This window comes from Elephas maximus, chromosome 13 (assembly GCF_024166365.1).
Source record: "Elephas maximus indicus isolate mEleMax1 chromosome 13, mEleMax1 primary haplotype, whole genome shotgun sequence".
NCBI classification, from domain to species: domain Eukaryota; kingdom Metazoa; phylum Chordata; class Mammalia; order Proboscidea; family Elephantidae; genus Elephas; species Elephas maximus.
Window position 1 is genome coordinate 70,755,628 of NC_064831.1, and position 121,896 is coordinate 70,877,523.

General features: G+C 42.5%; 1 protein-coding gene across 1 annotated transcript; it reads left to right on the forward strand.

The window, feature by feature from the left end:
- Nucleotides 1-51,421: 51,421 nt before the first annotated feature.
- ABHD17C (abhydrolase domain containing 17C, depalmitoylase) lies at nt 51,422-121,398 on the forward strand. The gene is made up of 3 exons (XM_049852800.1): nt 51,422-52,210; nt 114,907-115,086; nt 119,941-121,398. Exons 1-3 carry the CDS (start codon nt 51,627-51,629, stop codon nt 120,158-120,160), a joined length of 984 nt encoding a protein of 327 aa, XP_049708757.1. The 5' UTR covers nt 51,422-51,626; the 3' UTR covers nt 120,161-121,398.
- The last annotated feature ends 498 nt before the right edge of the window (nt 121,399-121,896 follow it).

Genomic DNA, 121,896 nt, shown 5'->3' on the forward strand with positions numbered 1-121,896 from the left:
CATTATCGGTAATTGTTTTGCTAACATTCCTTCAAGTAATTTTTCCAGAACTGATTCATGAGTACCATACTTTCTGATTCATTAAATACCAAAAAATGTCCTTAACTTTGTCTTCATACTTAAATAATAGTTTTGCTGGGTATAGGATTCAATAATGACTATCTTTTTGCCTCAGAGTTTTGTAGTCAAATCTCCATTTTCATACTGACCAGGGCATTAATTGGGGCGAGTCATAAGGGTGGGTACACGAAGTGGTACTTGAAGTCATATAAGAAAAAAAAAAAAAAAAAAAAAAATCTCCATTTTCTAGCATAACTTGTTACAGAAGAAAAGTAGATGAAAATCTGAATCTCACCCTTTTTAGGTTACTTCCTCTTTTCCTCTCTGTGAATTTATAAGATTTTCTCTTACCCCTTGGAGGTTAAAAAAAAAAAAAATTTTTTTTAAATAAAGTTCTTGTGTGCCCTTTTGATCTAAAATGCTACTCTAGCTTAGGGAGACAGAACGTTAGCACTTTATTTCATCCCCTCCATCTATCATTGAGAAATCCATGTGTCTTCAGATCAAAACATGACACAGCGTTCCAAGCAAATCTGAGGAGAAGGAAAAAAAGATGGTCTCACACAAAATCCAAATTAAAAAATCTAAAAATACTGAATCAGAAAATTACTCGTGTGGTTTGAAGAATCATATTCGCCTTAGAGTCTCCTCAACAACACTAAATGAGAGACAACCAGGGGAGGTTTACTGAATTTTGATGAGAAGAGTCACATCTAAGAGGCCCATTTCTGGCTAAGACAACAGTTCGCTCAGTGCCTAGCACATGCCAGACTCTGAGGATGTTTCTGGAAGAAAGCTATTGTCCACTCAGAAACCAGTCACTGTAAACAGATTTCTTCTTCTTTCAACACATACAAGCTTCTGGTATAATATATATATATATTTTTTTAGTATTATTCTTTTTCTATTGTGACTTCTCCTCCTAGACTACTGAGTCCACAAGGGCAGGGAGTTTTGTCTGTTTTGGTCACTTTGGGATAGCGGCAGTTAAATTTTCCATAACTTCATAGTCCCCAAGAGAAAAAAAGCATGTAAGGAGTGAGATTTTTCACCCCCAAGTCTCTACTCTCAATCCTTACAGGTTGTTGTCAGCTGCCATTGAGTTGGTGTCCAATTCATGGTGGCCCCATCCATATACAATGGAACCAATCACTGCCCAATGGAAGGCAAGAATTCTACCACTGCATCACCAATGCCTCTCTCTACTTAGTACCTTCTTTTTGATATCTCACAGTGATTCCTCACCTACAACCCTTCAGGACATGCTATCCCTACCCACAGAGCCGGATCCACTGCCTTCCCTCCAGGCATCTGCAATCCAGCAGATTACTCCCTCTGGAGTAAGGAGCAAGGGAGCAACCAGACATACCACAGATGCCTTTGTCTACAGAAGAATTTGGGAGCTGGGGCGGACTCTGTAGTCCAGGTTCCTTGGCCTAGTGCTGTGGTGGCTCTGGAACTTTACAGTATTTCATAATTGCCTGGAAAGCTTGTTAAAACACAAATTGCTAGGCCCTCTTCCTAGAGATCCTGATTCAGTAGATCTAGGGCAGAGCACTGGGGCCAGGGAATTCACATTTCTGACAAATCCCCAGGTGATGCTGAGGCTGCTGGTCTAGGGGCCACACTTTGAGAACCACTGATAGAGTGTTTTGTTTTTTTTTTTTCTTTTTTGTGGTGAAAATATATATAACAAAACGCACTCCATCTCAACAATTTTTTACATACACAGTTCAGTGACATTGTTTACATTCTTCAAGTTGTGCAACCATTCTCCCTTATCCTTTTCCAAATCATTGCACCACTATTAAAGTAAACTCAATTCCCCTTAGGCAAAAACTCCCCCCTTTTCCTCTCCCTCCCAGCCCTTAGTTGTTGTTAGGTGTCTTCTGGTCATACTCATAGTGACTCCATGTGATAGAGTAGAACTACCCTACAGGGTTTTCAAGACTGTTATCTTTACAGGAGCAAATCCCAGGTCTTTCTCCTGTGAAGGGTCTGGGTGGGTTGGAACCATCAACATCTCAGTTAGCAGCTGAGGTCTTAACAGTAGTGCCACCAGGGGTCCTTTTTTCCCACTCCTAAAAAAAAAAAAATTTTTTTTTTTGGTAACCATTAATAGTCTTTTTAGCATGGATTTTAGGCCCTCCACAACACTTCTTCAGGATTTGAAACACACACACAAAGTAATTGAACTCGCAAGAGCAAGCAATTTTTTAAGGACAGATACTGATGGGGGGTGGGAGTAAGTGGTGGAGAGACAATACAGGTTAAAGGATGTATTTCCTTAATTGGCAAGGCACCTCCTTCTGCCTTTTACTCTAAGTAGCACTCCTTCCAGCTTCATTTTAAGGCCTTTTGGAATAACAAAGGAACTGGGGCTCCATTGTCTTCATTGGCTGTATATTTATCGCCCCAGGAGGAACTCCAACTGGTCAGATTGGTCCTTCTAGTAAATAAAAACTCAGTTGGGTTCTTCAGTTCTTCTCATTCTTTGCCATTGGTCACCAATGGGATGGGGGAGGGAAGAGAGGGGGCGAAGGAAATTACTGAAGAAGTAACACAAGATTTCTCAAAACTGAAGGACCAGTGTCTCCAGAATGACAATTAAAAAAAAAAAAAAAAAGATTAATTCCAAGGAATACCATCATAACATTTCACCATATCAGAGACTGAGAAAAGATGAAAAAATCCTAAAGTTTATAGAAAGAGGAACTAGGGCACAAAGGGTCAGCGTAAGAATAGCCAGGGGCTCCTCAACAGCAGCTCTGTGAGATCAGAGCGAAGCCTTTGAAATTCTGAGGAAACATTCATTTCCAACCGAGAAGTCTCTTCCCAGACAGATAATCAATCAAACTAAGGATAAATAAAAATATTTTCCATCTTTCAAGGCCTGAAAATTTTTATTCCCTTTCTTAGGAAGCTATTGGAGGGAATGGGCATAAACGAAGGCATAAAAAACAGATGTGCTTCTACTTATAAGAAATATGACTGAGGAGCAAATTGCAGACTCAAAACAATATTGTGAATAATTCATGGAAAAATACAGTAATGAAGCCAAAAAAATCCAAAGCATAGAAAAACAAAAGTCTGTACAAGAAAGCACAGCTCAGCAATGACAACCGATTTAACCAAAAATTGTAATACAGCTATGATGGGAAGTTTAAAGGAAGTGATGAGTGTGCAGTACGTGTGAGAGAGGGAGGTTGGGGGTGGGACCGAGGTGATGATGAGCTGTGGCATTGTGGGAAAGCTAAGTTCTCAGTCATCATGGCATACAGTCAATAGAGAATATCTAAAATAGCTAAACCAATAAATAAGCACAGAAGCATAATAGATCATTTAGTAATTGTCACGGGAAACAGCTAGAACAGGACACTGCAGTTATTCATTAAAAACAGCAGTAATCTTTGGTTTTTAAAAGTATATAGATGAATTTTGATCTTCCTTAATACAAACATGGGCAGAAGAAGTGAACAGGACATTTAATTTGAAGAAAAAAATGCAAATGGCCCAAATCACACCAAAAAGAACTTCCAAGAGAGGCAGACTAAACAACTAGTTGCCCCTTTGTTTAACCTAGGAGCATCACATGGACATTAAGCATGGGATACTTTAAGTAACTAGCAATTCAAACATTATAAAGGTCCCCAGATGGGCGGGTTGCTTAAATAAATTGTGATGGATTAAAGAACTGTATGGATATGAGCCTATTTTGGCAGAAATATGATTATTTATATAAATATATAGACACACAGAGTCTGAGTATTATAGGTTAATGTGTTAATGATACTTGACACCATTGAGTGGGATTGTGGATTTTCTCAGTGTTCTTTTGCTTTCCTATAGTTAAAGATGGCTTTGGTACCGAATATACCATATAATGCTTTTGTCATAAGAACTCCCCCCCGCCCCCTCAACGAACACCACAAAGACCTGGACATTTTTATGTATGGCAAGTTTTTTTTTCCCTATTTAAAACTATTCATTTTAAGCCAAGTATGCCTGCTTTGCTTATTTGGTTGTGTTTCCATTTTGTGCATGGGGCTGAAAGATTTTCACTGTTTCAAATCTGTAAAATGGGGATAATGATACCTACTTCAGAGGATTACTGCTTTACCGGTGTCGAGCAATAAACTCTTAACAAACAGTAGCTGTTTACATCAAGCCCCATTTTTGAATCTAGATTGTTCTGAAGGATAAAGGTCCAGAGAGGAGGTCAAGCTATCTTCTTTGATTCCAGTTACCTCTTCCAAGCCATTTCTCTGGATTTCTCTTCTCTCTCCCTCCCAACACCCAACTCCTTTACAGTTCATTCCACCCAACTGGCTGGCCTGCCAAGGTCCTTGGGTGGCAACTGATTAAGTGTTCAACTAATAGCCAAAAGGGTGACAGTTTGAACCCACCCAGAGAAGCAACGGAAGACAGGCCTCAGGAATCTCCTTCAGAAAGGTCCCCCCCTTGAAAACCCTGTGAAGCGCCATTCCTATTTTGTACACACGGGGTCCCCATGGAATCTACTCAAGGACAACTAACAGCTGGCCTGCCACCTACCCCTTCGCAGTCACCCAACTGACTCCTGAGTCACTCCTCCCATATTCATGAAGGAATCTGGCTCCTGGCTTGCTGTCTTCCTCTCCATTCTCAGCTCTGTCTTAATTTTTGGTGACTTCAATATCTAACTGTTCAGTATGTTTGGCCTTTCAATTCCTTTACCTCCTTAACTTCCACCCTAGCTCAGCCATCCTTTTCCCATTCTCACACTCTAGACCTACGGTTGTTGTTGTGTGCTGTCGAGTCGATTCCAACTCATAGCAACTCTATAGGATGGACTAGAACTGTCCCATAAGGTATCCAGGGATATAATCTTTACAGAAGCAAACTGCCACATCTTTCTCCTGCGGAGTTGCTGGTAGGTTTGCACTGCTGACCTTCCCATTAGCAGCCAAGCGCTTTAACCACTGTACCACCAGGGCTCCTCTGTATGACTCATAGTGACCCTGTATGACAGTGTAGAGCTGCCTCATAGGATTTCCTAGGCTGAAATCTTTATAGGAGCAGATCACCAGGTCTTTTCTTCCACAGAGCCACTGGTGGATTCTAACCTCCAACTTTTTGATTGGCAGCCAAGCACTTAACCATCACACTACCAGAGCTCCCTCTTGACCTAGTATCCATCAGTAAATTTACCTTTTCTAAAATCTTCATTTCAAGCATTTGCTCTCCTACCAACTTACTTCCTCTAATAAACCACTTCAATATTCTTTGAATTTTAGTCCTTTGATTCTCCTCCTTCTTTTTCCCATTAAATTTTCACCTCCTTTGTCTCTTCATTTCTCATCATTGTAATTGGTTCCTTAGTATATCTTCCCCTCCCTTGTTCCTCTCTCCCTCTATTATTTTTCCCTGGGAAAATGACAACTCAGGTTCAACCCAGCTTGTGACTTGCTTTGTACTTGCTCCTGAGTACCTGAATGTTGCTAGAGAAAAGGTACAGAACCTGGATGACTGGTTCAGCTTAGAAGTCATAACCACAAACTGAAATGGCAACTGTCTTACTCAGGGTCTTCTAGAGAAACAGAACTAGTAAGATACATGTCCACCACTCATCTGTCAGTTTGTCATACTGTAGCGGCCTGTGTGTTCCTGTGATGCTGGAAGCTACACCACCAGTATTTTAAATACCGGTAGGGCCAACCGTGGTGGACAGGTTTCAGCAGAGCTTCCAGACTAAGACAGACTAGGAGGAAAGACCTAGCGATCTACTTCTGCAAATTAGCCAATGAAAATGTCATCGATCACAACAGAATATTGTCCGACATAGTGTTGGAAGATGAGCCCGTGAAGATGGCACAGGACTAGGCAACATTTTGTTCTGTTACACATAAGGCTGCTATGAGTCAGGACCAATTCAATGGCACCATAACTACAAGAAGATACACACACACACAGATTTTAAAGAATCAGCTCACACATCAAGTTGGTTGGCCAAGTCCAAAATTTGTAGGTCAGGCAACAGGCTGGCGATTTCGTCAGGCTTGTGTCCCCAAATGTGTATGTCAGGTGGTGGGGAAGAGATTCCTATAGTCTTGTGTCCCAAAATCTGTAGGTCAGGTGATGGGAATTGAAGAGTGGAGTTTTGGGAAGATGTCTATTTGTAGTCTAAAGGCAGAATACACTCTAGGGAAAGCCCCTTTTTTGCTCTTAAATCCTTCAACTGATTGGAGGACGGCTACCCACACAATGGCAGGTAATGTTCCTAACTGCTTTAATCACAAGTAACTATGACACCACCTGTGTCAAAGTAGAACTATGCTGTATAGGGTTTTTAATGGCTGATTTTTCAGAAGTAGATCACCAGGCCTTTCTTCCAAGGTGCTTTTGGGTGGGCTCAAACTTCCAACTTTTTGGTTAACAGCCAAGCATATTAACTGTTTGCACCACCCAGGGACTCCTAGGGTGTCCTTATCACAAAATCCTTTGGCACCATCGAACCCACTGGCATATGTAGCCCAGTGGCATTGGTGCTTGTACCACACCTGGAAACTAGGGCAGAATTCTCTCTTGCTCTGGGCTCTGGCCAGGAATCCCTCAGCTGTTGGAAGTTAGGCTCTCTTGCAGAACCCTGAGAAGGTCTAGGGACTGTGGGCAGGGAAAGATGGAAGGCGGAGAAGTCAGTTCCAGATTTCCCTGCATTTGCCATGTTTTCCTCAAAACCTGTGTGCTTTTCCACACAATTTCCATTTTGGTGTTATGCCATCTCTTTTTCCCTTTGAGGATACAATTTACCCTTTTTCTTTGAACTTTACCTCCAAGAAACTAATTTCATGTATGCACCATCTTGATGCTAAATATGCTTTATTTTACCAACTGGCAGGGCATAGAAATAGCCCACTCATGCCCTGATATTCTTTTCAATATTTATTTGTTTTGCATTTAGAAACGTAGGATTCTACATTATTGTTCAGGAATGTAAATTTTTTTTTTTTTTTTTTTTTTTTACCTGCCACATACCATTTCTTTTTAGAGTCTAGGCCAGCCCTGCCTGATAGAAATATAATATGACCCACGTACGTAATTTTAAATTTTCTAGTAGCCACATTACAAAAGAAAAGTGAGACAGGTAAAGTTAATTTTAATATTTTATTTGACCCAATTTACCTAAGACACTCTCAACATGTGGCACTAGCCACATTTTGAGTACTCAAGAGTCACATGTGGCTAGAGGCTGTCAGCACAGATCCAGGCCCATTCTTGGTAATTCCTTATACCCATACAAAACGTTGTTGTTGTTACCCGCCGTCAAGTCAGCCCCCATCTTACGGTGACCCTGTGCACAACAGGGTCAAACCATTGTGATCCATAGGGTTTTCAGAGGTTGATTTTTTGGAAGAAGGTTGCTGGGACTTTCTTCCTAGTTTTTCTTAGTCGGGAAGCTTCACTGAAAACTATTCAGCATCATAGCAACTTGCAAGCCTTCACCAAGAGAGGTGGTGGCTGTGCTTGAGGTGCTTTGGCCAGGAATTGAACCTAGGTCTCCCACAAGGAAGGCGAGAATTATACCACTGAGCCACCGCTACGCTCCTGTAAAATTTTAGGGGTAACAAAATGTTCCCCATCCATTATTTAGTTTGTTCCCGGGAGAGATCAAGTAAGTTTTATCACCTCCATGTTAAAAACAAACAAGCAAACAAATGAAAACCATTGGCATCAATTTGATTCTGACTCACGGCAACCCCACGTATTAGAGTAGAGCTGTTCCATAGGGTTTTCTGGGATGTAATCTTTATGGAAACAGGTCACCAGGCCCTTCTTCTGTGGTGCTGCTGGTTGGGATTGAACTGTCGATCTTCCAGCTAGTTGTTGTTGTTGTTAGGTGCAGCTGAGTCACTTTCAACTCATAGCAACTGCATATATAACAGAATGAAACACTGCCCGGTCCTGCACCATCCTCAAAACTGTGGCTGTGTTTGAGTCCATGGTTTTAGCCACTGTGTCAGTCCATCTCATTGAGGGTCTTCTTCTGTTTTGCTGACCCTCTGCTTTACCAAGCATGAGGTCCTTCTCCAGGAACTGGTCCCTCCTGATAACATATCCAGAGTACATGAGATAAAATCTCACCATCCTTGTTTCTAAGGACCGTTCGGGCTATACTTCTTAGGAGGCAAATTTGTTCATTCTTCTGGCAGTCCATGGTATGTTCAACATTCTAAGGCAACGCCATAATTTAAATGCATAAATTCTTCTTCAGTCTTCCTTATTCACTGTCCAGCTTTTGAAAGCATATGAGGCGGTTGAAAATACCAAGTCTTGGGCTAGGCACACCTTAGTCCTTAAGGTAACATCTTTGCTTTTTAACATTTTAAAGAGGTCTTTGGAAACCCTGGTGGAGTAGTGGTTAAGTGCTACGGCTGCTAGCCAAAAGGTCGGCAGTTCGAATCCACCAGGCACTCCTTGGAAACCTTATGGGGCAGTTCTACTCTGTACTATAGGGTCACTATGAGTCAGAATTGACTTGACAATGAAGGTTTTTTTTTTTTTTTTTAACAGCAAAAAGTTGTTTTATTTCTTGTCTGCTTCTTCCATGGGCTTTGATTATGGATCTAAGTATTTCAGTTAGTAGTCAAGTGCAAACCGTTGTGCCACCCAGGGACCCCACCTCCATGTTAGAGATGGACAAACTGAAGCTCAGACAAATGAGCTGATTTGCTCAAAGTAACCCAGTCAGCCTGAAACTAACTGAGGTAGGACTCAGATCAGCCCATTCGGAGTCTAATTCTGTATTGAACAGACCAGTGACTCCCAAACTTGCCTGCACATTCAAATACTTGGGGAACTTTTAGAATTTCCAAAGCCTGGGCAACACCCCAGATGAATTAAATCCCAATATCTCGATGGCACTGGGTGGGTTTTTATCTGAAAGCAGTACTTTTTGAAGCTCCCTAGGTGGTGTCAGTGAGCTGCCACGTCTGGGAACCACTGGGATACCTACATCCTTGTTTCTCCAAGTGTGGTCCACAAACCACTTAGTTGCTGTTGAGTCTGTTCCAACTCACCGGGACCCCGTGCACAACAGAATGAAACGTTGTCCAGTCTGGGCCATCTTCATGATCATTGGTATGCTCAAGTTCATTGTTGCAGCCACCCTGTATTTTGAGTGCCTTCCAATATAGGGGGCTCATTTTCCAGCACTATAGGGTTGCTATGAGTCGGAATCGACTCAACGGCACTGGGTATATGGGACAGTATTCTGTTGCGATCCATAGGGTTTTCATTGTTTAATTTTCGGAAGTGATTTTCCCCAGGCCTTTCTTCCTAGTTTGTCTTAGTCTGAAAGTTCTGCTGAAACCTGTCCACCATGCGTGACCCTGCTGGTATTTGAAATACCGGTAGCATAGCTTCCAACATATAGCAGCATGCAAGCCATCATAGTAGAACAAAGTGACAAATGGGTGGTGTAGAAAGATAATAGGCACACCCAAACAGCTCTAGAGAAAAGAAAATGTGAGGCATGCACGCCATGAAGGTGCTCAGATAAAGTGCCCTGTGATTCAGAGATGGGAGAGGTCACTTCCTGCTACTAGGATTAGGGAAGTTGTCATTAAGGAGGTGGCCTCTGAGCCTGGTGCTGAAGGATTTGTACATTTGGGCGTGGAGAGAAGCTGTTCCTATAGGAGAGAACACACTCCCCAGGCGGCTTCAAACTTTAGGTGCATGCTGGTGTATATTAGTCAGGACTCCTGGTTGTAAGGGACCCAGTTAAGGCAGGAAGGGAGATTTCTGGCTCATGGAAGCTGCAGGTTGAACAACCAAACTGGAGGGACCTCTGCAACGTTAGGAACCACAGGCTCACCAGCTACTAAGATTCACCTGTCATCAATGCTCATTGCAGCACTGTTCACGATAGCCAAAAGGTGGAAAGAACCAAAATGTCCGTCAAGTTGCTGTAAACGAAATGCGGTACATACACACAATGGGATACTACTCGGACATAAAGAGAACTGGAGTCCATGCATGCTACATGGATGAACCTTGAAGACATCATGCTGAGCGAAAGTAGTCGGTCGCAAAAGGACAAATACTGCATGATCTCACTTAGATAAAATAAGCAAATGTATAGAAACCAAAGATTATTAGTGATTATCAGGGGAGGAGGGAAGGAGGAAAGTGGGAGTTGATGCTTAGAGGGCACTGAGGTTATATTAATGGTGCTGGAATGATTTGGAAAAGGATAGGGAGGGTGGGCGCTCAAGCTGAAGAATGTAATCTGTGGCACTGAATTGTATGTATGGAAATTATTGAGATAGTGTGTGTTGTTACACATCTTTCCACCACAATAAAACAGAGTCCCGCCCCAAGAAAAGCTACCTTTCTTGCTGCTTTTTTCCTTAGGTATGTTTCATCTTCTTTTACTTTAGTCTGACTTTCCCATCACGATACGAACATGGCTGCAAAAATGTCCTATATTTTCTAATGCCAGCGTGTGACATTCTCACTCTGTCAGTACTGGTCATCATTGTTTGACCTAAATTCCTGATATTTGCTTCAAAAAAAAGTGAGAGAGGATGAAGCGGATGCAAGTACAGCTGAAACAAGGCTGTATATGTTGGAAATTTTCTGTAAAAAATTTTTTTTAATCCCGGAGAAGGAATCGTACTAGTCTGTCTTGAGTCAGGTATCTGCCTTTGGGTCAAGCAACAGTGACCAGGGGATGGTGTCATGTAAGCTCTTGTCAGCTCTAGTGAGTGAGAGCCTTATAATGGGGGCTGAGGGTAGGAGGAGTCCCTGAGTGGCGCAAATGGTTAATGCGCTCGGCTGCTAACCTAAAGATCGGGGGTTTGACTGTGCCCCAGGGGTGCCTTGAAAGAAAGGCCTGGTGATCTACTTTTGAAAAATCAGCCATTGGAAACTCTGTGGAGCACAATTCTACTCTGATGCACATGAGGTCCTCATGAGTCGGAGTCGGCTTTACGGCAGCTGATTTTAGGAAGGGAGAAACTGTTCCCAGAAAAAAAAACAGGATTGTATTTCCAGAGAAAAGAAAGGAAGGAATCCTGGGTAGACAGGGTCCATTCCATAGAGACTGTGACTTTTTTTTTTTTTTTTAAACCAGCCTCCATTCCTCTCCTGGGCTGTAGGCCATATTTCTGAGAATTATCAGGTTGTCCCAACTGGGTGTCCCATGTGTACCTCGAAGTCGGAATGTTCAAAATAAATCTCATTATCATCTCCTGCTCCTGCAATGTATTCCTCCTCCACTCAGCCACTCCAGCCAGAAACTTCTGAGTCATATGCAACTGCTCCTGCCTTCTCTCAGCCCCCATGTCTCAGGCTTGTCAATTCTATCTCTGAAATAATTGTCTTCTCTGCCCCTTCCTCCCTATTCCCAGCTCCGTTGCCCCAATTCCGAAGGCTCCACATCTCAGTCAATTCAAAGTACACACTGCCTCATTTAACACTGTACAACTTTCCACAACACTAATTTAACAGTTTTATTATTTTTTTCTTCTGGTTTTAGGCAGACGAATATTTTTTATTTTTTTTTTTATTGTGGTTAAAAAATATATATGTATATAACAAAAAATTGCCATTTCAACATTTTATTCTTGTGCTTCAAGTTTTCAATGGCTCCTCATTGTCCCATAGTAAACATAAAGCATTAAGGCTGTTCAAAATGTGGTCTTAAGCTACTTTTACAGCTTCTTGCCATTTGTTCACACTTGGCTATAGCACCATGTACTTTATTCCTCTGTGTTTTTGCATATGCTCTTTCCTCTGTCTGAACACTCTGGCCTCATTCTACAAGACTTTTAAAACCCACCTCCTTCACAGGAACCTTCCCTGACTCCTCCAGAAGAAGCTACTTCCTCTTTTGAGCTATCTTGGTGTTGTGTAGCTTCGAGTCAATTCCAACTCATAGTGACCCTATACGACAGAGTAGAACTGGCCCATACGGTTTTCTAGGCTGCAATCTTTATGGGAGCAGATCAATTACCAGGTCTTTTTTTTCTCTCAGAGTGGCTGGTGGGTTCGAACTGCTGACCTTTCGGTTAGCAGCCAGCACTTAACCATTGCACCCCCAGAGCTCCCCTGAACCACCTTAGGTAGCCTTTTACAATAGCACGTCTAATGCCATATGGTAATTATCTGTTTACCTTTGTCTCCTCCCACCCCAGGTAGAAACCCAGTTTCGATCACAAGCTTGTCCCCCGCACATCAAAAAAAAAAAAATGAGTAAATATTTATTTAATAAATTCTAAGTCATGACATGGAATTGGCTCTAGCAAAAGGCAATGCTCTCCTGAGGCAGCCCGTTCTCCTTACGGAGAGCTTTTATGAAGTTCCTCCTGATATTGACCCATGAATCTTTCTCTGCAGCTTTTGTCCCTTGGTCCAAGTTCTATTCCTTGGAACCTCCTGGCAGACTTTCAGACTTCTGAAATCAGCTCTTAGACTTTTCAGGCTAAATGTCAACCATTCCTTCAAGGATCCCTCATGTCACATGGTTTTGAGTTGCTGAGCGTGCTTCGGCCTGTCTGGATCCCTCCGGAAATGTGTTACTGGAATTGCATGCAATACCCAGGTGTGGTCTGATCTGGAACAGGACATCGGTCAACAAAGAATGAGTAAGAGGCCTGGTGAGTGATATTGAGGGCACAGTTGACATTGCATAACTTGGGTGTACAGCTCTTCATAGCAATGCTCATCAGCCCAGGACAAGGAAGAATGGAGAGAGGAGTTGGTGTTTATCCAGAGCCGAAGAAGGGCAAGGTAAGCGTAGAGAAGAGAACGTCTTTCAAAATTCATTCCATCCAATTATACCGCCTTCTTCTCACTCTCATCTTCAGAACAGTCCCCTCATTCCTGGAAGACTTGGGCATCTAACATGAACTTGTTCAAACTTTCTTCTCTACCTTTTCAGAATTCATTGTTCTATATATTTTTTTATTCATCCTTTCTTCTTATTTGGCCTGACATAGGGCAAGACATTTTTTTCACAATACTTTCCTAATAATGTTTCTTAAAAATTGATAGATCAGTGATTCCTTTAATAGAATTACATGGGTGAAAAAAACAAGCCGTATCACACTAGACTTTCAAAAACAAAATAGACTTGCTAAGTCATCCATGATTGGGGTTCTTTTGTAAATGTGTGAGAATCAGACTCCAAGGCCAGCTGCCATAAAGGAGGGGAACGGACCTCATAGACCTCTGCTCTTGAGTGGAAGATGATGTGGGTGGTGGTGGGGATGGGAGAGATGTGTGGAGTTCTCTCCTTCCCCTCCTAAAATGACCATATTAAAGGGTAAACCCCATTGCCATCAAGTAGATTCGACTCATAGCAGGAGAGAGTGACACACAAAATAAAGGGTATTACCTGTTAGATCAAAAAAACCCAAACCCTTTGCCATCAAGTCAATTCCAACTCATAGCAATCCTACAGGGCGGAGTAGCTGGTGGATTCGAACTGCTGACTTTTGGTTAGCAGCTGATCTCTTAACCACTGCACCACCAGAGCTCCTCCCTTAGATCAGTGCTCTACTAAAAAAAAACCTGTATGAGTCTAAAAGGTCAGCATTTAATCCAAAGCAAAGGTTAAAAGATAAGGGAAACAGGAGTACTGGAAATGGAACAACCAGAACACAACTAGTGAGAATGTTGACACAATGTGAAAAATGTAGCAAATGTTACTGATGAATTTGTATAGAAATTGTCAAACTGGAACCTAACTTCTATGTAAACTTTCACCAAAAACACAATAAAATATTTTAAAAAATAAAAATACCAGGAAAAAAACTAAAGCAGGAGTGATTTGTTAGTCATAAGAAAGTGCAGACTATCAGAGTCTAAGAGGCTAAACATCACCATCCTGTGAAGTAGCAAACTGACACTTGGTTAGGAATGGAGTGCCCTTCAAGAGGGTTGGGATGAATGTGTGTGTCCTAGAGACAGGGCGACCCGATCAGAAGGGCTTTAGACTGAATTTAAAAGAGAGAGACAAACAAATACCTTGCTAAACCTGTAAAACCAGTTCCTATGGAAGACAGATATGACTTTTGCAGGAGAAGCCTGGTGATTCACATGAGAAAAAGATTTCGAAAGGGGCTGTAAGTGATACATACAATGTCCGATGCCTAAACGATAATGCACGTATCGCTGGTAATAATGTGGATTTGAGATCATGATATAGTATAATATATACAATCTTTCAAGGATAAGGTGACTTGGTGTGAAAGAAACTCAAGATAGGAATATGGGGATTGAAAGGTATACATTTTTTAAAAGAACAGTTAGAAGGGAAACTGGAATAGTGCTAGAGAACCACGAACCTACAACCGTATACCAAGGAGGAGGCAGTGTACTGGGCCTTGGGGATGCGATAATAATTGAGACAAACATGGTTCCTGCCTCGATGGAGCTCACAGTCTAATGGGAGTGGGGTAGAGAGAGTATGATCTCTTTAAGGAATTGAGAGAAGGTGATTGGGAGGTGGGGAGAGATTGGAGGTGAGGTGGGAGAGATAAGAGAGGGCTCCACAATTATACAAAGGAGTTTAGACCTTATCTGAATGTCAAGGGGCTATCAGGTATTTAAATAGGGACAGGACCTAATCACATTAAATGGGAGGGGTAGTAATTGAGGCAGAAACTCAAAGCTAAGAACAATCTAGGCAAGAAAGGATGGTAGATTGGATTAAGTTAGTGATGGCATCAAAGACAGGAGTTAAAATTGGCAACTGGAAACGGTGGAAAAAAGAGGAAGGAATCAAAGATAGAACCAAAATTTCTGCTTTCTGGCAGTGCCATTCACTGAGTTGGGAACTTGGGAGGACGGTCTGGCTCAGTGGGGTTGGATCAGGAGAAGATGCTGAGTGCAGTTTTGGACATTTTGAATAGAAGGGGACTGTGAGTCACTCAAATCAAATAGAGATGTCCAGAAAGCAGGTGGACTAGCCATGTGAAGGTGCTGGGGATCCCGCGGTTGACTGGCATTCAAGATTTAGGAGATGACTGGAGAGGCCCAAGAATGAAATGATACATCTGTACATAAACCTGTGAAACAGTATTGAAGCAGACTGCAGAATACGTATATATTTTAATACCAATCCTATTCACGCTCACTCTTTCCACAACAACATTTTTGATGGTTGTAAAAATATAGATGACACATTTGCCCATTCGACATTTTACACATGTACAATTCAGTGAGGCCAATTACATCCACCATGTTGCAACATTTTTTAAATAAATAAATCTGTCAAGGTTCAGTGTCCTGGAGGCTTTAATTTATCACGTTCTGAATTTGACAGGTTTCAACAAAAGGTAAAGCCTTATTGTAAGCATTGGAGTTCTAGTTATTGACTTAGGAACTGTTGACCTTAAAATGTATATATTCCTCATTCCTGATTTTTTTTTTTTTTTTTTTTTGGTATCTTTCTTTCTCATCTACTGCCTGGTCAGGGAAAGTCTTTTCCTGTCGTTTCACCACCAGATGGGTTTGTTGAGAGCCTGAGGCATAGTAAAGGATCCAGCCTTTCTTAGAACTTCCAACTGGTGACTGAGGTCACATGTCGTAAAGACAGACAGAGTGTCCAAGTCAAGAACTCCTCTTATCAAAATTCCTAAGGCTCTATCTCATCATGTCCTGGGTTTAAGCTGTATCCCAGAAATTGTTGGGATAGAAATTATTTCTCCTGCCTCTTTGCATTAAAGGGCCATGCTGTGCTTCAGGGCATACCAGGAACAATCATACTCTAATTACAGGATAGCTTTGAGTACTGGCTTCAATTAACCAAGTTACTTCTCAGTTATCATTGTATTATCCATGTTTATAGCATTTGAAATTTTCACAGTGCTCTTTAATCATATTGTATGTGGGTTGCCTTAATCTAAATCGTTCAGTGTACTCGGGATACCAGATGTTCCTGTCCAACGATAGCATCTGAGAGTTATACTCCCTCTCAGGTCAGGATGCCAAAGCAAAGATCTGCTCAGTAAAGTTGGGTGGGTCAAAGGGAAGCTAGGACACTGGGCTAAGTGAAAAAATACTGTCTTTAGCTCAAAGGTATGAGCACTGGACTTGGCCGGCTAGTGCAATAGAACCTCTGGAGTCTAGAGTCCTGGCAATCCCAGACAATCAAGGCAAGAACAGTAATAGAGCTTCTGCTATCTTTTAAGCTGAGGTGACTCTGGCTTCCTCACTCCTTCCCCCCTGGGTCTAGCAGTCCTGAGGTCTCCCCTGGCAGTTCTTCTACCTTCTCTTGATTGGACAGTAGAGCTCATGGGGTGGCTTATTGTTATTGTTACTGTTGTTAAGTAATATGGTCAAGTTAATATGGTTAAGTCCATCCTGACTCAGAGCAGCCCTGTGTGACAGAGGAGAACTGCCACATAGGGTTTCCAAGGCTGTAGTCTTTACAGAGGCAGACTGCCACATCTTCCTCCCACAGAGCAGGCGGTGAATTCAAAACCCCGACCTTTTGGTTAGTAGTCGAGTACTTGGCAGTTGCGCCACCAGGGCTCCTTCAGAGGTCTGAATCTCCACTACTGAATATAGGACCCCAACCATCTATCTCTGCTGATTCCCTGCAAGGTTCGAGCGTGGATCCTGACTGCAGAGATTCTGACAAGGTATTATATCTGTTCACAAATGGGTAGTATTACCATTCTGATTTGCAGCAGCCTCACAGAAATGTTGGTGCAAATCAGAACAGCCAGCTCTTTCAGTCACATCCAGATTGATCTGTATGGTTATATATGTAGATATAGGACATTCCTTGCCCAGTCATCCCCCAAATCTATGGCAGGATCCATGTGGAAATGATATCCCTCTGTCATTCCATATCTGATTCACAGAGGACACAAGGGAATCAACTGCCCTCCCAACTCTTCCAGATTCCTTACTTTGATTATAAGTCATAAATCCCATCCCCAAGTTTGTAGATCTGGAAATTATTTGGATATGGGGCTGGACTTGTTAGGCCTATTTTTCTGTAGTGAATATGCAGCCAGATGAATGTTCATTTGCCTGGTTTTTTCTTCTTCTGATTTAATGATGAACTTTACACTTCAGTTTTGCTTTCTCTAATTACACAAGTAATTTTCAAGAAGGAGAACCTGTCCTGAGATCCCTTCCTAAAGTTCAGTGTGATCAAGCATGACAACTGGCTGGTTTTGTAACTGTCTTTACTCAGCAAAGTTCTTTTACAATGAAAACCTTTCCAGACGCTTAGCTGAGTCCTTACGGCTGCTCACCTGTGATCACACATTGTCATATACTCCAAGGCAATGGCTCTAACTTCAGTTTTCCTTGTCAACCCATCCAATTCCTTCTCCCTCCACTTATTCTCAGTAGATGACCGGACACACAATTTACTGGCCAGGTTAAGAAGTCCTTCAGCTTTACGTTTTCTCTCTTGTTCACAACTGGCCTTGTTGGTGAAGAATTGTCTTTGGTCCAGCCTGGTCTTTCCATTTGTGTCCTTCATTCTCTACTGCCCTGCTTCTCCTCTCCTTGCTCTATCAAACATCCCGTCCCAAATCTTCTGTTTCTTCTCGTTTTATCATTCCCCTCCACCTGCAAAAGTACTAAGTCTCCTTTATCTTGTAAGAGAAACACTGTTCTCTAAAAACAAAATATAGTCATATTCCTCTTCTACTCTTCATCACCACATTTCTCTAACCACATTCCATATCCACTCTTTTTTGCCAGACACTTGATTAAGAACAGTAACTAAACTTTTATTGAACACCCAATATATTCCTAGTTCTTTATATATGTATATGTACATGGGAGCCCTGGTGGCACAGTGGTTAAGAGCTCGGCTGCTAACAAAGAGATTGGCAGTTCGAATCTACCAGTCACTCTTTGGAAACCCTATAAGGCAGTTCTACTCTATCCTGTAGGGTTGCTATGAGTCAGAATCAACTTGATGGCAATGGGTTTTTATATATATATAAATCCTTAGTCTTTTAATCTTTAGTCTCTTAGACGTTGTCTTAGTTATCTAGCGCTGTTTTAACAGAAATGCTACAAGTGGATGCTTTAACAAACAAGTTTATTCTCTCACAGTACAGTAGGCTAGAAGTCTGAATTCAGGGCACCAGATCCAGGGTAAGGCTTTCTCTTTCTGTCAACTCTGGGGGAAGGCCTTTGTCATCAGTCTTCACCTGGTCTAAGTACTTTTCAGTGCAGGGACCCTGGGTCCAAAGGATGCACTCCCCTCCTGGTTCTTCATTCTTGGTGGTAGGAGGTTCTTTTCCTCTCTGCTGGATTCTCTCTTTTATATTTCAAAAGAGATTAACTGAACATACAACCTAATCCTGTAGATTGAGTCCTGACTCATTAACATAACTGCCTCTAATCCTGCCTCACTAACTTCACAGAGGTAGGATTTATAACAGGTAGGAAAATCACATCAGATGACAAAACGGCAGATAATTACACAATACTGGGAATCATGGCCTAGCCAAGCTGATGCACATTTTTCAGGGACACAATTCAATCCATGACAGCAGTAAAGCACTAGCTGTCTTTGAGTTGATTCTGACTCATGGTGACCCCACGTGTTCCAGAGTAGAACTGTGCTCCATAGGGTTTTCAATGGCTAATTTTATGGAAGTGGATCATCAGGTCTTTCTTCGTAGCTCTTAGAGATAGGCTCTATATTATCCATATTTACATAGATGAGGTAACCGAAGCTTGGAGTAACTTAGTGAAACTCACACAGTTGGATGTGGTGGAGTAAGGGTTCAAACTCAGGTCTATCAGGCTCTGTCACCACCAGTTGCCAGCAAGTCAGTTCTGGCTCGTGGCGACTCCATTGTGCCAGAATAGAGCTGTGCTACATACAGTTTTCAATTGTTTGTTTTTCAGAAGTAGACCGCCAAGCCTTTCTCCCAAAGAGCCTCTGAGTGGACTAGAACTTTCAGACTTTCAGTTAGCAGCCAAGGTGTTAACTGTTGACACCACCCAGGGATATCAGACTCCTTGTAGACATATTAATGACCCCCAAAGACATCTATATCCTAATCTTTAGGACCTGTGAATATTTTACCTTAAATGGTAAAATAGATTTTGCAGATGTGATTAAATTAAGAATCTTGAGATGGGGAGATTATTCTGAATTATCCGGTGGCCCCAATGTAACCACAAGGGCCCTTATAGAAGGTGGGCAGGAGGGTCAGAGTCAGTAGTAGGAGATGTGGTGATGCAAGCAAGAGATTGGAGTGATGTGAGAAAGGGGCTACAAGCCAATGAATGTAAGAGGCCTCTAGAAGCTGAAAAAGGCAGGGAAATGTATTCTCTCAAAGCCTCCAAAAGGAATCAGTTCTACTAATACCTCGACTTTAGTCCAGGGAGATTGATTTTGGAATTGTGACCCCCCACCACCCCCCGCACAACCATAAGGTAATAAATTTGTATTGTTTTAAGCTACTAAACTTATGGTAATTTGATACGGCAGCATTAGGAAACTAATACAGACTCCATACTCCAATCTCTCAGTCATGATAAAAACTGGCAACTACATCTCCAATTCCTTTTCATTAGACTTCCATCTTCACCATTTAACTGAATGTGTTCTCTCAAAAGATAGCAAGGATTTCTTGATAACTACATCACATGCGTTTGTTCTCCACTCTGTGCTGATGTGCTGATCCCTTCTCCTTGTAATTCTTCCCTTGGCATGGAAAGGCACTAGTTTCCTTCTCTAATTCTTTGCTGATGTCTTTACTGGCTCCTCTTCTTCCACTCATCCCTTAATTTAGGCATCCCCCATTGGCATCTACTTAGCTTTCTTCTGCCTCTGCACTCTCTTCCCCAGAGAGATCATCCACCAGCATGGATTCACTCATTTCTATCTCATTGTCTTAGATTGGGTTCTCTAGAGAGGTGAAACCAGTAAGGCATATGAATATATATAGAGGGAGATTTATACCAAGGAAACAGCTCATGTGATTGTAGAGGTTGGAATATCCCTGGATCAGGATAGTTCATGCATCAGGATAGAGGCCTTTCCCAATTCACAGAACCTCAGATGCTGGTAAACCCAACATCAGCAGGCCGGAGGGCAGGCTCCTGCTTACAGGCTGTGAAGGCCGAGGAATCCCAAAGTTGGCAGGCAAGACCGCAAGTGTTCTCCTGATTCACTTAGCTGCAGGGGCTGAAGAGTCCAGGATAAGCAGGTTGGGGAGCAGGACTCTTGCTCACAGGCTATGAAGATCAATGAATTCAAGATGAACAGGTAAGCTGCTAGCTCAAGTCCCAAGAGCCAGAGGTCAGACGAGAGGCAGCTACTAGATCCAGAACAAGCCAAAAACCTTGGCAAGGCAAGCAGGAATGACGTAGGCAGTGGAGGCAGAGAGACGAAGCCTGAGGGGGCCATGAGCCACCACAGGCCCACCTCCACCGGTACCACTCAGCAGATTCCATCACAGGGGTGATTGCATATCAAATTTCAATAGCGAAGTGACCACAACGTTATACAACTGCCAAAACTCAAAGAATCATCACCCAGCCAAGTTGACACACAATCTTTAACATCACACTCATTAATTCCCCAACATCTCTCAAAAGCTCTGTCCTCTTGTGGGGACTGCAAACCAGCATTGCTACCTGCTTCCTGTATCTTTCCTTCAGGTTGTCCTGCAGGAAACTCACACTTGCTATCTCCCTTTCAAATGTGCTTCACTCTCTAGATTGTCTCTAGTTGTGGAATCATCAACTTCCCAGTAACCAAGACTTATGGTCATGTTTGACCTCATCCACCAGTTACTTTATGAATCTTATTCATCCTGCCTTCTTAGTTTCTTGCAAAACTGTCCTCTCCTCTCTATCCTGGCACGAGTGATTGGGTCAGACTGTCTTTACGTTTTTCTTGGTTTGTTGCAATGGTTTCCTAACTGGTCTACCGACTTTCATTTTCCCTCATCTCCAATCCTTCCTTCACACTACTGCTTCTGGTATGTTTCTATAACACATGTTACTTCCCTGATTTAAAATCCACGATGGTTTCCCATTGTCTGGAGTAGAACGTCAAGGTGCTGCTCCTGGCATTCTAATTCCTCTTTAATTTAGTCCCAATGTGTATAACCCAGGAAACCCTGGTGGTATAGTGGTTAAGCGCTACAGCTTCTAACCAAAGGGTCAGCATTTTGAATCCACCAGGCACTCCTTGAAAACTCTATGGGGCAGTTCTACTCTGTCCTATAGGGTCACTATGAGTCAGAAACAACTCGATGGCAATGGGTTTTGGTTTTGGTATATAACCCAGGTTTCAATTATTCTTCTTAATACCACCTAAGTATCCCCCACTGAGAATGCACATCTTAGAGTGAGTATGAAAGTTGGAATCAGAACCAGACTCAAATTTCTGCTCTAAGATGTACGAGCCGTATGGCTACGGAAAAGCTGTTGAAATTCGTTGATTTTTGGAGGTCCCTTTTTTATGCAGGTAGCTGAGGCCTTCATTGAGGCTGCATCACAGCCGGACTTCTTCTGCATAATCCTGTTTCTGTTCCTTCCTTTTCACAGGTATTGATCTCACGAGCACTCCCTGATAAACTGCCCACATACTAATCTCCGCCTGAGTCTGCTTCCTGGGAACACAACACGTAACAGTGCCCCACTTACTTCCTGGCACAGAGATAAGGTTCAACGCATGTGAATTCTCTCTTCCTGGTTCTGACCAACTTCCTGGGTTGCCACTCCCACTTTGTCCTTACGTGTTCTGGATACTTTCCTTTGCTCAAAAATCACCTTCTTTGAAGCCATTTCTGACTGCCTACTTTCCTAAGAGTGGAGTGTAACTGCTTCTCTGTTGCTTCATTTGTTTGTTGTTGCTAGAAGCTGTCAAGCTGGCGACTTTGTGTATAACAGTATGAAACATTGCCCAGTCCTGCACCATCTTCATGATCATTGATATGTATGAGTCCATTGTTGCAACAATTGTGTAGTGCCTTCCAACCTAGGGGGCTCATCTTCCAGCACTATGTCCGCCAGTATTCTGTTGTGGTCCGTAATGTTTTCATAGGCTAATTTTTGGAAGTAGATTGCCAGGCCTTTCTTCCTAGTCTGTGTTAGTCTAGAAGCTCCACTGAAACCTGTCCACCATGAGTGACCCTGCTGGTATTTGAAACACCACTGGCATAGCTTTCAGTATCATGGGCAGCACCGGCAGGGCACTCAATTTCTGCTCTTGCCCATCATTCTCTCCTTCAAGCACCAAAGGCCTTTCTACACTCCGTTTCTGCTGGGCAGTAATGCCCCAGTCTTCCCTCCCTGCTGTATGAACTCTATTATGTATCTGTCCTCTCCTTCCTGTGGGCAAATTAGCCTATAGTTTTGCCTTAATAGTAGAAGGACTTCAAGGAAGGGGAAACAAAACAAGCAAAAATTAACATCTCTTCGTGATCATTGGCATGTTTGTTGAGCCCATTGTTGTGGCTGTTGTGTCAATCCATTTCACTGAGGATTTCCCTCGCTTTTGTTGAACATTTACTTTACCAAAGGAGCTCTGGTGGTGCAACTGTTAAGACCTCCAAAGCTAATCGAAGGGTTGGTGGTTCGAAATCACCTAGCCACTCCAGAGGAGAAGGACCTGGCAATTTGCTCCCATAAAGATTACATAAAGAAAACTCTATGGGGCAGTTCTTCTCTACTCTGTCACATGGGTCACTATAAATAAACGCTATAAATAAACACAGTCAAAATAAACTCAATGGCACCCAAAAACAACAACTGCCTTACCAAACATGATGTCCTTTTCTAGTGATTGATCTTTCCTGATGACATGTCCAAAGTAAGCAAGTCAAAGTCTTGCCATCCTCGCATCTAAGGAAGATTCTAGTTATATTTCTTCTAAGGCTGATGCATTCGTTTTTCTGGCAGTCCACAGTATATTTGATCTTCTTCACCAACACCAATTTGAACACATCGATTCTTCCTCTGTCTTCTTTTTTCCTTGCCCAACTTCGGCGTGCATATTCACCTCTGTTAGCACTTACCTCACTGCAGTGGCACACGGCAGGAACCAAACGGTTGCTGAGTGAACGAGCAAGTTCTGCCTGCCAAACAGGACATTCTGTTGTCAGAGCCGAGTGCACCCTCTTAATGCCCATCCCAAGTCAGAGAATGTGCATCATTTCCAGGTTCCAGGTCCCACCCCCACTTTGCTTATTCCCCCGTTGCCATCAAGTCGATTCTGACCCATAGCACCCTTAGAGGACAGAGGAGAATCGCCCTATGGGGTTTCCAATTTGCGGCTGGTAGATTTCAACTGCTGACCTTTTGGTTAGCAGCTGTATCACTTAACCACTGCACAACCAGGGCTCTATGTTGCTTATTATGTCCCACTAAACCAGCTTTCTGTGGAAAGAGAGGATGGAAAAACTCAATATTATCAATCAGAACAAGGCCGGGGCCAACTGTGGAACAGACAATCAATTGCTCATATGCAAGTTCAGGTTGAAGCTGAAGAAAACTAGAACAAGTCCATGACAGCCAAAGCACGACCTTGAGCACAACCCACCTGAATTTAGAGACTATCTCAAGGACAGATTTCATGCATTATACACTAATGACTGAAGGCCAGGAAAGTTGTAGAATGACATCAAGGACATCACACATGAAGAAAGCAAGAGGTCATTGAAAAGACAGGAAAGAAAGAAAAGACCAAAATGGATGTCAGAAGAGACTCTGAAACTTGCCCTTGAATGTAGAGTAGCTAAAGTGAACAGAAGAAATGTGAACTAAAAGAACCAGACAGAAGATGTCCAAAGGAAGCTTGAGAAGACCAAGTAAAGACCTGGAGTTAGAAAACCAAAAGGGAAGAACATGCTCAGCGTTTCTCAAGCTGAAAGAACTGAAGAAAAAAATTCAAGCCTCGAGTTGCAATAATGAAGGATTCCATGGACAAAATACTGAATGATGCAAAAAGCATCAAAAGAAGATGGAAGGAATACAGAGTCACTGTACCAAAAAGAATTGGTTGACTTTCAATCATTTCAGGAGGCAACATATGATCAAGAACCGATGGTACCGAAGGAAAAAAGTCCAAGCTGCACTGAAGGCATAGGCAAAAAACAAGGCCCCAGGAATTGACAGAATACCAACTGAGATGTTTCAACAAACAGATGCAGAGCTGGAATGCTCACTCGTCTAGGCTGAGAAATTTGGAAGACAGTTACCTGGCCAACTGACTGGAAGAGATCTATATTTATGCCTAGTCCCAAGAAAAGTGATCCAACCGAATGCAGAAACTGTTGAACAATATCATTAACATCACACACAAATAATATTTTGCCAAAGATCATTCAAAAGCAGTTGCAGCAGTACATCAACAAGGAACTGCCAGAAATTTAAGCCAGATTCATAAGAGGACATGGAACCAGGGATATCATTGCTGATGTCAGATGGATCCTGGCTGAAAGCAGAGAATACCAGAAAGATGTCTACCTGTGTTTTATTGATTATGCTAGGGCATTTGATTGTGTGGATCATACCAAATTATGGATAACATTGTGAAGAATGGGAATTCCAGGACATTTAATTGTGCTTGTGAGGAACCTGTACATAGATCAAGAGGCAGTTGTTTGGACAGAACAAGGGGATACTGCGTGGTTTAAAGTCAAGAAAGGTGTGCATCGGGGTTATATCCTTTCACTATACCTATGTAATTTGTATCCTGAGGAAATAATCCAAGAAGCTGGACTCTGTGAAGAAGAACGGGGCATCAGAATTGGAGGAAGACTCACTAACAATCTGCATTATGCAGATGACACAACCTTGCTTGCTGAAAGTGAAGAGGACTTGAAGCACTTATGAAGATCAAAGACTACAGCCTTCAGTATGGATCACGCCTCAACATAAAGAAAACAAAAATCCTCAAAACTGGGCCAATAAGAAACATAATGATAAACAGAGAAAATATTGAAGGTGTCAAGGATTTCATTTTACTTGGATCCACAATCAACACCCCTGGAAGCAGCAGTGAAGAAATCAAATGACCCGTTGCATTAGGCAAATCTGCTGCAAAAGATCTCTTTAAAGTGTTAAAAAGCAAAGATGTCACTTTAAGGACTAAGGTGTGCCTGACCCAAGCCAGGGTATTGGCAATCACATCATATGCATGTGAAAGCTGGACAATGAATATGGAAAACTGAAGAAGAATTGATGCCTTTCAGTTACGCACTGCCAAAAGAACGAACAACTCCGTCTTGGGAGAAGTACAGCCAGAATGCTTCTTAGAAGCAGGGATGATGAGACATTGTCTCACATACTTTGGACATGTTATCCGGACCGGGTAGTGTTCATTCTGTTGAACATAGGGTCCCTATGAATCAGATCTGACTTGACAGCACCACAACAACAAACTCACTTATCAAGGAGCCCTGGTGGCACAGAGATTATGCAATTGACTGCTAACCGAAAAGTAGGTAGTTTGAACCCACCTGCTGCTCTGCAGAAGAAAGATGTGGTAGTCTGCTTCTGTAAAGATTACAGCCTTGTATACACTATGGGGCATTTCTACTCTGTCCTATAGGGTTGCTGTAAGACGGAATCAACCTAACAGCCACGGGTTTGGTTTTTTTTTAATCCACTTAAAAGTTTTTTTTATCTAAGCATCACAAGTTCCAATTTTGTTGGATGCTACACTGTGGAAAGAAGGTTTTGTATACTAGGAGTTTGTACTTGGTTGGTGACTATTTCAAATGCTTTGGAAAGATGGAACAGGATAAAGCGTAAAAAGATAACGTTCAGCTTAGTTAATAGAAGGTAATTGTTGATCTTCAGGGGAGTAGCCACAATGGGCTATGGTGATAAGTCTCAAATTTGTTTGCACATTGGGATTACCTGGGGAGTGAGAATGTGATTTACTAGGTCTGGGGTTCGGAAGTTTTAAAAGATATTCACATAATTTTAATGTGCAGACAAATCTGGGATTATTGAATATGGATGAAGTGGAGACAGTGAGTATAGATCACTCTTTCCAAAAGTTTGACAGTGAAGGGAAAAGATAGACTAGAAGCTTGAGTAGAGAGGAGGGTGTCAGGAAGGCGAGAGTTTGTTTGTTTATAATATAGGCTATAGTTAGGGAATCCTAAAGCCAGAGTATCAACTAGTGATTCTTTTAATTTCAATATGCCTTCCTTATCATCTTTTCAAAGTTGAAAATGATCAGGATCAGAAGCCTTCAAGTGTTGATATGGAGGTTGGGCTAATAGTGAAAAAATTGATATAAAAGTTTGGCAATAGCCACAAAAGTTCTAAAAATCCTCTTAATTGTATCTTTGTAGTAGAGACAGGGAAGGCTAAAATGGCTTCCTTCCATTTGGGGTTGATGGAGATCCCTTTGGCTGAAATTATACGCCCCAAATATTTTACTGAAGGTTGTGTCAGTTGTAGTTTCTCCTTGAACCTTTGTGTCCACCATCAGCCAAATGTTTCAGTAACAAAATGCTGTCCGCAAGACAGGACTGTTGAGAACTAGAACAAACAACCAAACCATCAACATACGGTAGCAGGGTAGATCTATGGGTAAATTTTAAAGGCTGCAAATCTGCACGTAAGATTTGAGAAAAATAAGTAGGAGGCTCAGTGAAACCTTGAGGCATCACAGTCCAGGTATACTGTTAGTCTTCCCACTTGAAGGCAAACAAATATTAGCTGTCAGGGTGCACAAGAATACTGAAAAAAAGCACTGCATAAATCAACCACTTAAAATGAATGGCCTCTGAGTGAACATTAGAAAAAGTAACGGAGATTGGGAACTATGGGGAATGTGGGAATGACAATGTGGATAATAGCATGTAAGCCTTGAACAAAACCCCAGCCCCAATTATTTGGTTTCTTCATTGGAAGAATAGGGGTGTTACAGGGACTAATAGAGGGAATAATTAAACCTTTAGTAAGGAAATCCTGAAATATAGGAACAAGCCCTTCTTTGGCTTCTTGTTTCAAAGGCTATTGGAAAATTTTAGGTAATGAAGTATCAACTTGGATCTTAAATGTGTCAGCTGAGTGTACCCAGCCAACATTTGCAGACACAGTGGCCCATAAAGTTCCTGGTATGGAGGAAAGTAGTCTAAAGGAGTAAAAGAAGCAGAAAAACCGCATTCCTACTGGCAGGTTAAGTGCCTGCAGGTAACAAAGAGCCTACTCTTATTGCGAATGTTTTTTGATTCAAAATCTATTTACTTATGGGTGTCTGACAAATTCAATAAAATTTCTCCTTTTTCAGTAAATTCCAAATGGCAATTCTGTTTAGATAGAAGATCTTACCCCAGTAGGTTAACTGGGGTATCAGGACTAAGCAAATATGGGTGCATGTCTTAATTAGACCCAAAGACACAGAGATGGGTTGAGAGTGTCCTAAGGTTTGTTCTTAATTGGTAACCCCCACTGTTCCTGAAGTTTTTGTACTCTGGGGCATGAGCTTCTGTAAACAAGTGGGGTTGATGGTAGACAGGGTGGCACCAGTGTCAATTAAAAATTTTCCAATTTCCCCATTAACTTAGATAATTGTTTCCCCTTGAGAATTTAAAGCCACCATTGAAAAAGCCCTTGTATGGTCCCTGGAGACCATTCAATCTAGAGTAGGTTGGGCTCTACCCAATGGCAAGTTGTTGTTAGTTGCTGTGGAGTTGGTTCTGACTCACAGTGACCCTGTGTACAAGAGAAAAAAACTCTGTCCGGTCCTGTGCCATCCTCACAATTGTTATGTTTGCGCCATTGTTACAGCCACTGTGTCAGTCCATCTTGTTGAAGGTCTTCCTCTCTCTCGCTGACCTTCCACTTTACCAAGCATGATGTACTTCTCCAGAGACTGGTCCGTCCTGATAACATGTCCAAAGTACTTGAGAAGAGTCTTACCATCCTTGCTTCCTAGGAGCTCTCTGGTTACACTTCTTCCAAGACAGATTTTTTCATTCTTCTGGCAGTCCCTGTTCTTTGCCAACACCACAATTCAAAGGCATCTATTTTTCTTTCACATGCATATGAGGCAATTGAAAATACCTCGGATGGGGTCAGGTACACCTCAGCCCTCAAAGTGACATCTTGGTTTTTTCACGCTTTAAAGAGGTCTTTTGCAGCAGATTTGCCTAATGCAATACATTGTTTGATTTCTAGACTCCTGCTTCCATGGGCATTGATTGTGGAGCCAAATAAAATGAAATCCTTGACAACTTCAATCTTTTCTCCGTTTGTCATGATGTTGCTTATTGGTCCAGTTCTGAGGATTTTTGTTTTCTTTAGGTCGAGGTATAATCCATACTGAAGGCTGTAGTCTTTGATCTTCATCAGTAAGTGCTTCAAGTCCTCTTCACTTTCAGCAAGCAAGGTTGTGTCATCTGCATAATGCAGGTTGCTAATGAGTCTTCCTCCTATATCTTCTTGATATAGTCCAACTTCTCAGATTATTTGCTCAGCATAAGACTGAATAAATATGTGAAAGGTTACAACCCCGATGCACACCCTTCCTGATTTTAAAGCATGCAGTAGCCTCTTGTTCTGTTTGAATGAATTTCTCTTGATCTATGGACAAGTTCTGCATGGACACAATAAAGTGTTCTGGAATTCCCGTTCTTTGCAATGTTATCCATAATTGGTTATGATCCATACAGTCAAATGCTTTACATAGTCAATAAAATGCAGGTCTTTCTGGTATTCTCTACTTTCATCAAGACTTATTTGAGATCAGCAATGATATCTCTCATTCTAGATCCTTTTCTGAATCCAGCTTGACTTTCTGGCAGTTCGCTGTCAATGTACTGCTGCAACTGCTCTTGAATTTTCTTCAGCAAAATCTTATTTTATTTGTTTGGAATGGACACAAACATGGATCTCTTCCATTCAATTGCCCAGGTAGTTGTTCTCCAAATTTCTTGGCATAGACAAGTTAACACCTTCAGTGTTACCTCCATCTGTTGAAACATCTCAGTTGGTATTCCATCAATTCCTGGAGGCTTGATTTTTGCTAATACCTTTAGCACAACTTGGACTTCTTCCTTCAATAATATCAGTTCTTGATCATATACTACCTCCTGAAATAGTTGAATGTCAACCAATTCTTTCTGGTACAGTGTTATTTCTTTCATCTTCTTTTGGTGCTTCCTGTGTGGTTCAGTATTTTGTCCATAGAGTCCTTCAATATTGCAACTCGAGGGTTGAATTTTTCTTCAGGTCTTTCAGTTTGAGAAATGCCAAGGGTGTTCTTCCCTTTTGGTGTTCTACTTCCAGGCCTTTGCTTATTTCTTTATAATACTTTGTCTTCTTGAACCCCCCTTTGAAATCTTGTTTTAATTAAAAATTAAACATTTTTAATCATTTTTTCCATTCACTTTAGCTACTCTACTTTCAAGAGCAAGTTTCAGAGCCTTTTCTGACATCCATTTTGGTCTTTTCTTTCTTCCCTGTCTTTTTAATGACCTTTTACCTTCTTGTATGATGTCCTTGATGTCATCCCACAAATTGTTTGGTCTTCGGTTGTTACTGTTCAATGCATGAAATCTGTTCTTGAGATAGTTTCTAAATTCAGGTGGGATATACTTAAGGTCATTTTAGCTTTCGTGAATTCTTTTTAATTTTCTTCAGCTTCAGCTTGAATTTGCATATGAGCAATTGATGGTCTGTTTCACAGTTGGCCCCTGGCCTTGTTCTGACCGATGATATTAAGCTTCTCCATCCTTTCCACAGATGTAGTCAATTTAATTCTTGTGTATTCCATCTGGCAAGGTCCACGTGTACAGTTGCCATTTATGTTCTTGAAAAAAGGTATTTCCAAAGAATAAGTTGCAAAATTCTATCAAGCAATCTCTGGTGTCATTTCTATTACCAAGGCCATATTTTCCAACTACTGATACTCCTTTGTTTCCAACTTTTGCATTCCAATCACCAGTAATTTATCAATGCATCTTGATCACACATTTGATCAATTTTAAACTGCAGAAGCTGGTAAAAATCTTCCATTTCTTCATCTTTAGCCTTAGTGGTTGGTGCATAAATTTGAATAATATTCATCATTGTGGATTGAATTGTGTCCTCAGAAAACGTGTGCAACTTGGCTAAGCCGTGATTCCCAGTATTGTGTGATTTTTCACCATTTTGTCATCTGATGTGATTTTCCTGTGTGTTGTAAATTCTAGCTCATGTTAATAAGGCAGGATTAGAGGCAGTTATGTTAATGAGGCAGGACTCAATCTACGAGATTAGGTTGTATGTTGAGTCAATCTCTTTTGAGACGTAAAAGACAGAATCCAGCAGAGAGGAAAAGAACTTCCTACCACCAAGAATGATGAACCAGGAAGGGAGCGCATGCTTTGGACCCAGGGTCCCTGCACTGAGAAGCGCCTAGACAAGGTGAAGATTGATGACAAAGAACTTTCCCCAGAGCTGACAGAGAGAGAAAGCCTTCTCCTAGAGCTGGCACCCTGACTTCGGATTTCTAGCCTCTTAGACTGTGAGAGAATAAATTTCTGTTTGGTAGAGCCATTCATTTGAGGTATTTCTGTTATAGCAGTACTAGATAACTAAGACAGTCGTATTAACTGGTTTTCCTTACAGACATGTGGAATTTATCCTGTCATTGACAGCGTTGTACTTCAGGATAAATCTTGAAATATTTTTTTTTTTTTGATGATGCATGTGACAGCTTTTCTCCTGAATTTGCCATTCTTACCATAATAGGCCACATGATTGTCCAATTCAAAGTGGCCAATACCAGTCTATTTTAGTTCACTAATGCCTAGAATATTGGTCTTTATGCATAGTATTTCATTTTTGACTACCTGTAATTTTCTTAGATTCATAATTTATACAGTCCACATTCTGATTATTATTGGATGTTTACAGTTGTTTCTTCTCACTTTGAGCTATGCCACTTCAGCAAATATAGGTCTTTAAAGTTTTACTCCATTCCTGTCATTAAGATCAACTTTACTTTGAAGAGGCAGCCCTTCCACAGTTGTATTCTGAGTGCCTTTCAATCTGAGGGGCTCATCTTCTGGCACCATATCAGACAATGTTCTGCTTCTCTTCATAAGGATTTCACTGGCCAGTTTTTTCAGAAGTAGACCACCAGGTCCTTCTTAGTCTGTCTTAGTCTGGAAGCTCCACTGAAACCTGTCCACCATGGGTGACCCTGCTGATGGAAAGTTATTCCATTTAACTTTTAATTTGATACAATCCTTTTTAAGATGTCTAGTTTTCTTACCATAGTAACAATCAGCTGTCCTCAACTCTTTATTTTTTCTTGGAATCTTTCTCTGGGCTTGGAATTTTCCTCTGGGCTGGGTTTTTAACTGCTGCAATAGCAGCAACATTCATTTTTTTTTGTTTGTTTGTTTAGCTTTGGCCTTTTGTTCTAAGGCTTTAGTGTTTTGTTCCAATGTTTGGGCTAGTTTATAGGCTGAGGTAGTCAATTTTGGGTTAGGGACATTTTTCCCAATCTAATCTGTGGCATTTGACAAAGTTGGCTAAGTCAGGATAGTGTCCATTTAGGAATATGGAGTTGAAAGGTATTCCAACTCCTCTAAGTTTAATTCTGAATGTTTAGCCAAAAGCTTGGTTAAATGATCTCTAGAGTTGTAAACAGTCTCATCCTTTTCTTATTTATAGCTTTGAATTTTAGCCCAGTCAGTTTTCCAGGGGAAAACTTTGGGGATTGTATTTGCAAGTAACTTAACAATGGCTTTAGTTTGTTGTTGTAGTTCCATACCAAGGACATTTGCTCTTAGAGCTAAAGATCTTTTTGGCATTTTCCAGTTGGCCTCTCATCCATCTCTGGGCATCCCTTGATCCTACTAGGAGTCCTGGTGGTGCAGTGTTTAATAGCTTGGCTGCTAACCAAAAGATGGGCAGTTCAAATCCATCAGCATCTCCTTCGAAACCCTATGGGGCAGTTCTACAGTGTCATATAGGGTCACTATGAGTCAAAATCCACTTGACGGCAATGAGTTTCGTTTGGCCCTACTAGCATATTTACTAAATTATGTAAGTCTACTGGGCTAGGCTTACATGGAAACCCTGGTGGAGCAGTGATTAAGTACTATGGCTGCTAACCAAAAGGTCAGCAGTTTGAATTCACCAGGCACTTATTGGAAACTTATGGGGCAGTTCTACTCTGTCCTATAGGGTTGCTGTGAGTTGGAATCAACTCAATGGCAACGGGTTTGGTTTTTTTTTTGTTTTTTTTGTTTTTCCCCAGTTTAGGCTCATATATTTCAATTAAAACCTAAATTCTTGGGTAGATTTCTGGGAATCTTTGCCAGGATTAGAAAAATCTTTTAGAATTGCTCAAAGTTCCGCTTTAGACCAAGTAGTAATTGTAACATTGGGAGGTTTATTTGGTTCTTCCAGATACGTATCTTAAAAGCATCTCCAGGAAGGCAACAGTGATGAGTGTTTTCAGCTTTTCCTTGGCAGGTTCTTTTAGGGTAATAAGAAAGCTCAGAGAAAGTATTAGGGTGGGAGTAAATAGGTAGAAACGGATACAAAGAAGAGTCAGCTGGCAGAGGAGCTATTGAAACCTGAAGTATTTCAATTTATAATCCCTCATTCATGCATGAGTTTTTGTCAATTTACAAGGCATTTTCACCTAAAAGGTGCTGCCATGCCCTTTTATAGATGGGGAAACCAAGGTTCTGAGAGTGGTTTGCTGAAGGTCACACAGCTCATCAGTGGCAAAACTAGGATTCAAATCAAGATCTACCCCATTCTAAATCTTGGGCTCCTCCACAGAACAAAGCTGCCTTCCATTTTATTAAACTTAATAAAAAAAGTAGTTGTAAAAAAATGATGAGGAGAGGCAGGGTCAAGATGGTGGAGTAGTCAGATGCTTCCTGTGTTTCCTCTTACAACAAAGACCTGAAAAAATAAGTGAATTGATTATATATGATGATCTAGGAGCCCTGAACATCGAAGACAGAGTCGAGGAGTTGGACTGAGCAGCAGGGGGAGGGAGAGACAGTTCAGAAGCAGCGTGGGTTTGCTGGACCTAACCTGGTTGGCACCCTGCAGGATGGATTGGCTGGTGTGTGCAGGCTGAGGCAAGCAGTAATGCTCGGATGCATTTTCCACACTGGGAGAAACTGAGCAGTGGAGAGTCTGCACAGGCCTGCAGACCCAGGAGAACGTGGCACTGGATTTGCAAAAGTTAAATGCAAGTGTCTAACCTACCATGCTGGATCAAAAAAAAAAAAAAAAAAAACACTTCCCCCTCTGGGAGGTACTTCTGTCCTATTCATCCGCCCACTCCCCACTCTGCTCTGATCCCAGTCCATCTTCAGAGATTGCCATGCCCCTGGGCCAGAAGTGGGACCCATCGTGAACCTTGAGCCATTCTCCCAGCTTTGGAGAGGGAAAAATTAAAGTACAAATAACAAACAGGAAAAAATAATCTGCCAGCTCCCCTAAACCGGAACCTCAGGGCAGGCACAACACCTTTGCCTAGGCACAGGAGTAAGGGGTCCATGCACTTTGAATGCCTTTCACCTTTACCTAGACCTCTGTGGGCCCATTTCAACAGCATAGACCCTCATTAGCATAGCACAACAGGGTACATACCTGAAGCCTATTTTCAATTGTAACAACTATATGGGGGAATAGCAGATTCACGACATTTGGTACCACTCTACCCATTAAGCATGGTCCTCATCTACCCACATCAGGGGCCTGAGGGACTGGTGGCTTCACCCACATCACCTAGCCACTCATGACAGGGGTCTGAGAATAAGTGGTGCCTCCCAGTCCTTACAGTCAAAAGCACTGGGTGCTCAAAGCCTGGCTGCAAAACCCACCCACCTACACACTCTAGGGAATAGGGACACACCTTTCACCCAGGCACTCAAGGGCAGCTGTCAGCCCTCTACCTTGCTCAACACATAACCCCCTACTGCAGCCAGATACCTGTGCCTGCTCCAATCACCCTTAGGTAGCCCTGCCCATCTAGGACAATAGGTGAGAGCCTACACCACACACTTGGTGACCGACTACCAGAACACCTAAGCTGAATCCACACAAGAAAAGTAAACAGACTCCTGGGTTCACATACCTAGTAGCAGCTTCAACCATCTGGTAACAGGACAAGAGATCTTCAAAGACGCCAATAATCAAAGTGGCTCACACGACGAGCCTACTTGGGCATATCAAAACAAACAAAACAAGAAACTAGGACACAAGAAGCAAACATGAAATAAATAAATATAATAACTTATTGATGGCTCAGAAACAACAGTCAATATCAAATCACATAAAGAAGCAGAGGGCTTCAACAAGCTCCCAAAACAAAGAACCAGGAAACCTCCCAGAGGAAGATAAAATCTTGGATTTGCCAGAGGTAGAACTCAAAAGATTAATATACCGAGCTCTTGAAGATATCAGGAAGGAAATTAGGCAAATGCAGACCAAGCCAAGGAACACACAGACAAAGCAATAGAGGAAATTAAGAAGGTTATACATGAGTATAATGACAAATTTAACAGGCTGCAAGAATCCCTAGAGAGACAGCAAATAAAAATTTAAAAGATTAACAATAAAATTTCAGGATTAGACAACTCAATACAAAGTCATAGGAGCGGAACTGAGGCAACAGAAGTCAGAATTAGTGAGATTGAAGATAAAGCACTAGACACCAATTTATTTGAGGAAAAATCAGATAAAAGAATTTTTAAAAATGAAGAAGCCCTAAGAATAATATGGGACTCTATCTAGAGGAATAACCTACGAGTGATTTGAGTACCAGAACACGGAAGGATAACAGAAAATAGAGAGAGAATTGTTGAAGATTTGTTGGCAGAAAACTTTCCTGATATTGTGAAAGACAAGAATATATTTATCCAAGAAGCTTATCAAACCCCACACAGGCTAGATCCCAAAAGAATGTCACCAAGACATATTATAACCAAACTTGCCAAAACCAAAGATAAAGACAGAATTTTAAGAGTGGCTAGGGATAAATGAAAAGTCATTTACAAAAGAGAGTCAGTAAGACTAAGCTCTGGCTATTCAGCAGAAACCATGCTGGCAAGAAGGCAAAAGGATGACATATATAAAGCCTTGAAAGAAAAAAAATTGCCAGCCGAGAGTTATGTATACACAGCAGAACTGTCTCTCAAATATGATGACGAAATCAGGGCATTTCCAGATAGACAGAAATTAAGGGAATTTGTAAAAACCAAATCAAAATTACAAGAAATACTAAAGGGAGTCTTCTGGTTAGAGAATCAATAATATCAGATAACAACCCAAAACTAGAACGCAGGACAGAACAACCAGGTATCAACCCAAATAGGGAAGTCACAAAAATAAATCAAAGCTAAGACACTGAAAACGGGGAAACAGAGACATCGAATATGTAAAAGTGCCAACATTAAAACGAAATATAGGGACTAAATAAACGTAGTGATAGAACTTTCATATGGACAGGAAGTCAAGGCGATATCAAGAAATAAAAGATTGGTTTAAATTTAGAAAAACAAAAGTAAATTTTAAGATAACTATAAAGGAAATGAACAATCCTACACATCAAAATAAAAAAAGAAGAACAACATAAAGACTCAGTAAATACAAAATCCACAACAATGAAAAAGATGAAAAGAAAATACATGAAGAAAAATGGCTCAGCACAGACAATTAAGTGGAACAAAGAAACTGTCAACAACACACACACAAAAAACATCAAAATGACAGCACTAAAGTCATACCTATCAATAATTATGCTGAATGTAAATGGAATAAATGCACCAATAAAGAGACAGACAGTGGCAGAATGGGTAAAAAAAAAAAAACATGATCTGTCTATATGTTCCCTACAAAAGACACACCTTAGACTCAAAGACACAAACAAACTACAAGGATGGAAAAAATATATCAAGCAAACAACAATCAAGAAAGAGCAGGGGTGGCAATATTGCATTCTGACAAAATACACTTTAGAGCAAAATCCCCCACAAAGGATAAGGAACAACACTATATAAGGATTAAAAGGTCAATACGCCAGGAGGACATAATCATAACAAATATTTACTCACCCAATGACAGGGAACCAAAATACATAAAACAAACTCTAACTCAACGGCAGTGGGTTTTTTTTTTAACAGCATTGAAAAGAGCAATACACAGCTCCATGGTAACAGTGAAAGACTTCAACACACCACTTTTGGTGAAGGATAGAACATCCAGAAAGAAGCTCAATAAAGACATGGAAGATCTAAATGCCACAATCAGCCAACTTGACCTCATGGACATATACAGAACACTCCACTCAACAACAGCCAAATATACTTTCTTTTCCAACACACATGGAACATCCTCCAGAATAGACCACATATTAGGCCACAAAGCAAGCCTTAACAGAATCCAAGATATTGAAATATTACAAAGCAACTTTTCTGACCATAAAGCCATAAAAGTAGAAATCAATAACAGAAAAAGCAAGGAAAAAAAATCAAACACATGGAAACTGAACAACACCTTGCTCAAAAACTACTGGGTTATAGAAAAAATCAAAGACGGAATAAAGAAATCCACAGAATCAAATGAGAATTAAAACACATCCTACCAGAACATTTCAGACACACCAAAAGAAGTGCTCAGAAGTCAATTTATAGTGATAAATGCATACATCCAAAAAGAAGACAGGACAAAAATCAAAACATTAACCAAAATAGAAAGAGAGCAGCAAAAGAAGCCCTTGGGCACCATAAGAAAGCAAATAATAAAAATTAAAGCAGAATTAAATGAAATAGAATAACAATTGAAAGAGTTCACAAGACCAAAAGCTAGTTCTTTGAAAAGATGAACGAAACGGATAAGCCATTGGCCAAAATGACAAAAGAAAAACAGGAGAGGAAGCAAATAAGCCAAATAAAAAATGAGATGGGCGATATCACAACAGACCCAACTGAAATGAAAAGAATCATAACAGAATACTATGAAAAACTGTACTCCAACAAATTTGAAAACCTAGAGGAAATGGACAAACTTCTAGAAACATACTACCTACCTAACACAAACCTAGTTAGAAAAACTAAATAAACCTATAACAAAAGAAGAGATTGAAGAGGTAATTAAAAAACTCCCAACAACAACAACAAAAAAGCCGTGGCCCTGATAGCTTCACTGGAGAATTTTACCAAACTTTCAGAAAAGAATTGACACCACTACTACTAAAGGCATTTCAGAGCATAGAAAAGGATGGAATACTCTCAAACTCATTCTATGAAGCTAGCATAACCCTGATACCAAAACCAGGTAAAGACACCAAAAAAAAAAGAAAATTATAGACTAATATCCCTCATGAACATAGATGCAAAAATCCTCAACAAAATTCTAGGCAATAGAATTCAACAACATATCAGAAAAATAATTCACCATAATCAAGTAGCATTGATACCAGGTATGCAGGGATGGTTCAACATCGAATATGTAAAAGTGCCAATTTTGATTTGGTTTTTACAAATTCCCTTAATTTCTGTTTATCTGGAAATGCCCTGATTTCATCATCATATTTGAGAGACAGTTTTGCTGTGTATACGTAACTCTTAGAAAAACAATCAACATAATCCATCACATTGATAAAACAAAAGATAAGAACCACTTGATCTCATCAATTGATGCAGAAAAGGCATTTGACAAAGTCCAACACCCATTCATGATAAAAACTCTCAGCAGAATAGGAATACATGGGAAATTCCAAAACATAATAAAGGGCATTGTACAAAGCCAACAGCCAATATCATCCTAAATGGAGCCTGAAAGCATTCCCCTTGAGAATGGGAACCAGACAAGGATGCCCTTTAACACCACTGTTATTCAACATTGTACTCGAGGTCCTAGCCAGAGCAATTAGACAAGAAAAAGAAATAAAGGGCATCCAAATTGGTAAGGAAGAAGTAAAAGTATCCCTATTTGCAGATGATATGATCTTATACACAGGAAACCCCAAAGAATCTTACAAGAAAACTACTGAACTAATAGGAGGTTTTAGCAAACATACAAAAATCAGTTGGATTCCTCTCCAGCAACAAAGAGAACTTCTAAAAGGAAATCACCAAATCAATACCATTTATAATAGCCCCCAAGAAAATAATATGAATAAAAAATATATATATACTTAGGAATAAATCTAACTAGAGACATAAAAGACCTATACAAAGAAAGCTACAAGATACTACTGCAAGAAACTAAAAGAGACCTACATAGTTGAAAAACATACCTCGTTCGTGGACAGTAAGCCTTAACATTGTGATAGTGTCAGTTCTACCCAAAGCAATCTACAGATAAAATACAATCCCAATTCAAATTCCAATGACACTTTTTAAGGAGATGGAGAAACAAATCACCAACTTCATATGGAAAGGAAAGAGGCCCCCAATAAGCAAAGCATTACTGAAGAAGAACCAAGTGGGAGGCCTCACACCATTTGATTTTAGAACCTATTATACCACCATGGTAGCCAAAACAGCCTGGGACTGGTACAACAACAAATATATAGACCAATGGAACAGAATTGAGAATCCAGACACAAATTCATCCACCTATGAGCAGGCCCAAAGTCTGTTAAATGGGGAAAAGACAGTCTCTTTAACAAATGGTGCTAGCATAACTGGATATTCATCTGCAAAAAAATGAAACAAGGCCCATACCTCACAGCATGTACAAAAACTAACTCAAAATGGATAAAAGACCTAAATATAAAATCTAAAATGATAAAGATCATGGAAGAAAAAATAAGGACAACGCTAGGAGCCCTAATACATGGCATAAACAGAATACAAACCATAAATAACAATGCACAAACATCAAAAGAGAAATAGATAACTGGGAGCGCCTAAAAATCAAACACTTATGCTCATCAAAAGACTTCACCAAAAGAGTAAAAAGACAACCTACACACTGGGAAAAATTTTTTGGCTATGACATATCTGATCAGGGCCCAGTTTCTAAAACCTATAAGATACTGCAAAACTTCAATGACAAAAAGACAAATAACTGAATTAAGAAATGGGCAAAGGATATGAACAGGCACTCTACCAAAGAAGACATTCAGACAGTTAACAGATACATGAGGAAATGCTCACGATCATTAGCCATTAAAAAAAACCGAAAAACAAACCTGTTGCTGTTGAGTCAATTTCTACTCATAGCGACCCTATAGAACAGAGTAGAGCTGCCTCATAGAGTAGCCAAGGAGTGCCTGGTGGATTCGAACCGCTGACATTTTGGTTAGCAGCTGTAGCACTTAACCACTACACCACCAGGGTCTCCATTAGCCATTAGAGAAATGCAAATTGGAACTACAATGAGATACCATCTCACCTCAACAACGCTAGCATTAGTCCAAAAAACACAAAATAATAAATATTGGAGAGGTTGTGGAGAGGCTGGAACACTTATACACTGCTGGTGGGAACGTAAAATGCTACAACCACTTTGGAAATCGATTTGGCGCTTCCTTAAAAATCTAGAAATAGAGGTATCATAAAAAAAAAAAAATAGCAATTCCACTCCTTGGAATATATTCTAGAGAAATAAGAGCCGTTACAGGAATGGATATATGCACATCCATGTCATTGCAGAACTGTTCACAACAGCAAAAAGATGGAAACAACCTAGGTGCCCATTAATGAAAGAATGGATGAACAAATTATGGTACACACACAGTGGAATACTATGTACACAATGATAAAGAACATTGATGAATCTGCAAAACATCTCACAACATGGATGAATCTGGAAGGCATTACGCTGAGTGAAATTAGTCGCAAAAGGACAAATGTATGATCCCCCTATTCTAAAAACTCAAGAAAAGGTTTAAACGCAGGAGAAAACATTCTTTGATGGTTATGAGGATGGGGGGGAGGGGAATTCACTAACTAGATAAGTGGACAAGAATTATCTTAGGTGAGGGGAAGGATAACACACAATATAGGGGAAGTCAGCACAACCAGACTAAACAAACAGCTAAGAAGTTTCCTGAATACAACCAAATACTTCGAGGGACAAAGTAGCAGGGGCTGGGGTCAGAGGACCATGGTTTCAGGGGACATCTAGGTCAACTGGCATAACAAAGTTTATTAAGAAAATGTTCTGCATCCCACTTTGGTGAGTGGCACCTGGGGTTTTAAAGCTTTCGAGCGGCTGTCTAAGATGCATCAATTGGTCCCAACACACCTGGAGCAAAGAAGAATGAAGAACACCAAAGGCACGAGGAAAATATCATCCCAAGAAACAAAAGGGTCATATAAACCAGAGACTCCATAAGCCTGAGACCAGAACTAGACGGTGCCCACTACCACCAATGGCTGCCCTGACTGGGAACACAACAGAAAGTCCCTGATGGAGCAGGAGAAAAGCATTGTGAAGAACTCAAATTCATGTAAAAAGACCAGACTTAACGGTCTGACTGAGACTGGAGGAACCCCAGAAGGCATGGCCCCCAGGCTCTCTGTTAACCCAGAACTAAAACCATTCTGGAAGCCAACTCTTCAAAGATTAGACTGGACTATAAAGCATAAAATAATACTCGTAAAGGGTGTGCTTCAGGTAAATAAAGGAGACTAAATGGCCAGCCCCTGTCCAGAGGCAGGATGAGAAGGGAGAAATGGATAAGAGCTGGTTAAATGGACACGGGAAACCTGGGGCGGAAAGGGGGAGTGTGTTGTCACATTATAGAGATTGCACCAAGCGTTACATAACAATATGTGTATAAATTTTTGTATGAGAAATTAACTTGAGCTGTAAACTTTCACCTAAACACAATTTAAAAAACAAAAAATCAGAATTCAAGGGAACCTGGAAGGAATAGTAGAAGGAAGTGGGAAAAAGTATTTGAGTTTAAAGTGAATGTGTAGTAACATTAGTGTTTCTGGGTAGATATAGTTGTCAACAGAGAAGAAATTAGCCAAGAAGTTGAGAAATCATGTGTGTCTCTGACATCCAAGGGTAGTTTCTGGCATGCCCTAGATGTGCATTAGAATAACTGACATACAGTGAATAGGGAGTCATTGCAGGCTTGTTAGTAACAAAAGGAATATAATATTTTGGAGAGAACAACAAGGTGACAGAAGAGATTAGAGCAGGGAGAAAATGGCGTGTTGGGGAAAAATTTATGGCACTCTTACCCAAACTTTGGGAAGAAGTCCTGATGGAAGGAATAAGATTGGAGAGCATAGGACATAGGAGCAATTGAAACATTTTTAATTGGTGAATATCACTGTACTGGAGGCGAATCAATAAGTTGGAATTGACTCAACTCAACGGCAATGGGCTTGGGCTTGGAGGGGAATCAAAGTCCAAGTGGTAGAAGCTGGTCCCAGTGCCCAGGAAAACGTTATTACCCACCATGGGGTCTCTGCTGCAGGAGGGGAGCATTAACGGGTGCTAAACTTGAGGTCGCCATGAGTTGGAATCATTTCAGTGGCAATGGGTTATTTTTATTTTTTTTTTTTTAAGTGAGGGGTCCAGGAGCTCCTATAATGGAGCCTGGAGACACTGCTTTTCCCTTTCTAATTTCCTTGCTTTACCCTCATCCTTCTAATACATGGTAGTCGTCTGGGAACCTTCAATGGTCCCTTTCATTCTTCAACTGACGTGGAGAGTGTGAAGGTTTGTATAGAAACAAACAATGAAGTTGAATGTATAAATGTAAAGAAAACACATTTGTATATTTTGTAATAAAAATACTAACTTAAGAGACATTTTTAACCACCAATTTGTTGAGCCTTTATTGGAACACACAAATAGAAATACAAAGATGTTGAGTGAAACGATAATGTGGAATAATAAGCAACAGCCTACAAGATGGAAGGCTGTGCAGGCATTTAAAAACGATCAAGTGGGTCCACATATTGACATTGAAAATGGCTCCACAGTGAATGCTGTCCTGGTCCTTTATTTTCAATAAGCATGTTTCATCTTCTAAATTAAATATAAAACCCATATAAAATATATATATGAAAAGTAAAAAAAAAAGTTGAGATTTGGGTATCCCAGCTCTTTACTGATCCTCATGGAACGAAGCAAATGCTCAAAATACTTTGTTAAATATTTATTCTAACCAGGGAAGGGGATTGGCAAAGTGGGCACAACAGAGGGACAAGAAGTATGGGTTGCATATTAAGGTGTCAGCAAGAGTAGCAAGTGCACTGAAAGGCACTGGAGAAAAACAAGGCTCCGGGAATCGACAGAATACCAACTGAGATGTTTCGGCAAACAGATGCAGCACTGGAAGTGCTCACTTGTTTATGCCAAGAAATTTGGAAGACAGCTACCTGGCCAACTGACTGGAAGAGATCTATATTTATGCCTATTTCCAAGAAAAGTGATCCAACCGAATGCAGAAACTATTGAACAATACCATTGATATCACATGTAAGTAAAATTTTGCTGAAGATCATTCAAAAGCAGTTGCAACAGTACATCAGCAAGGAACTGCCAGAAATTCAAGCCAGATTCCCAAGAGGACATGTAGCGAGTGATATCATAGGTTATGTCAGATGGATCCTGGCTGAAAGCAGAGAATACCAGAAAGATGTTTACCTGTGTTTTATTGACTATGCTAGGGCATATGACTGTGTGGATCATAGCAAATTATGGATAACATTGTGAAGAATGGGAATTTCAGGACACTTAATTGGGCTCATGAGAAACCTGTACATAGATCAAGAGGCAGTTGTTGGAACAGAGCAAGGGGATACTGCATGATTTAAAGTCAAGAAAGGTGTGCGTCAGGGTTGTATCCTTCCACCATACCTGTGCAGTTTGTATGGTGAGGAAATAATCCAAGAAGCTGGACTCTGTGAAGAAGAACGGGGCATCAGAATTGGAGGAAGGCTCACTAACAATCTGCATCATGCAGATGACACAACATTGCTTGCTGAAAGCAAAGAGGACTTGAAGCACTTACTGGTGAAGATCAAAGACCGCAGCTGTCAGTATGGATTACACCTCAACACAAAGAAAACAAAAATCTTCACAACTGGACCAGTAAGCAACAACATGATAAATGGAGAAAAGATTTCATTTTACTTGGATCCACAATCAACACGTTTGGGAACATCACTCAAGAAATCAAAAGATGCATTACATCGGGCAAATCTGCTGCAAAGGACCTCTTTAAAGTATTGAAAAGCAAAGATGTCACCTTGAAGACTAAGGTGCGCCTGACCCAAGCCATGGTGTTGTCAATTGTCTCCTATGCATGTGAAAGCTGGACAATGAATAAGGAAGACCGAAGAAGAATTGATGCCTTTGAGTTGTGGTGTTGGCGAAGAATATTGAATATACCATGGACTGCCAAAAGAGCGAACAAATCTGTCTTGGAAGAAGTACAACCAGAATGCTCCTTAGAAGCAAGGAAGGCGAGACTATGTCTCACATACTTTGGACAGGATCTGTCCCTGGAGAGGGACAGCATGCTTGGTAAAGTACAGGATCAGTGAAAAAGAGGAAGACCCTCAAGGAGATGGACTGACACAGTGGCTGCAACAATGGGCTCAAGGATAATGATTGTAAGGCTGGTGCAGGACTGGGCAGTGTTTCACTCTGTTGTACATAGGGTCGCGGCAAGTCAGAACCTACCTGACAGCACCTAACAACAACAAGAACACTGTTGACGTGGTTTACCATGAGACCCAGGGACTCCAAATCATTCGTGTACACTCTTTTACTCTGCAACTATCTAAAACTCTGAAAAAATTCTTAAACTGATACTGTGATATTGATTGTTATCACTTTAAAATTAGACTTACAAATTCAGCATATAAGAGACTGTTCTTTCCCACTTTCCAATTTAAAAAATTACTTATTTAACCTAGTCTTTTTTTTTTTTAAACTATTACATCTTTGTACCTTAAAAAAAAAATCTGATCAGAGATTACTAGAAACTTAATTCCAATCAACTGGCAAATATGTTTTGAGTCCCTGTTATGTGCCAGGTCAAGTTGGGTGCTGATTATACCAGGAAAAACAAGGTAGGCGCAGTTCCTGTCCTCAAGTGGCTCACAAGTCAAAATTCGGTGATCAGTTTCCGGAACTCCATGGCCCCCCTGTTGAGAACCAGTGAATAGATGATAGGATGAGATTAGTCAGAAATACAGGTTTGAGGACATAAACATCCGTGGAATGACCTCAGTCACAGGAACTGTGAAAACACATTTCTGTGGGTGGCTGGTGTTTTCTTTCTTTCAATTCTTATCTCTGTAGTGCTTTCTCAGCATTTTGTAGATCGCAGTGCCTTCCACAGCTGGGTTCCCGGTGAACTCATTTACAACACTTTGGATAATAGCCCTGAGGCTGAAAAAGGTTCTGGGAAAAGGTATTTTGCCTCCAGAATCTTTTAGATGAATGATGGCCCCTCACCCTAACTAAACCTGTTTCTCCATCTGTAAAAAGTGTGATGGCACCGTTTAGGTCAAAATGCCTCATAAATTGACAAAAGGTCATGCATGGGTGAGGGGTTATAAATTTAAAGGCTTCGGACATAAACCAAAAATGAAAACCGGTTGCTGTGGAGTTAATTCCGATTCATAGCAACCCTATAGGGCAGAGGAGAACTGCCCCATAGGGTTTTCTATGATTTTTTTTTTTATAATCTTTACAGAAGCAGACTGCCACATCTTTTTCCCACAGAATGTCTTAAAGTTTGAACTAACGACTTTTTGGTTAGCAGGAGAGCGCTTAGCTACGGTGCCACCGAGGAATAGCCTCCAAGTGTCATTTATCCTGTTTCCAAAGTATAAAGCTTTAATTTTCTTCACATTTCATTTCAGATGTGTTAGTTTGATAGCCATCTCCTCAAAACTCTACCCCATATTTTGTCATACTTTAATATTTTTCTATGAGGAACAACAGGATTTAAGCATAGCTGTTCCACTGTTGATCAATAAAAGAGTCTCTGTCCTTACTGAAAGCAGTTAAGAACAGCATAAGACCATTTGCTTTTGACTCCTGAATCAGCTAATGTTGCATTAGGCTACATATAGGTAACAAAAGACATAACTACAATGACATAAAATGATTTATTTTTATCGTATAACATGGAGTTCAGACAAAGGCAGTCCAGAGCTGGGGCAGCTATTCGGCAATGCCATAAGGCCCTTAGAGGCTAGTTTCTGCCTCACCATCTTCAACTGTGAATTTCATCCTCATGGTTGTAAGATGGCTGCCGTAACTCTAGTTAATAATGCCTGCAACCCAAGCAAAAGAAAGGGAAACATTAAAGCTAAGTCTGGTCCTGTTAAAAGTCTTCCCGGAAGCTTCTCCACTAAGAGCCTATTGGCCAGAACCATGTCATGTGCCCATCCTCACATAAGGTAGGCTGGGAGACTGCGTATCATCACCCAGGACAAAATTTGAGTTCTGACAGTAAGGAAGAAGGGGAGAACGCCACAATTCCTTAGGCAGAGGACATTAGAGCCATGCAGTGTGATGCTGGCTTTGGCTTTGGGTTGCTTCATATCTTCCTCAGAGTCCACACTGTAGTAACACTGCCCAAACCAAAAGGAACAGGCTTGGTCTATTGGTGCACTCACTAAATCGCTCTCTCAGTCTTATTTATCTACTGAATAAATGTTTATCGAGAAGCCTCTCTATGCCAGGCATGGGAGATATGGTGGTGGACAAAAGAGATATAATCCCTGCCTTCACAGAGCATCCAGTACCCACCCTCCTTTAAAAAAATCAAACAGGGCAATGTATCTTAGATTTCTCTTTTAGCTTCCATCTAAATAAGCAGATTTGGTTTTTAGCATGAATATCCTTTTCTCACGATCAATAAAAACAGATCATTCTCTTCTACATGGATGACAGTTTTACTTTTATAAATTAAGGTGGTCTCGGCAATGTAACATCAAGCACATTAATATGAAAGACAAAGTTAGGCAAAGTTCAATATGTAAAGGGCCAACATTAAATAGTAGCATCCCAGAGACTATTACATTTAGCATTAGACTTGGAATATTGTTTAGTTCATCAATCCTGACCTGCTTAGCAGGATAATGAGTTATTCAGTTACACACAATACAATAAGCTTGTTGAGGAAAGGGGCCTGTATCTTAGCTACTGTGGTAGATTGAATTGTGTCCCCAGAAATATATGTCGACTTGGCTAGGCCGTGATTCCCAGTATTGTGATTGTCCACCATTTTGTCAGCTGCTGTGATTTTCCTATGTGTTGTAAATCCTATCTCTATGATGTTAATGAGATGGGATTAGTGGCAGTTATGTCAGTGAGGCAGTACTCAATCTACAAGATTGGATTGTGTCTTGACCCAATCTCTTTTGATATATAAAAGAGAGAAGTGACCAGAGAGACAGGGTGATCTCATACCACTAAGGAACAAAAGCCAGGAGAATAGCACATCCTTTGGACCCGGGGTGACTGTGCTGAGAAGTTCCTAGTCCACGGGAAGATTGACGACAAGGACCTTCCTCCAGGAATGACAGACAGAGAAAGCCTTCCCCTGGAGCTGATACCCTGAATTTGGACTGCTAGCCTATCAGACTGTAAGTGAATAAATGTGTTTGTTGCAGCCATCCACTTGTAGCATTTTTGTTATAACAGCACTACATAACTAAGACAGCTACCTTTGCGTTCCCAAGGCCAATTCAGTGACTGACTCATAATAAGTACTAGTAAGTATACGTGTGACCCCAAATCAAAGTTAGATCTTCCTCCACTGAGATGTGAAGACTCGACACAGAAATTCTTTTAAGATCAAAATGGATAACCAGTAATCCCTGACTTTTTGCATTTATTCTTTTTTTAAATTAATTTTGTTGTTTTTGAGAATATACATGGTGAGACACGCCAATTCAACAATTTCTACATGTATAATTTAGCGACACTGATCACATTCTTTGAGTTGTGCAATCATTCTCACCCTCCTTTTCAGAGTTGTTCCTCCCCCAATAACATAAATTCACTGCCCCCTAAGGTTCCTATGTAATCTTTCAAGATGCTGTTATCAATATGATCCCATATAGTTCTTAAAAGAGCATAATGCTCAAGGTAGACTTTTTTTTACTAGTTAAGCTAGAGTATTGTTTGGTTTTAAGAAGACTTCAGGGGATATTTTTGGATTAAGGTTTCAAGATTATCTCAGGGCAATAGTTTTACGGGTTCATCCAAACTTCATGGCTCCAAGAACTCTGGCGTCCAGGAGAATTTGAAATTTCTGTTCTGCATTTTCCCCATTTTGATCAGGATTCTTCTATAAAATCTTTGATCAAAATATTCAGTAATGGTAGCCAGGCACCATTTAGCTCTTCTGGTCTCATGGCAAAGGAGGCAGTTATTCTTGGAGGCAGCTAGCCACACATCCATTTCTTCCTTCTATTCTCACTCTCCTTCTTCCTCTTGTTGCTCCCAGTGAATAGAGACCAATGGTTGTGCCTTCCATGGCCACTCGCAAGCTTTTAAGACCCCAGGCACTACACAATCAATTAAAGAGGTAGAACAGAAGCATTAAACACGTTATTAGGCCAATCTATTGGAATGTCCCATGAAACCCGGACCCTAAACCTTCAAACCAACAAACCAAATTCTGTGAGATTTTTGTGTGTACATAAGCAGCCTCAGCAGCTTTTTTTTTTGGTCGTTGTTGAAAATATATCACACGACTCTTGTCCATCCAACTTTTTACAAAGTGTACAACTTATTGACAGCAAGTACAATAATTTGGCTGTGTAACCCTACCCTTAAATCAATGCGATTTTTCCATCACCATTAACCTCCCCACCCAGTAACTACTAATAAACTTTGTTCTCTATACATTTGCCTTTTCTTATCTTTTTGTATAAGTGAGGTCATACAATATTTGTTCTTTTGTGATTGACTCATTTCACTCAGCATAATGTTCCATCCATATTGTAGCATGAATCAAGACTTCGTTTCTCCTACTGGCTGAGTAGTATTGCACTGTATGTTTATCCACATTTTGTTTATCCATTTATCTGTTGATGGGCGTTTAGGTTGTTTCCACCTTTTTGCTTTTGTGAATAGTGCTGCAATGAGCATTAGTGTACAAGTCTCTGTTTCAGTTTCTGCTTTCAAGTCTTTTGGGTATTTACCTATGAGTGGAATCGCTGAGTCATACGGTAGCTCTATTTTTTTTTAATTTTTTGAGGAACCGCCATAAAACCAGGTAAGGGTTCCAACTTTCCCACATCCTCGCCAACATTTATTTTCTATTTTTTTTTATCTCATCCATTCCAGTGCGAGTGAAATGGCTTCTCGTTGTGGTTTTGATTACATTTATTCTTTCTGTGCTCCATGTTAAAGTTTCCCAACCAACGTGCCAAGGCTCACTGGCACGCTTGTGGATGTGTTAGAGGTGTACTGAGATACTGAACCCCTTAGCCCTCTGGGCAGCTGGAGTCTCTAGACGACCCATCTTTCCAACTCACTGTGCCACACAAGCACTACCACAGCCTACATGTGCCACGAGGCGAGAACAGTTGGGAAGCTCTGCTCTGTGGCACCTGACTTTAGGGTCTCAATTTAGTATTCACTCTAACCTGAACCAACTTGCTTTCCTGGGGGGAATAACTGCTTTTTTAGCCCACTTCTGTGTAGCTTCTAACAGGATGAGAACAAATGTCAAGTTTTACTTATTTAGTAGTAGTATATGAAGTACATGCCATAAATCCTTTGTGGAATGAGGCGGGTTATAAATAATCAAATATCTGGCTTCTTAATTTTCCTAACAATGTTAACACTGCTACTAGCCATCTGGAACATAGCGTCTGTCTTTTCCATCAACAGCACAGAAGACATGCAATTAAGACTTCATCATGGCTCCCCTTCATGAACCTTGTGAGCTTCTCAACTCTTATGAAAAGACAGGTGAGAGGAGTGGGATTTGAGAAAGATCAGCTCAGGGGTGTGTTAGGTATTCTTTCATCTCAGTTCCGAAAGTTCTAGTCCTCTTCTAAATTAGATCATTAGCAGTCAGTCACACAGTTGGCTATCATCTTAGCTCTCCACAGAAATACCACCACTAAGCCAGCATTCAGGACCTTGTTCTCAGCTTTTAAAAGCTGATCCTTTTTTTTCCCCCTTAAAAACTGTTTTGAATCTTCTAATTAGATTGTAAGCTATCTGAAATGTCTTGCCTATTTTGTGTACCTAATATTGAGGGTGCTGTGAGCCTGAGGGAGCCCAAAAGGTCTGCACTTGGAACCCCCCAGAGCTCTGCAGGACAAAGATGTGGCAGTCTGCTTCTATTAAAGATTACGGTGTTGGAAATCCTATGGGGCAGTTCTATTCTGTTTTATAGGGTCGCCATGAGTTGGAATCAATTCGATGGCAATGGGTTTGGTTTGGTTTTGTTCAGCATGAGAAACTGTATGTTGGATATAAGAAATGAAGTACCCAAATAAAGCAGACCCACCTGCAGCCAGGTATAAAGCTTTTGTAAGAAGAAACCTAATCCTATGAAGCAAAAACTGTGGCTTTAGGTGAATAACTTCACCATGTGTGCATAACTTTAATGAATTTTAGTGAAGAAAAGGTCTTTCAGAATGAACTCTTGAAAGTTCGTGACATCAGTCTGGGTAAATTCATTTGGATGAAGGATGGATTGTTGTGTCCCCCCAAAAGTAATATTGAAGTTCTAAGCCCTAACACCTGTGAATGTGACCTTGTTTGGAAATAGTATCTTTGAAGGTGTCATGAGTTAAATTAACATGAAGCCATACTGCAGTAGGGTGGGTCTTAATCCAACCTGAGTACTGTCCTTATAAGAGACACGGGCGTGCGCATGCACGTGCACACACCCACACATGACAAGCCAAGGAATGCCAAAGATTGCCAGGAGCCAAGTGAAGCTAGGAGACGGGCATGAAACAGTTTCTCTCTCAGAGCCCTCAGAAGAAATCAACATGCCTGATACCCTGATCCAGACTTCTAGTTTCAGAACTGTGAAACAATACATTTCCGTTGTTTAAAGCCACCCGATTTGTGAATACAGCAGCCCCCAAATTTTCCTCTGTAAATGCCATAGCAAAAGTTAAAATTCTTCTCTGGACACCTGTGAGTTAAAACAAGTCCAGAGTGGTGATGCTGCCAACTTCCGAGCCTCTAGCTGCTCTGCTTGGCAGTCCAAGAAGGGTATCTCCTGTCAATTCCTGAAAGAGCATTCAGTTGCCAAATCCGGAGAGAAAGGAAGTATAGAAGGCTCTCTGTAATTACACCAGAGCTTACAGTTTCAAGGCACAAAGTTATATTTGAAAAAAAATCATTTGAAGCAGACTGCCAAGATTATAGGATTTGAATAATTATAAGAAAGCTTTCACAACTAAGACCCCCTAAAAATACTGGAACTAAAACAATTATAGAGGAACTAGGACAGTAAAGGACACCCAGTTACTACCAGAAAATCTGGTGCAACCAGGGATTAGAAATAACAACCTCGATATAATCTATTACTAAATACAGCATGCACCTTTATAATAGCCGATTTTTCTAGAAAAGGGGATCTACTAAAAGTGGAATCATGTCCTTAGAAACGTAACGCCATTGCTATATATGCAAAAACAGCCTGGTATAGCAGGGAAATACTCCATGACCGTCCCATCCCACAACACCAGCACCCTTTACGGTACTGAGAATTTAGGAACAGGCAGCTCAGAAAGCAGTATAGGCACCAAGGGCCAAATATTTCGGGTTCGTCCCTACTGTCTTCCACTCATTAATTTCCCTTTCAGTAGATTCTCAAGAACCTCCATCCTTGACAGAAACTGGGATTTGGGGAAGGGAATAGCAGGGGGAAAGGACCAAGGGGAACAGACCGCTCTGGGCAGATGCCCGCGCCCCCTCTACGGTCCCCTCTGGGAATGGCCTGCTGTCCAGTGTGCAGACCCTTAAGTCCAGCGCCCAGGTCCTCCGGGCCATTGCGCTGCTGGAGAGCTCCTGTCCACCTCGGGACGCGCTTCCCAGGCCAGTTAAGGTGCCCACGGCGTCTCCAGTGGCCCCTGCAGATTCCTTAGGCCAGCGCGCCGCTGCTCCGGGCCTCTGCGCGACTGGACAGTTCCTGTCGGCCTCGCGACCCTGACGGCTTCTGCGTTTCCCAGCTCCTAAAAGGTGCCCGCGCCCTCGCAGGGGGGGAGCCCAAGGGCGAGATCCGGGAGCCCCGCCCCAGACGCCGGGCCCCGCTACCGCGTCCCAGCAGGACGCCCGAGCGCGCGGGCCTGGGGCGGCGGAGGCCGCGCGGTAACCCGGAAGTGGCGGCGGCAAGCTGGCGTGCGGGAGCGGGGGGCGGCGCGCACCAGCCGGCCATGGCCGCCGCCGCCGGCTTTGTGTGCCGCGCGCGGGCCCCGGCCGCCCGCGCCTCGCCGGGGCTGCGGGGCCGCTGCTGACCCGCCCCGGCTCGGAGCGCCGCGCCCGCAGGGCCGGCCCCGCCTCCTCTCCTCCTCCTCCTCCTCTCTCCTGCCGCCGGGCGGGCGGGCTGCAGCCGCCCTCCGCGCTCGCCGGCCCGCTCGCTCGCTGCGCGCCCGCCCTACCACCCTCCGCGAGCCAGGCAGCCAGCCAGCCGGGCCGGCGGCGGCGGGTGGGAGGCCGCCCCGATGCCCGAGCCAGGCCCCAGGATGAACGGCTTCTCGCTGGGCGAGCTGTGCTGGCTCTTCTGCTGCCCGCCCTGCCCGAGCCGCATCGCCGCCAAGCTGGCCTTCCTGCCGCCCGAGCCCACCTACACCGTGCTGGCGCCGGAGCAGCGTGGTCCCGGTGCGCCCGGCGCGCCCGCCTCGGCCCCGGTGGCCGCCGCGGCCCAGCCGGCGCCGCAGCAGTCCGAGGAGGGACCGGGCGCGGGGCCTGGGGCGTGCAGCCTGCACCTCAGTGAGCGCGCCGACTGGCAGTACTCGCAGCGCGAGCTGGACGCCGTCGAGGTCTTCTTCTCGCGCACGGCCCGGGACAACCGGCTTGGCTGCATGTTCGTGCGCTGCGCGCCCTCCAGCCGCTACACGCTGCTCTTCTCGCACGGCAACGCCGTGGACCTGGGCCAGATGTGCAGCTTCTACATCGGCCTCGGCTCGCGCATCAACTGCAACATCTTCTCCTACGACTACTCGGGCTACGGCGTCAGCTCGGGCAAGCCCTCGGAGAAGAACCTCTACGCCGACATCGACGCCGCGTGGCAGGCGCTGCGCACCCGGTGAGCCCAGCGGGGTCTCCAGGCACGGCCTGCAGTCGTGGGAAGGCGGGGAGCGGGTCTCCTGGGGGCCTCTGTGGAGGCTTGCAGGGAGAGGGGCCCCGCCTCCGGGCTTTGGGCGAGTAGGGAGCCCGCGGCCGCAGTGGGTTTGCTTTTCTTCTCCATCCCCGGCCTTTTCCCATTTCCTGCACAAACCGCGCCAGCCCTGAGGTTCCGGCCGAACTTAGAGGATTTTGGCCGCTTTGGCACGCCCGGGTGTTCCATTCGCCTGGGTCTTTTGTGGCTCAGGTCTCCGCAAGCGGCAGCGTGGGGGTGCTTAGGTACCGGGCAGAAAGAAACAACTTGGTTTGTGTTGAGTCTGTGTGAGCTGGCAGCGGAGGCTGAGTGACCTTGGGCAAGACACAGGAGTCTCTAGATCTCTGTTCCCTTCCCTGTTAAATTGGGGGGGGGGGGGTGAAACAGGTTGACCTCCAAAAGGACCTTCCGGTTGTAAAGTGCCCTGCGGGGCAGTGATGGGCAGCCTTGGAGGCAGCTGGAGGGTCGCATGGTGCGAGGAGTTTGCTGCCTGGTGGGCAGAGTTGCTGGCACTGTGTGGGCAGGAAGTTCGCTGGTGGCTGTCAGCTGGCACCTTCCACGGAGCCTCAGCAACATCCCAGGTAGGGTTCGAATCTTACAAGATTTGAGGAATCTCATGACCTTGAATTAGCATTCACGGAAGGACTGGAAAATAGTATGGAAGGCTTTCTTTGTGTCAGGCACAGATTGGAGGGATGGTTTAGTGGTTAGACCTGAATAAACAAACAAAAAACTTGGGTTTTATTCTCAACTTAGACAAAAGTTTGGTAAGTGGGCAGGCCTGGTTACCTGTTTGTGCTCCAGTTTTTCTATTTATGACCTATCCCGCCTACCTCATAGCAGCCATAGTGAAAATGCCTGAGGTCTTTTCTCTAAGGAGACATGATTTCCTCAGATGAAAGGGTCCCCAGGATAAGTACAGTGGGCACTGTTGCTACAATGGACGTTACATAGTTTTTATCTGATGTGTGTTTGCTTTATGCTGATTGCTGGCATTAATGATTCTGTCTCCGTTCAGGTTCATGGATATGCTCATAAATTACCCCGTGCATGTCTGGGAAGATGGCTTGTCCAACAGGGAAGTACTTAGTATTTAGCATCTGTTGCCTATTTGTGTCCTCATTTGGAAAATGGTTTAGGCAGTTGAGAATATATCATATGCAGATGTATTGAGTCAGAATCCACAAGTAGTTAAAAGCCACCTGTTCCAGTCAAGGGTTTCCAAAGTATATGTCATGTGCAGTCAATAGGTGGCTAAAATTTGCACTTAAAAGTAAGGATTGACGTTCAACGTTTTAAAATTCTGCCTTGAGTAGGTTTAGTATGAAAAGGTCCATGGAACAGTGTTCTGTGTGTGGGTGTCTGCATTAAAATGAAGGCCTTTCAGATGGAAGGCTAACCCTTTGCCCTGAATATGTAGGTGTGTCTGTGTTACAACTTAAGTGAGGCGTAGTTATTTCCTGGAGACTTTTGACATATTTCATTTTATATGACTTTGTTTGGGTAATGTGAAATTTTAAATTGTTCAATGGGTTGTCTACAGTTTGCCATGACTTATTTAATTTTATACCAAAACTCATATCCAGATTGATTTATCCACCTGTAAAAAAAGTTAAAATGTAAAGCCTAAAGGGGAATCTTAGACTTTGAAGAAACCTGAGAAACCCTTTGCCCCGTGCTTTGCAAAATTTTTTGACTGTGACCCACTTTAGGAAACACATTTTACGTCTTGACCAAGTGCATACCTACACATGTTTGTCTGTATAACTGAAATAAATGTTTCACAAAATCGTATTTTTCTATAGGCAATGTGCGTATCAGGATATGTTCTGCTTTAGTTTTTTTTTTTTTTTTAGAAAAGAAGAAAAAATGCTGGTCACGAAGCACTAAATGTATTTCCTAACCCATTTATGGATGCTTTTCTTGTCTTGCAACTTCATTTGACAGAGGCCTGGGGGTGATAATGGACTAGTGAATCAGCCGGAGGCCTCTTAACTACTAGCGAAGAGTATTCTTTCCACTACGCCATGTAGTCAGATCAGATTTCTCAAGAGGTGCATTTATGGGTCTTGGTTATTCCAATAATGTAGGAGTTACCTGATTCTGAAGTTAGTCAGTCCCTAGCCACCTTCCGCGGCTGCTAACCGGAAGGCCGGGGCCTTGAACCCACCAGCTGGTCTGCAGGAGGAACATGTGGCAGCCTGCTTGCATAAAGTTTTACAGCCCTAGAAATGCTGTGGGCACTCTGTCGTGTAGGGTCACTCTAAGTCAGAATTGACTCAACAGCAGTGGGTTTCGTTTTGGGGTTTTTAACCACTTTCCAAGGAGCTCTGGTGGTGCAAACTGTTAAGCGCTCAGCTGTTAACCCAAAAGTTGGTGGTTTAAATCCACTGAGCAGCTCTCTGGGAGAAAGACCTGGTGATCTGCTTCCATGAAGATTACAGCCAAGAAAACCCTGTGAGGCAGTTCTACTCTGTCACGTGGGGTCACTATGAGTCAAAATTGACTCGATGGCTTCTAACAGCCGCCACCACCCACCACGACCTTCCTTCGGCATTGCCGCTCCTGTTGTTCTGTCTGGTTCTTTTGCTCTAACTTTGCCTGGAACCTGCCCTAGCCTCACCTCACTTATACCTCTTCTAAGCCATTGCCACAGCAGAGTGCCTTCTACCACAAATGTACCTGTTCTTCCATGCCTGGTTGGACCCCCTTTCGCACCCCCACCCCTCCCATGTCTTCTTTGAGGATCTTTCTCTTTTTTGACCTGGTTGACCGTACTCCTTGGGACACTGGTGGAGACCTTGCCTTGTCCTGAGTCATCTCTGTCACTGTACTGAGGTTATTCACCCAGGGGGACTATAAAGGTGTGTATGTCAGTGCTGTGCATCCCCTGAAGTACAGGCCCAGAGCCTTGTCCCCCCTCTTCACGCTCACATCTGCATTTCTTAAATGCTCTTCTATGCCTGGGATGCTCAATCCTGTCTAGATTAGAAGCCTTGTCTGTGTTCCTGGTGCACGTGGTATTTATTAGCCCCTGTACTTGCAGTTGTAACACTGTGTTACTATGTGCTGTCATTTAGCTCTACAGTGGGCCCGCCTGGGGCCCTGGTGACACAGTGGCTAAGCATTTGGCTGCTTACTAAAACGTCAGCAGTTCAAATCTACCAGCTGCTCCTTGGAAACCCCATGGGGCAATTCTACGCTGTCCTGTAAGGTCGCTATTAGACGGAATCGACTCGACGGCAGTGGGTTTTGACAATGGTAGTCCCCTCTTATCCAGTTTCTCATTCCATGGTTTCAGTTACCTGCAGTCAACCAAGGTCTGAATATATTAAATGAAAAATTCCAGAAATAAACAATTCACAAGTTTTAAAATGGGCGCCGTTCTGAGTAGCATGATGAAATCTCGCCAAGGCTCGCTTCGTCCCGCTGGGACGTGAATCATCCCTTGTGAAGTGTATCCATGCTGTATACTCTGCCCACTCCATCAGATCGACTGTCACAGTATTGCAGTGCTTGTGTTCAGGTAACCCTTATTTTACTTATTAATGGCACCAAAGCTCAAGAGTAGTGATGCTGGCAGTTCAGGTATGCCAAAGAGAAGCTGTGGAGTGCTTCCTTTAAGTGAACAGGGGATACTGGTACTTTCAGATAGTGGGGGACATCTGTATACCACGGTTAGGTACTACCTGCATTTCTAGCATTCACGGGGCGGGGCGTCTTGGAAAGTATTCCCCACGGCTAAGGGGGGACTACTGTATCTCTACTAAACCGAAAACTCCTTGAGGTCAGGGACCATGCCTTTTATGTTCTCAGCAGCTGATAAAGTCCCTGAAAATAATAGGTATCTGTTAAATGTGTGTTTAATGAATTGCACATCACGTCCATTGCTGTTGTTCTTGGGTACCTGAGTAGATTCTGACTCGTAGTGACCCTGTCTGACAGAGTACAACTGCCCCATAGGGTTTTCTTGGCTGTAATTTTTACAGAAGTCGTTCTCCAGGTCTTTCTCCCACACAACAGAGCAGGTTTGAACCTTCAACCTTTGGGTTAGCAGCCGAGCGCTTAACCATTTGTGCCACGAGGCTCCTTTGCACGTAATGGGTACGCCATAAATAAATGGGATAAATTCAGTTTTTCTTCAGTTGGATTCCCATGATTACTTGGGTCTGATTTTACTTCCAGATTTTAATATACGTAGTGGTACAACTGTGGACAAGAAAGGGGCTAAGATGTATCGGCTTGAGGTCTGATTCCCTCCGTATGCATTATATTGATGTTCTTGTGACTTTCAAGTGTCATTACTGAACAGAAGAAGAAGAATCCTTTGCTTTGTATCTGTCTTCATCCTTTATCCGTTACCTCTCTGTCTGTGTCAGCTCTTGTGCATGTATAGTGAAGCTGCACAGCCCCTGGTGGAGGACTTTAAACAGCAAATACTCACAAGTGCGCAGACACCACATATATGGATAAAGGCTGAGTTTTCAGAAGCATACCTCCAGGCCTGTCTTCTGAGGCACCTTTGTATGGACTTGAACCGCCAACCTTTTGGTTAACAGACAAACTCTTAACGGTTTGCGCCACCCAGGGACTCCATAAAGACAGTAAATCCCTCCAAATGATGAGTGTTAAGGTGGGCGAATAATCTAGGTTAAGGGTTTTGGGAGGAAGTGAATTTGGAGGCTAGGAGGGAGGCTGCTGCTATGTGAGCAACAGGTGATTATTTTAAGCATTTGAAAATTAACTGAAAAACGAGTCGTAGGGAGGTAGAGTTTGCAAAAGCCAGAAGGTGTGTGGACTTAGCATGAAAGAAGCCAGTTGGTATGGGAACAGTGCAGAGAGGTGGTTGAGGACCGAAGCATGATGCAGAGTCCGGAGGTTAGGATATATTTACGTGTGAGTTACTGGTGTATGTTATAAGTTATGAGCACAAGCCATTGAGGAAATGAATTGGAGTCCCTTCAGAATATTTGTTGAAAGGACACTGGAAATGAGGGTGGCCTTAGTAGAGCCTAATGTTGCTACTTGAGCGGGGGAAGTGAAGCGATGAATAATCTGCACCAGAAGGGCTGCCTGTTGGTTAAGGTGTGAGTAGGTGGATTTAGACTCCTCAACAAACATCCTTCAAGGGGTGGAGAGTAATTTCCTGGGGCTGCTGTAACAAAGTAACACACAGGGTGGCTTAAAACAAGGGGCATGTATTCTCTCACAGTTATAGAGGCCAGAAGTCCCACATCAAGGCGTCAGTGGGGCCACGCTACCTCTGAAGGGTGCTTTGTCTTTCTCTAGCTTCTGGAGTTGGCTTTCTATTCCATAGGTTATAGACACATCACTCCAATCTCTGCCTCAGCCTTCACATGGTGCCCTCATCTGTCTTGTTGCCTCTTTTTATAAAGACAGCAGTGACTGGATTAGAGCCCACCCTAATCCAGTATGACCTCATTTTAACTTGGTTACACCTGTAAAGACCTAGTTTTCAAATAAGGTCACATTCACAGCTACCAGGGCTTAAGACTTCAACATATCTTTTTGTTGGACGCAACTCAGCCCATATCAGGCCATCCTCTTGGATACCAGCAGCTTTAGATTGTGCGGAGTGGGACCAGGGAAGCCAGAGTGGGTAAATCAAGCTGATTTGAAAGTACAAACCTAAAGAAACACAGAACCTGAGAATGAGGTATGAGGCAGGCAGAGTATTTTAGGTGAAACATTTTAATCTGGAGAGGCAGGAGAATGGGGCATTTGTGATTCAGTTTGTTATCATTGTTTACCTATGCCATACACAGAAGTAGTCTTTGATCCTTCTGTTTGATGTTGGTGACAAAGACCTTGGAGGAGAGAGACATTTGGTAACATCGAGAAACATTTACACAGCCACAGAAAGCAAATGCAGAGAGAGGAAGGTAAACAAGAGACACCCAGTGCCTAGATGTGCAAGAGGAAATTACAAAAGATACATTTCCTTCATTCCTACCAGGGCTTGGAACCAGTTTGGTCTGGTCCGAACCTCTGCTGAGAATTTGCATTTCTGACAAGTTCCTGGGTGATGCTAATGCTGCTGGTTGGGAAACAATCCTGAGAGCAGTGGGTCTCAAAATTCATTACACATAAGAATCACCTGGGGATTTTGTTAAAATGTAGATTCCGATTCAGGTATCTGGGGTGGAAACCGGTTAGAAGCCCTGATTCCTACATTCATTCAACCGTAGGGTTTTCTTGGCTGTAATCTTTATGGAAGCAGCTCTCCAGGTTTTTCTCCTGTGGAGCCGCTGGATGGGTTCAACCTGCCAACCCTTCAACTGGCAGCCAAGCACTTAACCATTGTGCCAACAGGGCTCCTTAACCATTAGATGCACGTCTGTTGATGCTGTGCTTCTACTAGGTTCTGTGCTAGGTTCCCCTCCAGTATCGTTCATTCCAAACCGTTTCTTTCTGTTGTAAAAGGATGGGCTAGGTTTTAGAGGCATTTTGGATATGTACTCATGTTTCGCTGTTTTATAACTTTTGATTTCAGGACCTGTAGTCGGAAAATCTGTAAATCTGGGCAAGGCTGTGGTAGCATTCCTTCAGGTGGTGGCATCCCGAGAAGCACCTTGTGTTGATTGTGAGTGGCATTTATGGTTACTGCGCTCAGGGCGGATTTCTCCTGGGCGTAGTGAGTGAGTTTCCTGGACATGCCGAAGTTAATGACCCAGCTTCTTTGTTTCCAGCCTTCTCAAGGAATGCTACAGTGCCATTAAGGAAAGAACATCTAGGACCTCTACCTGAGTTTGATGAGGGACAAGAAAAACAGAACATGGTGCAAATGCTGCTTGGCATAAGATGAAAACACAATATTGGAGAAAAGAAATAGAATATTGACCTGTAATTCAAGGCAGCCGGTATGAGAACATCCCACTGGGAAAAAAGTAACTCTTAAGAACCAAAAAAAAAAAAAAAAAAAGCCCATTGCCATCAAGTCAATTGCAAATCGTAGCAGCCTTATAGGACAGAGTAGACCTGCCCCATAAGGCTTCCAAGGAACGGCTGGTAGATTCCAACTGCAGACCATTTGGTTAGCAGCCAAGCTGTTTACCACTGTGCCACCAGGGCTTCTGCTCAAGAACAGACCCATGGAGACTGAAGTAAGGGAAGTGTGTTTTGGGCGTCCACTCAGAGCCCTTCTCCTTGGTGGATCTTCTCTACCCTCCAGTGCTTTTTGTGATACCTGGCTCTTCAGGCTGCCCTCACTGTGCTAGCTTGCAGATTTCCCCTTTTATGCAGCACCAGGCTCTGAGCTCTTGCCCCTATCCCATCAAAGCTTCCTTATCCACAGTTCTGTTTTCGGGCGCCTTACCTTCCTCTGGCATCCCTGGGTGGTGCATACGGTTATTGTACTTGGCTGCTAACCAGAAGGTTGGAGGTTTGAGTCCACCCCGTGACACCTCTGAAGAATGGCCTGGTGATCTACTTCCAAAGGATGGCAGCCATTGAAAACCCTCTGGAGCACAGTTCTACTCTGCTACACAGAGGGCTGCCATGTGTTGGAATCGACTTGGCAGCAACTGGTCTTGGTACTTCCCTCCAGTAATCCTGTTACAAAGGATCTGACACAAAATTTCACGGTTCTGTGTTAATGGGCAATGACTCCTTAATGTGTTTTCTCTTCCAAGAATGTTTGCTCTTATTCAGGTTAATCTTGGAGACTCCGTCTTAACTAAAATTCCGCCTTAAAACTCTCACGGTGCAAGGGCGTATGGGTGGAGAGGCTTTTGTTTTTCCTCCTGCAGAAGTCATTTAAATCATACCACCCTGAGGCTGGAAACCCTGGTGGTGTAGTGGTTAAGTGCTGCGGCTGCTAACCAAGAGGTCACCAAGAGGTCGGCAGTTCGTATCTGCCTGGGCGCTCCTAGGAAACTCTATGGTGCAGTTCTACTCTGTACTATAGTGTCGCTATGAGTTGGAATCCATTCGTTGGCAGCAGGTTTTTTTGGGTACTCTGAGGCTATTTAAAGCATGCCCGTTAAGGTGACTCCCTCCCCACCTATAAATTTGTCCCTGTTTCTACTCACTGTCTTGCCAATTTGAGTAACTTACTTCCTTGTCTATTGATCATCCCACATAAGACTCCAAAAATCTGGCTTTAGGAATTGCAGTGTTCATTTTTGGTAGCAGATTTACCTTTCATATCGGATTTTGTTTAAGCTCGTGTTGAAGCCATACGTCTGTTCCATTTTAAGAAACCTTTGTATCTAGGAATTCAAAATCTCAACGCACATAGACTTAGGAAATTATTATTTGGGTAACAGAATGGTTTTTTTTGGCAGGCTTGTGTTAAATAACAAGTTTCCCTAATATGCCTAAAAATTTTGATTTACCAATGTTTTGTGAACACAGAACTTTTGTACTAGGGAAATCAGTTCTAATTCCAGCTCCCATAAATTCACTATGTTACCTCGAGCAAGAGGTGTCACAGTTTGGACTTCACTTTCCATTGTTTGAAAAGGAGGAGACCAAACGACGTGATTTACGTCTCAGGCCCCTTCTGTAAGTCTGCGCTTCACGATTTTTAAGAAAAGCACTAAATGTTCTCGAGTTTACTTTTCTAGACTACACTGTAAAACTCAGTGGATTCAGCTGGTCCAGTGAACCTCAACCCTGATTCCACTTCAGAATTCCCTCGGTAGATAAAAAATACTGTGTGGTTAAGAGTTGAAGAAAAAAAGAGTATTAAAGAAGGTTTGTTGTTGTTGTTGAACACATTAATATAGATGGTTTTATTCAAAACTTTTTGGTGGCGAGGAACCTACTATCTTAGGCCAAATGAAGGGGCAGTTGTTGAGAGGAAATAGTTCATGTTCACAGAATTCCCCCAAGTCTCGTGGGAACTGAAGCTGGGAGCTTGGGAGCCCTGTTGAGCTTCCTCTGTCTGAGCTAGCTTGGCTTCTCCCATCGTCTGTGCATGCTTGTGCCATCGCTGTTCCGCAGACATGCTTCTTCTTATCCATGTTCTTTGCACATCACCTCATGCCCCACGCCAGCTTCTGCTTACTTCACTGCCCACTTCACTTCCTTGGAGCTGGCATCTGTTGTGTTTATAGATACCTAGTGCTCACCTGTGGTTCGCTCAGTTGTACCTCTGGGGTGTGGTGAATGTTCTAATGTAAAAATAAGCGTGGCCGCCTCTTGGGGGATATGAAAGGGAGCACTTCTGAGAGAAGGGGGCCGTGCCTGACCAAGTATGCCCGGACACTTTGTCCACTGGTGCTACTATTGATTCCTGAGTCATGTTCTTGCTTCTCTCCCAGTTGTGGAGAGTTCCATGGGATCATCTCTCGTCAGCCCCTTAAGTGACACAGTTTACTCTGACAAGAGAGCATAAGCCTTTAAGAATAGACAGTAATTAATTTCTTAAACCAGGTCAGTAGAGCGGTGGCATTGTGACCTTTTTGTGACCATGTATCTGGGCTCCCATTGTAAGTCTGGAAATGAAAGCCTGGAGACAATAGGCCTGTTCTTTTTTGTTGCCTCTCCTTTCTCCTGCCCTACAGCTGATTCGTCGTCCACCATGGGGATGTGGGGCCACTTGTGAGAAGTGGTCCGTAATTGGATATAATTGTGGCAGGGGAGGACTGGTAGGTGTGGAGTAAAGAAGGCAGGAGAAAAGAGGGCAGAACCGGGAAGAGGACTGGACCTCACATGGGGCCAGCTGACTTCTGTGTAGCTGGGGCCAAAGAGCCCAGGTTTCAAGTGATTTAAAGATTTAGGTCTTCATTTATATGATTTGCAGCTGTAACTGGTTTCTGGCTCTTATGTAAGAGTAGCATAGGCAAGACAATTGAATGTTCCCTGTAATTCTTAGTAGCTTTCTGCCATGTGTTTTATGGTTAAGGGCACAGATTTTGGAGTCAAACAGACCTGGGTTTAGCTCCTGCCTCTCCTACTTACTAGCTGTTTGACCTCAGGCAAGTTTCCTAATCTTTTAAGCCTCACTTTGATAATGATAATAATAACTGCCTCATATCAGTTTCTTATCACACTGCCTTATACACAATAAGAGCACAACCATTGGGAGCTGCTTTTATTATTATTACCAAAGTTGTTGTTGAGGATTATTAATACAATTATCGCTGGTAGTTGCCATCAAGTCAGCTCCCACTCATGGCGATCCCACATATAACAGAATGAAACGTTGGCTAGTTGTTAGTGTGCTTGAATCCATTGTTGCAGCCGCTGTGTATTTTGAGTGCCTTCCAACCTAGTGCACTCATCTTCCAGCACTACCTCAGACAATATTCTGTTATGATCCATAGGGTTTTCATTGGCTGATTTTTGGAAGTAGATTTACGGTTCTTCCTAGTCTGTCTAGGTCTGGAAGCTCTGCTGAAGCCTGTCCACCATAGGTGACCCTGCTGGTATTTGAAATACTGGTGACATAGCTTCCAGCATCACAGCAACATGCAGGCCACCCCAGGACAACAAACTGACAGACAGGAGGTGGAATGCAAGTATTAGAGCGATAATAACCAAATGCTCAGATTGTCTGAGGACCAGAAGGATTTAGATCAGAAGGATCTACCCTTTTCTCTCTGCATAGATGTAAGTCATACCTAGGCCAAGCCTACCTTGCTGGGTGTGGATGTAAAGGAATAGTAAAAGATGTTTTTATATGTAGCTAAGAGGAAGAGTTGCTATGAGTCAAAATCGACTCAATGCCAATAGGTTTGGTTTTTTGGTTTAAGAGGAAGAGGCTTTTTGAATCTGTTGCTTGTGGCCTAGAGAGCTCTCTGTATCATGTTTTAGCTTTGGGGAATGGTATGCATTAGTGTTTTAAATCTGATAGCACTTGTCTACCAAGGTGTTTATATCCCCAAAGGACATCTTAAAAGGAGAGGAAGGAAACCTTACTTGTAATCCAACACCTTGCAATTACTTTGCAAACCATTCCTCTTTTTCCTCACTCCACATGGCTGTTTCTGGGCGTTGCTCTCAGGAGCTGGGCATGTGTTTTCTGGCAGGAACCAGAAGACTTGTTTGAGCAGAGTTCATGATGGAGGGAGAAGAAGGCGAAACCCATTCTTGCCTCTCCACTCAGTACATTCTGGTTGCTTTTTACTATAATAAGATTACCTTCAATCATCAGAGTCATAGTTCCCTTTCTCTAATGTTGACCAAGGGACGTGAATCACGTATTTCCTTTTAAAATATGAATGTTCCCACAATGCCTTTTACTCAGACTCATGTTGTGTTTTCAAGGTTCTGTGTAATGGAGCGCTCATTGATAAGTTTCACATTATTGATTTACCCTCGCGTGGGCCATGGCACCACAATAAAACTAGAAACCTCAGTCTCCAGGAAGTCTGGGTCATTCAGATTCAGTACTCAGACTAATAGTTAACTGTGTATCAATTACTTGCTGAATCACGGAGTAGAGCCCACCCTAAGATGACTTGCTTACAAAGAGCTGCTTAAAAGTTTTGCATGAAAGGGTACACGGAGAATCCCCAAAACTGATTATTAATTTGTTCCTTCGGTTTATATTTTTAAATGGTTACAGTGGGCAGTCCCTTAGGGGGGAAAAATGTAAAGCAAGCCTGTATTCAGAATATATCCACATAGAGTCAATTTCCAGACGTTAATTATAACTCTGCTTGCTGAAGCCTCTGTTATTATGGTCGGTAATCAAATGAGAATTCCAGCTTATCCAAGACTGCTTTTAGTGATGGTTATGCACATAACTACACCGTGTGCAAAGATGACTGTATTCACTGCAGAGGTCTGTGAGGCCAGGAAAAGATTTTTGTGGGCTGTTTTAACTTGAATAATTTGATTTGTCCCTGTTGTCACAAATAGCTCAAGGATATTTCATATTCTCCATTTTGGGTTGTAATGGTGTTTAACTATCACTGTTGTCCTTAAAATTCTTTTCTAAGATTCTTACCAAGTTAATTTTAATATAGGTATTTGGAAAAGAAGGTTTCCGTGCTAATCACTTCTAATCCTGTCTTATATAATTAGCACCAACACCAGCTGCCATCGAGTCAGTTCCAACTCATTGTGACCCCATGTGTGTCAGAGTAGAACTGAGCCCCATAGGGTTTTCAGTGGCTGATGTTTTGGAGTAGATTGACAGGCTTTTCTTCTGAGGCATCTCCGAATGCACTGAAACCTCCAACCTTTTTGTTAGCAACAGAGTGCATTAAGTATTTCACCATCCAGGGACTCCCATCATATAACTCCCCAGAAAACCAAAGCCGTTGCCGTTGAGTCGATTCCAACACATAGTGACCCTGTAGGACAGAGTAGAACTGCCCCATAGGGTTTCCCAGGCTGTAAATCTTTACGGAAGTAGACTGCCACATCTTTCTACCGTGGAGTGGGTGGTAAGTTTGAACCACTGACCTATTGGTTAGCAGCCAAGCATTTAACCGCCGCACCACCAGGGCTACATTATATAAGTGTTGTTGTTGTTATGTGCTGTCAGGTCAATTCCGACTCATAGTGACCCTGTAGGACAGAGTAGAACTGCCCCATAGGTTTTCCAAGGAGGGGCTGGTGGATTCAAACTGCCAAACTTTTTTGGTTAGCACCCAAGCTCTTAACCACTGTGCCACCAGGGCTCTATTATATAATTTTAGACTGGGCAAAATAAGTAATTTTAAAAAATGAACATGCCATCATATATTTAATTGCAACAAATTAGTTTTTCCTACTAAGAACTTAAGGAAACCCTAGAAGATAACTTAAGAACATATTAAATTAAAAATGTGATTACAGAAGAAGGATTAAGATGGTTTCGGCTGTCATCTAACTGCAGAAGGCTTCCGAATCTCTGTCTCCATTCCTGAGACTCAATCGAAACTTCCAGTCCTTAGGATTCCAGCTGGGCCTGCTGGGCTGTCCTGCCACACCTCAGATTCAGTGTATTGTAAACATAACTCTTATCTCTCCAGGTCACCCACCTTGCAGTTCTGACCTTGAATCATCCCTTTTATCCAGGCTCCAAGCTTAAGAGTCCTCTTGGATGCCTCCTTCTTCGTGGCATCATCTGGCCAGCCACAAAGTTCTGTTATTTTTCCTTTCAGTGTTTTCCTTATCTATCTCTTAATCCTGGCCCTTCATACCCTGTGCTTAAATCGCTGCCAGTTCTCTCTGCCTCATATTCTTCTCTATCCAATACCTAGTGCATGTCTAAATCTGCTTTGTCTGCTCTGCTCGCTACTTCCTTCCTAGTACCTGGATCTGTGCCTGGCACTTAGTAGGTGCTCGTTGAATATTTGTTGAGTACACGAATGAATGAGTTCCTTGTTAAAGCAGAGCATGAACTACATCTTCAGAGACTCTGATATGGTAAGTCTGGAGTGGGCCCAGGTATCAACAGTTTTTAAATTTCATTGTTGTTGAAAGTATACACAGCAAAACACACCAATTCAACAATTTCTACCTGTACAATTCAATGATGTTGATTACATTCTTCAAGTTGTGCAACCATTCTCGCTGTCTTTTTCCTAATTTTTCCTTCCCCATTAACATGAACTCCCTGCCCCTAAGCTTCCTGTGTGATCTTTCAAGTTGCTGTTGTCAGTATGATCCCATATAGATAGTTTTTCAAAAGAGCACAATTTTCAAGGCCAACATTCTTTACTAAATAAGCTAACTTATTGTTTGGTTTAAAGAACACATCAGGGGGTGCTTTCGGTTTAAGGTTAAAAGATTACCAGATATCAGCGCTTTAAGCCAATAGGCCTGGTGTGAAGGGTGGGTGGTCTCTATTTTAGGAACACTGGGACATGTAAATTACTTTAGGGATGCAATCAAAGGACCACACTGTGACTTGTCAAGAGTGTAAACAGCACTAACTCTGTACGGAGAAAAATGATAGAGTTTTATTGAGGAATACAACTCAATTTGGGCAGCGCTGAGTAAAATTACAAAGTGCTCTGACGTTCACAAAGGAATGCCTTCTTTTTATACAAGATGGCTAGCAACCACAAACAGACCTTTCTTCATATAAGTTAATCTATTTTCAGATGCATTCTTCCTGAGGGCAAGCATTTTTTTCTGAGAACAATCTGCACACACATCCCGGCATCATAGTCAAGCAAGCATAGCCACATTTGTTTGTAAAATAAGGCTCCTTTGCCCAAAAGTGGTGCCCATATTTTACAAGCAGCAGCAGGGGTTTAAAACAAAATGTGTCTAATCCTGAGCTGTGTCAGGCATTTTAGTTACGCCACGTGTCTTAGTTTTAGAGTGCTCTTTCACCCTTCTGTCTTTTGATTAACACTCTCCACAAAGATTCTTTGATCACCATTATGAGAGTGTTCTCTTCCACATGGACTTTTTCACTGAATTCATCTTTTTCATAAATTGGATTCTTCATCCACTTCTTCACCATACCACAACTCAGACACTTTGCTTTTGTGATCCTCTAGTTGGAGTATGTGTGGAGCAAGGCTATATTTGAAAGAACAACTTGACACCCTGAAAGGCTAACTCAAGGTGTAAAGTTGGTCTCCTTTAAGGAGTTAGTTCCTTCATGATGCATAATTCTCTGAATAGCAGGAGGGACTGCAGTTTGATTACAAGCATTAGACAGGCATTTCATATAACATGTAACAAGACCTATAATTATTGTAGCCCTGGTGGTGGCAGTGGTTAAGAGCTTGGCTGCTAACCAAAAGGTCAGCAGTTCGAATCCAGCAGCTCCTTGGAAACCCTATGGGGCAGTTCCACTCCATCCTGTAGGGTTCATCGTGAGTCATAATCGACTCAATGGCAATGAGTTTGCAAGTTTTATAATAATTATTACAACAATCAAGATGATTAATTCAGTTTGTCATATAGAGCAAACCAGGAACCAGTGCCTTCTAAAAAAGGAGCTCCAGGCATAGGAGGTATTGAATTTAGCCAAGTAACTTCCTGGAAAGTTTTCCTAATATCTTGTTCTGCTTCTGTTGTGGTATTTATCCGAGTACAGCAGGAGGTGTTAGCAATGGCACAGACTCCTCCTTGTCGAGCTAGGAGGAAATCAAGAGCTATTCTGTGCTCTAATACTATTTTAGTAAGATGTTCTAAAGACTTCTGTTGGCCGCCATTCCATCTGCAATTTGAGCCATTGTAGCAGATAAATTGCAAATAGATCTTTCAAGCTGGGGAATACTATATTTGGGTAAGAGTGCTTAGAGGAATACCCATCTCATCCTAGGTGTATCAGCTATTGTATTATCTTCTGACATTAGAGTCTCTCTTATTCCGAGTGAGGATTCTTATATCACTAGTCCAGTGTTTACTTTCATTATAGGTGTGGGTATCTAAGGGAGACTTCTGAAGTACCTAAGGTACATTGACTTGTCATGTTCTAGCCAACTAAGCAAGGCAAAGCCCCGTCATAAGGGCGATTACGTGGAGTAGGCTCCTCTGTTGTGGGATAACCTGATCCTCCACATAAAAATACATACCCATAGGGAGCATAAATCGTACTGTTTCTGGTAGCATTGTCTAGGAGGAATGGTTTGATTGGCCTTCTCAAGCCAATTTTCTACCAAAGAATTATTACAGTCGGACAGTCGTTCCAGCTTTATCTGGTTCCAAAGTTCAGTACAAACATGCTTCCATCCTCTCTGGTATGCTGTTAAATTCACTGCATGAACATTTTTCCAGAATCTAGGGGTCTATCATGTGAGATTAGAAGATCATCTTGGCAATCAGAAGGGACCCAAGCAGCTTTAGAGCAATTCTGGTTTACAGTTTGGGTTAAATGAAAGTATAGTGCCTGAGGTTGGGCCTGCAATCCAGGGGAATGCCATAGTCTAACACGTATGGCCTGTTTAAAGGTGTGGTTGAAGTTAACAGTAGCATTGGGTACAATACTGTAATTTAATGAGAAGTGCTACTGGACCTGAATTTTCATGCACAGATTGCAGAGAGGGATGGCAAATCCAACATTCATTCAGATTACTGGTACTGGCCTCTGATTGGGCTAATTTAACAAATGCATTCTCTCTCCAAGCGTTAGAAGAAACTCTTAGGAAGAAAAGAATAAGACTTAAATGGGCTTTCATAGTGAATAAAACTACCAGGAAATAAGACCACAGGTATATAATAAGGATAGCTGTAATAACAAAGCAGAATCCATAAAATTCAGTTACATGCGTAAGATCTTGTTCCATGATCTTGGGATGAGCCGTTTACTTCTGCAGTCATCTATTTCTGGCTGTAAGGGTGTTTAAATATAATTTTCAGATCTCCAGAGGGCTGACAAGTCCAAAGAGGTGTCTTAGCCCCTTTAAGTTGTAACAAATGGATCCAGGGTTCGACTCTTTACAGCTTTGCCACACATGGGTTTGTGAGGAAAACCAAGTAGGGTACCTTCCAATGAGGTTCTAGTGAGTCCTTTAATTGATGTCTCTTCCAATACACGTATTCACCGGGGATGTTGTTAGGTGTTGTCTTAGTTATCCAGTGCTGCTAAAACAGAAATACCACAAGTGGATGGCTTTAACAAAGAGAAATTTATTCTGTCACAGACTAGGAGGCTAGAAGTCCAAGTTCAGGGTGCCAGCTCCAGGGGAAGGCTTTCTGTCTCTGTCAGCTCTTGGGGAAGGTCCTTGTTACCAATCTTCCCCTGGTCGAGGAGCTTCATGAACCTTGAGTCCAAAAGATGCGCTGTTCTCCTAGCTCTTCTTTCTTGGTGGTATGAGGTCCCTATTCCAAGTTTCAGGATCCCATTTCTTCAGTGCCCTCGCTTTAACTTCAGACACCTCTTGAGGTTACCAGTTGAGTTGGCATTGTAATTCAGCTGCTCTTACAGTAAGACTCTGAGTTTGGTTTTTGGCAGTATCAGCTCTGCTACTACAAGAAATAAGGCTTTCTTTGAAGGCACTGGGTTTTTTTTTAAGTCAAAAGTGGAAATTTCGAGGTTGTTTATGTGGCAATTGAGCTTTGACTCTGAAACCCTGAGCCCATCTCTTTCTTTCACGAGTTTGTCTAGTGAAAGTAGGACCAAGCAACTAGCTTCCTTATATTTCTCATTGTGTCAAAATTACAGTCACCCAGAGCCTTGCCATTCACCAATACCTGATCTATTAGTGGTGATATTTTTTTGTGTTTGAATTGCCACCTCAAGCCGCAGATGAGCAAGTACCCTCTTTACTACTGGAAGCAGAGTCATCAACATCTTTAACTAACCAGACTGGAGAACCAATTTAGAAAATTCATCCTTACAATTTTGTTTCTCTTGAACCATTCTCAGTACCAAATGTCTTAGGCTGGGTTCTCTAGAGAAACAAAATCAGTAAAGTGTATAAATATATATAGAGAGAGAGATTTATATCAAGGACATGGTTCACGTGGTTGTAGAGCCTGGAATGTTCCAAGGCCGTGGGTCAGGATAGAGGCTTCTCCTGATTCATGTAGTTGCAGGGTCTGGCAAACCCAAGATCAGCAGGTCAGAGAGCAAGGCTCTTGCTCACAGGCTGTGAAGATTGATGAATCCCAAGATCAGCAGGCAAGACTGCAGGTATGCTGCTAGCTCAAGCTCCAAGAACCAGAGGTCAGATGAACAGGAGGCAGATGCAGGACCCAGAATGAGCAAAAGCCCCTGAGCCTTTCCAGAATGTCTGCGTATATTCAATGCAGGCCACACGCCCAGGGAACTCCCTTTCAACTGAGTGGCGACCCATAGCAGAGCCCATCTTGGGGATGAAACAGGTAGCAGTGGCCCACTCAAAGTTGGTGTTCAACTATACCATTTTAAATGTGTGTCTCTCTGCACAGTCTTGCCAGTAATCCCATCTCCTGCATCAGGCTCCTGAAAGTTTCCTGATGCGGGAGTTTGGAGGGTTCCAGCAGCCCGGGTGTAAGGTCCTACAGAGGACTCTGTACTTCTGGGTGTGCTGCAGTTATGCTCGAGTCCCATCGTTCAACTGCAAGCATCCTGGTTTCCACTAGATTGTTTTTTTTAAATATCTGATAGTGGCCCAGTGATGACTAGCATTTCCTGGTGTGTAAAATGTGGGAGTGCCATAATTACTTCTGCAGGATTAAGTATTATGAAGATTAGTTTTGATTTATAATTCCTCCTGCCTATTTCCCTGTATTTTCTCTCTCACCTGAAAATGGAACAAGCATTTCATGGAGACTTAAGCACATATCTGACTCTTCTAAAATCCGTTCTTTTATTATTTTTGAGTTATCCTGTCATCATCACAGTTTCTAAAGAACTGCAAAGTTAATTAATTTTCACCGAAATCAATTGGAATCTAAATCTCTTGGAGTTGTCCCTTTCATCAGCAATTCTTTTTTGAAGAGTGCTGCCTAGAATGAAAGATTGCTGCCTGTATATTTATGAAAGAAAAAAGAATGTGTTGGTTTCTTCTGTGCTCTTTACCTGGAATGCCCTTCACCAGCTGTCAGACTGGTATACAGAGTCCCTCAGGCACCCATTCAGACAGCTCCCTTATAAAGCCTTCTCTAGGAAGACTCATGGACTTTCCTTTCCCTGTACCCATAGCTCTTAGACTGTATCTCTATTATAACTCTTACCACCTTGTTTTTTAGGAGTCCCTGGGTTGCTATGAGTCAGAATTAACTAGATGGCAATGGGTCGGGTGCCTCAAACAGCTACAACGCATTGTCCAGTCTGTTCTGACTCATAGCGACCCTATGGGACAGAATAGAACTGCCCCAGAGAGCTTCCAAGGAGCAGCTGGTAGATTCGAACTGCTGACGTTTTGGTTAGCCCTGTAGCTCTTAACCACTGCACCACCAGGGCTCCCAAATGATTAAGTGCTTGGCTATTAACCATAAGGTTGGTGGTTCCAAACCACCCAGAGGCACCTCAGGAGATATGCTTCAGAGGGGGATGGAGTCAACATGGTGCTGTAGACAAATGGACCATGCTGTCCATCTGTAGCAGAGACCTGAAAAACTAAGGAAAACAGATACAAACGTTGGAAAATCTGCTCCCGAAAAGCCACAGCCATGAAAACCCTATGTAGCACAGTTTGACTCTGCAACACATGGGGTCATCATGAGTCGGAATCAATTCGACGGCAACTGGTTGTTTTTTTGTTTTCACTTTGCTTTTGGCTAGTTGTCACTGTCACTGACTCCTCCCCAGGAGTACAGTCTTCTCCAGGACAGGGACTGTATATGATTTTCTTAGACTCACCCCCTGCCCAGGACAGTATGCCTTACATGGAAGATCCTCCAGTGCTGGTTGGAGAAATAGGCAGAGTTGCTGAAAGGTGGTGTTTGTATTGATGGCTCTTTTCACGTTCAAGATTTGGGGTCCTCATCTCCTTTGGATTTGGGAATGGAAGCATCAGGTAGCTGTTGCAGCCCCAGCTTCCTGCCGAGGCCTCTCTCCAGGGCTGGGTGTGAATGTGTAACCCCGCCCAGGAGAGGTGGAAGGGATGATAAGGACCCAAGGAGCTACAGCCTGCCAAATGATCCATCAAATGCCTGGCCTTCCTTAGGGAACACAAAGGCTGTTTTCTGAAGAGTAACTTGACCTGACTGTGGGATCACTCCACGAAACGTATCAGGAGTGTGCAGAGAAGGGGCATGCCTGTCCTTCTTTCCTTGTCCATGGGGGAGGACGAACATGTACAAGTCAACCTGTAGCCTCTTGGCAGTGGTGTTATCCATGTCATCCACACAGTTCTCAATATGTATGATGGCCATCTCATTCTGGTGTATTTTTATAGTTAAGAAAAGGTGGTTGTGTTGTTGTTACTGAGGAAGGCACATATCGACAATTAAAAGAACGTAGATTTTGAAGGAGACATTCTATCTATAGTTTTACTGACTGCCTATTTATTGGCTTCATCTCTTCTGGTCCATAAGACCTGTGGCCAACTATATCTTTTTTTTCCCTTGTCATGTTGTTTATTAAAAAAAAAAAAAAACTTTTATTATGAAAAATTTCAAATTATATGCAAAGTACATAGAATGTTCAAGTGGATCCCTTAACCTCATCACCCACCTTTAACAGCTGTCAGCATTCTGCCATTGTTGAAGCATCTGTACCTACACCCGTCCCCCCATCTACGTTATTATTATTATTTTCCTGCAGGTCTTTCTTTTAGACAAAATTTGCATGCATTGTGATGCACACATCTTAGCTGTCTAGTTTTCCAGCAATATCTTCTTGCTGTAAGTCTCAGCCCATCAGCACTCTGGCATGGTGATAAGCAGGCACCAGAACCAAGTTAACACCATAGCTATAAAGATAAATAAATAGGGTGGGAACTCCAGAGGTCTGTGCCATGTGTCTAGATTTAGTGGAGCGCAGATAAAAGATCTGGGACACGTAGCTTCCAGACCACCATGATGATACAGTGGACACAGTGTGATACAGCTATGTGGCCTAGATAGTCACAGAATGGCTTTGAATCTCATTTCTTCTATTTATAAGTTAGAAGGTTTGTATTAGGTGCTAATTCTGGTTTAGCTGTTGTTCATTGACTGCTTTGTCCAGGTACAGTCGCACGTTACATAATTTTAATCATTACGATAATGTGAGGCAGAGACTGCTGTTATCTCTGTTTTCTAAGGTGGTGGCGGTGAGCATTCTGGAAGATGCCTGAGTTTACATACACACTGAGGTGCAGAAAGAAAATACCAGAACTTACATTTCTGCTTATTGTTTATCATTTTCAATGTTTATTCTTTTAAATTTTATGTAGAGGCATATATATGTTATTTTAAAACACAAATATATACATATATTTAGTCCTCCCTTATCCATGGGGGACAACGTTCCAAGACCTCCCGTGGATGCCTGAAACCAAGGATGCTACCAAACCCTATACGTATATGTACTATGTTTTGTCCTATACTTACATACCTATGATAAAGTTTAATTTATAAATTAGGCCAATAAGATATTAACAACAATAACTAATAATAAAATAGAACAATTATAGCAGTATACTATAATAAAAGTTATGTGAATGATAGAGTGGGACGGTGTGAGATTTCATCCCACCACGTACACATTTAACATTTCAAATCAAAGTTGACTGCGGTAACTGAAACCACGGAAAGCAAAACCTGGCATAAGGGGGGACTACGATATGTGTGTGTATATGCACAGCCACACACACATGCACATACACACATGCACCCAGAGTGCGTGCTTTCATTTTTATGGAAAAAGATGTGTAATTAAAAGTTTAAACAGCAGTGCTGCAGGTTAATACTGTTATGTAATACATTTTTTGGATTTCCTTTCTCAGAGTTGCAGCATCTGAACATGATGTGAAATTAAGATTTTTAGAAATTTCAGTCCTTCAGCAAATATTTGAGTGTCTGATGGGTGTCAGGTGCTGGGCTAGACACATCATCTTTCATTGTTACCAGATCTTTAAGTACTGGGGGAAAAAAAAAAGACATCTTCAATTTGCATTTTAAAAGCTGACTTTGAACACCCTTGGCAAGGTGGTCCTTCATGGAATTCTGTACTTTTGTCTAACGGTATTCTGAAGATGTAAAATGTCTCCTGAACCTCTGGGAATTAACTGAAAAGAATAAAGAAATGATTCTTTTCTGGTGAGATGGCCAGCTGGCTTCCTTGAAACACTTCGATGCTGTAATTCTGACTGCTTTGCCATTTGTGTTAAGGATTCTGATACGATGAAGATGGCTTAGGATCAGTAAACAGAATCCTTGTAAATTTGGGGTAGGCAGCCTGGAGCAGAGGCTAAGAGCAAGGACAGTGGAGCCTGGCTGCCTGAGTTTGAATCCTGCCTCCGCTATTTAACCACCCGGTGCCTCGGTTTCCTCTCCTGTAATGTGGGGAAGTGTTAGTGATATGTATTAAGGTTGTTATGAAGAGTCCATGAGTAAATGAGAAAATAAATTTTAAAAAACTGAAAGGAAAGCAGGGAAGAAGTAAGTTTATAGTAGTACGTATTTAAAGAACCAAAAACCAAACCCCAAACCCTCTGCGGTCGAGTCAATTCCAACTCATAGCGACCCTGTAGGACAGAGTAGAATTGCACCATAGAGTTTCCAAGGCTGTAATCTTTATGGAAGCAGACTGCCACATCTTTCTTCCACGGAGCAGCTGGTGTGTTCAAACTGCAGACCTTTCAGTTAGCAGCTGAGTGCTTAACCACTGACCCACCAGGGGTCTATATTTAAAGAAAGGCATTTGAAAACAGGGAACTCCAGTATTTCTCAAGTGATTTGTAATCTTCAAAAACACTTTTACATACACTCGTTGTTCCTAACAAAGGTATTGTTATTTCTACTTGATAAATTAGTAAAAGGAAGTTTGGGAAAGCAAATGATTGACCTCTGCCCATGTAACTGTTCCGCTCTGTCCTATAGGGTTGCTATGAGTTGGAATCGGCACAGTGGCAATGAGTTTCTTTCATGTAGCTGTCCGGTAGTGAGTGAAAGGCTTGATTTTTTTTTTTTTTTTTTTTTTTTTTGGTGCATTAGGTGAAAATGTACAGTTCAATATATCATACAAAAATTTATACACATATTGTTATGTGACCCTAGTTGCAATCACTGTAATGTGACAGCACACTCCCCCTTTCCACCGCAGGTTTCCTGTGTCCATTCAACCAGCTCCTATCCCTTTCTGCTGTCTCATCCCGTCTCTGGACAGGAGCTGCCTGTTTAGCCTTGTGTGTCTACTTGAACTAAGAAGCACACTCTTCTCGAGTATTATTTTATGTTCTATAGCCCAGGCTAATCTTTGTCTGAAGATTTGGCTTCAGGAATGGTTTTAGTTCTGGGTTAGCAGAGTCCAGGGGCCATGCCTTCTGGGGTTCTCTAGTCTCAGTCAGACCATTAAGTCATCTTTTTATGTGAATTTGAGTTCTGCACCCCACTTTTCCCCTGCTCCATCAGGGACTTTCTGTTGTGTTCCCTGTCTGGGCGGTCATTGGTGGTAGGCAGGTACCATCTAGTTCTTCTGTTCTCAGGCTGATGGAGTCTTGGTTTATGTGGCCCTTTCTGTCTCTTGGGCTGACATTTTCCTTGTGTCTTTGGTGTTCTTCATTCACCTTTGCTCCAGGTGGTTTGGGACCAATTGATGCATTTAGGCGGCCGCTGAAAGCTTTTAAGACCCCAGACGCCACTCATCAAAGTGGGATGCAGAACATTTTCTTAATAAACTTTGTTATGCCGGTTGACCTAGATGTCCCTGGAAACCAAGGTCCCCAGGCTCCTGCCCCTGCTACCCTGTCCCTCAAAGTGTTTGGTTGTATTCAGGAAACTTCTTAGGTTTTGGTTTAGTCCAGTTGTGCTGACTTTCCCTGTATCGTGTGTTGTCCTTTCCTTCCAATTTTTTTTTTTTTCTAACTTTAAAATTTTTCCAGTGTATTGGCCGCCTCTCTTAAGTTGTTGGTATTAGTGGTCATTTTTGTAGTTTGCTTTCTAGTGATTTTGTCAGTCAGTAAATAAAGCAGTTGTGTTCAAATGGTCCAGCAATGTAGTTTTTCCATATTTTTCTTTCATCTTATGAACCCAGTTTCTTTACTGTTAAAGTCAACAGACATACAACTACTCTGTAAATGGCAATAAAAGTTTCCCAGTGCTGACTTTCAATGTCTGTGCTTATCTCAGCATACTTGCCCCAGATATATGATGATAATTACTTTTTCTACATTCAATTCCAGGCCGTTCTTCTGAGCTTCTTTGTTCATTCTTTCACAGATATTTGTTGAGCACATGTTAGTGGTCAGGTGCCATTCTGGACTAGATGAGATGCTAGATAACTTGATGGCTTCCATTTGGACAGCTTTACCTCAGAATTCAAACTGTCTCAAGCACAGCATGTCAGAGAGTGAACTTACTACCTTCCCTTTAGCCTGTTTATCCTCCCATGTCTTCCAGTTTCATTTTTGGCACCTTTACCTGGCAGTTGTCAAAGCTATATTTTTACTTGTCCATCTTCTTCACCCTCGCCACATTTTTTCTTTCCAAAATATCATATCTGTTTATATGTGTCTGTGGTTCAGACCCTATGGGGCAATTCTACTCTGTCCCACAAGGTCACTATGAGTCAGAATCAATTCAACAGCAGTGTGTTCGCTTTGATTTGGGTTTCTGGTTCATGTAGGAGCTCTGGTGGCACAGTGATTAAAGCACTCAGCTGGTAACCAAAAGGTCAGTGATTTGAACCTACAGGTTGCTTTGTGGGAAAAAGATGTGGCAGTCTGCTTTTGTAAAGATTACATCCTTGGAAACCCCGTGGGGCAGTTCTACTCTGTCCTATAGGGCCACTATGAGTTGGAATTGATACAACGGCAATAAATGTATTTTTTGGGGGGCTCTGGTTCAGCTATATTAATCCAGGCACCCACCATCTATCCCTGGGACCACCGTAGCAGTTTACCAAATGTCATTTTAATTCTCATACATCTGTTTATTGTCATTCCTGAAACTGGTTTTGAAGAGCCACGGTGACGTGTTTTAAATGATCCGGAGCAACATTTTGTTCCTGAGCATGGAAACAAGGACAGTTTTTCCTTCTGAGTTGCAGGAGTTTTCTTTTTAGATGGGGAGTCCAGATCTTTAAAAAATCAGTCTGAGGTGTTGGTGGAGCGTTTTCAGCGTGCATAGCCGTGAGAGACAACTGCAGGAAGGGGGATCTTATCCTCCAAGAGCTTAAATTACCATTGCAGGTGGCCTCCTACAGTTAGGTACAGCGTGTAGGATGTTTATCATAACCAGCCACTCAAGAGCCTGCTATTTAGCAGTTCTCAGTAAGTGTTTACCGACTAATCCCACACTAGGCCTCTGGCAAGTTTCTGTCTCTATGACCATGAGGACAGAAAGTAAGAAGAGCCTTATGAACTTGTTGGAAACCACCCTGCTTCTTGATTTCTTACCAGGCTCTAGATCCCTCACAATTTCTAAAATGTGAGAGGGTCCCTTTAACCCTGAAATGAGAGATCTCCAACAGTAGAGGAGCTAGGGCCATGTCTGGGCCTTCTGTCAGTTTCTTGGCAGAATGAATCCCTGGTGTAAGACTTCATTAAAAAGGAAGATCATTTTAACCCCCATCTCTCCTCCCACCACATTAAAGTTAATTCTTCTTGAATGAAAGCCAGAGGTATTAAGGGGCATGATTATTTTTCTAGTTAACCATGATGTATCCTGTAAAGTCCGTCATATTTACTAATGGATTTTGAGGTTTTAGCCCTCCCATTGCTAGGGAAACCATACAGTGCACAGTCAGATGATCATTGGAAGGGACCGTAAAGTAATCCAGTGGATCCCAAATGCCAGTCCACAGTGCAGGAAGACGTTTTCATTCATCCACAGCAGTGTCCTGTCGGGTTGCTGTGAGTCAGAAACAACTCGGCGGCAGTGGGTGGTGGGATAGCAAAATAAGAAAAATAAGGACAATGGAGTTTTCATGAAGCTAAATATATTCAATATTCTGAGATTTTTACTCCTTCTCTTTTTTGTTGTTAAAATAGTCTTTAAAAAGTTTTTATTTGGCACCCTACATCATTTCCCCATTTTATTATGTGTGTAGGGGGAGATTTGGCTAACGTGTAAAAGCTGGAAGTCCAGGATCTACTCATTTAGTCTCACATACTTTATTTAAGACTTTTTTTATTCCTTTAAAAATTTTTTTCTAGCGTCAAGTACAAAATTTGATTGATGGTAATTTTAGGTTCTGGGTGCACTTGCGTGGCCTGCTAATTGTTTGTCCGTTTAGCTGTTACATTCGTTTTAATGATGTGCTGTATTTTTCACAAATAACATGTGCGCGTAAATCGCGCACCCACACGTATAACGCACATAGAGAAATAATAATCGACAGGGTTGCATGGTTGGCAAAAAATATAGCGCATGTTATCTGTATAAAAATGCGGTAATTAAGTACATCAGACCGTTTCCTAGATGAAAGCTAGGGAAATGATAACGATATACCTCTAACCATGTGACACATCCCGTCTCCTCCCAACCCTCCATAACCCTAGGCAGCCAACCTCCTGAATCCCACATTTACCGTGCCCAGTAGTTCCTGTATTATTGATAGCCATTCAATCTCAATCAATGTTGTTTGAATGAGTAACTAAGTATCTGAATAGCAACTGTTGGGTATTTCTAATGAGAGCAGTTTTTCTTCTGTTAAGCTGAATTCTTTAAATTTTTTTTTCCTTTGCTTCTGATCCTTGGTTGTCATTCCGTTTAACATCCTGTCAGATATTCGAAAACTGCTCTCATTTAAGCTCCATGAGGGCAAAGGTAGCATCTCATTTCTGTTTTAATTCTCCTCAGCACCTAACACGAGGTAGATCCTTGGTAAATGTAACTTAAATTAAATTTTTCTCCTTAATCATCCTTGTGCATGCTAAATATCCCCAGTTCTTTTGAACATTCTTTGTACGAGGTGTTTCTGGATCATTCTGGTTGTTCTGTCTGGATGCATGTTGGTTAAACAACGTTTCTGAGACATGCTTACCACTTGCCGTTGAGTCGATTTTGACTTATGGTGACCCCATGTGTGTCAGAGTAGAACTGTGCTCCATAGGGTTTTCATGGCTGTGACCTTCCAGGAGCAGATTGCCAGGCCTTTCTTCTGAGGCACCTCTAGTTGGGTGTCATGGATTGAATTGTGTCCCCCCAGAATATGTGTTAACTTGGTTAGGCCATGATTTCCAGTATTGTGTGGTTGTCCTCCATTTTGTGATTTTCCTATGTATTATAAATTGTAATTTCTGCCTGTGGTTAAAGAGGATTAGGGTGGAATGTAACACCCTTGCTCAGGTCACATCACTGATCCAATGTAAAGGGCGGTTCCCTGGAGTATGGCCTGCACCACCTTTTATCTTACACGAAATAAAAGGAAAGGGAAGCAAGCAGAGAGTTGGGGACCTCATACCACCAAGAAAGCAGTGCTGGGAGCAGGGCGTTTCCTTTGGACCTGAGGTTCCTGCACTGAGATGCTCCCAGACCAAGGGAAGACTGATGACAAGGACCTTCCTCCTGAACCGACAGAGAGAGAAAGCCTTCCCCTGGAGCCCTGGAGCTGGCACCCTGAATTTGGGCTTGTAGGCTACTGGACTGTGAGAGAATAAATTTCTCTTTGTTAAAAATGAACGGGAAACCCGCCACTTTCACACGCATGCATTCCTGAAAGCATTGGTGCAAGCAGAATGATAGACTTATGTGTTATAATAAGACTTTCATTCACTGAGCACTAATTTAAAAAATTAATTCCCTTGTTATATCTTGACTTTTAAATTGGTCTTTAATACTGCACTTATTTCTAGCATTTCATACATCTCCTGTGAGTGTTTTTGTCTTTCACAATTGAACACACACAGCCAGAGGCCAGTGGGCATTCAATGGAGGCCAAAACCATCAAAGGTTTGAAACGTCTCATACTTTTCATCTTTGTCTCAGCACATGAAGGTTATGAGACTTACGCTTCTTCTCATTCACGTTAGCACTTTGATTTTCTCCATTTTCCCCTCATTTTATAATATTAGAGCAAAATGCATTTGAACAGTGGTTTTTCAATCCTTATTTGGCAAGTGAACCCTTTTTCTTTAATCAATTATGGTTGGACTTAGAGTAGGAGGCCTAACCTTCTCCCCTTGGCAAGGTTGCTGAGGAGCCTAAGATGCTGTGGGGCAGAGTTCTAAAACCGTTGCATAAACTGTTCACATGATTTCGCCAGGACTGCTCAGTAGTGCTGCTGCTGGCCTCACTGAACTCTACTGGCTTGTAGTATGAGCAGCATCAGACACAGAAGTCCACCTGGGCTGTCAGAAAGGTGGTTTAGGAGTCTGCACACAGTAGGAAAGTATGGTTTCTTCTCATCAGACTCATCAGATAGGTTCATCAGACTTTTGCATCATTTGGGGCTTTTGATCAATTACAAGACCTTCCCCCCAAGTTTAGTTTTTTCCGTATTAGCTGTTACCAAATTATGTGTCTGGCTGGTCTTTTAGTTTTGTTTTTTTAAACCAACCTTGAAGGTTTTTGGTTGTTGTTATCAGGTGCTGTAGAATTGGTTCTGACTCCTAGCAACCATGTGTACAACAGAACAAAACACTGCCCCATCCTTGCACCATCCTCACAGTTGTTGCTGTCCTTGAGCCCATTGTTGCAGCCACTGTCAATCCATCTTATTAAGGGTCTCCCTGTTTTTCGCTGAGCGTCTACTTTACCAAGCATGATGTCCTTCTTCAGGGACTGATCCCTCCTGATAACCCGTCTAAAGTATATGAGACGAAGTCTCGCCATCCTCCCTTCTAAAAGCATTCTGGCTGTACTTCTTCCAAGACAGACTTGTTTGTTCTTCTGGCAGTCCATGGGATAGTCAATATTCTTCACCAACACCGTAATTCAAAGACATCAGTTATCCTTCAGTCTTCTTATTCACTGTCCAGCTTTCACGTGAATATGAGGCGGTTGAAAATGCCATGGCTTGGGTCCGTAGCACTTTGGTCATCAAAGTGACATCTTTGCTTATTAATACTTTAAAAGAGGTCTTTTGTAGCAAATTTGCCCAGCGCAATATGTCATTTGATTTCTTGACTGCTGTATCCATGGCTGTTGATTGTGGATCCAAGTAAGATGAAATCTTTGACAACGTCAATATTTTCTCCATTTACCATGATGTTGCTTATTGGTCCAATTGTGAGAATTTCTCTTTTCTTTGTGTTAAGGTGTAATCCATACTGAATGGTATAGTCTTTGATTTTCATCAGTAAGTGCTTCAAGTCCTCTTCACTTTCAGCAACCAAATTTATGTCACCTGTATATTGCAGGTTGTTAATGAGTCTTCCTCCAATCCTGATGCTGTGTTCTTCTTCTTACAGTCCAGCTTCTCAGATTATTTGCCCAGCATACAGGTTGAATAAATATGGTGAAAGGATACAACCCTGACTCACACCTTTCCTGATTTTAAACCATGCAGTATCCCCTTGTTCTGTTCGAACGACTGCCACTTGGTCTAGGTACGGGTTCTACATGAGCACATTTAGGTGTTCTGGAATTGCCATTCTTCACAGTGTTATCTGTAATTTGTTATGATCCACATGGTGGAATGCCTTTGCATAATCAGTAAAACACAGGTAAACATCCTTCTGGTACTCTGCGTTCAGCCAAGATCCATCATCAGCAATGGTTTCCCTCATTCCATGTCCTCTTCTGAATCCTGCTTTAATTTCTGCCCATTCCCTGTCAGTGAACTGCTGCAACCGTTTTTGAATTATCTTCAGCATAATTTTACTTACGTATGATATCGTTCGATAATTTCCACATTCTATTGGATCACCTTTCTTTGAAATGTGCACAAATACGGACCTTTCCCGGCCAGTTGGCCAGGTAGCTGTCTTCCGAATTTCTTGGCATAGATGAACATTGCGTCTGTTTGTTGAAACATCTCAATTGGTATACTGTCAATTCTTGGAGCCTTGTTTTTCACCAGTGCTTTCAGTGCACTTTGGACTTCTTCCTTCAGTACCATCAGTTCTTGATTATATGGTACCTCCTGAAATGACTGAACATCGACCAATTCTTTTTTGTACAGCAACTCTGCATATTCCTTTCATCTTCTTTTGATGCTTCCTGCGTCGTTCAGTTTTTTGCCCTTAAACCCATTGTCGTCGAGTCGATTCCGACTCATAGCGACCGTATAGGACAGAGTAGAACTGCCCCATATGGTTTCCAAGGAGTGCCTGGTAGATTTGAACTGCTGACCTTTTGGTTAGCAGCCGTAGCTCTTAACTACTATGCCACCAGGGTTTCCTTTTTGCCCATAGAATCCTTCAATACTGCAACTCGAGGCTTGAATTTTTTCTTCAGCTCTTTCAGCTTGAGCAGTGGGGAGCATGTTCTTCCCTTCTGATTTTCTAACTACAGGCCTTTGCACATGTTGTTATAATACTTTACTTTGTCTTCTCAAGCCGCCCTTTGAAATCTTCTGTTCAGCTCTTTTACTTCACTGTTTCTTCCTTTCACTTTAGCTATTCTGTGTTCAAGAGCAAATTTCACATTCTCTTCTGACATCCATTTTGGTCTTTTTTTTTCCTGTCTTTTCAATGACCTTTTGTTTTCTTCATGTATGATGTCCTTGGTGTCATCCCACAACTTGTCTGGTCTTTGGTCATTAGCGTTCAATGAGTCAGATCTGTTCTTGAGATGGTCTCTAAATTCAGGTGGGATATTGGAAACCCTGGTGGTGTAGCGGTTAAGTGCTACGGCTGCGAACCAAAGGGTCCGCAGTTCAGATCCACCAGGCGCTCCTTGGAAACTCTGTGGGGCGGTTCTACTCTGCCCTGTAGGGTTGCTATGAGTCGGAATCGACTCGACAGCACTGAGTTTGGTTTTTTGGGTTTATAATCAAGGTCATGCTTTGGCTCTCTTGGACTTGTTTTAATTTCAGCTTTAACTTGAACTTGCATATGAGCAATTGATGATCTATTCCACAGTCAGTGCCTGGCCTTGTTTTGACTGATGAGCTTCCCCATCGTCTCTTTCCTCAGATGTAGTGGATTTGATTCCTGTGTATTCCATCCAGCGAGGTCCATGTATGTAGTTGCCATTTATGTTGTTGAAAAGGGTATTTCTAATGAATAAGTCATTGATCTTGCAAAATTTTATCATGCTATCTGGCATCATTTCTGTCGCCAAGGCCATATTTTCCAACTACTGATCCCTCCTCTTTGTTTCCAACTTTGACATTCATCTGTGTTAATTTTTGTCTTCCATTTTTAAGCCCTATATTTTGCCCTTTAATATCTCCTTGCCATTGACCTTATTAATATATGGTCTTGATTTTCAAATCAGATCCTTAAACGTAATTACTGTAAATTAGCATCTGGTGACTTGGAGGCTGTAGCATCACTCCAGCTCAGTGGTGTCATTTTGCTACAGTAGGAGAGATGTAGTTGATTTGTGAAGGGCAGAGTAAGGTAGAGGTGGAATGTAATAACTTCGTGAGTGCATCTGAAAAATGCCTATGTTTCATTTCTTCATACAGCTGTGACTGGGGAAATATCAGGTAGTAACCACCATCCGCCTCCTTTGTTCTCAGAAAGAGTGCCACTTGGGTACTCATGGAGAATACACTTCAGTACATACAGTGGTACGTGTTGTTCGGTACCAAGATACACCAATGTGTTGGTGAAAAAATAGTAATAAACCATATGGGGGGAGAATAATATTTTCATGAAGGAAGTTAACGTTTTCACTCAAATTGTATATGCGTATGCTAACAAATGAAACAAGAGCTTATGAGGAAAGAACAAGTCAGTGCACTTCCTCTTCACTCCCAGTACTCAGGAGTAACTTTGATGTTGTTATCTGCCATTGCGTCAACCCTGACTCATGACCCCAGGGTGGCAACCCCATGCACAGCTGAATGAACTTTCTAGGCTCTGTGTTGTCCCCAGATCGGACCATTTTGTGATCCATAAGGTTTTCATTGGCTGATTTCCAGAAGTGAATTGCCAGATTTTCTTCCTAGCCTGTCTTAGTCTGGAAGCTCTGCTAAAACCTGTTCAGCGTCATAGCAACACACAAGCCTTCACTGGTAGACAGGTGGTGGTTGTGCATGAGGTGCACTGGCCGGGAATTGAACCCTGGTCTCTCACATGAAGGTGAGAAGTCTGCCACTGAACCACCAATGCAACTTTCAAACCAAACCTATTGCTGTTAAGTTGATTCTGACTCATTGTGACCCTATAGGACAGAGTAGAACTGCCCCGTAGGGTTTCCAAGAAGTGGCTGGTGGATTTAAACTGCTGACTTTTTGGTTAGTAGCCAAGCTCTTAACCTTTGCGGTACCAGGACTCCAGTGCAACTTTAGACAGTGTTTATTGACTTTCTGCTAAGAAACATGAGGATTTGTGGGCCTCTGTGACTCCCTTGGAAACCCTGGTGGCATAGTGGTTAAGAGCTACGGCTGCCAACCCAAAGGTCAGCAGTTAGAACCTACCAGGGGCTCCTTGGAAACCCTATGGGGCAGTTCTACCCTGTCCTGTCGGGTCTTTATGAGTCGGAACCGACTCGATGGCAGTGGGTTTGGTTTTTTGTGTGGTTTGGTGATTCAGTTTTTCCAGAAACTGAACTTCTGTTCTCTGTTCACAGGGTGGAGCTGGGCACCAAAGGGGTTCTAGGGCTCTAAGAACTGGAGCCCCTTCACCCTATACCTATACTTTACTCCCCATAGGGGCCCTTTAGTCAGGCCACTGCTCATCAGTTGATTGAATAACTTAATGATTCAGTGTTACTTACTGTCTCTTCCTATTTTCAGTGTTCTTCTGTTTGCAATGTTTGTATTTTTTTTTGCCTTTTAAAAAATTTTTTATTGTGCCCTAAGTAAAAGTTTACAAATCAAGTCAGTCTCTCATACAAAAATTTACATACACCTTGCTATATACTCCTAATTGCTCTCCACCTAATGAGACAGCCCACTCCTTCCCTCCACTCTCTTTTCATGTCTATTCCGCCAGCTTCTGACCCCCTCTGCCCTCTCATCTCCCCTCCAGATAGGAGATGCTAACATAGTCTCAAGTGTCTCCTTATCATAGAAGCCCATTCTTCACCAGCATCTTTTTCTATCCCATTGTCCAGTCCAATCCCTGTTTGAAGAGTTGGCTTTGGGAATGGTTCCTGTCTTGGGCTAACAGGAGGTCTGGGGGCCATGACCACCGGGGCCCTTCTGGTCTCAGTCAGACCATTAAGTCTGGTGTTTTTATGAGAATTTGATGTCTGCATTCCCCTGCTCTCCTGCTCCCTCAGGGGCTCTCTGTTGTGTTCCCTGTTAGGGCAGTCATTGGTTGTAGCCGGGCACCATCTAGTTCTTCTGGTCTCAGGCTGATACAGTCTCAGGTTTATGTGGCGCTTTCTGTCTCTTGGGCTCATAATTACCTCGTATCGTTGGTGTTCTTCATTTTCCTTTGCTCCAGGTGGGTTGAGACCGATTGATGCAACTTAGATGCCCACTTGCTAGCTTTAAGGCCCCAGACACCACTCTCCAAAATGGGATGCAGAATGTTTTCTTAGTAGATTTTATTATGCCAGTTGACTTAGATGTGCCCTGAAACTGTGGTCCCCAAACCCCTGCTCCTGGTGTGCTGGCCTTCGAAGCATTCAGTCTATTCAGGAAACTTCTTTCCTTTTGGTTTAGTCCAGTTGTGCTGACCTCACCTGTATTACGTGTTGTCTTTCCCTTCACCTAAAGTAGTTCTTATCTACTATCTAATTAGTGAGAACCCCTCTCCCTCCCACCTTCCTTCCCCCTCTCGTAACCATCAAAGAATATTTTCTTCTCTGTTTAAACTATTTCTCGAGTTCTTATAATAGTGGTCTTATACAATATTTGTCCTTTTGCAACTAACTAATTTCACTCAGCATAATGCCTTCCAGATTCCTCCATGTTATGAAATGTTTCACAGATTCATCACTGTTCTTTATCGATGTGTAGTATTCCACAGTGTGAATATACCATAATTTATCTATTCATCTCTTGATGGGCACTAAATGTTTGTAATTTTTAAATAACAAACTTTATTTCTTGTTCCAGTCCACTTTAGTCAGTATCTCAACTCTATTTACCTTCGTCTGCTGGGGAAGCTGAAACTGTGTACCAGGTCAACTTTTACTACTACAATATCAAGGTTGTGAACATTTACATTCTTTCTGATAACCACAACTGAGTTTTTCAATGGGTTTCTATCATTTGAACCTATAAGTTAAAAATTAACAATACTGTTATTGTTGGGCCACATGATGGGCTAGAATAATGTTTTCATCTTTACAGATAGAATTTCAGGGCTTCCAGACCACCTGGACCACTCGAAGAAAATGTTTCTAGATCATTCTAGATCAGTACAAAGTTATACTCTAACAAAGGCTTAAAAACCTGCTATATATTTAGTTTGTTTCATATTTTAATCATGACTTCTTTGTACTGTGTTTTGCTTTTCCTGGATTTTTTTTATTACTTTTTTTTTTTGCTTCCATCTTCTTTGTTACTCCATCTTTTACATAACAACCACCCCCGCTCTCCTCCGCCCCATTGTCCAGCCTCCTCCCTTCCACCCTCCTCCACGCCCACCCCCACCTTGCCTTCTGGAGTCTCTTCTCTCAGTCACTTCCTTGCCTGTGACTCAGCTGTAATCTGGGGTCTTCCCTGATTTTACCCTCCTTAGTTTTTTTTTTTTAGTTAGACCCACTTTTTTCCGGGTTCTGTATGTTCATTGTTGTCTTTCCAGTTTTGCTAGAGCATGTTCTTAACATCTTGAAAGGAATGGGAGTGTAGAAGGTAAACTTTCTACAAAGTGCTTATTATGCCCTCACACTTGATAGGTACACTTGTAGTACACAGGTACTGAGAGGCGTTGTCCTGTATTCGGAATTGGAGGAAATTTGTATAATTCCCTATTCCTACTTTCTAGAACTCACCTAGTTTTAGTTCTGTGTTCATTTTGAGCTAAAAGCCTTTCTGGGATTCAGGTGGGCTCACACCTTCCCAGCAGCCCTCTTATAGTGTGTTCCAGTACACAACTCTCTCACTGTTTCTTCCATCATTACATTGCCATATACCTTCTGTCGACCAGAATTGTACTGCAGTCTCTTGCCTTCTGGTATTTGCCCTGTCTTCCTATTCCCTCTGCTATTGCAGGTTTATTCCTTTCTGAACATTTGTACTTCTTTTTCAGTGGGGTTTGGGTTGGTTGGGAAGTGAATGTATGGGCTTGGGTCATCATCATGAACTAACTAGAAGCCAAAGGAAGATTTTAAATCACATTTTCATTAACCAGTGATCTTTATTGCGAGCTGTCAAGGTTGTGATGTACATCAATGATCAGGGCCACCCCATCCCATGACTCCAGGGGCCACTGTCCACTTTGCAGCTTGTGTGAATGGCAACCCCACCCCACCCCAAGTTGCCTAGGACACACCCTGTGCAGCTATAAGCCAGCCTTTCCATAGGTGAGACTCCTGTAATTTTGTTAATGCTGACAGCCCTTTCAGCTTGACTTTGTATTTAGTAGTGAAGCAACTGACTAGATCATGTTGTTAGGGCCTGTGTTCATTATATCTTAAATTGAATTACTACGGTCCAAGGGAAATTCAGCGTGGTGGCTTTGGGGATTCCAAAATTCCATCTTATCAATGTTCCGGGTTTGATCCGACTCAGCCAGTGCACACTAAGTGACTCCAAAGGAATGCTTTATTAACTTAAAGTGAGCAAATAAAATAGAACAAATACCTGCGTTGTTATAAACACATTGTCTGTAGGCAAATGCAAAGAAAGACAAATTGCTGAAGGTTTTTGGGGACAGACGGAATGGGAACAAAGGGAGTTGCTGTAGTTGGCGTAGTTAATGGTACCAGCCCCTCCTAACTCCTGGTTCCATCCAGGAGCAAGGAATCCCTGCAGGTGAGGTGAACTGGATGTTCTCATTCGCTGTCAGGGTGGCCTTCTCCTGCACGGCGCTCAGGCCATGGAGCAGAATTGCTTTAAGGTGATTTTTAATATAAATTTAGGAACTATGTATTGTATTTGAAATGTGTTTAAATAATAAAACAAAAGACAATGGTGTGAAATCATGTAATTCTGGCAACGTTTAGCACCCCCCAAACCTCCCCGCCAACTGGACCCTGGTGGCGCGGTGTTCTAAGAGCTTGGCTGCTAACTAAAAAGTCGGCAGTTCGAATCCAGCAGCCACTAAGTAGAAAGCCTGTGGGACATTTCTGCTCTGTCCTATAGGGTGGCTATGAGTTGGAATGGGGTATTTTTTATGCCCCCCCCCCCCCCGGAAAAGGAGCGTGTGGGGAGGTAAAGAGAACTAGTATTTGTGGGGAACTTACTGTGAGGTAGGGCTGTGGGAGGCATTTGATTTTCTCTCATTCAGTCCTCAAAACCACAGACCTCTCAGGTAGGGATCCTGAGCTCCACTTTGTTGTTTTTAGTTGCCGACAAGCTGATTCCGACTCACGGCGACCCCACGTGTTATGGAGTACACCTACTCCGTAGGGTTTTCTTGGGGGTAATCTTAATGGAAACTGATCACCAAACCTTTTCTTCTCAGTACTGCTGGGTGGGTTCGAACCACCAACCTTTGAAAACAGGCCCAGTCACTCACTTGCCATTTTATATATACAGCTAGTTCCCCAGGTTGCTCTTCACCTCAGCTTCCTTGGCTCTTTGCTGCATTACAACTGCAGATGTTTTTAACTAGATAATTTTGAAGGAGGACAGGTGTAAGAGTCAGAAATGGGCTCCACTTTGAATCTCTTGTTGTTGGTAGGTGCTGTTGAGTTCGTTTTTGATTCATAGTGACCCCGTGTGACAGAGTAGAACTGCTCCATAGGGTTTCATAGGCTATAATCTTCATGGGGAAGCCCTGGTGGCACAGGTTAAGAATTTGGCTGCTAACCAAAAGGTCGGCAGTTTGAATCCACCAGCTGCTCCTTGGAAACCCTATGCGCCAGCTCTACTGTGTCCTATAGGGTCACCATGAGTCGAAGTTGACTTGATGGCAATGGGTTTGGTCTTTACAGGAGCAGATGGCCAGATCTTTCCTCCTGCGGAGGCACTGGGTGAGTTCAAACCGCAGACCGTTTGGTTAGCAGCGAGTGCTTAACTGTTGCGCCACCAGGGCTTCTGCTTTGAATCTAGGGAAGAATATATGAGAGAAAGAGGGTCAGCATGTCTGTGAGGATCGTTCCTTCTGACAGGAGGACAAAACCGAGTGTGGGCTGTTGCTTTCCACCACGGAGTCTCAGAGCTGGAACCAAGGGAGCCTTGTTCTCACCTGACCAGGAAGGGAAACCAGCAGCTGACAGGAAAGGCTGTGTCTTAGTCATCTAGTGCTGCTATAGCAGAAATACCACAAGAGAATGGCTTCAACAAAGAGAAATTTATTTCCTCACAGTAAAGTAGGCTAAAAGTAGAAATTCAGGGCATCAGCTCCAGAGAAAGACTTTCCCTCTGTCGGCCTTCTCATCAGTGTTCCCCCGGACTAGGAGCTTCTCCACGCAGAGACCCCGGGTCCAAGGGACACACTCTGCTCCCGGTGCTGCTTTCTTGGTAGTATGAGGTCCCCAACTCTCTGCTTGCTTCCCTTTCCTTTGATCTCTTGTGAGATAAAAGGTGGTGCAGGCCACGCCACAGGGGAACTCCATTCTGTTGGATCAGGAATGTGACCTTAGTAAGGGTGTTAAAATCCCACCCTAATCCTCCTTAACATAAAATCACAAGCACAAAATGAAGGACAATCACACAATACTGGGAATCATGGCCTAACCAAGTTGATACGTATTCCTGGGGGACACAATTCAATCCATGCCAAGCTGCCAAGCTGACTGCTTCAGATGAAAGTTTAAAGGCAGAGGGAGGTGGTAAGCACTCACCTCTGGCCAGAGTCCCCAAATCAGCTGTTGCCCAGCTGAGTTATATCACAGAGTTTTCCAAGCCAGAGAGAAATTTTGGAGTAGGTTTATCTTTTCACTGAGCCAAGCGATAATATTTAAATGGAGTTAAAATTTTGATTGTCTGGGCCTCCCAAGGCTCTATTCACTCTTCAGGCATTTGCCTGGTCTGTGTGTGCAGGGCGCAGTGCTGAGGGCCAGGCATTCTGAAATGAGAGAGACGGGATTAGCTCCCTGGGGAATCTCGTCTGGTTCTAGACAGCAGAATTTCAGATTAGTCTAGTGCATATCCTTTTAAGCATCAAAACAGCAATTTGTGATGAAAATGTTTCCAAAATATGTACTTCTTTTCCATCCTTAGCAGAAAATATATAATAAAACCACTTACTGGTAACCCAGGGTCATCATTATGGAAATTAGTTACTGTACTATGCAATGATTTTGATGATTGATTGATATCCTGCTTAGAATGGTGTATAAAATACAGATAGATAGTTAGACTGATAGTTTCCATCAAGCCTGTTCCAACTCATGGTGACCTTATATACATCAGAACTAAAGGTTGCGTGCTCCTGCGTCATCCTCACTATCGCAAGCATGTTTGAGTCCATCATTGCAGCTATTTGGCAGTCCAGCTCACCAAGCATCCTTTTAGCTCTCACCAGCCCTGTACTTCACCAAACATGAAGTCTTCCTCCAACAGCTGATCCTACTTGATGATGTGTCTAAAGCAAAGGAGCCAGACAGTGTTCTTTTGTGATCTGTAAGGTTTTCGTTGGCCGATTTTTGGATGTAGATTGCCACCCCTTTCTTCCTAGCCTTTCTGAGTCTGGAAGCTCTGCTGAAACCTGTCCACCATGGACGACCCTGCTGGTAATTGAAATACTGGTGGCAAAGCTTCCAGCCTCTCAGCAACATGTAAGCCACCACAGTATGACAAACTGATAGACAGGTGGTGGATAAAATATGGGAAAAGATAAATTATAATAAAAGTAAAAATAAGGCTGGAGATGTAAAATGGAGCCAAAAATGAGCTGGTGCTGGCTGTGTGCTATCTGGGCTAGAATGGAGTGTTGCCCTCAAGCTCTGTGGGTCTGTAGGGATAATGCATGCCTCTATGCCAAAGGGCCCTGGAGTGATTCTTTTGTCTTGTCTTCTAGTTCTTTTTCTTCTTATTCCTAGTTTTATCAAGGATAGAGGTTTTGGCTCCCTCCCCTCCTTTCTTGGAATCTTTTTGGTGGGTTTCATCAGGAGAGAATAGAGTAACATGCCTTTACTTCGCCAGTGTTTATTACAAGTCCCTTTATTGGCTTTGTAAATCCTTCACCAGTAGGATTTCCTTGTTATCTTAGTTATATAACCACTGTTGTTATAATTCTTACATTCCAGTAGCCTGCAGAATAACCAGAGTCAAATAGAGAATTTCAGGGAAAAAGCACAAAGCCACAAAGGAGGTTTGCCTAACCAACAGTGTTTAGTATATGGGGTAGTTTCATTCAGAGTTTAAGTGCGTACTGGATATAAAGCTCTCGACTAATTGGGGATACAAAAATGGAGAAAACAGAAGTCGCTAAAACTTGGACAAAACACATAACCTGTTGTTGTTGTGTGCTGTCGAGTCAATTCCGACTCACAGCGACCCTATAGGACAGAGTAGAACTACCCCATAGGGCTTTCAAGGAGCAACTGGTGGATTCAAACTGCCGACCTTATGGTTAGCAGCCTGATCTCCTAACCACTGTGCCACCAGGACTCGGCATAACCCGTTGACACAGAAAATTTTCTCTACAATTTCTTAGAGTCCACAGATCCATGTCAAGAACCCTTGGAACAGAGATTATCTAAAGTCTCTTCCTCCTCAGACGTTCTGAGTCCAAGAGTGATGGATTGTCACAGACATGGACAGTTGAGAAGTCCTGCTTCATGGCTGTTAGCAAGTATGCATATCCATATATCCTTTAAGCTCTGCATTTCTTATTCCAGTTTAATATTATTACAGCTTTGGTTATTTTGATGGTCAAGATTATTGTTATATTGCCTCTCAATAGCTGCTGCTCTCATTACTCAAATGATCTGTCGTTATGATTTTGATTTCTCCTTGAATCAGGGGTTGTTGAGAAAAGTTTTTCTGGGCTTTTTTTTACCCCCCCAAGAATTTTTCCCCTTTCTGGGTTGTGTCCAGTTCTGTTACTGCTGTTGTTATTATTTGCATTGTACTCAATGATGTGTTATGCATTGCTTCTGTTTCATACTCCTCATTTACTCTGATTTGTAAGATTTATTCCTTTTTAAAAATGTGTAGAATCTTTTCATGTTTCTAGTGGTTTTCCTTTGATTGCCTAGTCTTTCAGTGTGTCTTTAATTGCCTGGTATTGGGAGTTGACATAAATTCTGTCAGGTCAAGACTTATTGGCCAGACAGAGACTGGAGAAACCCTGAGAATATGGCCCCATATTAGCTCAGTAATGAAGTCATTCCCGAGGTTCACCCCTCAGCCAAAGATTAGACAGGCCCATAAAATAAAATGAGCCTAAAGGGGCACAACAGCCTAGGGTCAAGGACTAGAAGGCAGGAGGAGACAGGAGAGCTGGTAATAGGGTACCCAAGGTTGAGAAGGGAGAGTGTTGACATGTTGTAGAGTTATTTACCAATGTCATAAAACAATATGTGTACAAAAATTTTAGCAAGAAACTAGTTTATTCTGTAAACCTTCATCTAAAGTGCAATTAAAAAAAAAAGAAATTCTGTCAGGTCAGAGATTATGTGTGTCCCCATTCAAATCCTGTAGTCCAAGACAAAGGGAGAAAGAAACATTTAATTCAAAGTGCAGAATCAAGACGATATTTTAGCTTGCTTGAAAACGTTCCAGTAGGTATGATGAGTTCTTGAGTAGGCTTGGTCTTCATTTGTTTTCCAGGTTCCCGAACAGCTAAATTTTAAATCTTTTCTTTTTTCGTGTAGTGAGGGATCTAAATCCCTTAACGTGGTTCAGCAGTTCAGCGCATCTAAGGAGAGATTTAGGGCAACTAGTCAGTGGGGGGCGTGTTGTAGTACCTGGTTACTTGAGAAATTTGAGCTGAGAAATCACAGTCTCTGGTTGGTGACACCTCATATCTTCATTGCACCTTTGATAAGGAATGTTCTCTGTGCCTTAGCTAGCCTTTCTATCCTAAAAGATTTGAATAGTCCAAATTCTTTTGAGTTACTCTGAATCCTTTGACTGACAATCAGTGCCATATCATCAGTATCCAATTTTAAAAGAATATAATCAGACAGCTTTCCTGAGAGAACATTGGGTGAGTGAAAGGGAAGAAGAAACGAAAAAGTACCTGTAAGAAAGATGCCCCATGTGAGTTTTTTATAGATCTGTACTTGGAGGGTCTGGGAGAGGTCCTAGTGGGACAGAACCAGCGACTGGCCTGGAAATGTGCGCGCTGCTCACAGGCTTGATTGCTGCTGCACCGTGAATTCTGTGGTTTCCCAGTAAGGTTCTAGTTCTTCATCACTTTAAAGTGTGTGTGTAGCTAGAGGCAGGGCCTGGGTGACATTCTGTGTACATCATTGAGGGTGTCCTCAGGCCTCTTGCACTCCTGACTTCTACTCGCTCCCTGCGTGCAGCCATTTTGGGTGACTTTGTGGAAACATGTGGCTCAGGGCAGAGGGCTGAGCTTTGGAGGCAGCCATCTGACCTGGATTCAGAGCCAGGCTCTGCCACCTACTAGCTTCATGGCCTTGGACAAATCACCTAATTGCAAGAAACCTTAGTCTCCTGGTCTTCACAGTGGAGCTGATAATGCCACCTTGCAGGTTGCTGTTAGGATTTGAGGTACATAAAGCCCAAGGAGCCCTGGTTGCACAGTGGTTAAGCTCTGGGCTGCTAACTGAAAGATCAGCAGTTCAAACTCACCAGCTGCTCTGCTTCCCTATGGATTTCTCTATGGGGGGCAGTTTTACCCTGTCCTTACCTTATAGGATCCCTATGAGTTGGAGGAAACCCTGGTGGTGTAGTGGTCAAGAGCTATGGCTGCTAACCAAAAGGTCAGCAGTTCCACTCTACCAGGCACTCCTTGGAAACCCTATGGGGCAGTTCTACTCTGTCCTGTAGGGTTGCTATGAGTCCGAATCGACTTGACGGCAGTGGGTTTTTTTATGAGTCAGATTGACTTGACAGCAACAGGTTTGGTTTGGTTTGGTTTTACCTTGTCCTGTAGGGTCGCTGTGAGTCGGAATCGACTCGACGGCACTGGGTTTGGGGGTTTTGATAGGGTAAGGAGCTTGCCATTGTGAACCACCCCCCCTCACAGGGAGCCCTCTAAGAGTGGGGGAACTGTTGTTCATGAGCAGGCAAGACCTCATCCCTTCCCTGGAAAAAACCCTGCATATCTGCCTGACCCCTCAAAGGACTGAGCCTGTAGGGAAAACTGATTGATAGTGACTGTAGCTGAGAGGGCAGATTCCACCCTAATCCATTTCCCTTACTTGACACATAAATCCAGAGTAAGTCACCTCAGGGCAAGAGCTCTGTGTTAGAGTCAGGGTTAGTGATTTGTGATTGCAGGGTCCTTGACCTCACTTTCTTCAGTACATCCGTGTTTTAAGTCAATAAAACTAGTTGCCATGGAGCCAATCCTGACTCATGACCCCATGTTACAGAGGTGAACTGCTCCATAGGGTTTTCTTAGCTTAATCTTTACAGAAACAGATATCCAGGCCTTTCTTGTGTGGTACCTTTGGGCGAGTTCGAACTGCCAGCCTTTCAGTTAGGAGACGAGCACCAACCGTTCGCGCTACCCAGGGACCTTTTGACTCAACGTAAGGAAGGGCCTTCCAATTTCCAAATAAAGCGGAGAATATTTTTGGAAAATAAAATGGTATCTCCTTCCAGATAATCAAAAAAAATCTCTGAAAGTACAGGTTTTCTAAGGTCTGTAATAGTCCCAAGAGTTAATATGGGCCACATGGGCATCATCCATATGAAACAAAATAGCAAGACATTAAAAATTAGACATTCTTATTTTAGGGTAAAAACAGCACACAAAACCAGATCATTAGATTGTAAGCCCCATGAGGGCAAAAACCAAATCCTTCTTGTTCCTCATTGTATCCTAAGCATGTGGCGCCCTAGGCACATAGAGGGTACTCAGTAGCTATTTGAGGAATAAATTATTCCTCTTTCTATCTCTGATTCCTGGGAGACTCACAGAGAGAATCTACCAGTCAGCATGTGTGCAGAGTTGTCACCCCTTCTCCCCCTCCCTGCAAAAAACACTTCCCGTCAAGTTGACACCTACTCATATTTATGAAAATGTTTATAACTGTATCATAAAGTTTATTTGTGCCGAAGAAGTATCGAGCATTGATTCTTAACAAAATCTTAATATTTTCATAAACATTTTGGCCATATTCTAGTTCAGGGTGTTTTTGTTTTAATCCGATGAATTCTGATATGTTGTAGCAAAGGTAGTAATATGCTGGCTCTTCAAAATAAAAATGCATCTAAATAGAGCTATTATACTAAAGTCATTTGCTAATACTTTCTAGAAGGTTTTTTGAAATTTTTATTCTGCTTTAATTGAAAGTTCACAAATCAAGTCAGTCTCTCATACAAAAATTTATATACACCTTGGTATATACTCCTAGTTGCTCTCCCGGTAATGGGACAGCACACTTCTTCCTTCCACTCTCTCTTTTCATGTCAGTTCAGCCGGCTTCTGACCCCTCTGCCCTCTCATCTCCCCTCCAGACAGGAGATGCCCACATGGTCTCATGTGTCTGCTTGATCCAAGAAGCTCACCCTTCACTAGTAGCATTTTCTATCCCGTAGTTCAGTCCAATCCCTGTCTGAAGAGTTGGCTTTGGGAATGGTTCCTGTCTTGGGCTAACAGAAGGTCTGGGGACCACGACCTCCGGGATCCCTCTACTCTCAGTCAGTCCATTAAGTCTGGTCTTTTTACGAGAATTTCGGGTCTGCGTCCCATTGTTTCTAGAAGATTTTATATCATTTCGATTTTTTTTTTTTTTTAATTGGAGAAAAAGCAGTTCCTGGCCGACTTTAAAATTCTACAGTAAAAACTCTTCCAAATTACAATGGAAAGCAAACCATGGTACATGGTCAACAGGGAGTCAGATGTAGTAGAAATAGTAACATAGGAACATTTCAGAGGTGAGGAAAAACATTTGAAAGTTTAATATGTTAAAGTACACACTGGTACCTTGGGTGGAATTTTAGAGAGACTGGGACTGATTGAGGTCCAGTGGGCTTAGAAAAAGGAAAGAACCCAGGGGAAGCTGATTTGGAGTGGAGAGGCTGCTGGAAAAGCGATAAAAGCTGAGTCAACGGAGAATTAAGGTGAGTGCCCAGGAGCGCACATATGCAGCCTATAGATAAGCCTCACTCAGAGGAAGTGGATAAATTCCATATGCTGAGAACAAAGCAGGTACGTGTCAGCAGCAGATTCCCAGCCACGTCCTTCCCCACCACCTTCTCTCATCCCCCTTTTTCTCTTTTAGCATCGTGTGCCCAGTGTCTGGGTGCCCGCAGTGGCTCCTGAAGCCCCCTGCCTCCCATTGCCCACGGAATCCAGTTCTTCCAGTTCTTCTGGTGAGCGGCCTGCCCTCGCCTCCCTGGATTCCCAAGATGGAACTGCCTGCACCAGAAGCCTCAGTGTATCTAATAAATGCATCTAGATATTCTAGTCTGAAGTGTTTGCAGTGACAGAACAGTTTCATTTCGGAACGGAAACCTGGGTCTCCGTCTGTAGCAGTTTGAAGCATTGTCGACATGGAGCTTATATGAAGTCTCTCAGTTTCTGAAATGATTTAAAATAGGAAGCCTGTGGTATTTTATGCCGTGCCATTACCCCAGCAGGACCAGTGTAAAACACAGAAGCCGAAAGCGTGGTTTGAAATGTGGACTTGGAGGGTGAAACGCTCGTGAATCCCTTACTTCAGAGCATACGTTATTGTAGGCCTGGGTTGCCTGCGAAAGACGCTGACTGCTATTTCTGCTGTTCCATCTCTGGTTATTGCAATGTACTCCAAAGACTGGGTACGAGGACGTCGTAACTGGTTACAGTGAAGTGTATGGGATGCGGTGTGGCTACCTGGTTGTTATTTATTTATTTAATAATTTATTGAGTTTTGGTAAACGTTTACACAGCAGGTCAAGTTCCCATTTGATAACTGCAGCATAAATTGTTCAGTGACATTGGTTAGATTATTGCAGTGTGTGTCAGCATTCTCTTTGTGTTCCGTTTCTTCCATTTTCAGTACTCTAGTTTCCCTGCCCTCTTATCTTCTCATCCTTGCTTTTGAGTGTTTGTTGACCTTCTGGTCTCATACTGATGGTTTTTAAGTAGGGCACCAATCTTATGGGTAACATCCTTTATTTTGTGTGCCACTCTGCCATTTTGCTAAAAGGCGATCTTAGGATAGGCTTAGTCTAGGTTTAAAGGGTGTCTCAAGGTGATAGTCTCAGGGCGTCCTCTGTTCTCTGTTGTTCGCATTTGTCTTAGCCAGGTATTTTTGAAGTATTAATGTCATATACATGATGTTCTTAGTGACCAATAAAGGTTCCTGTGTACAATAAATAAGGATGTAGGGTTTGCTTCATTGTTTGTCCACTGCATAGTATTTGATTAGAAAATGATGTTGAACTTGCCTCAGGGTCTTATTTTAGACTGACTTGACAGAGGAAATGAAGTATATCCATGTTGAGAAGCCCTCTGAGTCACCCAGTCCTGGTCTGCTATTTGGAGGCCATGGGATCGGTCTAGTACGTGGAATCACAAATCACATGGTGGAGGTGATATTTTAGAACGCAGCTGACCTCCTTAACAACTGCCTTTGAGCGTTCAAATATAGAAGTTGGAGTCCTTTTACGGTTTTATTCATATTCTGGGGAAATGAAAGAGATTGCTAGGAGAAGTATGTCTGTGTCTTCCACCTGCTGCCCTGGCTTCCTTTTGTGATTCTTCTTAGGGAACCCTTTCATCTCCAAGAGAGAAAAAAGGTAGCAGAATATTTGTGCTGTACCAAAGGGTGGCTTTCCTTTGCTTTACTTTTTTTTTTAAACGCAGGCAAGGTGGACAGGTAATGGAAAGAACAACAAGATCTTTAAGGCTAGGAGGTCAACATGTTTAAAGAGAGTTGTTACACAGATCCTAGCCAACTTCCCCTGAAGTTTTATGCCTCCCTTCTGAGATACCCTGAGCAGACTATTCCACCAGATTTGTAAAAAACACAGTACTGGTCATTCGTGTATTTATATAATCCTCTTTATTTATGTTAGTGGTCAGTTTTAATACTTTTAGATTTTAGAGATACTACTATAAAGTAAAAAATTTTACTATTTATTACTGTTTTTTTTTTTTTACTTTCATAGTAATATCTCATTTAGAATTCAGGGGGGCTGAAATTGTCCTTTGTGCCATCTGATAAGGAAATGGTACTATAAAGTAAAAAATTTTACTATTTATTACTGTTTTTTTTTTTTACTTTCATAGTAATATCTCATTTAGAATTCAGGGGGGCTGAAATTGTCCTTTGTGCCATCTGATAAGGAAATGGTTAGTATAAGTCAAATTTAAGAGAAACGTTCACTTTTAAAGTACCATTTTATTTTAGAAATGTTTAGGCTGCAGCTTTGGACGTTCTAATTCCAAAGTGCTTTTATGTTTGTGTTTGAGGAGGGTAATAGCTAACGTTACTGCGCACCTACACGCCACCCCCTTTCACTGTATTTATTCAATCTGTATGCCGGGCAAATAATCCGAGAAGCTGGACTGTATGAAAAAGAACGTGGTGTCAGGATTGGAGAGATACTCCTTAACGGCCTGTGATACGCAGATGACACAGCCTTGCTTGCTGAACGTGGAGAGGATTTGAAACACTTAATGATGAAAATCAAAGGCCATAGCTTTCTGTATGAATGGCACCTTAACACAAAGAAAATAAAAATCCTCACAACTGGACCAATAAGCAACATCATGGTAAACAGAGAAAATATTGAAGTTGTCAAGGATTTCATTTTACTTAGATCTGTAATCAATGCCCAAGGAAGCAGCAGTCAAGAAATCAAATGACATATTGCGTTGGGCAAATCTGCTGCAAAAGACCTCTTTAAAGTGTTCAAAAACAAAGATACCACTTGAGAACTAAGGTGTACCTGACCCAAGCCATGATATTTTCAATCGCCTCATATGCATGCAAAAGCCGGACAACGAATAAGGAAGACCGAAGAATTGACACCTTTGAATTATGGTGTTGGTGAAGAATATTGAATATAACATGGCCTGCCAGAAGAACGAACAAATCTGCCTTATAAGAACTACAGTCAGAATGCTCCTTAGAAGCAAGAATGGTGGATATATCTTATCAGGAGGGACTCGATGGCACCTAACAATGACGAAACCTGTGAATGCCGGAACCTATGTAAGGTGGAAACCTGTCAGAGAAGGAAACTCAAATATTTTTCACTAAAATGAGCAATAGAAAAGTGGTAAGACTGCGCCCTATCAAGGGCGGAAAACTTGTGAGACCCAGAAAAACAAGGCAGTGAGGTCAAGTTCTGGCTTTCACAGATTGCGTGTATTTTTTTACATATATATGTGTGTGTGTGTGTGTACGTATATATGTATATGTGTGTGTACGTATATATGTATATGCATGTGTACGTATATGTGTGTGTGTGTGTATGTATATATACATATATCTGAGATACGTGGGTCAAAAATGCCCTCTGCCCCATTATGTCACCTTCCAGGAATTTCATAGTCGACATCTTGGCAATTGTAGCGCAGGAACTAGAGATTTATGGTGTTGCAGTCTCAGATCCACAGCCATTTGCAAGTCATTGTCAAGTAGGTCAGACTCATGAATCATCCGGTGTCTTGTCTGCTACACCTGTTGTAAGAATTCACCGTACAGTGAGATACAATAATTGGAAATTGGACACTTGGTGTTTCTCGTTCTAAGAAATAACCTTCACCTCTGATTTATGGCTTAAATCAAGTGGGTAATTGAATTAGATTTTTAATGTTTTTCCCTATCACAGAGATTTCATGTAATCTCTACCTTATTTTTAGCTGCACTTCTTGGAGGCAAGATTAGGGGGCTTCATTAAGGCTCTGGGGCCCTGGTGGCACAGCTGTTAAGAGCTATGGCCTGCGAAGGGTGCTAACCAAAAGGTTGGCAGTTCAAATCCACCAGCCACTCCTTGGAAACCCTGTGGAGCAGTTCTCCTCTGTCCTATAGGGTTGCCATGAGTTGGAATCCACTCAACGCCAGTGGGTTTATTAAGGTTCTATTTTGGTTGAGTGCCTGCCTTCACCTGTATTTGGTGTGGACAGGAGAAGTGACATGTGTTGAACACCTCTTTTGTCAGATGCCTGTGCTAAGTGTTTCACATGAGCCAGCTCATTTAATCCTTTCAGAAATTCTGTACAGTAGGTGGTATCGTAACCATTTTACAGGTATTTGTGCAGCTGTAGGGGGGAAGTAGCATTTTCTGGCTTTACCAGCATGTTAGATAATTACAGAATGGCAAGAAATTCTCGATTATCATTAGAACAATTTCATGCATAATTACTCCAGTAAGTTCAAGCAAATTGTTCTATTTGAATTGTAATGGATCCAAAGAGAGTTCATTTTAAATCATCATGCCATGTCTTGTTGATTTTTGCTTTGACACAGAGAAAGAGTGTTGTCTGAGTAGAAAACAGTCTTGAGTGGTATAAAGAATTAAGTTGTTTTGAAGATTGGTTTAGACCTAATACAGTCAACCCTCCCCTGAACCACCATTTGAAAAGAAATTTCAAACATATGGAGTAGAATGTAAATTGATTCTTGCATTCTACCGTCATACACAAGGGTGGACGCTGCTTTACAAAAGTTAGGTAACGTATCCTGATACGTTTTGAAATAAACGAGTGTTTAAGAAAGGCTACAATGATCAGCATGCCGTCCCCCATAACCGAGCCTCTTGGTAAATTGTATTTTCCTAGAATGCCTTTTTTATTCTGTGTGTTATGTCATTGTCATAGTAGTCCGTTTAAGAAAAGGACACATTAGCTTTCTGTGTACATACAAGTTTTGATGTGTCCATATTGCATGGGGGCCTGGGCCCATTTGGTCCCTCCAGTGCCTTGCTCAATGAGAGTGCGCCATTAGCTGTGCCCCTGTTGAACCTGATTGCTGTGCTCCTGCGTAGGCTTGTATTCTCCAGGCTTCTTCCTCTCCCCAGCCACTCTTGTCCCACTATACTCTGGCAGCAGATGGAATGAAGAGACTTCAGAGGGTGGTCTGTCTAGCACAGACATATGGAACAGGAACAAAAGAATGGAAAACACGTACTTAAACAAATACTTGTACACCAGTGTTGACTGTAGCACTAATCACAATAGCCAGAATAGGTGGAAACAACCCAAAGGTCCAACAAAGGATGAATGGATATACAAATTGTTGTATATCCACATAATGGAATATTACTCAGCCATAAAAAAAGGAATGAAGTACTGGTACATTCTACAACATGGATGAACCTTGAAAATATCATGCTAAATGAAAGAAACCAGCCACAAAGGTCACATAGTGTATGATTATTTTTATATGAAATAGCCAGAAAAGGTCAATCCATAGGGATAGGTGGCTGCCAGGCGCTGGGGGGGAGGAGGAAATGGGAGCGATTGCTTAATAATATCAAACCAAACCAGTTGCCATCGAGTCGATTCCGACTCATAACAACCCTATAGGACAGAGTAGAACTGCCTCACTGAGTTTCCAAGGAGCACCTGGTGATTTCGAACCACAGACCTTTTGGTTAGCAGCCGTAGCACTTAACCACTACTACACCACCAGGGTTTCCGATTGCTTAATGGGTATAGGGTTTTATTTTGAAGTGGTTAAAATGTTTTGGAGCTAGGCAGAAGATGATGGTTATACAACATTATGAATATACTAAATACCACTGAATTGCACACTTTAAAATGATTAATTTCATGTTATATTAATTTCACAGCAACTTAAAAAAAAAAAAAAAATTCAGGGAAGCTTTTTCATTAACCCTGAGAGGGTGACTTTTATATGCCCTGCTAGGGTGTTCCACAGTTTACCTGAAACTCAGCCTGTTCCCAAACTGAACTTACTTCCTTATGAAACAAACAAAATGCTAACCGCCTATTATCTTCTTCTCTACTTCCCTATTTCTGCCAGTTTTCTCAATGCTTAACTCTACAATTACCCTTGAATCTTTCCTTCCTCACTCTGCCTGCTGCATAGGTGTTGGATCTGAGTAACCCTGTCTTCCTCAACACCCCGCTTACCCAGCTGTTTCTCCTTCCCACTGCCACAACCTTCAGCCCCTCTGCATGCCTTTGGCATCTCGTGCACGTTCCCAAGCCCGTCCATATTCTGGCTCCACCTTCTTTTTATGTTCTGCGACCTTCTGATGTGAAACCCTAACTCCAGCAGCGAGGGGCTCCCAGTCACAATTCCCGGGACACTCCCCCTCTCCTGCTGTTACCTTTCTTCTCTTGACTAATTCAAATCTCCCTTCCTTCAGGATTGGCTTCAAGTTCAACCTCCATGGGAAGCTTTGCCTGACTTCACAGTTCCATTTTCATCATTCTCTTGACTGTATTTTAAGAAACTTATTGACCATAGCCCTGGCGGTGCAGTGGTTAAACATTTGGCTGCTAACTGAAAGGCCAGTGGTTCAAACCCCCAGCAGCTCCACGGGAGAAAAGACCAGGCGGTCTGCACCTGTAAAGATTAACCAAAAATTAAAAACGAAACTCATTGCTATCGAGTCGATTCCAACTCATAGCGACCCTATATGGCTATGAGCAATCCTTTATGGCTATGAGTCATAAAGATTACAGCCTAGGTATGGGGCAAAAAAAAAAAAAATTTTTTTTTTTTTTTTATGGGGCAGCTCTACTCTGTCACATGAGGCTGCTATGAGTCACAAATTAACTGACAACAACATACTTGGGTTTAGTGTTATTTCTTAGCTTGAATCTCATTTCCTTCTTTATTTCCCCCAAAGACATGCAACTCATGAGCACATGGCTTACCTCCATGACACTGAGTGTTTCTTGAAGTAGGTGAGGCTTCTTTTAATGTTGTATGTGGTCCGTTTTATTTTATAACAAGTGTGGAAAGAGTTCCTCGATTGTGCCCACGTTTTTAAAACTTCCTCAGGTTATAATCATCCCGCTTTGAAGTGTCCGTTTAAACCCAATTGGCTTGGTCAGAAAAAAAAAAAAACAAATATCCAGCTGACATCACCAGCCTTTAAATATTTTAATTTTGTTCTCAGACAGCACCACTGCAGCAAGCACTCACTTTAAAATGTGTTTCCTTTGCTCTCGCCATCAGAATTAACGGCCAGTGAACGCCTATTCCTGAAACGTTAATTCGTGTAACACTGAGAAGCTTTCTAAACCTACAAAGATGTATTTTTATAAAGGGAAAATAATCATGGTTTAGGCATTTTTATAAAGTAAAAATAAACATGGTTTAGATTATTGATGATTTTTTTTATCTTCCTCACAATTAAAATATAAAGCACACATTTGTTAAGCTTGGGTTACCAAAAGTAAAAGATGGATTTGCCATTTATGTGCCTGAAGGCGAAAGCCCTCCATGTGGCAGTTTGCTTTTTTACACACCTGCTTCCCTTGTCCTTTAACTCTGAAGCTTTGTCTTCAAATTTATTAGGCTTTCTCCAGTAGCCACAGGCCTCATCCTTTCAGTTAATATTCATGTTACCTTGTATGTTTATCTTTGTCCTGTGTCTCAAAATATTTCCACTAGGAATTCCAGCTCTGAAATATCTGAAATGTTGACTTCAAAGTAAGTGGAACGGTGCCAGGGTTGCTTCTTCTGAAGATAAATGGGAGCGCTCTTGACTAAAGGACAAAGTCAAGGCCCACTAACTTAAACAGGATGCAGTGTATCTTAGGGAAGCTAACCTTGTTCATGTTGTTAGAAAAGAAAGCCTTACGCTCAAGAGAAAACAAACAGATTTTACCTTGTAAGTCTCCTTCACTCAGCCCTCGCTCTTGCTGCTGATAGTGCTCCCAAAGCCCTTGGCTGCAGGGTTCCTGGGGGCTTGTCCTATAGGCTGAGTGGAATTTGAAGGCTAAATTTGTGATGGTCAGCCTGTACTCAGCATAGCTTGTGACCGGAACTAATGATAGACATTTGGACAGATCAAGAGCAAACATTGTGGGTGTCAGCCGAAGGGGTTACTCTACAGCTCACACTGCCTGATACAGAAAGACGTTATTCAGGGTCGCGGCTTCCCCTTGGTAAAAGCTGGGAGAGTTTAATTGCTTGTATTGTGTTTTGGCACAGGACCAGGCAGTGTTTTGTTCTCTTACACATAAGGTCGCCATGAGTCAGAGCCGACTTAAAGGCAACTAACAACAACAACAACGTGATGCCTAAAAACTTCAGTCCTTACTAGATTATTATGATGATCTTTGATGGTCTAACTCATCTCTATTAGTTTTTCACACAAGAGCTTCTGCTCCTACCCAGATCCCCAAGTGGCTGACCTTAAATTTCGAGTGGATTATATCATTTGGAATGATAACAATACATGAAATTTAGTTTTAATTTGCTTAAAAACATCCTTCGGCTAGAATCACATTTAGTTCAAATCAGGAGGTGTCTCCTGTGTGGCGATCTCTGAGTTGGGTGTTGTGAAATTTACCCACGGAATATACAGCACTGCCTATTCTAGTGGAGCTTAAGATCTCATTGGCAGCGTAGGGCATGCCGCGAAATGGTTAATCACATAGGCCCTCCTATCAAGTGTCTGACTGAACGGCTCAAAAAAGAAAATACCACGCGTAGACTGAGTGGTTGGGAAAAGCGTGTGAAGGAGGAAGGACTGAAGTGGACCTGAAGAGCCCCAGGGTTTTCTAGGTAATGGGGAGGAGAGGAGCGGGGACATTCCAGGCAGAGGGTGTTGATGAGACAGTGGGGAGTCTAACCCACAGAGGCACAGGGTTCACTTGGAGAGAAGAGAAAGGGGCAGGATGGTAGAGTGGGGCCAGATTAGGGAGGTTAATCTGAGGACATGAACTTTTTATCCTTAACCCCAAAACCAAACCCAGTGCCATTGAGTCGATCCTGACTCATAGCAACTCTGTAGGACAGAGTAGAATTGCCTCACAGGGTTTCCAAGGCTGAAATCTTTACGGAAGCAGACCGCCACATCTTTATTCCACGGTGCTGCTGGTGGGTTCAAACTGCCGACCTTTCAGTTGGCAGCTGCCAGGGTTCTACTAGGAAATTAACAGGACAAATTTTTTTTCAAGGAAGACGTTGGAAGATGGATTGGAACGGGGAACAGCATGAATGTGGCAGTGTATATAGCTAGAACCCGAAGGAAAGCAGGTCTGGGAGAGAAGAGGAAAGGTCAGACGTGGAAACTGATTAGGCATGGGGGAGTCCCAGAGTTGTCTATCAAGGGAGAAGCCAGGAGGGAAACAGGGAAGCTGTCAGGGTGCATGAGTCAGAGTAAGGCAGGGATTGAATCCAGGTCAGTAGTCAGGAACTAGGACGCCTGGCCCTCATCAACCGTGGGATGATGCAGAGGAGCCCAAAGGATAGGACGGAGCAGGCTGGTAGTTCGAGTAGTCAGGCAACTGGGTGGATGTAGGGACAGCAATGGTAAGGATCCCAGGAAGATATCTGGGTAACAGACCCTGGGTACTTGCTGTGGAGACATTCATTTTTGGACAAATTTTGCTTATTCATGTACCGAACTGGACAGGCAGATCCTGATAGGTTGACTACAAGATACCGTTGTGTGTAAACCAGCTGCCATTGAGTTGATTCTGACTCATGGTGGCTCCGAGTGTGTCAGAGTACAGTGGTGCTCCGCAGGCTTTCCAGTGGCCGGTTTTTGGAAACTGTATCACCAGGCCTTTCTTCAGAGGCCCCTTTGGGTAGATTTGAACCTGTAACCTTACGGTTAGCAGCCAAGCACGTGTATAGCCAATCACAGAGCAACAGAAGTGGTGTCAGAAAAGTGATCAGTATAGAAAATACCTTAAAGATAGAAATGGCAAGATTACTAGTGACTAAGAGTATACGGGGAGACAAGGGAGAGGAGAGTGAAAAATTAGCCCTAATTCTCAAGCCTGTGAGGTAAAGGGAATGGTGATTGGTAGAAATGGAAAGGCTGGTGTCTTAGTTATCTAGTACTGCTGTAACTGAAATATCACAAGTGGGTGACTTTAACAAAGAGAAATTTATTTCCTCAGAGTAAAGCAGGCTAGAAGTCCAAACTCAGGGCCTGAGCTCCAGGGGAAGGCTTTCTACTCTCTGTTCGCCCTGGAGGAAGGTCCTTATCATCAATATTCCCCTGGACTAGGAGCTTCTCCTCACAGGAACCCCAGGTCCAAGGGACGCGCACTGCTGCCAACACTGCTTTCTTGGTGCTGTAAGATTCTCTCTCTGCTTGATTCCCTTTTCATCTGTTGTAAGATAAAAGGTGGTGCAGGCCACACCCCAGGGGAACTTCCTTTACATTGGATCAGGGATGTGACCTGAGCAAGGGTGTTACATCCCACCCTAATCCTCTTCAACATAATCCAATCTTGCCTCATTAACCACAGGCAGATTAGGATTTACAACATATAGGAAAATTATATCAATCATAAAATGGAGGACAGCCATACAATACTGGGATTCATGGCCTAACCAAGTTGACACATGTTTTGGAGGACATGGTTCAAACCATGACAGTTGGGGAGAGAATCTGAAGCATCAAGTTTGGGAGACTGTCTTAGTCATCTAGTGCTGCTATAACAGAAATACACATGGATGGCTTCAACGAACAGAAGTTTATTCTTTCACAGTCTAGTAGGCTAGAAGTTCAAATTCAGGGTATCAGCTCTAGGGGAAGGCTTTCTCTGTCAGCTTCGGAGGAAGGTCCTTGTCATTAATTTTCCCCTGGACTAGAAGCTTTTCAGCGCAGTAACCCCGGGTCCAAAGGACTTGTGCTCTACTTTCTTTTGTGGTATGAGGTCCCCAAGTCTCTCTGCTCCCTTCTCTTTTATGTTTCGAAAGAGATCGCCTCAAGACACAATTTTATCTTGTAGATTTGAGTCCTGTCTCATTAACCTGACTGCCACTAATCCCGTCTTATTAACATCACAGAGATAGGACTTAAAACACATAGGAAAATCACATGAGATGACAAAATGGTAGAAAATCACACAATACTGGGAATCATGACCTAGCCAAATTGATACACATATTTTTGGGGGACACAGTTCAATCCACAACAGAGATGTTGAGTACGAAGCCATGGGGTGTGCTCAGAAAGAAATAGCGATAGAGAGGAAAAAAAGGGAGTACTGGAGCTAAGATGAGATATCAGGAATGAATAAACAAATTTTAGAAACCCAAAACAAAAAAAGCAAACCCGCTGCCGTCGAGTTGATTCCAACTCATAGCGACCCTGCAGAACAGAGTAGAACTTCTCTGTAGGGTTTCCAAGACTATAATCTTTATGGAAGAAAACTGCCACATCTTTCTCTCGTGGGGCAGCTGGTGGGTTTGAACCTGTAACCTTTAGGTTAGCAGTCGAGTGCTAAACCACCACACCACCAGGGTTCCTTTTAGAAACCCCAGTCACGCATTTATTCTTATAACAAATATTTATTGCACACCTACTGTGTGGCAGGCACTATGCTAGTAGGCACTTAACATTTGAAGAGTTCTACAAAAAAACAAATACAAAGAGAAAAAATTCTAGAAAAGAGTGGCAGTTGAGCTTGGAGAAATACTAAAGCATGAGAGAAGAAAGAGGAATGAGCAAAGGAAACAGGAGTGCCTAGAGAGAGAAGAATAAATCTGGCTAGGGTGATATTGGGGCACCATAGGAGAAGAACATTTTAAGAATGACAGTGGTCAATAGCAAGCTTTTATTCAGCACCTTTTACTGATGTTGAAACTACGTCATTCTTCACACCTTTCAAGACAGTAAGGCCACCCTGACCTCCAATGAGCTTGCTTTCTTCTTGACTCCCAGGTGGCCCACCTGACAACTCACTTAGCATGCCTCGTTTGCTGCTGTACATCGTGAGTTTTCTCATGTTTTTATCCACCCTGCTTTTTGCCCCCTTCACCCTGTTATCCACATGTTCCTGAGAGTTTACAGGTGGGCTTCTGCTGAGCTCTTCTTCCTAGCTTGTCTTTTTCTGTTGAGACTTCCTCTTTAAACTGCTGGTACCACATACCTATTCTGCAGAGCCTTTGTGTGTTCTGACCTTTGGGCTCTACTAGCTCCCTGTCTGAGTTCCGAGTTCTTGCCTCCCAGTCTTCTGCCCGGTTTTGTTTTTTGTTTATTTGGTTTTCTTGGCCTACCCTTCCCACACATGCAGACTTCCTGATTCTACCGCCTACCTCACCCCTTGATACTATGTCCAACAGGTTTAATCTTTCCACCTACTCAGATCTATGGCTTTTCCTGACCTTGTAGCTTCTCCAGGCTGGCCCCTCCGGTTACATGATACTGCCTATTGCTGCCACGTTAGTATGTTTTCTCCTAAACTACATCTTGAGCTTCCTAGAGAGAAGAAATGCCTGTCCCAGGACTGAATGGGTCCTGAGCCCTTGTAGTAGACTCTGATCAGAAACATCATGGGTTCTGTTTTCTGGGCTGTATATGCTGTTCTGGCAATTCTAGTGGAGCCATGTTGGTGGTGGTAGGAGGAAAAGCCTCCAACTCTCTAGCCTGCCTTCCTGTTTTCTTCTCTGGCAAATTCTCTTACCTAAGCCTAGGCCTAGGGCTGGGGACTGGCACAGTAGGATGGTCAGGAGGTCAAAGGATTCTGGTGGTTGTAATGCTGGGGGTTGAAGGTGATGGACCGTGCTTAGGTATAGAGATAAATGAAATCAGAATACTGGCCTGGAAGAAATTTGAGGAATTAGAGGTCATGATTGAGTCAAGAAAGGTGTTATGGATTGAATTATGTCCCCCAAAAAATATGTATTGTAAACCCTAACCCTTATACCTGTGGAGGTAATCCCATTTGGGAATAGGGTTTTCTCTGGTATGTTAATGAGGTCATAGCAGTGTAGGGTGTGTTTTAAACCAATCCCTTGAGATATAAAAGTGAATTAGGCACAGAAGCGAGCAAGTAGGAATGGGGGAAAGATAGACGCCACAGAACGCCAGGAAGAATGCTAGAGAAGCTGAAACAAGGATTTCCCACCAGAGTGGACAGAGAAGACTTCCCCTGGAGCTGGTGCCCTGAATTCAGACTTCTAGCCTTCTGAACTGTGAGAGGAGCCCTGGTGGCTCAGTGGTTAAGAGCTATGGCTGCTAATCAAAAGTTTGGCAGTTCGAATCCACCAGCCGCTCCTTGGAAACCCTATTGAAGCAGTTCTGTGCTGTCCTGTAGGTCACCGTGAGTCGGAATTGATGGCAACGGGTTTGGTTTTGGTTTTTCTTAAACTGTGAGAAAATAAATTTCTGTCCTTTAAAGCTATCCACTTTTGGTATTTCTGTTATAGCAGCACTAGGAAACTAAGACAGAAGGGTTAGTGGGGAAGACAGTAGAGGAGGGAAAACAGGTTATTGTCAAAAGGAGAACCTCAGATGCGAGATCTTAGTTCTGAGTAGTGGTGAAATCTGAGATGCAGTGAAACTAATGGTTCTCTGACCGCCCCAGAGTCCTGATCATTAGTTTGCTGAACGTCCTGTCCCATTTCTAATCTTTCTGCGTAAGTCTGAGCCATTCAGGATTCCACACGCCAAGGGTCAAATCTCAGAGTGTTAACAACCTGCTATGGAGCCCCAGGCCCCAAGCTGTGGTCATCTTGGGCTTATCCCAGCAAGATATAGTGACACTCTGTCATAAAATGAATATGCTTAGTCTCGTAAACATATCCAGGCTTTCCCTAAAGCCTGAAAACATCTAGTTATACATTTAAGTCAAGGACCAGAGATTTAATGAAGAGATTCCAGAGAGAGTCTGATAAAAAGTGTTCACTTTGACATGCAGATAGGCCTATAGTTGACAGAAAGCAAACAAGGCCCTTCAGCCTCCTAGATCTTACCCTGACCTGCTCTTGACCCTCTTGCTTCATCTGCTGTGACATTGAGTCCTTGCTTCTGCTTGTCTCCCATACTTTTGGGTACACGCTTGACTTCCCAGCCAGACTATATGCTCCTTGAAATCATCAAACATGTTATATTCATTTTTCTATCTCCCAGAGGGTCTGCGCCTAGTCCAAATGAGATACGCAGCAACTATTTTTTAACGCATATTTTTAAAAAGTGACATTTTTCGGCTATAGAAACTAACCCAAGGCTTACAAAATCACCAAATTAAAAGACTGCTGGCTGAACCCAGTTTAGATCTTTAGTTGAGTTAATCATTTAACAACTCACTACTTTTCATTTGTCGTCAACCTGGTTTTGGATACTGGATTGGCAACTGAGAGAAATATGATTTTTAGAGTCCCACCTGATAAGCAAGTGTTTGAGAAGGTTTTGAGGAAAGATAATAATGAATTTGGTTTTAGGTATGTCGAATGTAAAATTTATCCAGGTCAAATAACGTGGGCTTTGAAGTCAGGCCTGTATTAAATTCATAGCCCCGCCACTCACTAGCCATAGGTCTTGAGCGGGTTGGCTCAGCCTATCCTCACGTTCCTCACGTGTAAGTGGGGATGTGTATACCTCCTCTCAGGATGACTGGGACGATTAAATGAGAGAGGGGAGGCCAGTGAGGGTGCTGAGAACCAGGTGGGCACCAGCGTCGTTTCATTTCATTTCAAGGGGACCTTCTGCTCTGGGTCTGAGAAGAAAGGCCAGGGCTGAGAGTGAAAATCTGAGAACTACCTGCATGGAGTTGGTAGTTGAAGTCAGGAGTTAAATGAAGTCATCTGGAGAGAAAATGTAGGCGTGTAATATGAATAAACATTAGTGGTTGGGGAAGATAAGCCAGAGAAAGAGACAAAGACCTTGGGGCCGGGGGCGGGGGGGTGGGAAGCAGAGGGACCAAAAGTGAGTCAGTAAGTGCCTTTGAAGCCAGGGAATGGATTTGAGAAGAAAGGCATCGTTCTCAGTGTGAGCTGCTGAGGAGAAGTTGAATCAGATGAGAACCGAGAAAAAAGCAGTTGGATTTGATACCTCTGAGAGATATTTGAAGGACACTGTAGGCGCAAAGGTGGATTATAGTGAATTGACTTGTCGGCAACAGGCTAGTCAGCATTGACTTGATCACGAATGGTTTTTTGGAGTCCCTGGGTGGTGCAGATGGTTAACATGCTTGCCTGCTTACGAAAAGGTTGGAGGTTTGAGTCCACCCAGAGGTGCCTCAGAAGAAAGGCCTAGCAGTCTACTTCCAAAAAATCAGCCTTTCTAGAAGATTCCATGTTTTCAAATCCATGGCCTCTGACATATGAATTGTCGCATAGAACGCGGCTGCTTTTAGTTACTTCTTCAAACCTCACCATGAAAACTCCTTTTACTAACACAAATGAAGCTCTAGGCAAGAATACCAGGCAAGACCAGCATCTTCAGAGACTCTGTTGCATAGGCACAGTTCTGTGTGATGGTGTCAAGCACAGAGGTCGGGGCCACACGGACACTTGACTTTAGAAATGAGGTAGAACCAGTGTCGCTGAACAGCTTGTGTATAAATTGTTGAATGGGAGCCTCCATTGCTGTGTAAATCTTTACCGAAAACTCAATAAAATATTATTTTTCAAAAAGAAAGAAAGAAGGTAGAAAACGGACTCTGGTTCTGAACCAGATGTTTTCTGACCTGTGTCTGGAGACAAGAGAGCATATCTTTCTTATTGTACTCTTGTTTCCTCTTCCCAGCTGTTGCCATCAAGTCTGCTCCAACTTTTGGCCTTGCGTATAACGGAATGAGACATTGCTCAGCCCTGCGCCAGGTCCACTTCCCTGTATGATTCTTAAGGGTCCTTTAACTGATCTTCTTGCTTCCTTTTCATGCTTCTGTGATTGAGCTTGCCTGCCACTGAAAGGGTAGTCTTCCCAAAGCATAGCTTCATTCTTGTCACCTCTTCCTCCAGAAGCACCTCATCTTCTCCAGGACAGGCTCTAACCCATCTGCTTCCCATTCAAGCTCTTCCGAGATGTGTCCCCGCCAGCGTCCCCAGCTCAGTCTCAAACTCGGCAGCCACACAGGACTCCTTATATTCCCTGCACTTTCCTACTGTTGCATTTTTACGCACATTGTCCTTCTCACATAGAAAGTACTTTTTGTCTCCACATGTTCAAATCCTGCCTGTCCTTCATGGCATAGCCCAGATGCCAGCTCTCTGTAAAGCACTCCCCAATGTTTGCTAGCCAGAAATAGCCATTCATTCTTCAGATTCCTTTTACCGGTTCTACCAGTTGCAGACTCCAACTCATGGTGACCCCATGTGTGTCAGAGTAGAGCTGTGCTCATAGGGTTTTCATGGCTGTTTTTTGGGGGGAAGTAGATTGCCAGGACTTTGTTCTGAGGTGCCTCTAGATGGACTCGAACCTTTAACCTTTTGTTAGCAGCCAAGCATGTTAACTATTTGCACCACGCAGGTACTCCCCAGGTTTCTTAAGGGTCTCCATTTTCCTGTGGAGTTGCAGGTCACTTGGGGGAGGAAGTTGAGCTGAAATCCTACCATCCCCCTCAGTTACAGATTGACAGTTCTCTTCACTGAAGGCTGTTACCAGGAAGTATTTTATATGGCTGTCTGAGCTACAGTAAAGGAGCCCTGGTGGCACAATGGTTAAGTGCTCAGCTGCTAACGGAAAGATGGGCAGTTCAAACCAACCTAGCGGCCCAAGGGAAAAAAAGACCTGGTGATCTGCTCCCATAAAGATTACAGCCTAGGCAACTGTATGGGACAGTTTTTCTCTAACCTATAGGGTCACTATGAGTCGGAATTGACTCGATGGCACACAACAGCAGCACTACAGTAGGACTTATACCCAAAAGTGGAATTATTGGCTCACCATACGTATTCAGTCTGTACACTGAACAAATAATCCAAGAAGCTAGACTATATGAAGAAGAACAGGGCATCAGGGTTGGAGGAAGACTCATTAACAACCTGCATTATGCAGATGACACAACCTTGCTTGCTGAAAGTGAAGAGGACTTGAAGCACTGACTGTTGAAGATCAAGGACTATAGCCTTCAGTATGGATTATACCTCAGCATAAAGAAAACAAAAATCCTCACAACTGGACCAATAAACAACATCATGATAAACGGAGTAAAGATTGAAGTTGTCATGGATTTTATTTTACTTGGATCCGTAATCAATGCCCATGGAAGCAAAAGTCAAGAAATCAAATGACATATTGCATTGGGCAAATCTGCAAAGGACCTTTCTTTAAAGTGTTAGAAAGCAAAGATGTTTCTTTAAGGACTAAGGTGCTCCTGACCAAGCCATGCTGTTTTCAATTGCCTCGTATGCATGCGAAAGCTGGGCAATGAATAAGGAAGGCTGAAGAAGAATTGACCCCTTCGAATTATGGCACTGGCAAAGAATATTGCATATTGCCAGAAGAACAAACAAGTCTGTTTGGGAAGAAGTACAGCCAGAGTGCTCCTTAGAGGCAAGGATGGCGAGACTTCATCTCACATACTTTGGACATACTATCAGGAGGGATCAGTCCCTGGGGCAGAACTTCATGTTTGGTAAAGTAGAGGGTCAGCAGAAAAGAGGAAGACCCTCAACAAGATGGATTGATACAGTGACTGCAACAATGGGCTCAAGCATATCAATGATTATGAGGTTGGCTGAGAACCAGGCGGTGTTTCATTCTGTTGTGCATAGGATTGCTGAGTCGAAACCAACTCAACAACACCTAACAACAAGCCTTGCACTTTACCAGATAATGTCAGATTGACTTCTTAAGTGGTTCCCCTATTTACACTCTTACAACAGTGTCCGAGTTCCACTTTTCCATGGCCTTGCCATCCGTTGGCACTGTCTGACTTTTTCATTTTTGCCAGTCTCATGGGTATAAAATGATATCTCCTGGATTGGATTTGCACTTTCATGTACTAATGAGTCCCTGTTGGTGGGGATTACAGCACAGGCATCACAGGGATAGGAGTTTAGGGTTTACAACACATGTTCTGGGGGACGCCATTCAATCCATAGCAGGGGGCATTGAGCTTATGGTAATGGCGGTAGAATATTTTGGAAAAGGATGGAGATAATGGTGATACAACATGAAAAATCTGATCAATATCATTGAATTATAAATGTAGAAGCTGTGCTGGCGGATATTTTGGTGTGTATGTGTATATTTTCACCACACACGCACACACACAAAATGGAATCAGAGTAGAGCTGTGCTCCATAGGGCTTTCAGTGACTGTGCCCTTTCAGAAATGGATCACCAGGGCTTCCTTCCAAGGCACGTCTAGGTAGAGTTGAACTGCCACCCTTTTGGTTAGCAGTCAAGTGCTTATCCATTTGCAGCACATTACCCAAATAGAAACTGGAAGAGACTACATCAGGACACCTTTGATGGATTTAAAGTCTTAGAAGGGTTTAGAAGAAGAGGCTAAAGGAAATATAGTTTCTTCAGATTAAAATTATAAATAGCATTTCTGTTTTATTAAAAGCTCACCTTGAAGGGCTCTTCATAACAATATTATAATTTGCCAAACATGCTTTCGTTTTTATTTTAGAAGTGCATTTATGATTATCAAAGAAAATAAACAGGACTAATAGGAAATGGGAAACCCTGGTGGCATAGTGGTTAAGTGCTATGGCTGCTAACCAAGAGGTCGGCAGTTCAAATCCGCCAGGTGCTCCTTGGAAACTCTGTGGGGCAGTTCTACTCTGTCCTATAGGGTTGCCAAGAGTCAGAATCGACTCGATGGCAGTGGGTTTGGTTCTTTGGGTTTTTTTAATAGGAAATGAGACGACTCTGTGTAGGTCACACTGAACTGAACCTTATAGTGCATTTATTTAGTTAGCTGGCCATCTAAAAGTGTCATGTTCATTATTTTTATAGGATTTTGAGGAACATGAAATCTTTATTATTAGAGAGTATCCTGACGTAGACCCTTTACATTTATGTTTGTCAAACTTAATGTTCGTCTTAAGCTGAAGTGTACAATTAAATGATGTAAATTTTAAGATGATAAATGTGGGAATTCTGTGGATTTAAGATGTGGTGGTGTTTTTTTCCCTCCCTCCCTCTCTTTCTCCATACCGTAGCTAATGGCAGCACTCTCTGATTTCTCCAGGTACGGCGTAAGCCCTGAGAACATTATTCTGTATGGTCAGAGTATCGGGACCGTCCCCACAGTAGACTTGGCCTCGCGGTATGAATGTGCAGCGGTCATTCTCCACTCCCCTCTGATGTCCGGTTTGCGGGTGGCCTTTCCCGACACCAGGAAGACATACTGCTTTGATGCTTTCCCCAGGTAAGTTCACGTTTGTAAAGCAAGTGCTAAGCAGCCACTTTAAGCAATTGAATCACATTGCCACTAATACGTAAATATTTACTGAGTGCAGCCATATGTCTGACCCTGTGCTGGGCACGATGGGGGACGTGGAGGTTAACGTGACATACAGTCTAGTGAGAACCTTCTCCCCCAGGCCTGATTCATTTGTGAAAATCCCCCAGATGATGGCCAAGGCCCTTGATTGTACTGATATCCTAGGATTGGTTGATCCAGCTGTATACAGGCTACCGTGCAGGATAAAAAGAAGTATTCACATCTCCTAAAGGAACTTTTTTTTTTTTAAAGGAACTTAGAGTTCAGTATTTGTTCATACATTCAGATGGGCCTGTCCTTTTGACTCACAAGGAGCTAAAATGGGGCAATTAGCAGTGATATCAAAACCCCAAAACCAAACCTGTTGCCGTCAAGTCAATTCCAGCTCACAGTAACCCTGTAGGACAGAGTAGAACTGCCCCTTAGGGTTTCCAAGGCTGTAATCTTTTCTTTCTTTCTTTGAGCATTTAATTGTGTTTTAGGTGAAAGCTTACACAGCAAATTAGTTTCCCTTTCAACAATTTATACACAAATTGTTCCATGACATTGCTTGCCATCCCCGCAATGAGTCAGCGCTCTCCCTGTTTCCACCCTGCCTTCCCCATTTCCTTCCATCCACCAAGGCTGTAATCTCTGGGGAAGCAGACTGCCACATCTTTCTCACGCAGAGCTGTTGGTGGATTTGAACCACTGACCTTTCAGCTAGCAGCCAAGCATTTAACCACTGCGCCACCAGGGCTCCTTTAGCAGTGATAGAAAACCAAAAACCAAACTGGTTGCCATCAAGTAGATTGTGACTTAGGGCAACACTATAGGATACAGTAGAACTGCCCCACAGGGTTTCCAAGGAGCAGCTGGTAGATTTGAACTACCGACTTTCTGGTTAACAGCCAAGCTCTTAACCACTCTGCCAGCAGTGATAGAGACACTCAGATAAAAACCACGAGCATCCACAGTTTTGAAACTTCTGTTTTCAGTCAGACAAGACAGGTAACGGGAAAGCCAGCACGCTCAGTTAATCTTTGTAAAAAGAATTAAAAAGCTGAAGTCAGTTACTTTGGAAACAAGCCGCAGAGACGGTGTAAGTGAGCAAACCCACCTGCAATCCCAAACCTGCAGAAAGCAGCTCACTTCACCCCGCTCCCCTGTGTTTGATCAGAACTCTCCCCTGCAGAGGGGCCTGCACCCACAGGGGCAGCCAGGGGGCAGATAGGAGGGGGCAGAGCCACCGCCGACCTAACTCTGCTGCGCTCTAGTTGCTGCTGATGGGAAGGCAGGCAGGCAGATGGGCACCTGTACTGTAAATGCAGAAGCACCCAGCACATTGGTTTCTCGCATACCTCTGTTTAAAAAGTTCTACTTTAAAAAAAAAAAGGAAAGAAACCTAAGTTGAAAAAAATATTGTTTTTAACAAAAAGTCTGTGCACCTAAACTTTTTCAAAGTCCACTGCTACCGTGGCCTGAGATTGGGACGGCAGGACTGGCCAGCTCATATTTCTGTTTAAGAGAAGAGGCCTCAGCAGAAGTAATGTACAGCTTTAGGATTTTGATTGACCCATTAATTGCTGTCGCTCGCTTTAAAAAAAAACCACACATGGTTGCGTAAGCATCTGTTACCCAGACTGTCTCATTTCACAGAAAGAACCCTTCCGTTGGCACCTTTGGGGAACCTCAGGTCTGTGCCGGATCTGCCAGGATTCAATGAAATTCCACTTCATGGGAAAGCCGAGCTGCAACTTCCTAGTGGCGTGGCTAGGAATGTTGAGCAGGGCTAATGGGCTTCTCAAATGTGGCTTTATTTGTGCTGAATTGGAAATGAGAGGCTAGTTGTGGAAAGACAGATATTTAGCATGTCTGTGGGAAGAAATGCCAGGAGTTGCCCTGGCAACAAAATGAATAGGCTTCTTTTTTTTTTTTTCCCTGACTCTTAAATTAGCATATACCTTAAAATACAGCTATGACAACTAATTGGAATTTATTAATTAATAACCAGTTAGCAGTTAATCTTTAGTTGATAAACTGGGCCCTGCGCTGAACATTTTATGTTCATTATCCCATTTAATCTTACCAATAGCCTTGAAAAACTGGTCCAATTACTGTAGTCATTTTATAGATTAGGAAACCGAGGCTTAGGGAGGTTAGGTAACTTTCTTAATTAAGGTTGGTAAGTAGGGACAGCAATAAATAATTAAACAAATAAATGCCATTTCTCATATTCAATACTATAAATTATTAATACAGCAGATTTCAAACCATTAATGGTCACATTGACTTTCATCATTAATGGAACTTGTAACTATTTTCTTATGGTGTCCATTGCTACCAAATGGCAGTGTTGTCTCTGTGTGAGTTCAGCTCTTTAAAGGGAGACACTTTCACATTTTCCTTTAATCTCAAAAAAAAAAAAAATTAAAACAAAAAGAGTCCTTATCGTTATGTGGATGGTAGTCTGTTTTCCTTTACCTCTTTTACATTTAGGATCAGGCGGCAGCATTTAGCTTCAGATACATGCTACTGGAAGTAAAGGTCCTAAATTTTGCAGCATTCTGGGCAGTGCCAGGTCCATTATAAACCAGTTGCCGTCGAGCTGATTGCGACTCACGGCAACCCCATATGTGTCACAGTAGAACTGTTCCATGGGGCTTTTACTGGCTAGTTTTTTGAAAGTAAATCACCAGGCCTTTCTTCTGAGGCATATCTGGGTAGACTCGAACCTCCCACCTTTGGGTTAGCAACCGAGCACTTTAACCCTCTGCACCACCCAGCGACTCCAGGCCCATGATAATCAAGCAGTAAATATTTTCTGAATGGAATGCAATTGAACCGTCTGAATTCTTAGAAGAGGAAGGCACTTTGAAATTAAATATAGAGAGAAAGTAGGTTTCCAAACAAGGTTCTTAATCCGCAGATTTGAATACTGGCCCAGCAGCTTTGATCTTTGCAAATTACATGGCTGACCAAGTCTTGCAGCCTTCCTGGGCTGTCTTTAAAGTGCTGTGATGTCTTAAAGTGGCTGGCCGCTCATGAGTTGTTAATAAAGCCTATCTGACAGCTGTTTGTAGATCTTTGGAATGCGTAACTGATGTCAGAGCTCTTCATTATCTCCCGGACTCATGGCTGTTATTTAATAATCTCTCCGAACTTCAGCTTCCTCACTGGTCAAATGGAGGTGGTAATTCCTTTCTCATTGTGTTTCACTGGGGATTAAATGAGCTTTGGTTTGTAAAGTGCTTCTTGCAAAGCACCTGGTACGGTAAATGTTAGCTATTATTTTTAAAATAAGTCCCTAGGTGGCTCACATAGTTAAGCACTCGACTGCTAGCAGAAAGGTTAGCTGTTTGAACATACCCAGAGGCACCTCGGAAGAAAGGCCAGGGGATCTGCTTCCTAAAGACCACAGCCTGAAAACCCTGCAGAGCAGTTCTACTCTGCACACGTGGGGTGGCCATGAGTTGGAATTGACTGGACTGCAACTAACAACGTGACTTTTAACGAAAAGATTCCACAGATCGTACTAGTGAATGTCATTCTGTGACTCTGACAAGGGTCAAATATGGAAAGAAAGGTAAACCCTAAGAAGGACTGTGGCAGGCGGACAGGTTGAAGAGAGGTTTGATATATTCGTATGCCAAATGACCTGTCACCCCGTTGGAGGAGTGTCCCACACGCCCAGCCCAGAAATGCCGAGCACCTTTTGAGTTCCTCTTTGGGGTATACTTTCAGAGCCTGCAGCTCATTCTTTCGAAGATCCTCAAATATTCATCCTCTGAGGGTAGATTTGATTTTTGTAAACAGAAGTCATTTGGAGTCCAGTCTAGGGATTACGTTAAAATTTCAAGCTAAGTAGTACAGTGTTTGATCAAAAATGAGGCATTAGCTTTTATGGAACGGGGGTTTGTGAGTATCTTGCTAGTCGCCTCTGAAGCTAACTTTCAAACAAAAAAGTTCTGAAAAATTTAGAGCAGCAGTGGGTTAAGCCTCCAACTTCTGAAGGAGACGTTTGTTCAGATATATAAATTCTGGCCTGTTTATTTTTTTTTTAAAGTCTTATCTCATAAATAGGAGAACATCAAATATATTAGTTACTGGTTTGTTAGTCTGATGGCTTTTAGGGGCTCTGTTTTTAATAAAATACTTGAACAAAAACACAACGGCTAAATGCAATTTGGGATTCTGGATTGGGCCCTGGAACAGAAAAGGGGCATTAGTGGAAAAGCTGGCGAAATTTGAATGCAGTCTGGAGTTCAGTTAATAATAACGGCACCAGCGATGGTTGCTTAGTTTTGGCAAGTGCACCATGGTAATACTAGGATGTTAGCCTCCTGGGAAAATGGGTTAGGGGTTTATAGGAACTCTATGTTATCTTTGCAACTTTTCTGTAAATGTAAAGTTATTCCAAAATAAAAAGTTCATTTAAAAAATGAATGCTAAAAAAAAAAAACAGCAACAACCAGTTGCCATGGAATCGATTCTGACTCATGGTGACCCCGTCTGTGTCAGAGGAGAACTGTGCTCCAGAGGGTTTTCAGTGGCTGATTTTTTCAGAAGCAGATCACCAGGTCTTTCTTCTGAGGTGCTTCTGGGTGGACTTGAACCACCAACCAACCTTTCAGTTAGCAGCCCTGCTGGTTAACTGTTTGCACCTCCCAGGGATTGAAGAAGACAGTGTTTACTTCCTTGCCTGTGATTGTTGATTCACTTATTAAATATCGTACATGTTATCAGTGAGCGGAACTAAAGGAATGCCTCTTCTGTCCCCGTTCCCTTTCTGTTTTGCAGCATTGACAAGATATCTAAAGTCACCTCTCCCGTGTTGGTCATTCATGGGACAGAGGACGAGGTCATCGATTTCTCCCATGGCCTGGCCATGTACGAGCGCTGCCCCCGAGCCGTGGAGCCCCTCTGGGTGGAAGGGGCTGGGCATAATGACATAGAGCTTTATGCACAATACCTCGAAAGGCTAAAACAGTTCATATCGCACGAACTTCCTAATTCCTGAAGAAGGCGACTTGATTTTACCTCATTTACTGTGAACAGAAGAGTCCTCTGTTTTGCACCTGCTTTATCTGGATGGCTGTAATGGCTTGGTAACCATGAAGAAGTGCTCAGCCTTTAGGGTGTCTAATCGAAGAGCTGAGGCCATCTCAGCCTTTTGTACCTAGAGGTTGTTCTACTAATTCATACAACATGTTACACTGAACAGGCACAATCTCCAGCTTCATTACCTTGCGGGGTGGGGGTGAGAGCTGAACGTGGAGGCAGCCTTCTAGTGCTGTATGAAGTGTGCCCACATCCCTGGTCTCCTCCTTCCCCATCATTTACGATTCATTCATGCAGGACTCAATCCTCTCTCCACCGGTGTTCTCAGTATTTGACAAGCAGCTCTCTTTCAGCCACTGGATTCATGGGTGCGATCCATTCGTGAAGCTGTGATAGTGTAACTGGAAAACCCTTGTAATGAAAAACCTTTGTTAATTTTTGTTAACACACTGATCCTTCCCCCAAATGAATCAGCTGAAGGGTAATTTACTGGACCTCTCCATGGACAGCTTCAACAACTGTAACCAGATAAATATAACTGGAATATTCTTAAACAAAATGAAACTGGGTTTTTTTTTAAAACTGTAAATTTATTACTAGCCAACAGAGTTTTAATATTTTGATTGGTTGATCTAACAAAGAGCCTCGTGGACTTTCCTTCTGTAAAGTCCTCCTTGTAGGCTTTTTTAAAAGTACTGTACATATTTGCGATCCCATTGGGCATAGATTCTTTGGTCAGGCTACAACAATGAACTGCAGATTCCTTGTTTGTAATGTAAATGATTGAATACATTTTGTTAATATGTTTTTATTCCTATGTTTTGCTATTAAAAAAAATTTTATAACATTTCCAAGACCAAAATTCCGAGTTTCTGCTTTGAAAGAATTTATGTAATTAGAATTTCACTAAACTAATCTCTTTCGTTGAGAGGTTGTTTGGTTTTTTGACACTGGAACTGCGCCGAAGAAGCATCAGAAATGTGAGATGCTTACCATTGCTACACTACTTGTATTGTTTGGGGGTTTGGGTTTGGGGGGGTTCCTTTGGTTCTATTTTGAATTCTTTTCCAATTTAAAAGCCTTAAATGTACTGTATGCCTCAGATTGTTGTACACCTGGATTGCGGTTGATTGCCAGTCTGTGTACTGTTGCTTGGATACAGCACAGTGGTTGGTGATGGAATAAAGGAAACATGGATCAGAATGCATGGGCTTGTGCGCTTTTTTCCTTCATTTCTCCATCAGAGTAAACCGTGAATAAGAAAATTGCATCTTGTCTTGGTTTAAGAAGAAGCCCGTGGAGTTACAAACTTCACTATCTTTCTCAAGACCCAAAAAACCCACTGCTGTCGAGTCGATTCCGACTCATAGGAACCCTGTAGGACAGAGTAGAACTGCCCCATAGAGTTTCCAAGGAGCGCCTGGCAGATTTGAACTGCCGACCTCTTGGTTAGCAGCCATAGCACTTAACCACTACACCACCAGGGTTTCCTCTTTCTCAAGGTGTATGCTTTTGTTCTGTCAGAAACTAACTAGATTACTTTTGGAAGAAGCCCAGGTATAAAACATCTAGCAGTAAAGTTTAGGTAGTATCTAAATACTATTCTGGCCACAAAACAAGACAGAACTAATCAGGACAATCTAGTAGTGACCTGGCTCAGAGAGAAGACAGTGCCTGTGTCTTGGGGAAGGAAAG

What these genes read in the sequence shown, in the direction of transcription:
- ABHD17C (XM_049852800.1), top strand. Translation starts at nt 51,627, where the DNA reads ATGCCCGAGCCAGGCCCCAGGATGAACGGCTTCTCGCTGGGCGAGCTG. An exon ending in TGGCAGGCGCTGCGCACCCG is followed by an intron (nt 52,211 to 114,906) that starts GTGAGCCCAGCG and finishes TGATTTCTCCAG; the next exon opens with GTACGGCGTAAGCCCTGAGA. An exon ending in TGCTTTGATGCTTTCCCCAG is followed by an intron (nt 115,087 to 119,940) that starts GTAAGTTCACGT and finishes TCTGTTTTGCAG; the next exon opens with CATTGACAAGATATCTAAAG.